The sequence below is a fragment of the Phyllostomus hastatus genome, unplaced genomic scaffold (genome assembly GCF_019186645.2).
Source record: "Phyllostomus hastatus isolate PE091 unplaced genomic scaffold, TTU_PhHast_1.1 phas_contig_159, whole genome shotgun sequence".
Taxonomy (NCBI): Eukaryota; Metazoa; Chordata; class Mammalia; order Chiroptera; family Phyllostomidae; genus Phyllostomus; species Phyllostomus hastatus.
Window position 1 is genome coordinate 39,211,672 of NW_025333640.1, and position 138,791 is coordinate 39,350,462.

The following is a 138,791-nucleotide window of genomic DNA, read 5'->3' on the forward strand; positions in this document are numbered from 1 at the left end:
ACACCCTACAGCGTGAGACTCCCGCCCCGTCGGAGGCATCCTCGGCGCCCTCAGTCTCCACGCAGCTGGTCTGCAGCCTCACGCAGCCCCTCCCCCCGCACACCCCCGGCCCTGTGCGCTGCAGCAGCCGAGGCCGTGGTGCCCACGCTCTGTCCCCATCCACCGTCTGTCCCCTGCCCCTCTGCCTCTGCACGGTGGTCGGTCCCTGGGCCTCAATACCTGCCCCACCCCTTCAAGGCAGACACTGGACCTTCACAGGCCAGACCAGGTGCAGAGGGCACGCACAGTCCCTCTAACACCCCCTTGTAAGTGCAACTGCCGGCCCTACAGCCCCTGCTGGGATGCAGGGGGACCTCGTTTCCCTCCGTCATACCCGCCCCATCGGAGTCCGAGGTCACTGTGGTCCCCCCGGCATGCCTCCTGGGTCCTGGTGGCCACCGTGAACCACTCTCATCTGGGGCAGGGGGTGGGAGGGACAGAAAACCTGCCCCACCCCACCGCTCTCAGCACTCTCAGCCACCCCAGGGCGCAGGAGGACACCGGGAGCCTGCTGTCCCTGTGTCGCACTCCACGTCCGTCATCTGAGCAGCTCTGCCATCTTGGACGTGAGGATTATGCCACTGCAACCCGGCAACCTGCCCGCCGGGGCAGGCCATCAGTGCCCCGAGGGCTCCCGAGGGCCAGCCCCGCACCAAGGTCACTCTGATCTTGGCTTCCTGCCGCCTCCTCCGTGGCATGGGGGGGGCGGGAAGGCAAGTCTCTCTGCCTGCGGGCACACTCGGCCGCCTTTGCCTGCGGGCTTCGCGCCCACAGAGCCTCCGCCCGCCCTCTGGGGCCTGCGCTCCAGTCTGCGCCCTCGCTGCCACACCCTTCCCTGCCACCCCATCCTCAGAGGCTGCCCACGCACCCCATTCCCCCAGACCAGAGCCTCGCATCCCCCCTGTTCAGGTTCAGTGGCAAGGCCTCCCAGCTCTTGCCCAAGCTCTCCGGGGAGACGCTTCGGTGAAAACGCCTCTGTCGCCCAGTACGTTTAAACAGGGAGCTCGCAGTGCAGGCCCCGGGCTGGACTGAACGGTGACGAGATCTGCTGAATGACGCAGCGGGGATGGCGAGGCGGGGTGGGCTCAGGGATGGCTCGGTCCGGTCGGGGCCCCACTCCCTGCAGCTCTGGGCTGTCTCCCTCCCCCTCATACTGGCTCCCTCCTCGGGGCTGGTGGCGGGGTAGCCCTGGGGGCCTGAGCCTCACGTACCACAGCGAGGAGGAGAGTGAGAGGGCCCCTTCTTCCGGCACCTTGTGGGCAGTGCCAGGCCCCCCAAACCTCTCCTCGGGTCTCACGGGTCTCACGGGTCAAAACGGGGGTGCTCATTCCTCAGCCAATCCCTCCTGAGGAGCAGCGAGACTGCCAAGGAGGCACACACACCGTGAATCACATGGGGTGCGCGCGGGACGGGGGGGGGAGGTGACAGGGACCCCCTGACAAAAGTGGGTTCCCACTGGGAGCGAAGCCGTGGGTGCTGAGCAGGCGTCCCCTGGGGAGGGATGACACACACGCCTCACAGCAGCCGCCTTCCTTCTGCACTGGGCACATGGAAACCATCTCATATAAACTGATTAAAATCTTAGAGATGGCAATATTACTCATTTAAAAAAAAGCTTTGAGAGTCTCACAAACATAATATGGAGCAAAAGGAGACAGACACAAAAGAGAATGTGTACTGTGAGGTTCCACTTAGGTCAAGTTCAAAAGCAGGCGGCACATGGTTTTGTGGGAAATGAGAGGGGCGATGACAGGAGGGGGCAGGAGGGGGGTCCTGGGGTGACGCCCGTTCCTGGGTCTGCGGCTGACGGCCCGACTTTTAGCGGCACGAGTTCATCCGGCTGAACGTACGTGACCAATGTGCTGTTTTGGAATGCATGTTCTACGCCAATGAGAGAGTCCACAATGAAATTGGAGTTTGAAGTGTGGTGCAAGACACTGAGATCAGCAAGGTCCCATAGGCAGGAGAGCTGTCCAGGCGCACTCGGCCAGCTGCTCAGGGAGCCCAAGGCGCCTCGCTGCTCGGAGCCTCGCTCAGGTCAAGCAGGCAGAAGTCGCCCAGGGCCGCCTGGTTCGAGTGACTGGGAGGATGACGAAGGCGGAAGGGTAGGTCCGCAAGGGACCTGACCTGCCAAGTGACCTTGGGGATGTCACCTGGCCAGGAGGCATCTGAGACGCCCGCTCTAGGTCCTGGCCCTTCAGCGCAGGCGCTGCGCTTGCTGCCCGGGTCTGTGAGGCGGGCGGGACCCCGGGCGAGAGCAGGTCCTTTTTCTGTTCTCGTCCTCTGGGAACGCAGAGCCCAACAAAGCACTCGGGCCTTTTTAATTTTCCGGTAAAAATACAACATCAAGAACCCTCAGCGGGCCAAAGGCAGTGGAGAAAAACTACCCACCATTGCATTTTCTAAAACCCTAAATTTACCTCGGCTACAGCGAACACTGGAAACCGCGATTAGCAGGAAGGAAGAACCCACTCACAGGGGAGAATTCTGATCTCTATTCCATCGGTGATTTTATTAGCGAAATGTCTAGCTTCAAGTGCAGACAACTGCCCAGTAAATGCTACTTTATGAAAATGACCATCTATTCATGCAAATGAACAGCCTGTATCTTTTAACAGGCGTTTCATCACGTGACGGTGCGTGTGCCGTCAGGAAGCCGCCCTTGAGTGAGGATGCTTATCTCAGGGAGATGGCATCCCGGCCCCGTGGGGACATGGTGACCTAAAACCTCTTCCCTCCAAACACGTTACCTGATTGAAGTGTTCATTCGGTTATGCGCACCATAGTTTATTCCACAGAAATTATGTTCAGCTCTTAAAGGAGCTGTTGAACAGTTGTGTTTCAGTAAGGAGGCCACTGCTGTGCTTCTCTGGGCTGCCATATATACTCTGTCCCCAAAGAACAGGATGAATGAACTTCTGTATTTGCTAAATCCATGAGAGAAGACACACTCACTCTTCAGCCCTAGCTATGGAACCTAATTTCAAGCATGGGCATGAAATTTATTAAAAGAAAATAGAGATGCAGGAAGAAGAGAGGGAAAGAGAGAGGGGGGAGGAGAAATCAATAATGAGGAGGAGAAATTAAAATCTTCATTAGATAAATATAATTCACAAGGGCCCTGGGGATCTATCTGTCTCTGCGTCTTTCTCACTTATCAGGCGTGTGGAAATGTCAGGAAGACCCTGTTAGCACTTCTGAATGTACCACTTTTTAAATGTGTCCTGTCTTTACCTTCCCTCTGGGGGACACAGGCATTCTCACACCCAGTCTGGAAAGCCAGTCTGGAGGGAAACCCGAGAAACCCACGCAGTGCAGCAGAAGCCCATGCCTCCACAGTTCTTTGCCTTCTGACCCCGTCAGTAACATTCAGGGAAGCTGAAACCATCAGTGTCCGTCGTTATAGGTAAGAATGCCAGTTTTCTTTTTTTCTTTTTTTTAAATTTCCTTCTTTTTTTTAGATTTTATTTATTTATTTTTAGAGAGGGAAGGGAGGGAGATAGAGAGAGAGAGAGAGAAACACCAATGTGCGGTTGCTGGGGGTTATGGCCTGCAACCCAGGCATGTACCCTGGCTGGGAATCGAACCTGTGACACTTTGGTTCGCAGCCCGCGCAGAATGCCAGTTTTCTTCGGGGCGAATATATTACTTTCCGGTGGAATTAGCTTCTCTGAACGACGGGAATCCCACGGGAAGGGTGAGCAAACATGGTTACACACTGAGGGAGGAAAACCACCCAGGTTAGGGTCCTTATGTGAAACGCCCTCAGGTACCCTCAGGCCCACCGTCTTCCCTCCGCCCACCTCGCACAGACGTGCGGGGCGGTGCTGCGGCGTTGGCGTGGTCTGCACGTCTCTCCCCGCGCTCTCCCCTCTGCACCTCGGAGTGCGTCACCAGCTCCCGACCGACCGGGAGCGACGTTTCCCTGCTCCCACCTTTTAATCCACGCCAGGAAACAGGGAAGGAAGCTTCACGCGTTACATCTAAATTGAAATCTCAGACAAGAGCAGGGACTGAAACGACAGCTGTCTACTGTCAGGTTCCTGCGTGTCGCTAAGTGGTTTGCAGTCAAGGAACCGGGAGCTTTCAGAGCTGCACTTTGCTAAATGCCACGGAAACTGAAATCCAGGGCAGGATTATTTACGGGAGATGGAGTCAGCAGTGAAACACAACAAATGGGAAAGAAAATGCATGGGTCGGTTAGTGTATCCGATGAAACACAGGAATGCTTTTTAGAAAGATTTTATTTATTTATATTTAGAGAGGGGGGAAGGGAGTGAGAAAGAGGAGAGAAACATCCATATGCAGTTGCCTCTCATGCGCCCCCTACTGGGGATCTGGCCTGCAATCCAGCCCATGTGCCCTGACTGGGAACTGAACCACAGACCCTTTGGTTTACAGGCCAGTGCTCAATCCACTGAGCCACACCAGCCAGGGCGAAACACAGAATTGTTGAACAGAGAAGTGATTCTCCTCACAGCAATAACTGTCAATATAATTAATAGGTGCTTCTTACCTTTCTAGTCTTGGATTGACTTGCTATTTAAACCTTATTGTTTTTTTAACATTTTATATTTTTACATCCAATTCTTCTAAAATCTGGCTGAAAGCTCTTTGACTGCAGGGCAAAAAAACTGTCTTTTAAAAATATCTTCTATAATATCTTGCACTAGGTTGTGTCAAAAAATATTGGTTGACTTGGATAATCAAATTAAACAAAAACTGATTTTTATTTGAGCAATTCACTTTTAAATCTTTTTTTTTTTTACTTACACAGGTCAATGCATAAAATTTGAAAAGCACAGAAAAGCTAAAGGAAAATTTAAGTCATCAGAAATCCTAAACACCTCTCTCCGCTCTCCTGTCCCCAGGAAGAGGTGAAAATTCTTAGTCTTTTTTCTATGTTGGTTTGTATAGGAAAATGGTATAAAGCCATACATAAAATTCAATAAACTACAGTTTTTACTTAGTGTATATCATGAACTTTTTCCCCATAAATATTCTTCTACTACATGACTTTTGTGCCCATAAAGTATTCTATTGCATGGAAACACCATAATTCTTTCCCAAAATCCTATGGTTTCTACTTTTTATTATAAATTATTCTACTGTGAATACCCATGTTTACATCATATAAAATACACAGAGCTATTAAAAATTAATCACATAATTGATTGAGCTCTGATAAGGGAGGATGTTTGATTAAAAAGAGACAAAGAATGGAATTAAATGGGTTTGTACGAACATGTATTGCATATTTTACATTTCCACATAGAAAAGGTACTAATCTCTTCAGTTTTGAAGTGTAACTTAGATATGAGATACTATGATTTTACAGGAAAAAAACTGTATGTCTTGATAAAGTGACTAATATCCTTTTTTAGAGTATAAACTGATTAGATAGTAAAGTCTTAAATCATCTAACAATAGACCAAACAAAAGTCCCAGCATTTATATTTCTGCCCCACATGGGGAAGGACTTGGCTAATTCAGAAAAGCTTGAAGACAAGTGCATTCCAGGTAAATCACATAAATGCTGGATTCACGGATGCATGATCATGGATGCATTTCACTCTTGCCTTGTGCCATATGCAAAATTTTATGTGGCTTTAGAAAAAACTGCTGGATTCACGGATGCATGATCATGGATGCATTTCACTCTTGACTTGTGCCATATGCAAAATTTTATGTGGCTTTAAAAAAACCTTCCCATAACTGTCTGGATGAATATATTCGAGCACAGGGGACCCATGTGCCAAGTCTCAAAGGGAAGGTGGCCGTTGGCAAGGCCTGGGAGACAGACAAGGGCAGATCACCCAGGTTTCCCTGCGTGTGCAGTGAAGGGCGCCGTCTGGAGGCGACGCGGAGACCGGAGGGTTTGAGTGCCGGGCGGACGGATCTGATCTAGGTTTCCAGGGCATCGCCCTAGAAAGGCGCCCAGCGTGTTTGACAGGGAGGAACAGCAGGAGAGGGGCGCTCGTGCTGCTGTGGCTGCTGCTGCTGCACATGCTGACGACAATCTGGGACTCGGGGAGACCGAGTGTGTGGGCCAGGGCCGTGCCTGTCCCGCCTGAGACACCACTGTTACATTTTCTGTGTGTGCGATCATGTCACCCGTGGCCGCAGCGTATTTTGCATCGATATAAAAGTAGCTTCAAGCCCTGGCTGGCGTAGCTCAGTGGACTGAGCTCGGGCTGCGAACCAAAGTGTCGCAGGTTCGATTCCCAGTCAGGGCACATGCCTGGGTTGCAGGCCACGGCCCCCGGCAACTGCACATTGATGTTTCTCTCTCTCTCTATCTCCCTCCCTTCCCTCTCTAAAAATAAATTAATAAAATCTTTTTTAAAAAGTAGCTTCAGAAGCAGATCTAAACTCATGAGTATAAGATCTTCTATGTTCTCACAAAGAGTCACCCTAATAAACGATTCCACGTCCTTCCCCTTAACTGCACTACACAGAAATCCTTAATCCGTGCGTGTGCTCACTGCAAGCTGCTGCCATTCCTCCAGAAACCAGTTCATTTGTGGATACGGGGCATTCGCCGAGGTATATCCAAGGGTGCCTTTGTGGCCGCTTTAAAGCGCTTGGCTACAGCCCACATGATATTTCCAGCCAAGGATGAGCTGATTAAATTTAAATAGGGTATTATGGGCGGCTTAGGCCCTTCCGTGAATTTTTGGTAAAAATCCACGTGTGATTGGCCACGCTGACTTTACATGAAAATGGCAGCCACTTCTGGTTTGGGAGCCTGCCACCTCCTTTCTGATGGGCGGGAAGCCCTCTCTCCCCCTGGGGTTTCAGGATGGTGAGCTGGTAGCTAAACAGTTGACGAGGAGGAAAAATCCGCACAAAACAAAACGCTGTGGAGAGAGAACTCCCCTCTGTTGTTCGGCAGCCAGGGCTACCGCAGGACTCGAGCGAGAGGTGCCTCTGGGGGCTGGAGCGGCGAGTTCCCTGCAGATCCCCACGCGGGTGGTGCGCCCGAGCTGGGCGGCGAGCAGCACCGCACAGGGTGCCCGCGGGGTCCCGGGAGAAATTCAGTTTAAGCCAAGACTCAAAGCATCAAATTGTATCTGACAACCTTCCCCTGGTCTGTAGTCAAGCCTAAGCCTCCTGTCCACAAAACACTATCATCTGCCTTCGTTTCGGTTTATGACAATGTGGGTCCTTGCTAATGGCTCTCCCCTCCATCCCCAGCCCCTGACTGGGAAGAAGTTCCGTGACTTTGATTTGCACGTGTCCAGGTGGCCTTTTCCGGTCCTTGTAGATCAAGATGGTGTTGGGAGTCCGTGCTTTCTGGGAACCCGCCTACCTATCGCTGCGGCCCCCTCCCCCCACCCCGCAGCACTTGTCCCACCGCTAACAGACACCGCCACTGTCCTGGTGGGGCCGCTACTTGTCAGCCCGATTCCCTGATGAGCGCGTGAGCCACACCCTCCACTCCTGCCCCCCACCCCCCGCCCCGCTGGCATCTAAACCCCTTCTAAGAAGGGACGCAGTAGGGCCAGCGCAAAGGGACTCGAGCACAATGAGGGGATCAGACTAGATGTCCTTCAAGGTACGTTTCAGACTCACACTTCGTGACTTTCTAGACAGAACAATCTCCTCCCTTTCCCCTAAAGACACTCTGATTACATCATTTAAACGTATTAATAATGGAGGTATACGCTTTATGTTGTATGGCAATCTTATCATTCTACTTTTAATGAAAATCCGTATTACAATAAACCATTGAGTATCCCATGCATACGGATGTTTCTTACATTTTTAAGGTAATTTATTCCAGGGGATATAGGGAGGAGCAGAGAACCTCATGAATCTTCTCTCCCATTTCTCTCTCCTTGTGCTCTCTCTTAACACTTCTGCCCAAAGTGGAGAATCACAAGGTAAAGGCGTCACATTTGAAGATGGAGATAGCTCCTGGGGAGGGAGGTACCTAGGTCATGGCTTAAAGCAATGGGGACATATTGTCCTTCTCGAGGTGGGATCCCCAAAAAACCACACTTACCTTCTGGAGCGGGACCCTTGTAGTGCAGGCTTCCCCCACTGGGGGAGTGTTCAGGAACCCATCTGCATCAGTGTACCAGCTGGTGTTGTTGTGAGAGGCTGCATTCGGCTTCAGTGAATTTTTTTGTTTCAACACATTTGCCCTTTCATATGGGTGATTTACCAGTGCACCCCCCACACTGCGCTGTGTGTTCAGTAGTTTTTGACCCAAAATGGCATGACCCCCATGCCCCGCCCTCCCTATTCACCCGATCTCACCCCAAGCAATTTTTTTTTTGTTTCCCTGAATGAAAAAGTCCTCAAAGGGAAACATCTCACCAATGGGGAAGAGGTGGAAAAACGGCAGAAGTACTAAAAGGCATCAAAATCAATGAGTTTAAAAACTGTTTTGAGCAGTGGGAAAAACATCTTGACCAGGTGTATTGCATCAAAGAGAGAGGACTTTGAAGGTGACTGAGGTTTAAACAGGTAAGACCACATACACAGTGTTTTATAAATAAGTTCCGTTTTTGGGGTCCCCCATCGTTTATCTCTAGAGTATTCAAGCGGGGCCCACTTTGCCTTCCCTAAATCCTTCCCTGGTTAGACCTGGGAGGCCAGCAGGTCGAGTCTGCCTTCACCCGTCGGTGGGAAGGGTCTGCTGGTACTTCTAAAGGGAACAAAGGGAGGGGCACTGGCGACGTGGAGGCCAGTGGCTGTGTCCGAACTCTGTTCCCGAGCCGTCCAGACCTCAGGCTGGGCCTGCATTGGCAGCCGGCACGTAGCACAGACCAAATACCTTGAAGGGTGGGAAACTGAGTAGGAAAAAGAAAAAGAATTACATTCTAGTTTTTATCTCCACTTTTAGTACGTCCTAAGGATTCATCCTGCATAGGCATACTATGAATAAGAAATTACTCACTCAGCCCACTGAAAGGAAAACTACTGGGAACATGAAGCTCCCCTCTTTTCCCAAACGCCCTTTCTCACAGGTGACGCGTACCACGTGTTTCTGCCAGTTTCCCTTCGGTGAGTGATCCGTCCTTTCCTCCTCCCTCGAGGAAGGACAAATATAACTTTGAGGAACGTGTCTTTAAATAGGTTTTGGAAGGGGCCGGGCCGGAACACGGATTAGGATAGAGCAGAGCTGTTCTTACCCTTGCCAAAAATAGAGGCCGGACGGATCTGATTTCCATAGGTACACGCGGGGGAAACGAAAGCCAACCGCTCCCTCCGTTTCCCCCGCGAGCGCGCAGGCGCAGCGCCGGCTGGAGGGGCTGCCCTCCCGCGGCTGAGCCCTCGTCCAGGCGGTGCCTCACTGAGAGCACCGCCCCCCCCCGCCCCCCCCCCCCGTTCTGATTTCACATACAGAGTCATCGTGAGCAGGGAGGTAAAAGAGCACTTGGGCACAGGAAAATTCGCAACACGTCTGGTCGGTCCCCTGGGAAAGGCGCCAACGCCTCTTTAAGAATCTAATTTACTCTTGGAGATATCCGTTCTGGGGAGAGCCGAGAACTTTTTCATCTGTAAACTGTAATCACTGTCAAGGACCGTGAAGGGTCTGAGGTGTCACACCATTTGCAAGCTAATAAGTTAGTTCAGTGTCATGGATGCCGGCCGAAGGCGGGAAAGTCCCGGACTGGGGACAAAGCCCAGGTTATTACTCACGGCAGTAGCAGTAGCCGGGGTCACCTCCTAGCCCCGTCCCCTGAGCCTCCGTTCGCTGTCCTGACGAGGGAGGGCCAGACCGTACCTGCCTGTGCTGTGGGTTGCACCCCAACACCCCGAGCTTAGATAACAAATCTTCTATAACGATCGGGAAGCCTGCCTGGCCTTTGCCCCAGCGGGAGCATTCTCCATGTCCCACGGGGCAGTAAACCAACCTGCTCTTTGCTCCAGAGACAGACACTGTCTCTATCTTCCGAGGCCGTCTGCCATCCGAACACCCTTGAGAAGATTTTCCAGAACAAAGGCAGCCACTGCCGTGCTCCTCACAAGACGTGCAGACACGTGAGACACTCTCGGAAAATTGTCTTCCAACGATAATATATTTCAGTCCCTATTTTCTCAAGACTGAGACTACACCGAAAGCCACCCCTTGTCCACTCTGCTCAGGTGGGCAGCCTTCCTTGACCTCCCAGCCTTCCTTACTGCCCTTGCTGGGCAGGTGCGGACGGGGGCCGGGAGGCAAGCCTAAATCGTTGGGGACTGCAGCCTCCGTGGCAGGGAAGATGAAAGTCAGAAACCCTGTAGGAAAGTCACCCCAAGCCTGGCTTGCTACTTGACAGCTCCCCACCTGGCCCCCCCAAGAGCACCTTCCTTTCACCTCACTTTAATGCACAGCGAGTAATTGCACTAAATCGCTCTTCGTGGCAGTTTTTTTAAAAATGGAAATCTCTTGGCCACATGCCCTTGAACAGCCAGCTGTGCCCGGAGGCCCTGGAGGTACGGCGGTTTTGACAGGCAGCAGGCCCACGGGTGCCTGGGAAGCAGAGGTCACTTCTGGGATGGAGCCGGCCAGAGACATGGTATCACGGGAGATTGATTATGGCACTGTCCAGTCTCGGAGTCCACAGGGCCCGGGGAGGGCGGCCACTAGGAAATAGGAAAGGATGCGACAGTCAGAGGAGGAAGACATGGGAGGAAAAGTCCCACCCGTTCTCAGGTGGAACTGGAAGTTGGCGCACTGTCCCAAGGCAGAGGAAGAAGCTATCTTCCTCCTCCTCACTCCCGGAGCCTCACTCCATAGATAGTCGCCGGGTGTCTGCCGTCCCAGCTGCCACCACTCACTGAACGCTTCCTTTGTTCCCGTGCTCTGGGTAGCCTGGCGTGAGCAGGTCAGCGGGGACACCGTCCCTGCCCCCAGAGAGCTTCCAGTCCGGTGGGGAAGAGAGCGCGGCCCACACCTGTGCAGTCCGGGCCTGCGATCACAGAGCGCTACCCAAGTCAGACGGGGCGGGCTGCGCGGGAGGACCCACACTTCAGGCCTGGGGGGCCAGTTCCACCGTCACAACCGGGAACTAGCAGTGGCTAGTTCTCACCCGGCACAGTGGCCCCCCGCTGACCCGGAGAGGACGCCCGAGACCGTGGACAGTACCAAACCTGCCACATACCACGCTTTCTCCTACACGCACTCGCCTAGGACCAAGTGCGACTTGCCGGCCACTCCCAGCGAGAGGCTCACAGCCACAACTAACAATGAAGCAGGGCCATGCTAACAACGCACTCTAAAAGAACACTTATGTCAGTGTGGTCCCTCTTTCCCTCCCCGAATATCTTACTTCGCTGCACTCGCCTTTCCCTTGAAGGAAGCTCTTTACCGCTTGGCGCCCCTGAATCCCCAGCAGCGCTAAAATTGGGGTGACCCCAACACAAGCTCTGCAAAACCCGACACCCGCCTGGGAATCGATATGGCTGCTGTGTGACCCCGGGCGGGGCGGCTGCAGGTGCAGATGAGGGAGCAACAGGCGATCCCGTCCCACCCCGGTGACCCGGGCAGGACTCTCAAGATTTCACCCCGCTGCTCAGAAGGGCCCCAGTTTAAAACTGGCCCAGGGCCTCTGTCCTCAGATAGCACCCCACACTGCCGCTAAGCAAATCTAAGCCACTGAGGCTCGAGGGAGCCATCCCGGAAACAGAAGCGTCGCCTACGACGTATTTCTGCAATGAAGTACATTTCCAGTCCCAAACTTCTAACGGATGAAGCAGTTTTCAAAATACTTGTTTGAAGCAAGGAAACTGCCTGGACTGCCTTGGCCTGTAAAAGAGCTGCAAGCATTTCGGATGTGCCGTTTACAGGATATGCAAATTCTGTGTAAAAGGCACGGGAAGATTAATTAGCCCGGGACATTCGGGGATCCTCCGTTTCCGGGTTTCATTGTCCTGACATGCAGCACTCCCCATCTTACTAGTTTATGTTGCTTAGAAGATCAACGACCTGCCTACTTTAACACGCAAAGTCAGGAGGACGAGAAGACAAGCCACAGACTGGGGGAGAAAATATTTGTGGGGGGAAAATATATATATATATATATATGTGATACAACACTGTTATCCAAAACACACAAGGAACTCTTAAAACTCAGTGAGAAAACAACCACATTTTAAAAAACTGGGCCAAAGGCCTTGACAAACACCTCACTGAGGTTCAACAGGCAGCAAATCCGCGTGTCATCGGGGAAATGCAAACTGAAACAATGAGCTACCACTGTGCACCTGTTAGAACAGACAAGCTCCAGAACCCGGACAACGCGCAATGCCGGTGAGGATGGGGACCACAGCTGTGCTCCTTCCTCGATGCTTACTCCAAGAATCCGAAAGCTCGTGGCCGCACAGAAACCTGCACGTGGACGTCGGCAGCAGCCTTCTCCATAATTGCCCGGACTCGCAAGCACACCAGCTCGGTTCAGTAGGTGATGGACGAAGAAACGGCAGATGTCCAAACAAACAGTGGGATGTTACTCAGCACCAAACAGAGATGAGCCACATCCGTCCCCGCAAGCATTTGAGCAGGAGACTCAAATGCTTATTGCTAAGTGAGAGAACCCGCACTGACACTATGGAAGAAGCCCCTATGACATTATGGGAAAAGCAAAAGTATGGAAAGGATTAAAAAAACCCTCAGTGTTTGAGAGGGGTCCGGAGGCAGGGAGGGGTGAGTAAGTAGAGCACAGAGGATGTTTAGGGCCGTGACATTACTCTGCGTCTGGAGGATACATGTTAGTACAAATCTGTGGAAACCCACAGAACGGACAACAGCAGAAGTGAACTTCAGTGTCAACAATGGACCCTGGACCACAATGCTGTGTCGACGCAGGTCCGTCGGCTTATCGAAGACCCCGGTCTGGTGGGGGATGTTGATAAGGGCGGGAGGCTGTGCATACGTGCGACAGAGGGTGTTCGGGAATCCCCTGGGAAATACCTTCCACTCCATATTGCTGCGGACCTACCACCTCTCTAAAAGATAAACTCTTTATTTTATTTTTCATTACCACTCATCCCCCTGACCCACCCCCCCCACAGTCACCACACACACTGCTATCCGTGTCCATGAGTCCTTTCACCCCGACCCCTCCACCCCCCGACCCCACCCCGCAGCTGTCATCCTGGAGACTCCCTGAATTCACTCAACAGACGTGTCTTGTCCCGCACATCAGACACAGATCTACATGTCAAAGACAAAGAGATGAGCCCCCAAAGGAAATAACCATCGAAACCAGGGAATCCACAGTCGAAAGAAGGGACAGGCACAGAAAGAGCTAATTTCAATACAATGCGACCAGCAGTAAGATTGTGGCACCAACAGAGACACTGGAGAGGACCAGGGGCCATGTGAGCTGCACTGGGCTGGGGGGGGGCAGTGGCGTGTCGGATGAGAGTCACCTCGAACCCAGGATTTTAGGGCAAAGCAGAAGTGCGCCAGGGAAGGCGGGAAGAGAGAGACGGTGCAGACACAGGAAAGGCCCCAGGCAAACGCTGGGAGGTGGGGAGGTGTCCAGAGTGTCAGGCAATGAGAGAAAAGTTCAGGGCGACCAAAGGGAGGCTGTGCACTGGGGGAGGGTGGGCGGACGAATGAGTTCAGACCAGGCAGGGCTGAGCAGGTCAAGTTCGGAGTTGAACCTGAGAGCCCCGGGAAGCTTCAGAGGCTTTCACAGACCTGCTGCAGCGAGGTCTCCAGAGCAGCCTGGAGGATGAAAGGGCCTGGGAGAGGCGGGCTGGGGACAGCGGGGGCGGGGGCGGGGGCGGGAGTGGGGGCCCTGCACGCTGGCACAGCCCTGCTTTAGACATACTCCGGGGGGCGGGGGCGACTCCAGAGGGGGAGCTGAGGGGCCGGGCACTCCACCTCCATCCTGCCTGCGCCCGTTGAGGATCGGCACTCCCAACCGTAAGGAACTACCTAGTATTAACAGTTACTTCCTTTCTGTGTCAGGTGTACCCGTAAACAGTCCTTCCTTAAACGCACAGATTGACTATGTTCTCAGAAAAACACAATATTTTATTTAATTTTTGAGAATTAAATTCCAAATAGCTGCCTTTCCTTAGGTGTGTTTTTTTTTTGTTTGTTTCAACTTGGGAAGAATTGCTCCCCGACGAGACATGGTAAAATGGGATACGATTAAAAGTGAACAACTTATTTTATCTCATCATAGCATGTCTGGCGTTTTTGCAATTCTTCCAAGTTGGACGTGCTGGAAAGCTTCCTGTCGCAGGCAACAGGCACTTGGCGAATAGGCTGGCCTAGGATTAGTCTGAGCCTTCTTCTCCCGGGCTACCTCCCTCGGGCTGTTTTCGCGTCTCTCTAGGCCTCAGTTCTACTCTTTCCGAAACCACGGATACATTCCTGGGTCCCTAAGACTCCTCCTGACGGCAATTTCTGACTACAATTCCATGAGCCTTTTCTCCTGGAAGAAATACTGCTCCTGAATTTCACAACACTTTCTGTTTTGGTTTTAAAAAGACTTTAAATTTTGCTGGAAAATATTCCTTGGAAAGTGTATAAAGCCTGTTAGAGGTTTTTGAGATTCATTTATTTTTTTTAAATCCCAGAGCACGGTGCACACGGAAAACGTTGGCATTCCCGGGGGGCTCAGGCCTCGGGGGCCGGGGCTGGGACCTCCGCGGGTTCAGCTAAGCCTCACAGCGAGGAACAAACAGGCAGAGGACCGCGTGTCCGCCGACAGGAAAACAGGCCTGCAGGGACGTGCACTGCTAGCCAGCCGGCTTCTCTTCGCCTCCCTTAGGAAACTTGTGTCCACGGGGAAAGGGCCGTGGCGCCTCTGGGAGAGCCACGGCCCAGTGGGGAGGAGGAGGGCGTCTCCTGCCTCCCTACCTGCTGGCCCGAGTCCTCTCGCGCGGGCAGTGCCTGGGAAGCGCTCGGCGCCCCCGCCCTCCCCCTCGCGCGCCTCCTCGCCGAGTCCCGCGGCCGTCCTAGCAAGTGATGTGCTCGGAGCAGGCGCGGGCCACGGAGCAGGCAGCGCCCGCGCTCCGCTCGGCCGCGGGCCGACTCCTCGCCGCCGCAGCCGCTGTGGGCTGGAGGGTGGGCGGCGGAGCGGCGGCTTCGGCTACCGTCCCCAAGGGCCGGGTGTCCAGCGGCGCCGCGGGGTCCTTCTCGCCTCCCGCCCGGGGCTGCGCTCGGACGCCCGGGCCGCGGGGGCCTCGGGAGGCGCGCCGGGGGCGCGGCGGGGAGACCGCGCGGCGGAGGCGGAGGCGGAGGCGGAGGCCCGCGGCGGGCATCTCTGCGCCCGGGCCGTGGCCGGCGAGATGTCCACCAAGGTCAGGAAGTGCAAGGAGCAGGCGAGGGTGACCTTCCCGGCGCCCGAGGAAGAGGAGGAGGAGGAGGAGGAGGAGGGCGAGGACGTGGACGCCGAGCCGCAGCGCCGCCGGCGGGGCTGGAGGGGCGTCAACGGGGGGCTGGAGCCGCGCTCGGCGCCCTTGCCGCGGGAACCGCTCGGCCACCGCCAGCCGCCCTGGTCGCCGGGGCCCGACATGTGAGTACCGGCGGCTGCAGCCCGGAAGGGAGGCGCCCCCGCCGCCCCGCGACGTGCCCGGGACCCCAGACCCAATCCTGTCTGATCCCGGGACCGCGCCCTGGGTCTTGTGGGGCGTGGAACCGCCCCGCCAGCCGACACCGCGGACGCCGGGCGAGCTCTCCAGCCCGTGGACACTTCTCTCCCACGGCCACGGACCTCGCGCGACGGCCCGCGGGCTGGGAACCCCTGGGAGAATGGACCCCGGGTGCCCGCGCTCCCCCGGGGGGGGGGGTTCGAGGAAGGCGGCGTGCTCCCAGCCGCGGGCACGCGCGCTACCCCACTCGTGCCCGCGTCCCGGCGCGGAGCGACCCCGGGAACGTGGGTCCCCTCGGCCGCACGGGGCCGTCGGGGCGCGGGGAGGGACCGTGCGCGACACAGAGTGCGGCGGAAGGTGCGCGGGGCCGCCCGGGTTCCCGGCGGCCCACTCCCGGGGAGGTCTGGGCCCGGAGCGCCAGCGGGTCCCCCGGGAGAGCGCGGCGCAGGAACCGCTTCGCCGGCGACTCGGCTGCAGTCCCCGGGCGGCTCGGGGTCGGTAGCTGCGCGGTTTTTTAAGGGGAGGTCGAGGTCGGCGCCCCAGGCTGTCGGAGGAAGCGACTTTGCTTCATCCCCAGACGTGCGCGAGACCCGCCGAGGGTGGGAAAGAGGGGGATTCCCGTCGCAGGGCGCAGGCTCTCGGCGTCTCCGGTCGCGTACCTGGGCCGTGTCGCGGGGCTTTACTGTCTGTTTCGGGGAGAACGCGCAGGTGTAGGTAGGAAGCAGGGGTCGGTCCAGGCTGCGCCCCGGCCCGCCTGGGCCCTGCACGGCCCGCCTGGGCCCCGGGAGGTGGCTGTGCAGCGCCCCCTGCTGCCGCCCGGTCCGGACCCACGGACCCTGGGAAAGAGACCTCAGGGGCTGGGAGTGGACGGCCCGGGGGAGGGTTCCCCGTTACCATGTTCAGTTTTGGCTGAGGACCGGCCTGGAGTGGAAGTGGCCCAGGTGATGGAGGGGAAGTGAGGGGGTCCTCGGGGAATGAAGCACCACCAGCTCGCTTCCCTGCCTCCCCGGGGTTTTAAGACATGCTCCATTTTTTTTTTCTTTTGTCAATTTGGTTTTTAGAACCCTGCTCAGGTTCTTGATCCTTTAACATTTTTTTTCGTTCACCTTAAATTCACACTCAGTTGGACACCAGGGCGCTCTTAGCTGGGAAAGTAGGGCGGAGCACAGATTACTCTCACTTTGCCTTTCCAAGTTTGAGGTCAATCATATAAAGCACGAGGCAAAAGCTCTTGCGGACGGCCTGGCCAACGGCTAATGGAACGCCTTCCTGTCCGTAGGCGAGAGATGCACAATTCAGCAAGGACGCATTGCAGGGTACCAGTTTCCTAAAGTGGTTGAGAAGACCCGGTCCTCTTAGGGAGCCAGGCAGAAAGAAGCGTATCTTCTGGAGGCAGGGCAGCAAGCTCCCCGTGTTTATGTGAGGCCTGCGACTTGGGAAGGTCTGAGATGAGCTTGCTCTCCCTTGCAGAGGTTAGCTCTTTATTCCGTCTGAGCAGAACGGGCCCAGTTTCATAGCTCAGGGAGTGAAGCAGCAGCTTTGGGAGCGAGGGGAGGGAGGGGGTCGGAGAAGGATGGCCCCAGAGATTCGGAGGACGGAGCCCACTCCCACCGTGAAGATTCCTCAGGGTGATGTGACTGACGTTCATTTCGCTGCTCTGTGCTGCAGGATTGTACTTGGGAATTTTAAACAGAGGAGGCATGTCATCTGTTATAGCACTGACAGGACTTAAAAAAAAACAAACTGATAGAGCTTCCATCACTGATTTAAGAGTTCCTTTATCCTGGTTGTTTGCCTGCCTCGGACCAATCCCGGGTCGTTGGCCAGATTACCTCATTTCTGATTTCTTTTTTTTGGTTGTAATATATCTGATGACCTCCAACAAGGCACTTGAAGGGGCTCTCGTGAGTTTCAGTTCACAGGTATTTCTCACGCATTTGCATGTGCAAAGTGCAGCCCAGGCACACGGCATGCTGGGAGATGAGCATGGCGTCTGGTCTGCACTCGAGGTATTGAATGTCGCAGGAGCGAGAGGTGGAGGTAAACCTGATCACGAACATGTATGCTATCAGTTAGACTAGAATGACCACCATAAACACACACACACACACGGCGACAGAGCGACGGAGAGTCAAGTGCAAGGAGAGACTGACAATAGAAGGTGTGGGGACATCGAGGAAACCCTCGTGGGCCTTAAAAGGTGGACGGGCCACTAGACAGAGAGAGAATGTGTAGTTAACTCAGGTCCTCTCCCCTTCTCCCTCCCCGCATGCCAAGGGAATCATGTCCGGGGAACATCAGCTGAGTCTGGTTGGAACGTAGAGCATGTGCAGGAGAGCAGAGAGACGTGGCTGAATGTGTTGGTTTGGGGCATCACGGGGCAGGACCTTGTATTCCAGGAGGAGGCGCTAGGGAGTCATTGACTGTTTCACAGCAGCAGAGTGATCAAAGCCGCTCCGAGAGCTGGACGGATTGAAGTGGCCATCGGCAGAATGCTAATAAATCGATTAGGGGCCATTATAGCTATCCAGGCCGAGATTAGGACCTGTAACAGGGTTGTCGGTGGGGTGGAAAGAGGGGGGTGAGATCAGAAGAGAGAACAGACAATAGAATCTTTGGGAACTTGCCACTACCCGCCCAGGAGGCATTGGAGAGAAAGCAGGGTCTGAGATGACTTGGCGATTTCACCTTAGATGACTCAGAGATCACCAGTGTCATTGCTGGAAAGAGAAGAACGAGGAGTGTGGTCTGCTTTTTCAGATAATTCTGACAGAGATGTCAAACAGAGAGATGGAAATGCGAATTCTCGGGGAGTCTGAAAGTCCGCTATCTGATGGGAATCGTTACAGAGTCCTGTGAGCACAGGGAATGTGATGGGAAAAACGAAGGGAACCTTGGCGCCCTTATCGCAGGGAAAACATGGTGTTGGAGGGCAGAGAGACCGGGAGACCCAAAGGGCACAGAAGAGGAGGAAGGCGCAAGTAGTAGTGAGGCCAGGCTGCCCAGAGAGAAGAGTTTCAAAAAAAGGGAAGAACTGACCCATGGTTGTCAAATGCTCAGTAAATCAAGAAAGAAACTTAGGCGTCTGCTTTTAGTAGGAAGAATGGATCCTCAGAGTAATATCTGTGGGGGGAAAAAAAACCTTTAGATCTCCATGCACTGTTATCTTCCGCAGAGAAGGATTTCTAGAACAGAGGATTCTGTTTTAGTTTTTCTTCCGAGGGAGTGCTTCCATCATAAAAGCAGTAATTGGTGTTTATGTAATGCTTCATGCTGTCGTTTATACGAATTAACTTGAACCACACCTCTTTAAAGCAGGTTTTCCCATTGCCATCCCTCGGCAAAGGAGAACATTGGTACACAGAGGGGTAAAGTCATGTTCAAAGGGTTGCTTGGCGGACCGGTAACAGAGCTCCTGCATTCCATGCAGCGTTACGAACGACGGTCGCCGCGCCGTCCATCAGAGCGCCGGACTCGTCCGCCCCACAGAACTGCAGCTCGGTCTCCTCTGCCCTGCACTCCCCCTCCCCCCCATTTCCCACACCCTCGAGCCCCCGGTATTCTCTCTGCTTCCCGTGACACGGTGTTTTTAGATTCCACGTAAGTGAGGTCATGCGCTGCTTTTCCTTTTGCGTCTGGCTTATTTCACTTAGCATGCTGTCTGCCAGGTTTATCTGCGTCGTCACAAGTGGGAAGGTCTCCTCTGTTGAGCCGGACAACGTTCCATTTCGATACGTACTCGTTATCACAGTTTCTTCGGCCATGTGGCGTTTCGTGGTCACTGCTGAGTCACGTGGTGTAGTGTGATAGAATCTCCTTTTTAATCACTTGCTTTCCTTGGAGTCCACATTTGTCTCATCCGTTCTTGCCTGCTTCTGTAGCTACATCCTCAGCCTCTGTGTGTGTTTTCCTGTACACATCCCTTCTAAAGCCCTCTGACTGCTTTTGAATGTGGTTTTCGGTTATTTTTTTTTCCTTCAGGAAGCTTTTAGAAAAAAATAATTGTCTCCTTATTAGGAGTGTTATTCTGAAATTGCAAGATGACGTGCCTTGGTATCAGTCTGTTTTCAGTATGTGAGCGGGACACCTGGTGAATCTTTGTGCTATCTGGGGATCGTGCCCCGAGGTTCTGGGAGGTTTTCGTGTATTATTTCTCTTATTACTTCCTACCCACGATGTCCAGTCTTCTCTCTCCCTGGAATCCCTATTATTTGGATGCTGGGCCTCCTGGACCGACCCCTGGGTTTTCTGTCTCTTCCCCCCTCTGTTCCAGTGTCTTTTCTGTTCTTCCTGAAATGTTTCCTTGACTCCATCTCCAGATTCTTCCACTGATTTTTTTTCCACTTGAGCTATTATAGTGTTGCTCTCTAAGAGCTCTTTCTTGTCTTATGACTATTCCTTTTTATAGCATTCTTCCTGATTTCAAACATCCAGTATTTTTACAAATATGTCTCAGGGGAGGAGGGATTGGGAGCTAATAACAGCTGGAGCTCTTATTCTGGAGCTGGGCAGGGACCCCCTGGCCCTGGCTGCTGCCCCCCTGTCCCGGGCCCCGGCACTCCGGCGTCCAGAGCATCTCTCCCCATTTCTCCAGCTATTTCACAGCCCGTCTCTCTTACAGGCGCGTGAGTTATCATTTGATCATATCACGGGGGTCAGAGGTCTGGGGGAAGGGTTTCCACCTACTCCTCGTACAGATGTTGAGCCAGTTCCCCCGATTTTGGCTCCTGCCTCATCTCTACTTTCTGAAGTTTCTTTGGCCCTCAGTGCCTGGGCCGTTGCTGATACGGAGCAGGGTGGGCCAGCTTCTCATCCCAGGCCCTGGGGCTGGCCCTTCCTTCTCCCCGCTAAGTGTCAGTCACCGTCTCTGCTCACGTCCTCTTCTGCCTGTCCTCGCGGACCGTGGGCGAGGGCACAGAGGTCTTCTGGCTTCAGGAAGATGAAATCTGTGTCGCTGTTCTTCGTTCTCCCCGTTGTTTAGTGATGCAGACTCCGGCCATCGGTGTCCGCGGTGTTGTGGATGCGACGCACCAATTCACACAGACTGCGGAAGTCCCGTGGAGACACAGGGACGGCACGGCCGCTCTCTGAGGGAGAGGGCGGGTCCCGACCCCTGCCTGGCCGGGCTTTTCTTGCTTTCTAATAGCTTACGTCAAAGAAGGTTCTCGTCCCTTATGCTCAGGTTTGCTTTAGGTGATTACTTTTTACAGAAGAAAAGGAAAGGATGTTACTGATTACTTCTTACAGATTACCAAGGAAAAAATGTTGCAAATGCAAAAGAACAGTAAGAGCGATTGGTCTGGTTACACTCGGTCCTTGGCAGAAGTAGCACAGGCTTCAGGAAGTTACTTTAAAGGCGTGCAGTCAGCATTTGCAACCGCCATTCGGGGTGAGGGAGTTTTAGCAAGAGGAAGCCTCGCAGCAGCCCAGGTGCAATGCAGGCCTGGTGTCCCACGGGAAAACCTATCCGTGGGTTTGGCTCCTGTGCGCGGACTTGCGCCTGTCGGTTTTCCGATAGGGCTGGGCTGCGTTTGCCACACCAAGCCGATCAGCACCCGGTAGTTCAGGGGAGTAACTTTGGAGAGGAGATGGGGTAAGAAGGGCCCTTATTGCACCGTCTTGAGACCAGGCGCCCCTAGGAGGTGTCTGCGGCGTTCACTCAGGGCGCAGGAAGCCCGTGTTGGAAAGAGAACCGAGGTCCCAGAAGGAACAGTGTTCCGAATCCTGGGCGTTCTTATTGGGCAAATGGAGTAAAGGGTGACCTGTGCGGTGTGGACTGAGGGTCGTCTGAAGTCCCCGCCTCAAATCACCTGTGTCCCACCCAAACAGGACCGCCCCCGCCCCCCCTCAAGAGCATGCTCAAGTGGCAGTGAACGGCCACTGAGCGCCTGCCTGTTCGGCACGCCCTCCGCATGGCACGGCAGCAGCCTGGCCTGGGCCGTGTGGACGCACAGGGCCCGGGCCCGGGCGGAAGGCCTGGGGTTGGGAGCCGCCGCGGGGTGGCCGACTCCCACCTGTGCACAAGGGGCCCAGCAGTGACTTTATGAGAACAGTTGGGATTGCATAGCGTTTTGTCTTTAATTTAGCATCTAGGTCAGGGATCTTCATCCACAATTATCTAGTCCAGAAGAACTCCCTTTTTCTTCTTTGTACTACTCAAATACTGGGCGACGATAGGGATCTGGTTCTAGATCTTTTTAAACAATGAGATGTAAATGTCCACGGGAGCGTGGCCTGTCCAGGGAAGAGCATGACAGCGATAATAGTCCTTTGCATTTCTAAATATATTTTGTCAAGTAGGGCTGATTCTCTGCTGGATGCGGATTCTCTGTGGAAAAGTAGGTCGCAGGGTGATGAGAGGTGAGCAAGCATCTTCGGACCCCAGACTTTGGACCTTGGGTAATGACACCGATAGAAGGCCAGATCCCCTTGCTTCTAATAACATCAACAGAGTGTGTGTGTGTGTGTGTGTGTGTGTGTGTGTGTATACATATATTTGATACTCATATATTAATATATAACATCAGCAGTATATATACACATATAATCAATACTAATATATATTAGTATGTAACATCAGCAGTATATATATATAGTATCGAATATATATATATATTCGATACTAATATATTCAAATAGCCAAATAGGAGCTTCTTCTGGGTCAGAAGAAGTTTTTCACTTTATTTTTGAGTGTCATCGGCCGGGTACCAAAAGCAGACACACAGAGCGCGGGGAGCCGGTCTCTGCCCTTCAGGACGCGGAGCGTTGCCGAGGAGACCGGCGCGCAGCGGAGTCGGTGGCAGCGCGAGCCAGAGCCGCTCCGCGGTGGAGTCACTCGCCGAGTGCCTCTCCGGGAAGCGGAAACCTCCGAGTTCTAGAAGCATGTGCGCCACTACTTTCTGGGGCACCTGCGTTTCAGAAATAGCATCAGACGTCGCGCTGGCCGTGGGCAGGGTGGACTTTCGGAAGGAAGGCACCGGGAAGTGGCTCTTCGCCGCTGCCTCTGCGGTTGCAGCTGCCAGGGGCTGGCACAGCCGCAGGGAGCCCGCCGACTGGGAGGGGGTGGGGGGAGGCGGTGGAGAGAGGGCCCAGGGCCTCCCTCCTCCTCCGAGAACGCGCACAGCTCCTCGGGCGGGTCTCGAGGACTTCTGCCGGACCGGCGCGAGTCTACCAGATGCGTCTGAACGCTGCGTGAAGAGTTGCGACAGAACACAGGCCAACGCAGCCTCTCGGGGCGTTCCTGGCTGCGGAGACCCAGCTCTCCCTTCAGACCTGGAAGTGCTGGCGTCTCCGCGTTTTAATGTTTTGGTGGCGTCTTTAGGAACGAAAGCAGTGCTTTCCCGCTTACCCGGAGCGCTGCGCCTTGCTGGTGGGGTTGGTCCTGGGACATTGTGTCATTCGGCCGACCCTGGTGTCCAGACGCAGCCTCAGGGTCGGGTCTGCTCCCCTGTGGGAACCCCGTGTCCCGTCCACCGGACTCCGGTCGTGCTGATGGGGGGCTGTCCTCGAGCCTTGCACGCTGCACATTTAGGGGCTCCCACCCCCCACACACACACGCGCGCATTAACAGACGACCCCAGTGTGTGTTCTGGTGACGTGACCGAGCCCTTGGTCAGCTGCTCTTTCCTCGTCCCACCCACACCGCAGGTGCCGTGCCCACATAGAGGGGGGTGTCCCCAGAGGCAGCTGCATTGCTGACAGCGGCCTGCTTGCCAGGGGGACAGTGGGGTCCATCTATTTTTGACTTTTCTTCTAGGATTTTCATGTCCTCTGTCAGTGCCTGCTGCTGCCCACGGTCATCACCGCTTCCAATTAGCACCGTCCCAGCACCACACCGAGCCTGGCGGCTGCTCGCTGACACCCCGACACTCCGCCCCTCCTCCATGTTTTGCTCACCACTTGTCCTCCCCGGGCACCTTCTGCCCTTCCCGCCCTTCACACCATGACAGACGGGACCCTTGCCGGCTGCTGGCACACTCACTGTCCTCGGTGTGAGGAAGGATTAGTCCCAACCCTCTGGGTGTGACTCTTGTCGCCGTGGCCCGTGTGGGGGGTGGTGTCGCTTGGCCCGCACTCCTGCTGGGTGGGGGGAGCAGTTGGTTAACTCTTCGCCTTTCAACAGAGGATTTCAGGTGACTTCTCTGACAATGTCCATGGTTGCTGAGAGCCAACGAGTTGGCGACTCGGTCCAGAGAGCCACAGAAACTGTTCTCGATAGAACCCAAACGTTCCGACATGTAAGCCAAACGTATGTTTCCACGGCTGCTTTGACTTGCACACGGGTACTCATTCTCCTTGCTCCCTGGACGCAGCGTGGTAAGGCAGAGAGAGCCTGGCACGGGACCGCTGAGTCCCGCCCCCCCGCCCTCTGCCTTTCGGTGACCTGGAGGCAGGTACCGCTCCATCCGAGTCTCTGCATCCGGGGCGTCAGGGTCCGTTCACAGCGTTTTTGAACGTCTGCTGCACGGCGCCCGGCGCTGTCGAGGTGACCCAAGTGTGAAACAAAGTAGGGAGCATGAAGCATTTGTCTCCGGTTGACCTCTGGGGACAGGAGTACCCAAGGAGACAATAAACAGGGAGATGAAATAAGGTTAAGTGCGCGGATTCAGGGCAGACCGGCAGCGTCACTAAGCGCAGGCTGGAGTGGCAGGAGGGGTTTCGGAAAGGCTTGGGGAGACTCCGTGTTCCCGGATGAGCAGAATCTTGCAGGAGTTCTAGCGATGACCTGTGCAACCTTACCCGCAGCTGACGGACCTGTGGTCCTGTGGTGCAGGCGCAGGCTGGACCGGGGGCGGGGGGGTGGGGGGAGACAGGGAGGATGTGAGCGGGGGGGGGGGGGCGCAGAAGCAGAAGTGTGCCCCCAGGGGGAAACACGAGGAGCGTCCAGAGGCAGGTGGAGTGGGTCAAGAAGGCGGGCAGCTCGTGGGAGCGGCCGCACGGCGCTCTTGTCATGCACCTGCAACTGCAGGCCTCTCTCCGGAGCTTCCCGCCTGCTGACCGGGGGAGACAAAACCGAACCACACGTCCGATCCCCGGTTTAAGCTCATTTTAAAAATTTTTTGTGTGTTTTGCTTGCTCAGCAGACACTTACTCTCGTTCAACAGGTGAATGAAGCAATCAATAAATTAAGCAAAAGGCGGGCCCTGCATTTCCTAGCCTGGCCAGCTAGGACAGTGTGTCTGTGCCTTTAGCCTGGGTCTGAGCGACCTTTGCTGGCTGGTTTCTGCCCCCACCCGTCCGTCTCCACAAGGGGACAGAGACCCCCCTGCCGGAGTCCCTTTATGGTCCACGTGCCCTCCCTGGTTCGGGGCACGCCAGAGAGTTGCTACGAGGCCGGTTTCACTGATGTCAGGCAGATATTATAAAGTACATTTTCTCTTTCAAGAAATTCTCTCTCCGATAAAGTCGCTCAGACTCCCAGAAAGCTGGCCTGCCCTGTGTTCTCCTCTGCAGCATCTGGGCTGGGGGGAGGGGAGCCTCTGTGTCCCCTGGAGGGGGACATCTGTACGTGGTGTCCTCTGGCTCTTCTGGTCTCTGGGCAATGTTTGTTGTCTGTTCGGGTGCCGTCTGTCAGCGGAAGCGACTGGATCTGGGCCGACCCGCCTCTGTTAGAGCCCAGCTGTGCTCCCTGGAGCCCGGGGTTTCCGCTCGGCTCCCACGGGCGGCGGAGCGGGGTGCCTGCAGCACGTAGGCTGGGTCGCGCTCCCAGCACAGCAGCCGTCCTAGTCTCGGTGCGGGCTCCCTGGCTCTCCCCGAAGGGTCCACACTGTGCGGGGCTGCTGGTGGCCCGAGAGAGAGCCCTCACCATTCTGCTCCTTGACCAGACTGGGCTGCTGCAGACGTCCGAATGAAATACGCACAGCAAGACCCCCGCCTTCTGTGGCTCCGCAGCCTGTCGGACCCACGTGCTGGCTTTCCCCCTCCCTTCTGCTGGGCCGTAAGCACCGGGGCAGCGCAGCTGCCGTGGGGGAGCGATCTCGTCTGCGTGACGAGGGCACTCTGGGGCCAGGCTCCTTCAGAACTAGTTAGAGAAAGAAGGAATGGAGCAAATCCTCCCTCAAGGCCATTTCCCTCTTCCCAAGTTCTGTGTGCAACATCTCATTTTTCCTGCAAAAAGCTGCCAATCACCTTGATCTTGCTCTTTGCACTTGCCGGGCACGGAGTCCTGAGTCGGCCGGAGCAGATATCTTCCACTCGGAGAGACACAGAGAGAAGCACCTTACCCACTTTTCAGAAAATACCCTTATCGTACGGGCGCGCCCTTGACGGCATAGAACTGAGCTGAGTGGTGTGTTCACGGGCCGCAAACGGCAAGGGAAGAAGCCTGGCGGGGTGTGGGGGAGGGGGTGGGGGGGCAGGCTGCCGGTGCCTCTGGAAGTCAGCCAGCGGGTCCCAGTGTTTGTTTTTCGCTTTAAGAAACACATGGGAGTGCGGGCAGAGTTGAAGAGGAGCGAGGTGCAGGGGATGACGGCTGTGGGGTGTGCGGAGGAATACTGGGGCCGCGGGAGGCCCTGGGAAGAGTCAGAGTCAGAGTCAGAGTCAGCGCTAGACCCGGCCAAACCCCAGCGCTGCGTCTTGCCCGGGGTTACCGGGGGCACCCTCTTGTGAGCACAGTTCTCTTGTGTAGGAAACAGAGGAAACAATTCCTGCTTCAGAGCATCGTTAGGAGAATCCCACACAACAGCCGCATGAGACACACACGCACACCCCAGGTCCTCGGTCAAGGGCGCTTGCCTTCCCTCACGCCCTCTCTGCGGACAGCGGCTACAACGACCCGGCCGTGACCTCGGAAGGCGATGCCAGCAGAGAGGCCGGGAGGGAGGGTCCTAGACCAGACGCTCAGAGTGCAGTGACAGCCAGCGTCCAGACAGTGAGTCACGGATGACCTTCACGTTGCTGAACCTGGATGAGCAGCCTGAGATGCTGGGCGCTGGCCTCAGGGAGAAGGGAGTGACCATGGACAGAGACTTGCACCTTTGGGACCTGAGGCCAAGTGAGAGGACAGGGCCGGGGAAGAGCCTGGGGAACTCAGCTGGACAGATGCTTGTTGAGTATGTGGCCCCCAGGGGACATGGGGCGATGACAGATAAAGCATGACCTGACCGTGCAGGGCCTGGCAGGGGCCGCTTGTGTGAGGAGGTATTTGCTGTAGGAACACTCCGTTTTTAAAAATAATTCAGATAACCATAGAACAGGTTTGAAACACTTGCAGTATAGACAGGACCACTGATTTAAAGTCTACGCGAGGAAAAAGGACTCATGGACGTGGACGACGGTGTGGTGACTGCTGGGGGAGGGGGGTATAAGGGGACTGAATGGTCATGGAAAAATATTAAAAGATTAAATTTTTAAAAGCCCCTGTGAGAAATCATGTAGGAGGGGAAAGATTGTCGGAAGTCGGGGATAGGACTGGGAAGGTAATGGAGCAGTTTTAGATCTAAGCTAAGTTCCTGGATACCGTGGGCCAAGAAAACAAAATTTTTTTAAAGGCCACAGTTACACAGTTTATACTGTTAGATTAAAGGAAGCAAATTTATCTAGAGCGAGGGGCGCGGTGAGTTCCGTCTCTGCCGGGGTCCCAGGCAGGCGCGGGTGTCTGGAAACGGTTTCTGGTCCTGTTCCTCCGCAAAGCCTTTTACTGCGGACCCGCAGGTCGGGTCTGCACGGCTGACGGCGGCTCCCGAGGTTCGGGTTCGGGCAGCCCCGGCGCTGGGGTGCGCCCGAGGGGCGCTGTTAGCCACCCACCGGGTGCTGCGGCCCCCAGCCGGGTCAGCCGCCCGCAGGAAGCCGTTCCCCCTCCTCGCCTACAGCTGGTCTTTCCGTTGCTGCCCGCCAGGTCCATGGACGGGAGCCCATCCCTGAGGCGCAAGACGGTGATGCGGGAGAAGGGCCGGCGCCAGGCCGTGCGCGGCCCGGCCTTCATGTTCAACGACCGCGGCACCAGCCTCACGGCCGAGGAGGAGCGCTTCCTGGACGCGGCCGAGTACGGCAACATCCCCGTGGTGCGCAAGATGCTGGAGGAGTCGCAGACTCTCAACGTCAACTGCGTGGACTACATGGGCCAGAACGCGCTGCAGCTGGCGGTGGGCAACGAGCACCTAGAGGTGACGGAGCTGCTGCTCAAGAAGGAGAACCTGGCGCGCATCGGGGACGCGCTGCTGCTGGCCATCAGTAAGGGCTACGTGCGCATCGTGGAGGCCATCCTGAACCACCCGGGCTTCGCGGCCAGCGGGCGCCTGACGCTCAGCCCCTGCGAGCAGGAGCTGCAGGACGACGACTTCTACGCCTACGATGAGGACGGCACGCGCTTCTCGCCCGACATCACGCCCATCATCCTGGCGGCGCACTGCCAGAAGTACGAGGTGGTGCACATGCTGTTGCTGCGCGGCGCGCGCATCGAGCGCCCGCACGACTACTTCTGCAAGTGCGGGGACTGCACGGAGAAGCAGCGGCATGACTCCTTCAGCCACTCGCGCTCCAGGATCAACGCCTACAGGGGCCTGGCCAGCCCGGCCTACCTGTCCCTGTCCAGCGAGGACCCCGTGCTCACCGCCCTGGAGCTCAGCAACGAGCTGGCCAAGCTGGCCAACATCGAGAAGGAGTTCAAGGTAAGCCGGGCGCCCGCCCTGCTCTGCTCTGCTCCCCAACCAGTGTTGTCCCCGGGGCGGGGGGTGGATTTTATGTCACCGGGGATTGGGAGAGTCCTTCAGAAGGGATGCGATGATTTCTCCTGCTCAGCATGGTGCTGTGAAAAATGCGCTTTTGGGACAGGACGTGCTGGATCCCAGAGCTGTAATTCCGGGGCTGCTCTGTGCTCTGGATAAGTGTTGAGCAGAAGACGAGACTTCTCCGCTTTTGTCTAAAGGAGATACTGGGTGTGCCCGTCTCCCTTCCAAATTCCTCCTCCTCTTGTGTAGTTAGTTGTTTGGTGGGACCCAATGTGCAAGTAGTTATTAGTTCATGGCTCATTGGCCCGGACACTCGTGTATCCCCCCGTTAGAGTGAAAGTCAGAAGGCTAATAATAGAGGTGCTACCAAGGCCCTTTTCACTACTACGACAAAACTGCCTCTCCCGGAAATTCACGGTCGTGGGTTCAGCCGGCCAATGTGACCCCATAGACGTCAGGTCTGCCCAGAAATACAAGGACAGAGGAGTGTTTTGTTTTAGTGGATTAAAAAAAAGTGAACTTTTTTTTCTGGACATCATCTCCAAGCAAGCAGTATTATTTATTTCTTTTTTAAAAAAATATTTTATTGGTTATGCTATTACAGTTGTCCCATTTCCCCCCTTCACTCCCCTCCACCCTGCACACCCCCTCCCACCCACATTCCCCCCTTCAGTTCATGTCCATGTGTCATGAGTTCTTTGAGCTTCTACATTTCCTGTACTAGTCTTGCCCTCCCCCGTGTCCATTTTCTACCCCTACCATCTGTGCTACTTATTCTCTGTACCTTTTCCCCCTCTCTCCTCCTCCCCCTCCCCTGGTGCTAACCCTCCATGTGATCTCCGTTTCTGTGGTTCTGCTCCTGTTCTAGTTGTTTGCTTAGTTTGCTTTTGTTTTTGTTTCAGGTGTGGTTGTTAGTCATTGTAAATTTGCTGTCGTTTCACTGTACATGTTTTTATCTTTTTCTTAGATAAATCCCTTTGACATTTCATATTTCTTAAAACATTGTACATTATGTGAGACGTTGTAAAAATTCAGCTGTTGCATCCTTCTCCGCACGTTGGCAGGCCCCCCACCTCACTCGGCGGCACAGGAGGGTGCGTGAGCTGTGGGGACAGGCGGTCAGGCCGGTTTCCCCAGGACCTCGTCTCCGCTGTCCGCCTCGGAGGAGGGCTGCAGACTTCGGTCCCCTGATCACCATGCTACCAATGGTGCCCAATCACTCTCTGGGCGCCACGCTTCCCTGCTTCTTAGTCCGGTGTCCCGATGCCAGACGCCAGACAGAGGGGTGGGTCACTCTGTCTTCAGATCTTGCTGCGGTTTTTCACGCTTACGTGAGATTTACACAAATGCAACCGGCAATATAACTGAGGCTAAGGGGCTGCAAGAAAATGGTAGGAAAGTCTTGTGGGTTTTTCCCTCTTTCATACACACCAAATTCCTAGATATCCATCAACCTCCATCATGTCCAGGTAGAGCCCTGGCTGTAGGATAATCTTATTTGTTATTACATTAAAAAATGTTTTCTCCCTGGCTGGCGTAGCTCAGGGGATTGAGCGCGGGCTGCGAACCAAAGTGTCGCAGGTTCGATTCCCAGTCAGGGTACATGCCTGGGTTGCAGGCCATGACCCCCAGCAACCGCACATTGATGTTTCTCTCTCTCTCTCTCTTTCTCCCTCCCTTCCCTCTCTAAAAATAAATACATAAAAAATATTTTTAAAAATTTTTTCTGACATAAAAGCTACACAATTTTTATATTTGCTATAAAAATTTTGGAAAATGTGGAAAAATACCAAGTCTAAAATAAATGTTACCTTATATCTACCCCCTTTGAAGAGATTCATTATGTGATACTTGAAAGACTTATTTCCTTGGACCCATAACTCAGAGCAAATCAAAACCTCAAATTCTGTTTAGAGAGAATAGAAAAGCATTCAGGTGAAGTAGTTCTAAATGTTACTTCTTCATTTTGGCATAGGAATAAAAATATAACTGTACATTTATTTGCCACTTTCAAACATTATTCTAACCTTTTTATACATTTTGCCTGATATATATCAAAAAGTGTATAAAAGATATTCTACAAAAGGGGATGTTTTCTGAGACTACATTTTAATATTTATGACAGGTGGTGAAGTGTGCAGCTCTGCCCAGAGAAGTCACCTCAGTAAGGCCAGGGTTAAAAATGCTGTCATTCTTAGTTTCCCCCAGAAATCGGCTAAATCTATATTGATAATGCTTAGAATCTCCTTTACCCCAACTGAAAGAGTCCCCTCTGATAACCTTTCAAAGGTGGGGAAATATCACAAGTAAAGAGGAAAAAAAAAAGAGAGAGAGAGGAAAGAAACACCATTGAGTTTAAGAGGGCATGCACAAAGGCCACCAGATATCCCAGAACACGCGAACATCATCTGATCTCTCCGTGTATCTGAATGCCGTGGAAAGCACTTGGGTAGGGGAACCTTCTCTGAGTCAAAACATAGTCAGTTCTCGAGAAGTCACGATCTCCAAGGGCCATGGGCACCCCCCCGCCGATGGAATATTCCTTTTCCTCCCCATTCTCACCTGTCCTGCTAGTGCCTTTTCCCTGCCCTCCCCTCGCCTCCTTGCCCTCTTGTCCCACACGCATGTCATCTGTCAGGGCTTCAGACAGACGGAGAGAGCGGCTCTCACAGCTGTGACCCCGGGCTCCCCGCTCCGAGGGGCCGTGGAAGGGATGCTCGTGGCAGAGATGAGCAGCGGGCCTCCTGTGTCCTGTTCCGTGGCGTTCTCTGTGTTCCTTCCACAGGGCCTTTGAGCTCAGAGCACCAGCTCTGAGATGAAGTCGTAGACAGTGCGTTCCCCAGTGAAAAGCAGGTGACTGTCCCCTTTTCCGACAGCTCTCCCCGTGTCACCCCCCCCCACGTCACCGCCTGTCAGAGCCAGCGCCTCACCCCCCAGACTGCCTCAGGCAGGGGCTTTGGGGGAGGTTCCGGCTGCCTCACCGTCTCCAGAATTCCTGGAGGAGGGCAGGGGTCCTACTGCCGAAAATACATGGAAGCCATTACCCCAGGAGGCTGAGCGTTCTCAGACAGAGATTTAGATAAATTAGAGGAGGACAGCGTGGTGACAGGTTATTACAGAGGGGCGGACGCGGCCTGCAGCTATTCTGAGAAATGGACTCTGGCAGGGTGGGCTCGGGCTGCAGGCCAGCTAGCCGGCCATGTATCAGGCCGTGGAAACGCTAAGTGAAATTTCCTAATTCTGAGCCAGTGATGCACTTGTTTGCAAAAAAAAAAAAAAAAGGAAAGGAAAAAGAAAAAAAAAAAGCTATTTGCCTTCCCTGTGCCTCAGTTTTCCTCTCTGTCAAGTAGAAAAGCAATTCCAACTATTATCACGGCAGGGCTGTAAAGAAGAGAAAAGTGAATACAACCCTAAAGCAAGGAAGCATTTTGCAGCAGGACGATAGTCTAGGAGTCATCTGGCTAAACAGACCTCTCACTTTACAAAGGCGATCTCCTAGGTCCCCTCTGCTAGGCCTAGGCTTGGGGGTCCTGGGTCCCAGTCCTAAACATCCCGTCTCACCCGCTGTACCTGGTAACATGGAAGCCCTCCTATAGTAGTCGGCGTGTACTAAGCACCTTCCAAGCATTTCATCCAGTAGCAACATTAGGCAGGCTTATTCTCATCAGAGAGGCCGAGTGACTTCCGCAAGACCACACAGCTGGTCGGTGGTAGGCACAGCGTTGGATCCCAGGACCCCTGGCCTCCGCCTGGTGCTGTGACCGCTACCCTGTCTTTGTCGTCAGGGAAAGTGTCGGGCGGGACCCAGCCTGCTTCCAGTTGAATTTCCCTTTTCCTCCTAAGGATAAAAAGGGGTCAAGAAGAGGATAAAAAGGAATTGCGACGATGAGGAATGTCGTCGATACGCGTGTGCTGAAGGCCGCAGACAGGCTGTCACAAGGACGGAGCGCCGCTGCGCCCCTCTGCCTGGTGCGGGAGCTCGGGCTGCGGGTTCCGCCCGATCACTTCGTGACGGCCCTGGGGATGGAAGAGTGAGGGTGACCGAGCCAGACCAAGTTAGGAGGCGATTACCAGGAAATGCAGAGCCAGCAAGCGGTCTGAGCCGTGACGGGGCAGGAGGCAGGGCCCCCGGCAGAGCCGGCAGGCACCCGCAGGTCAGCAGACTGCAGGTGGTCCCTCTTGCACCCGAGGAGGGGCGGTCTGTGGCTCTCCGTCTCCCGGGAGCTCTGTATGTGTGGACGACGTGCTGCCCCACGACCGCGATAAAAGAAATGCCCGTTATGTCCAGCTCCGATTATTATCTACACGGGGTAACAGACTTCTTCCAGCAGGAAATGTTTTAAATTGTTAGGAAAACAAAGTGTTGTCCTCGAAACTTGGGTCACGAATCTTTCAGCAGATGTGGGGGGGAGAAAAAAGAAACCCCGCCCCCCACAGCTTTCTTTAAGACTGGACAATTTGCAGAGTCTAATTTTTTTTTAAAGATGATGAGCCATTATTTGGGTATTACTGCAAAAGTGGTCCCTATGTTCTCTTCACACATAGAAAATAGTCTCTTTTCTTTCTGCTCAATGGCACGGTGGCCATCCTAGGTTGCACCGAATCTTACAGAGCAGTCTGAACTGAAGAGTAACACAAGGAAATTTCATCTAAAAAATTGTATTAAAAGGGGAGCTTTCTATAGAAACAGACATGGATTTAATACTTCTTCTGGATGCTCTAATAAAATATTTCATTAGCCTTTCAGGCATGGAAGGCAGATGGATATGTAACTGACACTCTGCATAGAAACCAGAGGCTGAACGTTTTATTAATTTTATCAGTTGCCGGGTCCCAGCTTGAATGGAAAGCAGACTGAAGTTTTTATTCATTGTATCTGTTCCCTTATGAGGGGAAAAGGATTAACTGTAACTGTTCTTTATCTGAATTTCTGATAGCAGAAATGGAAACTATTCTGATCTGCGTAGCCTTTAAACAGAGTCTCCTCTTCGTGTTGATTTCAGCTGGTGATGTGATTTTTTGCCCATCGCATCACACGGATTAATTGTTCAAGGGACAAAATTGGAATTCTTCATGCCTTTTTAAAAAGTATCATTGAAAATATAATTTTTAGATGCCCAGAATTTGGAGATCCTTCTGGGCAGTGTTACTTGGCTATTAGAGAAATACCGTGTCTCAGGACATGTGGAAATGAGGAATTCTGTTTTCCCCGAGTGCACTGAATTAGAGTATCATCCGGTTAACTTGCTTCATGGGCTGGGATTTTAGTGGAAGCCGTAGAAATGGAACTGGGGTTTCCGAAAGGAAGACCCTTGCCTAGGGACAGTGGTTGACGCGGTGGCAGGGACCTAAGGGGAGAACGGGAGCTCCATCCGGGAGGTGACAGGGAGGCTGCCGAGTGGCCTCCCCATATGGCGCAGGCACGACACACATATGCTGAAGACACGAGAGATGAACAGGTTGTTTTTAGGAAGGTGTTCGTTCCAGGGACACTTCTCTGCCTTCAGGGTCTGCAGGACCTGAAAATGTGCCCTGCAGACAAACCAGGAAAAATCACCCGCTCTCTCTGCGGGCACCCGTCCATCTCTTCACTCTCCCTGCACACCGGTCGTTCCCAGGCGTGTCAGGACCGGGGCCCGAGAACGGCCGTTCTGGCGCACGGCCAGGTGCCGTCGGTGCTGCAGGGGTGCGGGCTGCACTTGGAGAAGCACAGTCCCCACCGGGGCAGGGATGACGAGCCTGACCTGTCAGTCTCACGCATGGCCAATCTTCTACGTCAAATCGCCACTTTAGAAAAATCACCATTTAAAATTTTTTCATTGTAATTTCAACTGTAATTCTTAAAATAAATTTTGAATAAAATAACCAATACATTTGTTTTTCATTTTACAAATGGTTTTGTTTGAACTTTGAGAAAATTATTGTTTATCTGCACAAAAGAGATTCAACTCTTCTTGATCCTTTGGTCTTTCAGCGGTAGCGTTTAGCCAACACCACTTACTCCAGACCAGGGACCTCAGTGCATAGCGGTTTCGGGGCTGTCTCATATGGGGGAGCAGGTCGCAGAAGGTCCTGGCTAGTGGGGTGGGGGTTCAAATCCAGCCACGGCTAACTCAGCAAGCCTAGCATCCACGTAGGGACTGCAGCGCCCCACCCGGAGGAAGGGACACCTCGGTCTGATGCACAGAAAATCCTAAACACTTCCCATGGGATTAAAGCAAATTCTTTGTGCTGAACTCCAAACCTCTCGTTCGCAGAACGACTATCGGAAGCTGTCCATGCAATGCAAAGACTTCGTGGTGGGTGTGCTGGATCTGTGCCGGGACTCGGAAGAGGTGGAAGCCATTCTGAACGGCGACCTGGAGTCGGCGGAGCCCGCGGAGGCGCACAGGCACAAGGCCTCACTGAGTCGCGTCAAGCTGGCCATTAAGTATGAGGTCAAAAAGGTGAGCGGCCCACTGCCACCCCGCACCAGGGTGGGAGAGACACGGAGCACCCACCATGCCGAGATTCTAGGGCGTTTTCTTTTCCGTAATAAGAATAGATCTTACTGGAAAAAGATTTTTTTTTCTTCACGAGAGAGACGAAGGGAAGTATGGTAACGTTGGGAGCCAAGTATCGAGCTCCCAACCCTTCCCATTTGTTGTTGGTTGTGAGACCTCGGATAAATCATAAGACTTCCTTAAATTTCAGTGTCTTCTATAAAAGGAGGATAAAATACTTCTTATCTGCCTCAGAGGTGTGGTGGGATTTCGGTGGGTTGAGATATGACAGAGATGTCTGTAAACTGCTCGTTGCAACGCCACTAACAGGGCAGAGAACCGGGAAGATCCTCAGCAGCACTGCAGCGAAATGACTCGTCACGGCCTTGTCAGCTACAAGGGGACGGCGCTGGCCCCGCTGCCCCCTCTCCCAGCGTTCTGGCTGGCAGAGGTTTTGTCATCGTGGGGAAAAGAAGATGATTTTGAGTAAGACTGATGTTGGAGCGCTTTTAGAAACCTGTCTGGATGTTTACTCACAGGTCTTGGGATTCGCATCTCTTCTCGCGTGCTCCTGAGAGAGGAGGATTGGTTTCCGTTGTCCCGGGTGCTCGATCACGGCTCTGAAAGTGTCACGTTAGCAGAGGCAGCTCGCCTGTGGGCGTGCCTGTGTCAACCAAGCTGTCTCACAGAGCGAATGTCCTCCCGCGTGTCCATTTTAAATATAAATCGGTGTGCAGATTATAGTGTATGAGGTGTCCGCAATACTCAGCTGGCTGCCCGTCAGCTCTCAGGCCACAACGGCAAAAAGAATCTGTTTGGAACTGAAAGGAGGGTGAAGACTTCGCAGGTGTTTCTGTCTAGTTTGTTTTGTGCTACCCAGTGAATAGTAGTCAAAGTTTTAACTTGGCATGTTCATTTGATCAATGCCTATGAGAACTCTATTCTGGAATGCCCCAAAAGCCCAAGTCAAAAAAAAAGCCCTTTTTTCTCTTAAAGGCCACCTTTATCGTTCATTCAGCACTCACCCACTTACACTCCAGCGAAGAGGGAGAATACGACGCCCATCCTTTCCCCATTGTTCCCACCCCCCCTTTCTAGTCCCCAAGAAAAATCTCTTCATGGATCCTAAGGCTGCATGGACCCCCCTCCGCCAGCTGCGGCCCTGGAGTAGTCAATGGCTATAGGAAAGGCATTTCAAAATAATTTTAAGTTACAGAATTTTCCCCCGATAACAAAACAAGCTCATATTTATTCAGATCGGCCTCTAATTTCACCAAGGAGCCCAGTTTGATGTCATGGTGAGCTGGCTGGTCCCCTAAGAGACTCAGGCAGCCGCTCTGGCCACTGCCCAAACCCGCCCCCGGTCTGGGTCCGGGCCTGAGTCTGCTGACCTCTCTCTGGGCTCCAGGCTCCCGGAGCTGGGGTCTTCCCTACGAACCACACCTCGGGCTCCCCCGGGCCTGAGAGACTCAGTGGCAGTTTGTCCAGAAATTGAAATTTAAACACTGCGTGGGAGGGATCTGAACATGAATTCAATGAGTTCTTCCTTCTGCTCTCCTGTTTCCCCCATGGTGGGACTAAGTTTAGCTGCAGAACAATTGTCTAGAAGAGACACGGGCAGCAATGTAAACACACATGGTTGTGCAGAGAAATGTGTGTGTTTCCCAGTGTGTGCAGAGGAAGCCCAGGAGTGGAGCCACGCGTGGGGGCTATAGGCCCCGAAGAGGCTTTGGGGGCGTGTGCCAGCGCAGCCCCGCCCCCTGCCCCAGGCAGCCTGGGGGCCAGGTGTGTGCCCGACTCCAAGAGGAAACCAGGGCATTTCACACCTGGCCGGTTCGGAATCCGGAACACCATGCCCTGTGAGTTCTCTGGTCATATGCCACGACTCAAGGACTTGAAAGAGAAAACAGCGTCATCTAGGTTCTAGATCCACCAGAGTATTCTCTTCTCAAGTGTGAGAGCGGGGCTCCAACCATGAAATCAAGAACGAAGCAGAGCTTTCCTACCCTGTTTCTGCCCCGGGCTGTGCCCACGAGGGCAGTGCTCCTGAAGGCTGATCTGATGAAAAGACAGCTTAACGTGAATTTTTTTGAAATTGAAATTATCTACACGTTATCAACAATGATCTTCTACATGTTGTTTTCCATACCTGCCCTGAGTGGAGGTCCGGTTTACAAGAACCTATCAGGCATTCCTAGCTGGAAAAAAAAAGCGTTTTTTCTCAATGCCACCGTAGTATTGTTTGTGGAAAGACTGAGATTTTCTTGTGTGTCAATCATCCTCCCTTCAAACCAGAAAACCTCGCATAAGGGTTTTATTTTTGGAACGGTTTCAGTTTGCTGGCCGCCGAGGTCAGGACGCGGCACGCAGACTTTCTCCGGCTGGCCAGGGCTGGCGCGGCAGGTCAGGGCGGACGCAGTCAGAGCAGATAAGGTCGCCGCCCTGTCCCGAAGTCACTGAAAAGAGTGAAGCTCATCTCCGGGAAGGATTAGCTTGGTTGCTCTCAGCCACTACGATTGCATTAGTTTTATTTTCTTTTTCAAATGTTCCCTGTGGACCCGTGGGAGGATTTAAAACCGCTGGAGGGGAAGTAGCCATTTGTGTGCTCTTTCTGTGGATTAAAAGAAGTCACAGGAAGTGATTTACTGAAATGACAGGCACCGTCTAGTGGTGAGGGCAAAATTAGTAGGGTAGGAAACACACCTGCTCAGCAGAAGGGCACAGGACGACAAGGAAAGTGTGAACATGATTTGGGCTGGTATTTAACACAGAGGAAGTGTGTGCATTGCGTGTACAGGCCTCTGTGGGTCACCTGTGGGCCGTGCAGACAGGATCGATTTCCATCAGGTCTCCGAGTAACCTTATTCAGTATAATGAATGCCATACAGCGCATCATCAGACTTAAAGACTGGCTCAAGGAGGAGGACCAAGATGAGGGAGCAGCCGTACTACAACATGAGTATTTCTGTCCCCGAGCGCTGAAAACCTACGAAAGAAAGGCTGGACACTCCCAAGAGGGAAATCTGCCCGCCGGTTGCATTGGACACGCCCACCTGCCTGTTGACTTCATGGTCATTTTCTGTTTTGCTCGGACCCTTGGCCCATTAAACAGTGCTTGTTGACGTCCCAAGCGGTAATCTGATCTGATGATGTCACCTCTCTGCCCGTGGGTGGATTTCCCAGGATGCACCACTCCCCATCCAAGCCAAGCCTGGCTGCAACCACAGGCCTGCCTTGCCTTTGCATCCACCCAACTTCCCACAAGTGCAGACCCTGTACACATGTCAGACACCAAGACATTGGACCAACATTGACATTAGGACTACGTTAAATGCTGATCATTTATCTTGGGAAGCATAGGAGTGCAGCTATTGTAATAGCTGTTTTTCACATGTATTGGTACCGTCCCTTGTGCCCAAAACTGGGGACCCCTCATCACTCAACGGAGTGCTGATGCTTCCTTCCATCTGCATCTTCCTGCGCCCAGGGCCCAGCTAGGCTCCTCCCAGGGGCTCATGCCGTGCTGGAGAATGAGTGAGTGCGTGAGTGAGTGGGACAAATGGTGGCGGGTGTGGAGGGCTTGAGGGTTTCTCACGTAGGAGGAGGGGTGAGGCAGGAAGGAAGCGATCCAGTAGCTGCAGGGGCAGGGGTGGGAATACGCAGTTTTCGGGAATCCCAGGAAATGGTCGCAGAGACCCCTGGAAGCTTTCAACCTTGAGTATATCCACACGTTATACCATGAGTTCAAATGATGACCCCCATTGACTTTGAAATACAGTTTTCAAAAATCAGAACGTGGAGATAGTGACGCAACCTTGAGTTTGAAAAGAAGGTCTCATATAATTTCGTGGCTGGCAGTGACCAGTGACCCCCAGGACCTGGGAGTTTTACAATTGAATCAAAAGGATCTTACAGGCAGGATCAAACACTCTTTTTCACATTGAGTTCATCCAACCAGAAAAGATAGTATCTTATTGTTAGTACTTTTAACTCTCCCAAGCCTTACCAGTTTGCGTTATTGAAAAAAAATTCAGTGAAGTACTTCAACTCTAATACCTGTAGATTCAACCTCAGACACATCTGTCAGCCTGTGTCTCCTCCTGCCGCGGGCGGGGTCACCTCGGGCTCCCAGAGCACTGGCGCACTGGGGGTGGAGTCTGGGGGGCGGGGTCTGGGGGAAGCTGTGCCGAGGTTTTACTTCTTATTACCACTGTTCTAGTGGAAAGTGCTGGTGGAAAACTATACCCCAGTTAGTGGGAACCTCTCCGCCACCCTGGAGCCATGCTCTTGGTACAGAACCCGACAATGTGCAGAAGTGTCTGGAGTCACCAGGAATCCCAAGGAGGCAATTAGGGAACTAGGGCTCGATTCCAGATGAACCCTGTGCCCACGGGGCACCGCGGCTGCCCCTGTGCCTCCCTGAGTTCGCAGACACCTCTCACGGTGCTTCCTAACGGGGGTTTGCTGTTGCCGTTCATCCTGTTCGTTAGAAGACAGCGATGCTTTGACGTTTGCATTGCTAAACTCTTTTTCCGAAACCCTGATGGCACTTCCCGTTGATGTGTGAGTGACCTTGGATAATTCCCAAACTTGGGCAAACTGCGCTTGGCCATTCAGAGAGAAGCAGCTCCAGCTGCAAGGGGGCACCTTTTGGCGTAGGGACCTTTCTGTGGGCCGGGTGACACATACAAGTCTGCTCCCTGAATAAGGGCAGGGCCTTAAAGAAGTCCCAGTTCTCCTCAACAGATTCAGGCAGATGGGTCAGCAACACCAGACGGCAAAATCAAACTCCATGGAGGTGAGGAAGGGAGTCTAAGTTGCTCATTTTCCCTGGTTAGAATTGTAGTTAGGAAATCACGGCTGCAGATAAATGTGGCTTTTTCCTGACCTGTGACAGAGGAAGCAATAAGAAGAGCGCAGATTACTCAATAGGACGGAAGTGACATGGGACGCCGGTTCCCGGAGCCGTGCAGTGTGGCCCGAGCACAGCGCCTGCGGGCTCGCTGGCTTCTCGCGACTCTCGTGTGGGTGTGCAGGGACTGTGCACCCGTGCACATCAGCCACATCCTGTGCATATTTTCACACGGGCAGTGTTGCAGGGGTCGCTCGAGAAACTTAACGCATTTCGCTTTTCGCCATAGTCTACATTGAAAACCAAACTTCCTCTTCCGTTTGGACTGAAAGCCAGGACGGGACGTGTCCACAAGGAGCGACTCTGTCCCCAGGTTCCAGAAAGGAACCTGAATTAGGGAGAGCTTGGAGCAGAAAGAGCTGGTTCGGGACAGCATCAGTGTCGCCCTCTTGTGTCCACTCTCGTTCTTCTCTGGGTTCTGGAGCAGTGTGGGAAGACGGAGGGAAGGAGACGGAGGGTAGGACCAGCACCTTCCAGCACCCGTGTGCTGGGAGCATGGGCGCTAATATCTTCAGGAGGTTAGTCTTGATGTTCAGCGGTCGAACTGTGGCCGACGGCATGGTAACCCGCCTCCCTCTCTCTCCCCGCAGTTTGTGGCTCACCCCAACTGCCAGCAGCAGCTCCTGACCATCTGGTACGAGAACCTCTCGGGGCTGCGGGAGCAGCCCACAGCCGTCAAGTGCCTGGTGGTGCTGGTGGTGGCCTTGGGCCTTCCGTTCCTCGCCGTTGGCTACTGGATTGCGCCTTGCAGCCGGGTACAGCTTTCTTACACTCTCTGTCACCTCTGTGTCACCTCTGTGTCACCTCGCCCTATGGGGATGAAAAAGGACAAAGCTTCCCACTTCGGGCTCTTAGCGGTCCCGCCCTGAAGGATAATGGACTCCAGCACACGGGTGCTGCTTTGTAATGACCGGATTGATTCAAATAAGGGGTGAGAAAGCGTTTGGTGCCAGTGGGGTAGATAGTCTTGGCAGGCACATAATGCTTAGGCTTTTATGATAAAGTCCCCATGGTGGGCGGGGGGGCGGGGGGAGAGCTGCTGGAAGGAAGGGGCAGGCGCTCTGGTTCTGCTGACAGCTCCGTGCATGGACACCCGACGGGCCGGCCCAGGGAGGAATGGGGATGTGGCCCCTGCGAGGGCTCTAAGACACGGCAGCCAGCCTGCCCGCCCCAGGGTGCCCGCCGGGACCTGTCCACGCCGTCCGTGGCTGGCGTGGTAAGCCCAGCTGCACACGTGGTGTTTCCCAAAGTCCAAGGAAGCGCATGTCGGGTGCCCTGAGCTCTTTGTTCTTCTTCGGAAGGAAACACGTAGACTCAGGCCTGGGGACTTTGGCATTTTTCGATGGTTTGTTCAGTGAGTTTTGCTTGACTCGTTTTGTTCACGACCTTTCCCCGTCTCTCCACTCGCCTGCGGAGAGTCAGCCTGGCCGCGCCTCGGAGGACCGCTGACCGCGATGGCGAGAGGAACAGTGGGCATGTGCACAGACTCTGCGTAGGTGTCCGGGGCACGGCTGGGGCCAGGAGGCTGCTCTGAGATGCTTTGATCCCGTTTTTATATTAGGAAATCTGGTTTTGTTTAGATCAGGGGCAGTTTCAGGCAAAACGAGTCAGGGCCCTAGAACGGCCCCTGAAGTCCGGCATCTCCCTGGCTCAGTGGCGCCCCCAGCGCCGTGCGTGTGCGGGAATATTCGCCCATCGCACCGCGCGCTCGAGCTGCCTGTGCCGGCAAGGCTGAAATTTTGTCCTGTGGATCAGTTTTGATGACTTGACTGAGTTGCTTTGTCGTATATCATGGAAGAGTATCTTACGGCAAGACTACAGACTAGAAACTAGAAATAACGTGAGAGAGCGTGCCTTAAACACAGAAGTCACATCCCACGCCAGTAGTTCCCCTTTCTGGGGAAGAGGCGCTGGAGTCCGGTTTGCAAGTGTTGGTGTCTTTGGGCAGCTCTGCCGGCAGACATGTGGCGTTGGGCCTGGCGTGGGCATCTTCAGTCCCCCTCCCTGTTTCTCTCCGCCCGGCGAAGCGCGGCTCCTGGCCTGGGGACTCCGCCCAGCAGAGAAGCGAAAGGAGGGGCTTGAGCCCTTTCTACCCCGTTCATACCTGCCCTAGGCCCTCTACTCAGTGGTGAAAAGACAACGTAGACAGAATTCTCTCCGTGTACCCCACTTTTAGGATAGGCGTGCTGCTTTCTGTTCTTGCTGTTTGGCGTTTTAAAAGACCCACCTTTTACAGACTTGACAACTCCCAAGAAATCACCCAGCGCTACGAAGGCGGGCCCCCACCCCTCCCCCTGCAGCGTGCAGCTGCGGACACAGCACGGGGGCCTGTGAAAACGTTGTTTGTTTTCCCGTAGAAAATGTGACGTTGGTCTGTGAGCCTTCGTGGCCCATCCCAGGAGGGATCGGCAGCTCGTGGCTGTTTGTTGGCATCTCGTCAAGGTTGGGGACGCACACAAACACTCGTTGGAACTTGCCGTCTTTTGCATGTGGACTGCGGTGTTTGCTCAGGGCACAGACGGAGTTTGAAAGTGGGGTTGGGGGTGCAGAACGGAGCCCTTCCCCAACAGATCTACCAGATGTACCTAACTGGTGGGCCGCAGAAGCCCTGGGGACAGGAGGAGTTGTTTCCATTTCTCCCAGAACATGGGGCTTTTCAGGACAGCGGGTCACATGGGGTTTTAAAGGAGTTACCTTAAAATAACTACAAAATGAACTTTAAGATGATCTCCTACTATTTATGTACTTTTCCAGACTCGAGCATGACTTTCAATTACATTGACCTACTTAGAGGTTTTAATCATTGCGTATCTATCTCCCTCTTCTAATTGCGATAATAACAGACAAAATATTTATCCTGATTATAGTATTTTCTGCCTTGTTTCTGTCATGCAAAGCACGACGTGATTTTGGAATATTTGGAAATGAGAACTAAAGTTTACTTCTATAGTGGCTGGATTTTTTTAATCTTCAGAGGGTTTTCAACGTGCTGCAGACACATCATAACATTTCAGCGATAAGCGAACAAGGCTGCAAATTCATCATAACATTTCAATTATAAAGCAGTAGAGGATTACACATGGCAAACTTGGAATTTCTTTCCCTAAACCCTAAAAACCTTGACATTGCACAGCCTTTCGATGTAAAAATAAGAACAACCAGTACAGACAGGCCCCATGATTTTCAGAAACGCACCTGTGAATGCAGCATATTCTAAGACAAACTGGCTATTTAGAAACAAGGAAGTCTGAAACCTTCTCAAATTATTTTTGTGGGAAACATCCTTTCAAAGGAGTGATTTTCACAATGTATAGCTTTTCAGGAATGGAAGCAAAGCTTTGAAAGTGTTCTCATGTCATCTGTGTTTAATCCTGTATAGTGATTTTCATAAGTGGAAGCTGGATTTTCAAAACTGAAAAAAAAAAATTTTTTTTTTGGCCCTATCACAGCTGGGGAAGGTTCTGCGAAGCCCCTTCATGAAGTTCGTGGCTCACGCCGCTTCCTTCATCATCTTCCTGGGCCTGCTGGTGTTCAACGCCTCCGACCGGTTCGAGGGCATCCGGACGCTGCCCAATGTCACGGTCACCGACTACCCCAAACAGATCTTCAGGGTCAAGACCACCCAGTTCACGTGGACCGAGATGCTCATCATGGTGTGGGTTCTAGGTAAGCCTTGCATTTCAAGTGCTCTTAGAGCTACCCCAAACAGTGCCTATTTGCCGTTTTCACTCTCTTTTTTTAAAATTGAGTGTATTGGGGTGCCACTGGCGAATAAAATGATGTGGGTTTAAGGTATACAATTCTTTTTTTTTAAAGATTTATTTATTTATTTATTTTTAGAGAGGGATGGGAAGGAGATAGAGAGACAGAGAGAGAGACATCAATGTGCGGTTGCTGGAGGTTATGGCCTGCAACCCAGACATGTACCCTGGCTGGGAATCGAACCTGCGACACTTTGGTTCGCAGCCCACGCTCAATCCACTGAGCTACACCAGCCAGGAAGGTATACAATTCTGTAATGTACCCTCTGTGCAGTATGTTGTATGTCCACCAACCCAGTGTCATTTTCTATTTAAAATGTTATTTCACGTTCTATGGTGGCAATATCACCATGGTTAGATTAGTGGGAGAGTGAAATAATCAGATAATTTGTCAGCTGGATAACGCTAAAAGGTATCCTAACACTAAAGGTTAAAAGTTTTATAAGTAACATGAACCTAGCATTAATACATTGTGTTTCAGAAGTTGAACTTCAATTACTGAATAAAAATGTAAGTTTTTTCACGTGGCTCACTGTGACAATCACACATTCCATTGAAATTCTTGTGAGGTCACCCCAGTGGCTATGAGCTGATGAGTCAAGAACACGTGTGCATTGTTCTAGTTTGAGAGGTGTTCGGGGAGCGTGTCCGTTGTCAGAGTGTTTGTCACGCCCCCTCCTGGCAGCCCGTTTGCACAGCCAGCCGTGCTGGAGGGAGAACTGTGGGCAGGCAGCGTGGGGAGGGTGACGGACGCGGGAACCGTCTACCTGTTGATCACTCATGCAAAGCCATTGTTGTGCGCCCCCTCTGTTTCGCCCGGCGCGCTCCTTGGTGTCCCCCCAGCCCTGATTAAATGGGTTCCTTCCTCCCCCTCGTTCACGCCCACGGTCTCCATCTGGGTCAAGCAGCTGTTTTACACATTTTACGTTGAGCCATGACATTTCTTTGAAAAGTCCCACAGACTTTTCCCCTGACGCAGTCAAGACAAGGAGAGCCCTCCCTCCCGGAGTGGCGTTGGCTGCCTCCCATGTCTCCCCACCCCCGGCCCCCGCTGCAGGGCCTCCCCTTCCCGTCACCTGCCTGCAAGAAGTGGGGTGGGGCCCAGGGTACAGGGCGGCGGGAGTGATGGAAGGGCTCCTGGGGGGGTCAGTGGGGAGACGTTCTTGTTACAAGTCCACGGTCAGGTGCTCACTCACTCCACACCATTTCTCCAGTAACCACGGGGGTTTGATAAGGGACCCTTGTAATTTCATAGAGATGCGTTTTTCTCGCCTCCAAAAGCCTCATGGGGCAAACTCTGTTGACTCCCTGGCGTCTCTCCTCCTTCCGGCCCTCACCCCTCTGTCTGAGTGGTGGCACGTCTGGGCCCACGTCGGGGGTGGGGGGTTCCCCGAATGCCAGCTGGTGGAGGGAGTCCTTCCCGTAGTGGGAGCTTCCTCTTCTGCTGACTATGCCCGGTGAGCCGGACAGTCCGGGCTTCGGGGCACCCGGGGGTCGGTGCTTCCCAGACGGGGCGTCGTGTCCACGGGGCCAAGGGAGCACGACTCCCCGGGGCCAAGCATGAAGCCTGACGTGTGTCCCCCGCCCCGTGTGCGCTGTGGCAGGGATGATGTGGTCCGAGTGCAAGGAGCTCTGGCTGGAAGGGCCGAGGGAGTACATCCTGCAGCTGTGGAACGTGCTGGACTTCGGGATGCTCTCCATCTTCATCGCCGCGTTCACCGCCCGGTTCCTCGCCTTCATCCAGGCGACGAAAGCTCAGCACTACGTGGACAGCTACGTCCAGGGGAGCGACCTCAGCGAAGTCACCCTCCCCCCGGAGATACAGTACTTCACTTACGGTGAGTCGCCCGCCGGCAGGGCCCCGTGTCCGTGTGGGAGCCGTGCTGCGGGAGGGAGCGCCGAGAATGTCGACGATGGTGGGAGAGCTGTGCCGAACGCTTCTGGGCGGTAGGGGCAGCGGGGGACTCCGAGCTGGATTCGTATCCAGGCTCTGACTCCCCATGGCGTGTGACTTGGTTCAAGTTCGTTTAGTTTCCCGTGCCTTAGTCTCCACATCCGTAGAAAGGAGGTGCTGCAAGGTGGGAGAAAAGGGGCCTTTCAGCCCAACAACCTAGTTCACCCTGATGGACTGTCAGGACACGAGACTGTCTCACGGGGGGTGGGGGGGAGACGGCTTGAGAAAGGGAGTGACGGGGATGGTGAGTCCCTGAGGGTGCGGCTCTGAGGAGGTAAGGTGGTGAAAGGTGTAAACTGCTGCGCAGGGGGAGTGCGCCGAGACCCAGAGGGGCAGGGGCTACTCTGGCCGTCACGGTGTGAGCCCGGAGAACCTGCAGGAATCCCGGAGCTGGGAGGGGGGATGCCCCGTGCCCCGTGCCCCTCCCCACACGGCGGTGATGTCACAGGAGAGCACCAGGCCGGCTGGCGCCCACTGGGCAAGGATACTGGCGCCTCCCTCCCCGCACACGCCCGAGTTAGGCTGCCCTGACCCCCTGAGCCCGAGGCTGAATGGGGAGCCGCAGGTACCAAATGCGCACACGGTGGCAGAGTCTCAAGTCCGGAAAAGACCGCAGACGTTCTGGGCTCACCTTCATGTTACAGACGGGGAGACTCGGGTGCCGAGTCCACGTGGCTTCCGCGTGGGAAGCCTCGCTCGTAAGAAGTGAGACGAAGGCTCGCTTCGGGGTACGGATGAGCAGCGTGCGCAGGCTACTGCGGAAGGCTGGGCGTCCGCACCAAAATGTAGATGTGCCCCTCACACGGCGAGAAATGTGCACCCGATACAGCTCTCACAGCCGGCGAGCGAGGGCGTGTCTGTACCAGGGAGAGCAGCTCCAGTGAGCAAAGGGTCGCCCTTTCTAAGGAAAGAATTTACTTGGGCCGCATGTTCATGTAATAAAAACCTCGAGTATCACAGTCGCCTGTTTACTTACGCGTATTCACGTGTCTTTGATGACGGTCATCTGAAGGGAACTTTGTGAATTCGGGCTGCGCTGCTTCTCCCGTGTGTGATTTCCATCAGGTTTTTAACCTTTCTCAGTCTTGGAGTCTGCGCCTCTGAAAGCAGAAAACAGTTAACACCAGAACTGTCGGGTCTGTTGAAAACTCAGAGTCTGGTGCATATTAGACATTCAGTAAATGGTAACCTTTGTTGTCGTTGCAAATGCCTATGCTGTGTGCATTTTTCTGGGAGTGGCCCGGTTCGCACAAAACTAACCACAGAGCGCTGCATGGACCTTCCAGGGAAGTAGGTGTAATTCGCTGTGACCTTCCTACGTGGCCTTCAAAGGGTGTTCGGGGTCCTCATTTGGAATCTGTCTCCAAAATGGGGGCACCTCAGTAGCAGTTCTCGTTTTCCAGGAAGAAGCGTGGTGTTCAGATACCAGGGCGTGGTGTGGGCAGCACCGTCGTGATTTGGTGACAGTCTCACCTCTCTGACTATGACACTTGACTTGCATCGGCCGTGAGACCAACTCGTGTCCCCACGAAATGCGGAGGTCGTGCGGCAGCCAAGTTCCCAGGCTGAGAAACTGACCGGCCGATAAACCTAGTCCCCGAGGGGGGCTCAGTGAGGTCGTCGCTCCGCGGTCCTGGCCCAGGCTGTGTGCGTCCGAGGAAGTGTGAACCCTCTTTCTCCGTCCTTTGTGTTTTACTCTGTTTCTGCTCAATGCGAAGTCAGCTCAGGGTCTTTATAATGGTGTTTTCTCCACCAAAATAGTTCATCTGAGTGTGGAATTCATATGTTTCTTGTTTAATGCGACAAAGAGAGCCCAGACTGGTCATCGGGTCTAGAGTATTGTTGACCGAGACGTTAACCACCTACCCACAAGGCAGAGCCTAGGGAAGGCACTGACTTTGCACAGTGAGCGATGCACAGGAAGTCCATCTTTAATCTCTCCTGCTCTCTCCTTCCAGCCCGAGATAAGTGGCTCCCTTCCGACCCGCAGATCATTTCCGAAGGCCTCTATGCCATTGCCGTCGTGCTCAGCTTCTCCCGGATCGCCTACATCCTCCCCGCGAACGAGAGCTTCGGCCCCTTGCAGATCTCTCTCGGCAGGACCGTGAAGGACATCTTCAAGTTCATGGTCCTCTTCATCATGGTGTTTCTCGCCTTTATGATTGGCATGTTCATACTTTACTCTTACTACCTTGGGGCCAAAGTGAACGCTGCTTTCACCACGTAAGTAACATATCTCGTAAAAATCCCGCCCTGGCTGGCGTAGCTCAGTGGATTGAGCACAGGCTGCGAACCAAAGTGTCTCAGGTTCGATTCCCAGTCAGGGCACGTGCCTGGGTTGCAGGCCACGGCCCCCAGCAACCGCACATTGATGTTTCTCTCTCTCTCTCTCTCTCCCTCTCTTTCTCCCTCCCTTCCCTCTCTAAAAATAAATAAATAAAATCTTTTTTAAAAAAGCAGAATGAGGAAGACCAGCTCAAACACGTCTAGAGGAAGCAAAGGAAACAGTGCAATGATCATAATGGTGTTAAGAGCAGGAAAAAATCCATTAAAAACAATTGGCGCCTGTGCGTGATTACGTTGCTACAAAGATTCCCCATTTGGAGCTTAGCGAGCATTGGGCCCCAGAATGAATCGGCATTCAGAAAAATCTCAGACGAAATTGGCTATTTTGAGAGAGTTGAATAATAAAATTTTAATACTGGATGTCTCTTACATTATGTATGACATTAAATTTAGTTTCATTATTTTGTAGCCATTACTGTTACTCCAAAAAAGAGGCGTCGGCTCTCACTTTAAAGTACCATTAATTAGTGCAGGGGGTGGAGGAACAGAAATCACAGCTACATGTACACAGCCCACTGTGAGGGCCATGCTGTTCCCTCCCTTTGGTCGTGCTGGTGACCTCAGTGGAGGCCCACCTCCCCCAGGAAGTCTTCCTTGATTAAGCTTCTTCAGTCTTTGTCCTTTTTAAGTCCCTTCGGCATGCAGACATCCAGACTGTAAGTTCACTGTCACCCATCTGCGTCTGGTTGTCACGAGGGGTGGCCCTCCCTCTGTACTGTGGTCCTTGCAGGTGGGGAGGTCACAACCCTGCCGTCCGCCTTTGTGCTCTGCAGTGGCACACTGGACACCAGCCGGACAGTCCGCAGGTCCCCCGTGGACTCAGATGGAACCTCCTGGCCTCCCAGACGCCGAGTTGTCTTGAAGTGAATGTTTTCCAATGGTCCATGTAGAGCAGGTCGTAGGGGTGAAAGAGATCTGAAGCTCACCCACTTTCAGTGAAGAGAAAAAACCCTGTTTGAGTCCCGCGGGGTGGGGGGTGCAGAGAGACGTGGGCACAACACCGCCCCCCCCCCGCTCCCCCTCCCACCAGGGCTCCAGGACTCGCCTGACGCCCGGCGTTTCCTTCGGGGTCTCTGTGAGGACGGGGCAACCTGCTGGGGTGGAACGACCGGGCTCGGAAACCAGACCTGGCTGGGAATGCAGGCCCGCTGGGCTCCAGCTGCGGCCTCTGATTACGTTCCTTAATGCGTGTCTGGGTTAGTTTCCCTGCTTGCAAAATGAGCACAAAAAGGTTTAAATCAGGTCGGAGTGAGGGTCGTGTGAGGTGACTCGCAGAAAACCTCCTGCGCACAGTGTGGGGCTCAGGACCTGCCAGCGTCCCCCGGCTCTTCCTGTCTGTCCCCTGTCCCCACCCAGGGAGAGACCTCACTCTGGACAGTCAGAGGCAGACAGTGAAGGTGGGGGTGGGGAGCAGAGCAGCGAGAAGAGGAAGGCGGGGCAGGGAGTTTGTGACGCGGTTCAGTTGGTGGTGACAAGGTCATCATTCCTCTGTCTCCGCCTGGCACGCGCACTGTGACACCACACGGTCGAGTGTTTTACGCCAGACAGTAACCGCAGGAGCAGCGGTCTTCACTCTGCCCTCGGCCCCCAGGGTCTAGCACCGCTTCTGGAACATGATGGGAGCTCCATCAAGACTTGTTGAACCAACGAATTCATAGACTAGTACCGAAGCCCATAAATCTGTAGAATTACTTAGAATCTGTTATAAGAAATAAAAAAAAAAGTTTTCATAAACCTTTCCTCCAGAAAAAGGACTTCCTTTTGTCCCCTCCTTGGCGATGGGATTGCACGTGCCCAACTGTTCAGTTTGAGGAGTGTCCTTGCTGCTCACAGACCAGCGGCTGCGGCGGGGTCCTGAGATAAACCTGCTGGTTCAGCTGGCGACGCCCACCGAGGGGGGAAGCGGGGACTTAGCCTGGGGAGGCAGCGGAAGAGTCAAGAGTCAGGGGTGGCTTATTTAAATTGAGGGGAAAGGAGAGGAATCTTTCATCCTGTCGCCTCCTCCTTTCGCAGCCAAGCATAACTTCCAGCTGGGTAATCAATCCTTGTGACAAGACAGATCATCCACTCGGGGCGGTGTCTGCGGCGAACAGCCTGTCCTCGCTCGCCCGTGGGCCTCAGGCTCCGAGTGCGCGCGCCTTAGTCCCCACGGCACTGGCAGGGACAGGCGTGTCGGCGTACTCCTCTTTTTTGTTCCAATGGTGCAATACCTTTTACTAGCTCCATCGTATTGTTTCACTTCAGACCATATCACCGCTCCCGTTTTGTCTAAGCCCGTAAGGCTGGACCTGGCTCCTTTGCCCCACGGCTGCACAGCGGGGCATCGTAGGGACCTGCCAGCATTATTTCCCCGCGCCCCTGGGTGGGTATTTGGGGTGCTCTCCTTCCTCCCCACTGCCGGCCTGCAAGGACGATGCTGGTGCATCCTTTTCTGGAAGTGGGAATATCATCCGAATCCCGACCTTGCTCACCTTTTGGAAAATCCGATGTAGACTCTAAGCCACCTACAAAATCACACCCCAGTGGTTGTCTTTCCAGGAGAAAGGACTGGGGATTGTATGACTTCTTCCCTGCTGACTGCAGAGAATCCTTTCTTGGTAACTTACAGAAAAACTGGGATTCAGCACCATTTGGTTGCGAGTTCCTGAAAACCCGAGAGAATGCTTTCTGCTGAATGTTACAGTGAAATAGCTCTACTCCTGGGTTTGTGCTGATGCTGTTTCATGATGGCGTTTTGCAGCGGTGGCCAGACCCTAACCTGGCTTTGCTTTGGACTTTCTAACTCTGAAAACGGCTCATTCGTTGACTGTGTACCTTATTCTTCCAACAGCGTGGAAGAGAGTTTCAAGACGTTGTTTTGGTCCATATTCGGGCTGTCTGAAGTGACTTCCGTCGTGCTCAAGTATGACCACAAGTTCATAGAGAATATTGGATACGTTCTTTATGGGATATACAATGTCACCATGGTGGTCGTTCTACTCAACATGTTAATTGCTATGATTAACAGCTCGTACCAAGAAATTGAGGTGAGCATGATTCCTGCCCGCAGTGTCTCTACTCACCACCTGTTCTACGCACATCATCACACGTGTGCTGTGAGCCCTGGGGGTGCCCCGCTCACGTGAACCAGGACGCTGGACCCAGGAAGAGAGAGCCCGACCCTTCTCTGGGTCTTTGTCCTGGGTAGACAGCCACACACACACACACACACCCCATTGTCCTCCAGGAGCACAGTGGGGGCCCATGGCCTTCCCCTCACTCCCAGGGTGTGTTTCAGAAGTTTCGAAATTAGTGCTAGCAGAAGCACTGGCCATTGGGAAGTTATTCTCCCCTAGGTTAGCCAGCCAACCCCCTGAAAGACCCTGGGGGAGGAATCACTAGACGTCTGGCTAACACTGATGGTGTTCTCATCCAGCCAGAATTCTCAGTATCCCAGGAATCCCTTTGCTTTGTGTTCTGGATTGGGCTCGTTTGGAACTTCCTTCACCATTCGATATGTGTTTTCTTATGTCCTCCGGTTTAGCGCTGGGCATCTGCTTAGTGCTTTGCCGATTGTTAAGCCCGTTGGGTCTCTGTGCGCTTCAGACACAGCGGGACGGTGCCGTCAAAGCAGGAGTGAGGTCCCCCAGCGTGGAAACAGGTGCTTGGCACGCTGGTTGGGTGTGGCGATGGCAGCCCAGGGCGTGTGAACCGAGTGAGCCCACTTCCTCCCCCTGGGGCCTCCTCCTCGTCCTTGCTTCTGGCCACCCTTCTCCCAGTTGGTATGTTATGCCCATCCCCAGGGGCAGCACCAAGGACCGAAGGAGATATAGGACAGGAGTAGGCCACGGAGGGCCCTTGTGACATTTGAAGACATATGGCAGACACATGAACCCCAAAGAGCAGTTTCATCTGAGTACGTTTTCCCCTTTGCTCCGGGGGTGTGAGGTGCTGTATCTACAGCCTATTGGAGGGGCTGGAGGAGGAGGGAGGGTGGCCAGGGTGTGGGGAACTGTTGTTGGATGTGCAGAGTTGGTGGTGGGTGGGGGCGACGGGAATGAATCTTTCCACCCTTCCCCGGTCCTGAATGACTCTTGTGCTTCGGCTTTGTTTTTGCGTGGGGGACAGACATTCTGGTTGAATTTCAGTGGGTACACACAGACGCTTATGGGAGAGAAAAATTGTTAAGACACGCATATTAAGAAAGTGATAGAATATTATACAGGACAAGAGAGACCAGTAAGTCACTTATCTATTTCAAAAGCACAATTTAGGTTCATTGTAAGACCCTACAGGAAGCAGTTACTAGAATTTTTAGTCTTTAAAATGAGTTCTCTCTTTTCTGTCTCATGACACAGGACGACAGCGATGTGGAATGGAAGTTTGCTCGTTCGAAGCTGTGGCTGTCTTATTTTGATGACGGAAAAACCTTACCTCCACCCTTCAGTCTAGTCCCTAGTCCAAAGTCGTTTGTTTATTTCATCCTGCGGATCATTAACTTTTCCAAATGCAGACGGAGACGGCTTCAGAAAGACATAGAAATGGGACTGGGGAACTCGAAGTCCAGGGTAGGTATCGGACCACGATCTTAGGATAAATGTCCTCTTTCTCCTTGTCTGTGATGTGTGTTCAGTAGTTTCCATGTGTGAGCTTAGAAGAGACCGAAAGTATTGTCCACGCCATGGTCTTCCATAGACTAATGCTAACACCTGTACAACGTGTCAGGAGGTCACTTAGTCTATGCCTTGCCTTTGGTCATGATTGCATGTAAACCTACAGATTCAAAGCAAGCAAACAAGAAACCTCTTTAACTTGTCGAGAGTGAACAGAACGCTCTGTCTCTTGTGTCCGTGCGTCTCAGTTGTCCTGAAGTGACACGGTCTGGACGGCGTGTTTCCCTCGCGGTTGCACATGCAGTCCCCACGGCCACTCATGGTTGCACATGCAATCCCCACGGCCACGGTCTTGCTGGAACAGACCCTTTATGGGGCTAAAAATTGTTTTCCTTCATTGCAAGGTCGCAGCAAGCCTACGAGCACCCTCAGATATTCACCGCAGATACCCCTTTTATAAATAATCTAGGCTGGTCTGTCCCTGAGTGGTCTCGGTAGAGTCAAACTCATCCACGGGGGTGAGTTTCACGGTAGCAGTTCCCTGTCGTGACCTCCGTTTCCAGAGACAGTCTGGGCGCAGGAGACAGACGGACATGGGCCGAGCCCCAGATGACAGTGAGCGAGGCAGACAGCAGTGAGCACATGGGGCTGTAAACACGGCCGGCAGCCGGGAGCCCCGAGACAGCAGCGCCGTCCTCGTGGAGGGCGGGCCTTCCTGAGCCGCAGGAGATGTGTGTGCTCAGCGGCAGCTGGGTGGAGGCTGGATGGGTGCCATTTGATTTCGCACGTCTTAAGACAGATGTGCCTTTCCAAGGTTTGCAAAACCCTGGCCTCTTATTTTTTTGAGAAGGTGGCTTTTGGAACCTTTGCACCTGGAGGTGGGCCCATAAGGCAGTGAGTGAGGCTGCAGGGCAGCGACTGGCTGGGACGTCCTGTGGTTTCCAGCGAGGCCCCGTCTGGGCCCCATGAGCGACGGTGTAGTGTGAGGGACAGGCGTCGGCGTCACGCCCGGCCTTGGTTTCTGGTGCTCGTGGCCCGTTGGCACGCCCCATGGAGAAAGAAGGCCCTCCATCGAGCTGAGCCTCACTTGTCCCAGCCGAGAGAGAGGTTCCTTCCGAGGGTTCTTGTGGGGATGACAGATGCACCACATTCCAGCCTCAACAAACGCCAGTGCCCTTCCTCGTTCACAGTGTACAGAGTGCTGTGCTGTGCGTTTGAACCTCAGGCAACGCTGTGAGGTAGGTGTGACCGTTACCCCCGTTGTATAGGTGAGATAACCGAAGCCATTAAAGTGATTCACTCACGCAAGGTCACGGTGCTAGCCAGCTCGGGCTGGGTGTGGGGTTCAAGTTCGTGTTGGGTGCCTAGCTCTTCCTGCTCCACCTGCTCCGCTGCACCTGGCTGCCTCCTGCTCACAGCTGTGCTCTGGCTGGGTTCCTGCCCCACCCCCACCCCCCTCCCCACCAGCTGCACCTTCCACTGCAGGGCGGCTGGTCTCTTAAAGGGGCGGGGCTCTGAATGCCGCCTTGGGCAAATTCTGCTCCTGCCCAAATGGACTTTGTTTCTCTGGGCGTTTAGTCACCGAGGTTTTATTATTTTCAAAGGAAGCCTCTCAAGGATGGGAAGACACGGCTCTTACACTTGACACCTTAGAGCCGTCTTCCTGTAGGCAGCTGGTTTCACTGACTCTGTGCCCGAAGTTGTGGTGATGTAGGACAAGCACTAACAGAGACGGCATGTAGATAGAGGCCAGGGGGCTTCCTGGACCCCCTGAAGGAAAGGTGGCATGCTCCACTCGGGGGTCAGCGGGAAGGACAGCTGTTCTCCTCGGACAGGTTGCTGGAAATGCAGGGAGGGCTGGGCTCTGAGCTCAGGGGCCACGCCCCTGGACTCCCGGCTCCAATATCTGGTTGAAAACTGCCATTTTGATTTTACGTTTTAAACTGTGCATGGAGCTGGACTTTAAAATCTCATAGACGTAGACACTCTCTGTGTACTGAACTGAGCACAGAGTTGGATAAACCGTGTTCCCGTTTTTCTTTTTTAGAAGAAAGGAAGGAGTCCCCAGAACGCTTTTGTAATCCAGCCAGCCTCGGTTGGCGGTCAGAGACTGACCCCTGGTGGCTCCTAGGAGAGTTCCCTTTGCCAGCGCCAGCGGAGGTCTCCTCCAGGCTCCACTGTGGCAGGACAGAGCAGGGAGGGTCCCCTTCCTTCCTCAGGCACCCACACTCCCGGAGTCGTGCCCCTGGGAGACCATGGGCTGGTGGGAGCGGAGCGCTGACCTCCAGGCACACCTTGTGTGGGCAGAGTGGTCCCCTTGCTGCCCCGCCCTGCCCCGTGCAGAATGGTGGTGACCACGTGCGCCTCCTGCCTCGGGGTCCTACCCACTCAAGTCAAAACGGAGAGAGAAAGAGAAAAGGAAAGAAAACCAAACTTCTTCAGCCCAGTTCTCTCCAAAGTTGTGAGCCTGGCTCAGTCCAAGGCCGAGATACTGGGGAAGATGTGTTCCTTGGGCAGATCGATGCGCGGGTCACCAGTTGCTGAAGGGTGCTGCCCGAACGTGCGGGTTCCTGTTCGGGTGTGGGAGACCAGCCGGGCTGGGAGCAGGGGCCGCCCCTCACTCCTGTGCAGCTTCGCCTTCTGGGTGCCCCAGGTTCACTGTGACAAAGCAGCCAAGGTGCCGGGGACAGTGATGCTTGCTCAGCACAAGCCGACTGCTCAAAGAATCTTTCCGGATGGTCAGCTTGGCTGCAGCACCTGCTGCCAACGTGCCGATAAACCTGAGCGTGTGGCTCACACTGACCTTCAACTTGGAAATAGATCAGGTCCCTTCCAAAGCTCGACTTCCACAAAAGGTTCCTCCAAAGGGGGGACTCCAGGAGTGTTATCGAGGAGAATGAAGTAGATTTATATTTTTGATTTTCCAAATGAATGTATTCTAATTTACTAGGTTAATTGTATTTTTTCCTAGTTAAACCTCTTCACTCAGTCTAACTCGAGAGTTTTTGAATCACACAGTTTTAACAGCATTCTCAATCAGCCAACACGCTATCAGGTAAGTGTTCACTAGACATCTCCCCTTGTCTGTCTGTAGTTCCGTGTCTGTGTGTGTGTGTCTGTGTGTGTGCATGGTGTGTGCAATTAGATTTTTCAGATGTACTATGAGAACAGAATAGAGCATGTTCAACTATGGAGGGAATTTTGTAAATCAGAGCCCAAGGTTTTTGGTTGAGGAGGAAGTTGTTTTGCTCTCTTGAGAACAAAATGTTGCCACAATTTCCGAAGGATGCTTACCCTCTGAGCGGGAGGAAGTGGGGTGAGATACGGTGTGTTTGGAAAGTAATGTTCTGATTCACTTCTTCAAATTCATTTCTTCAAATGGATTCTTAGGCCGTGCTGTTTCATCAGTGCTACTTTAAAATACCGTTTGCAATTTGATGTCGGATGTGCCATTTGAACACTATTTTCCAACTCAGAAGAGGTTCTAGTCCTTTATTTCCCATCTGGTTGATCACTTTCAATTATCCAGTCTTTAGATATATGATGTGTACAAGATCTCAAGAATGAGGAACAAGGAAGTTCTAATGTGTGGTGATGATAATGAATGATTATAATTCTGTTTATACAGTTTTTCTATAGCAGCAAATTCTGCAAAGTTGCTTGGCACACAGCCAAAGTCTGGCTTTTTGATGGTTATATATATTCCATTATATGGAGTTCTAAATTTGTCAGTCTTCTGTTGTTGGAAATGGATGCTATTGCCCATTTTAGCTGCTGCAAGGCGCACTGCAGCCAGTGACCTTGTACACATGACATTTGCGGTGGGGCAGTCTGTAGCACTGTCTGGCTACAGTGTAAGTGCATTCTGATTTTCTAAGCATTATCAAACTGATTTTGATGGAATGTGTACCAATTTAAATTCTTAAACTAAATCTATGAGAGTGCCCGTATCCTCCTTAATTTTCCAACAACGTGTTACCAAAGATTTTTCTCTTGCCCAGATGGTGAAGATGGTATCGCAGTGTAGTTTCACTTTACATTCTTTATCATGAATGAACTTGACCCTCTTTTTACTGTTAGTGTTCCCTATACTTAAGATCCAATATCTCTCTTTTGGTGGGCTTTTTGCTATGAATTAAGACGAATTCTCTTAAGGATTATTTTACAAAATCAGTCCTTTGTGCCATGAATTGAATTCCCCACTTCCCACCCCCCAGTGTGCTGTGTCTTTTTAATGGTTATGGGTGTTTTCCCCAACTTTCTGATTTTTGTGTAGTCAATTTTACAAATGTTTTTATGATGTCAGATTTTGTGTCCTGTTTAGAAAGATCTTCCACCATACGAGAAAAAAAAATATGTATTTTCTTTAGTACTTCCATGGTTTAACTTTTTACTGGAAGATAGTTGATCCACAAAGAAGATATTTTGATGCAACGCGTGAGATGAGGATTCCGATTTATTTTCCGGACGATGGCACAGCGGCCATGCTGAGTCATCTACCTTTTCTATCCATTTAAAATACCACCTTTATCATCGACTAAGTTCCTGTGTCTATTTAGAGACAGTCCTGGGCTGTCTGTGCTGTAGAACCACATCATCTTAATTCTTATAATTTAAAGGAAAATCACACCAATAAAATACATACACACACTCCCATGTCCTTACTTCAGGACTCTTATTTTACGTGGTTTCTCAGGCTCTTCTGTCTCGTTTATTTGTTTGAACTTTAGAGTCTGCGTGGCCAGTTTGCCAAAGACCCTGTTGGTGTTTTCACTGTGACTGTGTTAACCCAAGAGTGAACATCCTTGTCATGTTCTGCCTTTCTCGTCAAGAACATGATGTTTACCTGTCCATGCGCTCCGGTCTTCTCCGGTGTGCTTGGTGTCACCTCAAAGTGACCCTCATAATGCTCGTATTAATTAGGGTCCAGTTTGGTGCGAAGGACACAGAACCACCAAATACACCAGCCAGTGAGTGGCTCAGAGAAGACAGAAATGTCTTTCTCACGTTCAAGAAGTCAGGAGGTGGCCATTCCAGGCCTGGTAGGGTCCCTAAGGATGTCTGGGACCCAGGCCTTCTCTACTGTGTCAACCTCTCTCCCCGTCTGACAGGTTCTCAGGGCCCAGGAAAGCTGTTGGAACCCTGGCTATTGTTTCTGGATTCCAAGATACAATTAGAAGGCAACAGGGAAGGAAGAGAGGCCTCCTCCCTAGAAGGAGCTTCTATAAAGTAGCACAGATAGCTTATCTGCAGTGGAAACTAAGAAAGAAAGTTTCAATTCCAAGTGGCCTTGTGCCAAGCTAAAAAACAAAACAAACAAAACAAAACACAGGGAAGAGAATTGATAGTGCCTGCTGAAGTGGATTATGTCGTTTGTCTTGCGCTTATCTTTGTGTCTTTGCACATAATGGTATCTCTGTTACTTGGTTTCCAAGTTTCAAGTGTTATCTTTTGACCCTCCGGCCCTAAAAGATGAGAAAATCAATGTGCTTGTTTATCTTGTATCGTGTTCCCCCTTCTCCTCCCAGTTTTTGCTGGTTAAATCATTAGAACTGTAGGAGAGGGAGGAAAAAAAAACCTTCCTCTACCCATCAGGTTTGGCACCTAAGGCCTGTGAATTAAACTAGCAGAAGACAGATTAATGGGAGGGGGAAACAGCTTATTCACACAGGCTGAGCTCGCAGGCAGGGGAGAAGAGCAGTAACTGGGAGGGGCAGCGAGAACGTGGGGTTCAGATACCTACCCTCTGGGAGAAGCAACGAGACACAGGAGCTGAGGTTTGGGCTCCTGGGGGTGGGAAGTCCTGGGAGGTAAACAAGTCCGTTTGCAGGAAGGATGGTGCTGGGAGAGACAGGTCGGCAGCGGCTCTGGGAAGGGTGGCTTGTGCAGACCCGTCTCCGTGCCAGCCTTCGGTCCCGGTGACGGTGCCCGAGGGTGGAGGGTGAGCCCTTCCCCGGGGAAGCTGACCTCCTGCTTTTGGGGGGTGGGAGGGGCCGAGGTCACCCTCCTCATGTTCTGCTTCTCAGCGGCCTTCAGCTCAAAACAAGCCTTCTGCCCCTGTGGCATGTTTTGGGGTGGCCTCTTCTGACCCCCTTCCCTGCTCTGCCAGGGGTGCAGCCCACCTTTGTCAGTTGGAGCCCCGCAGCCGGTCAGTTTGCCAGTCTTTGCCGCGGTTTTCAGTTCACCTCTTTGTTGCCTGTTAGTGTTCTCGTAGAGTCTTCAGGAAGAGATCGTGGAAACTATGTTTTCTGCGTTACTTCGTGTTCTCAACTATTTTCTATTTTCTGTATGTTTATACTGACCAGCTGTAAAATTTTTGGACATGACTATTTCTTAACGCATGTGTGCACCTTGCCCCCACTCCTGCAGTGGCATGCTCACGGGGGGCGTTTGAGGCCTGGCTGAGTGCTTTCCGGCTGAGGTTGCGGTTCGAAGGACCCAGATTTTATTTTTATATCTTTTAAATCCAGTAACTTGCTCTTGATCGTTCCGTAGATGGCTCTGTGTGAATTTTCCCGACACACAGTACAGCTGTTCCATCTGCAAATTCAAGTCTTCTCTTCTCTCTGAATGATTTTCTTGAGTTACATCTTGAAACATTGTTTTTGCTCCATCGTCTGGGGTTTCGTCTTCAGACTCCAGCTAGGTGCCTGCTGAGTCTCCTTCGCCTGTCTTCCACAGCTACCATTTTTTTCTCTATTCCCTTTCACGTTTCAGCCAATTCTCCTTTTGCCTCTTCTTTCTAAACTGTATTTTGTCTTGTCCCTCTGCATGTGTGCGACCTCGGATCTACCTTTCATTTCGGTGGTGATTTGGGTTTTCCCTTCTTGAAAGTTGTCCGCTTATATATCATCTCTGCCTCCCTGAGGACTGCTGGACAATGTGACTTTTCTTCATCATTCCTCCTTCAAACCTGACTTCTAAGCTTCTGTAGACTTTATATCAAAAGGTCAAGAAAGAAAGAGTTTGTTTCTCTGTTTATGACTCTCCTTGTTGCTTTTGCGTAATTTAGAAGAAATTCCTAAACTCCCTGGCGAGTTCAAACGTCTCATGGCTGAAAACTGTTGCTTCTAAAGGAGACGACTCTCCCTAGATGCCCAGGGGCCCTGGGATCCTGCGCCGTTCGTGTTCTCTAAGGACAGCGGTTCTCTGCGCCGTGGCGCCATCCTCCCTGCCTCCCGGAAAGCGATGGTAGGGAAGGAGGAACTCAGAGGGAAAAAGTCTCCATCAGCTGTTCGCACACCAGTCGAACTTGGCCCAAATGTCTTGGTTATCTTTAGGTAAAACCTCTCGATTACGGACTCCGTGAGTGACAACTACCATTGGTTTAGTTGTTATGTGATTTTAATACACAACTTGCCTCAAAGAAATTCCAGGTCTTACTCTGCTAGACTGGGGGATTTCTCCTTGAAAGCGGTCCCTGTGGGATACAGTAATTCTAATGCTGCTACCAGGATTCAGAGCATTTTTGGACTATCTCTGAAGAATCGCCCAACGTCATGGAAAGGGCTGACCTTTGTCCCTGGTTCGAGCAGCACATCATCTTGGCATTCCCACCAGCTGTCTTTCCACCGTGAACTAAGGGACAGGCGGTTTCCACGTGGTGTCACCTGCGGGGCGAACCGGACCTCAGTCCAGCGTGAGGTGACTGCTCGCCCTGCGGCAAGGCTCACACTTGGGGCAGGGGTGCCTAAGTGTGTGTGAGCCGCAAATGTGCAGGTGAAACTCTTTGCGGGGTGCACGGAAGGCCGAAAACACACCTGGTCTTGAAGGGGGAGAACTCTGAGCGGGTGACCACAGTCTCCCCCGCAGCTGGAAGGGGAGACGGAGAGAGGTGCGCCTGCCCGCTGCCCGCTCCTGGTGGGGGACTGTGACCCGGGGGGCTTGGCTCGGGACGTTTCCAGGGAGCCCGAGCCCTGGGTGAGCTTCCAGAATGTTTTCTTTCCCCGTTATCATCCCTCTGGGCCCAAATGTTAGTTTCCATAGCCTTCTTCTAGCATGGTTTCCGATAAGGTTGCATAAATAGTTTAGAGAGATTGTACTAGGGAGTGTAGCGATCTTAGTCCTCAAACTTGATCTCTGCACGTGACGCTAACAAGAGCTGACCTCTTCTAAGCAGGAAGGGTGCTGTTACGTGCATCTGACTAGTTAACGCACGCAAGGCGGGAGCGGAGTCTCGCGGCCCCCATGGCGCCGATGAGGACAGGGACGCCGGCAGCGTTGCAGCCCACGTCCGCTCCCCGGCTGGAAGGGAAGGCCCGCGTTCGGGAGGAGGCCAGCGGGCAGACACGCTCGCCCCGGAGCCGCCCGTGGGCTGAGGCTGCTCCCCGGTGTCGGTCACCGCCGCCCCGGCAGTGCCCACGGTTCTCAGTGTCCCCTGCCCTCCATGTGGCGCGCCTGGAGGGCCGCCTCTCCGACCGGGCGGGGTGGGGTTCGGGGCTTGGCCGCGCGGGCGGCGTGCGCCCCCTCTGCACAGCTCCCTCACTCAGAAACCGGGCTCTGACTTGGGGCGGGCCTCGGTGTCCCCCTTTCCCTTCGGAGAGCCACTGTCCCAGGCCCGTTCGTTTGTTGAAAAGACGTCCCTTCCCGCTGACGGCGCTGCCTGCCTTCCCCGCGGCGAAGCGGGAATTCCTGTTTGCCGGGGAAAGGAAGCACAGAGGGGCCCGAGGGCTGTTTCTCTCTCCTCCCGGGGCTCTGTGCTCCCTGACAGGTGCCAGGGGCGGCTCGGCAAGCGTGCGGGCAGGTCTGCTGGCCGCGACGGGTGATGGGGGGCAGCCCGCCAGGCCCCCTTTTGTTCAGGCAACCCTCGTCTTCAGGAGTGGTGGCCTTGGCTTGGGGCAGGGGGCGGGGGGCACCCCCTCCTTTCCATGCCGGGAAAAAGCTCATGATTTCCGTCCGTGCCTCAGCCTTTTCCTTGCGGGGGAAGGAGGAAGCGGGCGGTGGGTTCAGGGCTGGCCTGGTGATGGACTAAGCCTGAGGGCAGGTGGCCGGCCCCTCCTGCTGGTGGCAGCGCGGACTCAGATCACGGGGGCCCTAGCGTCCTCGGTCATCCCGTTTGGGGGTGATGAACAATTCCAGGACAACAGGAGAAGTCCCCTTGGACATAAGGTAGTGTTTTATTGGTACCCTTTCTGGTACAAAAGTGTTAAATTGTCTTAATAGAGTCAGATTTATTGATCTTTTCCTTACGGTTTTTCCTTTATGTTAGCCTTTTCGAGAAGCATTTCCCTTTCCCTTTGGAAGCGGCTGCTCGCTGCATCCAGACCTTTTGTCCAGTCGGCGTGTGGCCTGAGGCAGAGACCCGGACTCGCCTTTCCCTCGGGCGGTCCACTGTCTCGGCACGACTTGTCGGAGAGTCCCTCCTTCCAGCTGCTGTCACCGCTGCGCGTTTCTTTGTACAGGAATCTGCCCTCGCTGTCCCCGAAACTGGATCACACCCTGGGTGTGTCCGCCGTCCTCGTGCATTGTTCCAGGGACGTTTTGTTTGTCGTTGCCTCCTGAGTTCCTCGTGCCCCGGCCGGCACGGAGGAGTGGGCTTTCCGTAAATATTGGTACGTGACTGAGTTCAGGCGAGTCACACCCACCCAGCTGGGAGTCTGTCCCACGGCCTGGGTGCCACGGAACTCGACGGGTTTTCTGTGCTACCGTGGCAGGCACGGTGGGCTTTTCCTGTAAGCCGCCTCCAGATCGGTCGTTATTTTCTGAGACAGATGTTTCGGGTCCTCCCAGATCCTTGTACTTGACCTTGGCTCCTCCCGGGTCACGCAGGTCTGTGATTTCTACGGCCTTAAAACCGGGATCTGTGTCTCATTCTCACTCTACGGTGGTCCTTGCTCACCTGCGGCTCCACCTCCCGAGGTTCCAGCCACCTGCCACCGACTGCAATCCAAAAACGTTTTGTGGAAAACTCGAGGAATAAACGGTCCATCAGTTGAATTGGGTGTGTTCTGAGTGGCATGATGAACCGTCCCGCCACTGTGCTCCGCCCCACGCAGGATGTGGATCAGCCTTTCTCTCTTTGTCCAGCGTAGGTGTCCGGCCTGTTGGTCACTCGGTAGCCGCCTCGGTGATCACGGGGACTGTCAGGGTATCACAGTGACGAGGGCAGTGACGCGGGCAGTTTGGATGTGACAGAGGGACGCCACAAAGCGCTTCCTTTAAGGGAAAAGGTGGAGGGCCTCCATTGAACAAGGAGAGAAAAAAGACCACACACCGAGGTTGCTAAGGTCCACAGGAAGAACGAGCCTTCTCTCCGTGAAGCTGCCTGATTTAGAAATTAAGCTTTATTATAGGTTTCTGTGTACAGGAAAGAGCAGTATTTATGCAGTTTAGTACTATCTGTGGTTCCAGGCATCCCCTGGGCGGTCTCGGAAGCCACCCCCATGGACAAGGGGGGACCACTGCGTCTGCATTTGAGCTCAGGTCCTTGTGCTCTTTCTTATCTTTTTAATGCGGCGTTTGCTATAATGCGCCCACGAATGTGTGCGCCATAGCAAGTCATGGAGCATAACTATGGGCACACCTATGGCGCCACCTCCTGCCACAGAAGAGCATCACCAGCCATCACCTCTACGGTAGGCGCCGCCCCCCAGCCCACGCCCTTGCCTCGGGGTCACTGGAGCCTGAAGTTTGGGTCTCTCCCCCTCTCACTCTGCTTTTCTTTCCAAACAATAGGCTTACTGCCTGTGTAGATCATCCTGAAAGTGCATCAGGCAGACTGACTTCTTACTGAGCTTTATAAGAATGATTTCATACTTCGGGAATTCAGTTTGAATTCCCCACTCGACATTTGTGCTTCTAAGATCCTACCCATGCTGTCGTGTGTGGCTCCGGTTCACTGATTTCTTTAGTGAACACGGTAACATCGTGTTGTGCAACCTGCCCCCGCGTGTCTAGTCTCTTGTCGATGCTTGTGTAGATTGCTTTCCGTTTTTGTTTTGGGGGGTAGTTTTTGCTATTTTGGACAAGATTGCTGTAAACGTTGTTTACGTCTCTTGGTCTACATACGTGGATGATGTTTCCCCAGGCGCTGTACCAAGGGGCGGACTTGCTGGGCAAAAGCGTCCCCAGATGTTCAGCTCTGACAGGAAGCGCCAGATTGCTTTTCACAGGGGTCTGTTTATACTCACGCCGCCACAGCGGCGATTTTCAGCTGCCCCAAGGACTTCTACAGCCTGCGACACCTGACTATCTAGTCCAGGGCACTGGCCTTGTTTCCCGTAGAGTGTCAAATAAGAAATGGCAACAGCCAACACAAGAGTAGCCGTCCAGTGTGAATGAATCCAAATTATACTTACGTTTTTGTTAGATCAGCACAAAATGCATTTTTTGCTGTGCTAAAGAATTTTAGTAACTAGTCTGTGTGTGCCATTACATGGAAAAGGCTGAAAATCTCTGCATAAGAGTATAAAAATCCTGTTGATCCACACCCTTTCCATACTTGGCATTATACGATTTATTATTTCTTCCCTTTTTAGATGTAAAATTCCATTTTCCTTGTAATTTGCATTTTCCTAAGAGTCGAGGATTGTTTTACATGTTTATTGAACATTCATGGTTCCTTTTCTGTGAAATCTCTGTCTTTTGCCCCTTCTTCTACGGGTTCACTGAGTTTGTCATATGGAGTTAAAGTTCTTCACATATTTTGAATCCAAATTCACTATCGGTTACGAGTATTGCCAATATTTTCTCCCAGTTTGGGGCTTGCCTGTCCACTTTCTTTATGGTCTCTTCATAAACAGAAGTTTTCACAAAATTTTAACTGCAACAAAGTTCAATTTGTCAACCTTTCTATTATGATTGGAATCTTTTATCTTGTTAGAAAACGTGCAGCTCTGAGTTTACACTCTTTGGTACTGTCTTCTGAAGAGGTGAAAGGCTTTGTCTTTCATGTTAAGATGCACGTTATGAGTTCACTTCTGTGCCTGGTAGGAGGTAGAGCTCCGGCGTAAGTTTTCCCTTAGGGATAAACAATTATCCTGCGAGAGCGTTCATTTAGACTGAATATGTTCACCCTACGTCTTGCTACGAGAGGACAGAGTAGAGCATAACAGAATAAAAGAAAAGGGACTGGAAGGAAGCACACCGAAGCAACAACAGAGATTCTCTTGGGTGGTGGGCTAGTTGATGACTTTATTTCTTTCGTTCTTCCCTGTGTTTTCCAAATTCTCTCTATTACGCATAGATTCAGGTTTGTTTGTTTGTTTTTTAATGGAGAGAAATAAGGTAATGTCTATAATGACATTGCAGTGCCAACACACCTGAAAGAGAATCCATACTGGAAAAAGAAATCATGAATTCAAATCTTCCATCTTAAGCTTTTTACAAAGCTTTTTCCGTTCTTGGGGGTGGGAAGGTGCTTGCGAATTATGCAGTTAGTCTCAGTAGAAGATAAAAAAAGAGTTGAATTCTGAAACCTGCGTGATTCCTCTGTAGAGAGTCATACAGACTTTCTCTCCCCGAGCTGTTTGCTCGGCAGGCATGTGAGGCTCTTTGGAGAACAGCACCCAGGCTACTCCGTGCCTCACTGCTGATGCGCTCCCCTCTTCTCCTCCGACAGCAGATCATGAAAAGGCTCATAAAGCGGTACGTCCTGAAAGCACAAGTAGACAAAGAGAACGACGAAGTCAATGAAGGTGAGCATCTCCACGTCGGGAAACATCCCCTTCCAACTAATGTGATGAACTCGCAGCACTTCCTAGGGAAGGAGACTTTAAAAATCCAGTCTCGGGAACAGTTTGGGTCCCTCCAAGACTGACAGGAGAATCTTAGGTTACCTTTCCAAAACTCTGTCTTTTTAAAGAAACAGTTTGACCAAGTCAACCATTGACAACTTATCCCCACTCAGAGTGCCCCAATTCTTAGCATGCAAAGACTGTTGTCTTTCTTTTACTTCCCGGTTACGTAAGCCGGTCGGTAGTTTCTATGAGTTCCCAGGAGTGTTAACACCTTTCCAGTGATGCAGGTAAAGTAATGGTTGGCTCAGACAGAGTCCACACTTCCGAAAAATTTTTTTTATTGTCCAAAAAAAAAATCTCTAACCCCCGCTTCCCATCCGTTTTTCTCTTTTGCCTTTCATATTTCTCCTCCACTCCTTATTTAAATGTGTCTATTTTCCCCGGTAAATCCTAGGCAGGGCACCCGTGTGAGCTATAAAAGTTTGCCATGAAAGGCTGGGGTGTAGGCCGAAGCACCGGCCCAGAGTTGAAAAGAAATCAGCCTGGAGAAATAAGTTGAAACTATAGCTTATCACACCAGCGAGGTGCCCGCACCTGTCTGCACTGAGAAGAGAAGAAAGAGCGCCAGGCATCAGCACTGTTGCTGGGCTGCGAAGCCAGTACTCGATGAATGCCAGGAGGCCTTTGCAAATCTGAGTCAATCCGCTGGTGTGTGTTTGTAGAAAAAAAATCTGCAAATATGCAAATGAGGACCAACCAAAAAATCCGATCATGCTGACCTAGAAAAAAATCTACCTTGGTGACCTTACGAGGCAAATGTGTCTATGTCATATGACTTTTCACTCTTTGTTCTTTCCTAAATCCAAAGAGCAAATTACTAATTGTGGTTGTTGTTTTGTTTATGCAAATACTTTAGGTGAATTAAAAGAAATCAAGCAAGATATCTCCAGCCTTCGCTATGAACTTTTGGAGGACAAGAGCCAGGCGACCGAGGAACTAGCCATTCTAATCCACAAGCTCAGTGAGAAGCTGGCCCCCAGCACGCAGAGATGTGAATGACTGACGTGTGACCCGGAGTGTGGCTCTGACTATAGCACAAACGTGGGCAATAATATTTCTAAGTATGAAGTACTTGAAAAACCATGGTGTAAATTTTTAGTACTAACTACCTTTATCATGTGAATCTTTAAAAATTAGGTCTTAATGATTTTACTGTTTTATCACATGCAGATGGTCTTCGTTTTAATTGTCCGCATTGACATCGTGCACAGTGACAAGCCATTGCATTGAAAGGCCCGATTACTGCCATTGTTGTCCATTTGCAAATGAACTGTACTATGTCTTTGCACTATCTGTTTGCCTCCAAGAGACTGTGCGGAAGCTCCTTGGGTCAGGGACCGCGTCTCATTCATCTTTGTGTCTCCAGCATCTAGAACAGTGCCTGGTACAAAGTAGGTGCTCGGGACATGTTGTTAAAACCAACTGAACTGAACTGCCAACTAGATGCGAATGCAAATACAGATACAGATACGAATGCAAATACAAAGGCCATCACTATGTAGCACACTTTCTCTTTTGTCCAGGCGCTGACGGGATTTTTTACAAAATAGACACTGAAGACATTTTACAAGCAGCTGTGACTCGGTCAGATTTTCTTCGAATTTTTGGCCTCACTGGTAACCCTAGAACCTCGGAGTTCCAAAGGAAGAATTTAACAATGAAATGGGTTCATAGAGAATATAGTTATGTTACATATTTAAGTTTCGTAGTATTGTTCAAAGCGACACATTAAAGATTTTTCTAAAGTATATAGTCTTTGTTTTCTGTCTTAGATTTTTCATTCGTTGTTTTTCAATCATGTGACTTGAGTCAGTGGGATGGCGGATTTTTATAAGGGGGCTCTGCAGGGTTGTTATTTTGTTAGAAGCTCCTGGTTTCTGCCTCTGATGCTTTAATGCTAAATAAGGCATCGACAGCTGACTTGCTGCCTTGCCCACTTGCTCCTTTCTGAGTTTTGGAGGGCGTGCTCACGCGCAGAAACGGGGCAGAGCAGTGGTGGTGCACGCACCTGGCGGGGGGGGGGGCCTAGCATCACCAGGTGGGCTTCATTTCCCTTTGACACCTGTCTTTGCCCTTGCGTCCAATGATTGACATCCTTTCTCTGATGAAAGCATTTCAGTTACACTTTCTATGCAAAACAGGTTGTGCTGTGTCTGTATGTGAATTACTACAGATGTTCTGTGACTGAGCTGGACACTGGTGACACCTACACTGCCTCGAGACTTTAATAGGGAAAGGGGACACAGGCCAGTAAGTTCCCTGTCTCTTCACGGACCCTGAGACACTCAAAGCAAGTTTTGGGGGGTTCTTTTGTCCAGGTAGGTTTAAATGTCTCACAGAATTATGCTTAACATCCTGATTCTCTTTTGTCTGTTCCTGCCAAGTCTTAGAGGAATACGAATTGTGATCACACCTCAAAGATAGTTTTATAGGCCCTAAACACCGATTAAATACATGATACTTAAAAAATCATTACTCTCACACAGTAAGCTTTCTAGACATGAAGACAAAAATGAACATGAAATGAAACTACGATGTAAAGCTCTTTTAAGACAATTTCGTAATTTCTTCTTGGGATTGTAAACAATTAAAATTAAGAAAAGAACTTTATACATTTTTGCTACCACTGTAGACTATTTCATGAACTTTTGTGCTATTCTAATAGTACTTTGTCTTAAACGTTTTTCAAACTTGATGTATTTTATGTTATGCCTCAGAACTGAATAAAATGTTGAATTTTTTCATTGTTATATGTTACTCTAGTATATGAAAACAGTAAAGATACGGAATTTCCATCATGAACAATGCTCTCGGTCTTACAGTATTGTCTAGGATTCTAAGTGTGGGCATTTTTGAACAGAATATTGAGTAACATTCCTGATTGGGAGTTGGGGAAATGTCGGATTCTGCTGGAGACATTCAGCCTAGGGTCCTTGGGGTCTCAAGTCAAGATGAAACTCACAGCACGTTTTCAAGTCCATGCCTCCCACGACTGTGGGGCCCTCAACACAGATCAGGCATGCCCCTCTCTGTTACGGGCTGGACCGTGCTCCCTCCCCAAGTTCATGTGTTGAAGTCCTAGCCCCCAGAGCCTTGGAATGTGACTGTATCTGGAGACCGGGCTGTACAGAGATGATTAAAATGAAGCCATTAGACGGGGCTGAATCTGACAGGTGTGAGCATGACAGGTGTGCTGATCAGAACAGGAGACGACACGACCTAGAGGGAAGACCAGGTGAGGATGCAGGTTGAAGACGGTCAAGGGGAGATGGCCTCAGGAAGTTGGTTTGGTTCCCTACTGACACCTTGATCTTGTACTGCTAACCATTTGGATCCTGTAAGAAAATGAATTTCTGCTGTTTAAGCCACCCAGCTTGTGGGGCTTTGTTATGCTGGCCCTATCTTTCCAATCCCCCTAAATTCTATAGCATTCTGATACAATTCTGTGTTATCCTATCTCCTCTATGGTTATTTTTCAATTTACTTCTAAGGTTTATCTGTGTTTTTGTTGAATCTAGTATATATTTCCCCCAATTGCTACACGGCTAACTCATTTCGGGGCATTATTTATTTTAATATGGTTATTTTAACCTCAGAAATTGTCTGGAACAACTTGGAACCTAGGCAAAACCTCATAACCTTCTGTTGGAAATAATTTATCTTCCTAAGAAGCACCTCTTCTCAGGGGTTTTATTTAAAAAAATATTTCATTTATTTATTTTTAGAGAGAGGGGGAGGGAAGGAAAGAGGGAGATAAACATCGAAATGTGGTTGCCTCTGACATACTCTCCACCTGGGACCTGGCCCACAACCCAGGCACGTGCCCTGACTGGGAATCAAACCAGCAACCCTTTGGTTCGCAGGCCAGCACTCAATTCACTGAGCCACACCAGCCAGGGCAGGGGTTTTATTCTTGATTCACAATTGTCTGTGAACTCTTCCTTAGGAGACCACATAAACCAGGAAAGGGACAGAGTCTGTTCACCCACGGTGTTTCTGCAGGCAGAGCATGCTGTGTGCACCAAGGCAGGACTGATGGACAGGAGTCGAGGATTGTCAGCTCTGGGTCAGATCCCGGGTCACCATAGGTGACAGCAGTCTGATGGTCCCTGAGGCCTTTTCAGGAGGTGTGTGGTTTTGAAACTATGTATTGTCAGAACACTGAAACATTATTTGCCTCCAAAAGCCGTGCAGGTTAATACTGCTGGTACTTCAGCATGAATCAAGGCACAGCTTTCAAACTGGAGTACTAGTCTTTCTTCTTCTTGCCCACATTGGCAGGAAACAAAAGTTTCAGGGAAAAACATTCACTATGAAGCAGTAAAAATAGTTCATTTTAAGTCTTCACTCTTGAGTATCTTTTTAAATACTCTGGGTGATGATATGGGAAGTATGTATAAAGCATTTCTACTAAACACCAAAGAACATGAGTTGTCTCAAAGAAAAGCACTGGTGTGATTATTATTTGGGTTGCTAGCTGAGCTCATTGCTTTTTTTCCCCGAAAGCACAACTGACAAATTATGATTATTCAGACTTCGCTATTTGGCATGCACATTCTTATGAATTGAAGAAGGAAACATCATTTCAAAGAAAACAATTGACATTTGTTGTCAAAGCTTAAAATTTGAGCCTTGACTCACAAATTAGAGTTTTGCAACATTTGTATCCACTCTCTGAGGTTGGCAGCTTTCAATACTTAAAATCTATTCTGATGAAATCGTTGGTGACAATAACAAAAGGGACTTTCGGATGTTGTATGATGAGGCCACCTTCCACACTGCAACCAACCTTCAAAAACTACCATTTGTTGAGTTTGGACCAAATGTTCTTCATATACTTAAAAAAATCCACACATGTACGAATAGACTGAATGCAGAAGGAGGCCCGGGAATCCCCTATTACTACCCCAGGGGACAGTAAATATATTTGCAAACAACGCTAGTCTTTTTACGTTTTTTATTTTAAAGAATATTGTTCTTTTTCACTACAATATTCATGCAATGATTTTATTTTTATTGTTTTTAAATTTCATCGATACTTTCTGATATGATAAATATCAATAGATAACTCATATAAACAAAAGGTCTGTGGGTTCCTCCAAAGTTTTCAAGAATGTTATAAAAGGATCCTAAGGCCAAAAGTTTGAGTACTGCTGCTATAAGCTGACGCCTATAACGGTGGAACTTAATTCCTTGAGGGATCCCTTTGCTATGTCTGAAAAATAGGTACGAACTTACCTGTCTTCACATCAACCGTTTACATCCAAAACCACTTGGAAGTGTGGCTCAGGCCGGCGGTGTGGGTGGAGCCAAGACTGAGTCTCCGGTCTCCCTGGAAACCACCGTTCCGGAGCTCAGGGCTTCTCCGTCACTGATTGGAGCAGGTCGGGAGAGGGGCGGGGCTCCCCTGTCGTCCGGGGGTCCTCTCCGGTGAACGTGTTGACGTCACGCCTGACGCCGCTGCCCCGACGCCTCGCGTTTGCGTTCGCGCCCAGGCCGCGGGAGCTGAGGTTGTACCTGAGAGGGGACGACAGCGGTGTCCCCTCGGAGGCCTGGCGCCCGGCAGGCTCCGTGCGTCCGGTCCCGGCCCGGAGCTGTCCTGCGCGTCCGAGCCGCCGTCATGGATCTGCATCTGCACCGCGCGGATTATTTACAGGTAAACCCCAGGGGGCGGGGCGGGGCGGGCCCGGCTCCCTGCGGGGATGCGGGGATGCGGTCGGTCCTCCCACTGACGTCGTTGCGGTCGCGGGAAGCGGGGCCGGCGGCGGCCCGTGGGGCTGGGAGTTGCCCTCGGGTCGCTCTGCTCTCGGGCAGCTGCAACTCGTCCGTGACCGCCCGCCCGCGGGGACTTGAAAGAATGTGGCGCCTTGGGCCGCGACGCGACCCCGCGTCCCTCTGACCCCGAGTCTGCGTCCTCCCCAGCCCCTCCCCCAGCCCCTCCCCGGAGCGCCCCTCTTTTGGTTCTGTACGCGGGACCCCACCGGCCAGACCGGCGTCAACCCAACCACGGCCGCAAACACCGCGGCCCCCTAGAGGACCTTCAAAGTGGGCCCTGTGGCCGCGGAGGAGGCGGGGGCTCGGAGGGGGCAGTTGCTATTAGAAACGGCCCCGGCCCGCCGAGCCGGCGGTCCTTCGGCTCCTGCGTCCGCCTGAGCTGCTCGCGTTCCCCACCCCGTTCGGCTGCCGCGGCGGCGGCGCGCGCTCGCCCTGCCGGCTGCCTGCCCCGGGAGTCGCGCCGAGCTCCCCCCACACCTTGCAGGCGCCTGGCTCCAGCGGCTCGCCGCGTCCTGCCGCGCTCGTCTCCTACAGGCCCTGGGATCGGTCCCCGCGTCCCCGCGTCCCCGCCTGGGTCGGGGGTCCGGGAAACAGCTCCCAGCCTCCATCCGCCCCTCCCTCCAGGCGCTCCTTCCCGGGCCTTGCTAGATCTCTGTTTCCAAATCCAAATCCAGAGACAGCCTTTTACAGGTTAACACCCTGGCGCACGGAATGACGCGGGGTGGGGGTGGGGGCGCTGCACTGCACGGGAATCCGTCCGCGAGGGCCGTTTTCTCCCGCCTGCCCCCAGCCCTCTGTGCAGGGCTAGGGACAGGTGCCCCGGGCCGCCGTGGATTTCCAGCTTCGTCCCTTCTGCAAAACCGTCTTCGGCGTCAGTTTTCTTGGGCGCTGTTGCTGTCAGGATGTTGGGCGTTTTCGCAAAAATCTTCTTCGCTGCATTTTTAATAACTGCTCTGTTTCCAAAGATGTTTAAGTCACTTTACAAAAACTCCTTAGCAAACTGTGCGAACTAGTAAAAGAAGGCTTCTGGAAATATATTTTTGTGAAGTATCTTGTCAGTAATGGCACAATTGATTTTTTTTTTTAATTTTTTGGTTTGGCAACACAAATTTCGACAAGCAGAAATCTTACTATTTGGGTTTGTTTTCCTTCTTCCGACGTTCGCGGCGTATTTCATTAGATAAGTTCGTCGCTGGTAACAATACGTACTTCGTATTTCGTGTCACTCCCTGAGCCTCGCAGTGAAACGTAGAACCGTGCTCTGACTCTGCGGATCTCCGCGGCAGCCGCTCAGATCACGGACCAGGAGGGCACCCGCGGGTGCCGCTGTGTTCCCGTAGGTGGGAGTCACCTCGCAGAAGACCATGAAGCTGCTCCCTGCCGCCCGGCCCAGTGCCACGCAGAAGGTACCGTGGGTGGGGCCCGCCCCTGCCCTCTCTGCAGCCCGGACACCGGCCAGGGGGAGGCGCCCTTCCTTGTGGGGGAGTTGCTCCCTTCGACACGGAAATGAATTTATTCATCCAATTATTTGAACAGAGGTTGGGATACCATATTAAAATAACCTGACCAGGCAGATTTCCCAGGAGGTTCTCGCTGACTTCCAGGCGTCCAGGATCCACCCTTCGCGAATCCTTGGGATACACTGTTTTACAGATTACTGGGGTAGTGTATCGTCAAAAAATGAAAGCCATAGCTATGTCTTTTTCCGTCTCTGCAAAGGTCCGTGACTCTGAGTAGGTGAACATAATTATTTGTGCACACTCACTGTTCCACGGCGAGGGCCCACGGCCTCCACCAGATGCACAGAGGGGTTTGTGGCCCCCTAGAAAGTTCACCGGTGGCCTGGGAGCAAGTCTGCACAGTGTCAGCATTGTTGTACTTGAGACTTGTTTTACACCCCAACACGCGGCCAATTCTTTAATGTGCCTTTGTGCTTAAGAGAACATTTATGCTTTGATTCTTGGGATGAACGACTTATTTACATACACACGTTCTCACATGTATAAACATGTTCATATATGTAAGATCAGAGATAATCGTTTTTCCAGCCTCTTACCTTTTGTCTTCTTGTGTCCTCTTGTTACCAGTTTTTGAGAAAGAGATGTTAAACTCTCCCTCTCCCTTCACTTCAGAGTAGTTCATTGGTCACATTCAATCATCGTTGAAGCTGAGTGAGGGGTACATGGGAGTTCACTCTATTCTGTCGACTTTTGCCCATGTGAAAATTTTCTCATTAAAAAGGTTTCAAAAGTATCAGATAGATCAGTCACAACCTTATTTGATAATGTTTAGAAAATTAACCTTAAATTGTTCTCGTGCTCCAGTTCAGGGAGAAAGCGTGCACCCCCGACACACCTGCCCCTGTTCTCGGACCCCGCCCACGCCGCAGGGGCAGGACGCGTGGCCCGCCGCCTGCGCAGCCGCTCTGCACACGCTTCTGTCTGGCTGTGCCCTGTAGTCTCTGGAAGATTGTTTTTCTGGGGGGGGGGGTCCTAGGTTTTCTGATTTCTGCTTTCAATAATCATAATTTATATATTGAGAATATTGTTTTCTCCATTCACAGTTAGTAGGGAATAATAACCATAATAATTTTAGATTCTCTTCAATGTGTTACAGGTGGTTATTGGAGACCACGATGGGGTGGTGGTGTGCTTCGGCATGAAGAAAGGAGAAGCAGTGGTATGTGTAGCTTTTTTCCAGGGGAGAAAAGGAATTTGTAAAAGAGAAACACTCCTTCATGAATAATCCTAGGTTAAACATTCTCTAAAATACAGTGAAACATGGGCTGTGAGGGAAGTAGTTAAAGGACGAGGCTGCAGCCGTCACAGGAGTCCCTTGCCAGCTGTTTGTAGAACGCCTAGGCAGCCGGGGTGATTGGTTAGTGTTCCAGGCTGCAACGAGTTACTGCAAACCTGGAGGCTTAGCACAGCACGTCACCACTGTCTCCGAGTTTCCGTGGGTCGGGAGCCTGGGCCCAGCGTTTCCTGGGGCTGCCACGTAGATGTCCACCGGACCCCGTTCCTCTCCCGACTTGGAGCCCTGTTCCGGGCTTGCGGGGTTGTCCTCGCTGTTGTAGGACGGAGGTCCCCACTTTACTGCTGCCTGTGCACCAGGGCGGTCTCGGCATCCTGAAGCCCCCACAGTTCCTTGCAGTGCGGTCCTCCCACAGCCTCTCTCCCAACACGGCGACCCGCTGCTCCAGAGCAGCGGGAGGACCTGTGGCGTCTGCCAGCGTGGAGTCTTACAGGGCACAGTGGCGCCTGGAGTGACTGTCCCGTCACCTTCGCCACCTCGTGTAACCTAATCCAGGGCCTGCTTATCACGTGGTCACGTTCACAGATGATAGTTTACAAGTGATGGGTTCCAGGTGGGAACTCTCCTACGCACTACACTTTGTATGGAATCTACAGAAAGATAAAGAGGGTGAAGCTATCAGAAACTCAGCGTTTCCATCATTCATAATCCTCTCAGATATTTTAAAGTCACGGGAGGAAGGGGTGGGCGGGAGAATCTGATGGCAATGATAAAATGGAAAATAAGCAGGGAGAAATTAATACTAATGTTTCCTATTAAATAGAGAAATAGTAAGTGAAGGTTTCCAGTAAATTACGTAGTTCTTCATTTATACTGCTAAAAGTCATAAATATAAAGAAACCAGGAGAGATTGATTTAAAAAAAAAAACAAACTTAAACTGTATAGACATATCCAGTGGAACCAGCTGGGGAATCTTGTTAAAATGCGGATTTTTATTCTGGGGATTGGGGGCTGGGCCTGAGATTCTGCATTGTTTATCAAGTTAGTGCTACAGTGCTGCTGCTTGGTGAACCCTACTTTGAGTTGCAAGAGTTTAGATTTTTTTAACTTTATTGTTATTGTTGACACTATCACTGATGTCCCTCCTCGTTCCCCCCCCCGCTTTGCCCACCTGCACCCAGCCCCACCCCCCCTTCCCTCTGCCATCGCCTCACTGTTGCCTGTGTCCTTGGGTTATGCACGTTCTTCGGCTGATCCCCTCACCTTCTTGCGTCCAGTTCCCCCTCCTCTAGATCTTAATGATGCCGTTGAAATACGTGTGGGAGTAAGTATGCCAAAGTTGGACCATATTTAGCAAAAAACCCCACTGAAGTAAATACATTTGTGTCTGAAAGTGTTTCTGTGTGGTAGTACTACCATGTTTCTGTGAGTGTAAGACCCCAGCACTTTCCAGTGGAGGAAAACACTTGCGGTAAGTTTGTGCACTTACTTGTCCCCGATGATCTTTGCAGGCGGTGTTCAAGACCCTGCGCGGGCGGCCGGTCGCCAGACTGGAGCTGGGGGGCGTTCTCAGCGCACCCCGGGAGAAGATTTTTGTTGCCACGGGGTCTGAGATCCGGGGCTTCACAAAAAGAGGGAAACAGTTCCTCTCTTTTGAAACGAACCTCACCGAAAGCATTAAAGCTATGTATGCTTATTTTCTCTTTTATTTTTCTATATGCGTTTATGATATTTTGGATCGGTGTCAAGCAGTTGATTAAGTATCTTAACAGGTTTTCTGGGACATAAAATTGACTAAAGGTATTTTTACTAGTCAGAAATTAAATTTGAGCTAGACTCAATATGAAATCAACTGGTTGTTGAAATATTTTTTGTTAGGACTTTTATAACATTTATACATTTATTTTTTGACTGATGGGTTCAGTTATGACTGGTGATCAAGGTATAAAAGAAAAGTGAAAGAAATCTCCAGACATTTAAGTTCTGTTTCTTTGCTGCCTCTGGAAGGGGTCCCCACTCACCCATCCTTCCCAGCTTACAGCTTCCATCTGTCTCACTTCTGTCAACAGTAGTGATCGCTGAGAAGTGCTTTGGACAGTGTAGTGCAACTATAATGCAGATGCATTTCAAAATGGAATTTCAGATCTTGAAAAAGATGAGGAATCTCATCGGGTTGGTGGAAGTGGTACTGAGAGAGCCGCTGAGACGATGCGCAGGGCCGCAGAGGGAGGCCGCCCACGCAGTACACACAGACGAAGAGCTCAGCGAGGGTCATGACAGGATCGGGAAGAAGCTTAGTATCAAGTCGAGTTTTAACTAGACCTTAGAGGTGGGGAAATAGGTGAAGCCTTCAAGTAAAACCATAGCAACCTCTTTATGACCACATGGTAATAGCAACTGGAAGTGAAAGATACACACTAGTGTGTAATTTTTGTCAAATTTCAGCTCTTCCGTGGAAAACTTGATTCAGTCTTAAAATTTTGGAAATAGTTGTGATTATTCCCTAAATTTTATTAAATATAATTTGAAATGAGTTTATTTTCATTTCTTTTTTCAAGATAAAATTCTAATGAAGGCATTTTTTCCACTGTTTATCATTTGAAGTGGATTCTCTTCAAACAGCCTTTTCTAGGCAGTACTGTGTTGTGATAAGAATGCTAACTCTCCAGTTGAAAACGACCTGAGTTGCAATTCCCTCCACTGTCCACTGGGGGGGTGCCATTGGGCACGTTACCTAGCATTCCTCACCGGGAAAGAGGGACAGTGGTGGTCCCTAGTTCAGAGTGGTTCATGCGCGTGCATCACTCAGGACGGTGATTCAGGACAGCGCCTCGCACATAGTGCACATCAAAAACAGTTACTTTTTGGCACGCTGTTTGTCTTCAGGTGCAGAGTTACTATCTTGACTTTGTTTTCAGTTGTTGCTGACCTCAGTTTTTGAGAAGCCTGAGGCCTTTTCAGAGCCTCATTTTCAGGGGTCAAATCAGTGTTGTACGAAAAGGCTAGGAATAAAGTGGGGAGAGATGAAAGAAAAAAACCCGTGCATTGGGGCTGTGACGAAATGACCGTGAAGCCGTATGAATGTAGAGTTTTGTGCGTGTTTCGGGGGTACGGGCGCTCTAAAGCCTTGTGGGTGTTCCCAGGCACGTATCTGGCTCGGACCTCTTCCTCGGCGCGGGCTACATCTACAGCCACTACTGCGACTGCAAAGACCAGCACTACTACCTCTCCGGGGACAAGATCAGCGACGTCGTCTGCCTGCCGGTGGAAAGGCTGGCCCGCGCGACGCCCGTCCTGGCCTGCCAGGACCGGCTGCTCCGAGTTTTGCAGGTGGCTGCTGTTCGCGCTGTTATGGTTTCTCCTCGTTTGGGTTAAGGAGTCCTGGTGAACAATGTCTCCTTGAGATGAATTATCGATTACTGCCTCTTTAAATGTTCTACTTAAAATTATATCTGGGAATTAAAAAATATATATTTTAATAACTATTTTTTTTTTACTTGAGGCACATGTGTTCAGACCTTTGGCAAGTTTTTAGAGAGGCTTGTATGGAGAAAAGGATGATTTCCCCACCTGCGTGACTTCTGAGCTAATACAGTCAGAATGGAGTACCTTCAGAGAACTCTCCCCAGCTTTTTATAATACTTTCCTTTTCTGTTTTTATTTTTCCATCACCCTCCCCTCTCCCAACAAACCAAATTAAAGGAAAGGTTCTTGGGATTTGACAAGAGGTAGTTGAGAGCAGGGTTTATCCTTTGCGTGTATCCACTCTTTGTGACAGGATGCGGGACAGAATAAGCCCTCAGTACATACTGGCTGGGTGAGTGATGGATGGTAATGTTGAAAACCATAACTTGCTCAAGACAACTGCTTAAGGCCATCATCATTAGTAATAACTGTTATAACTATGTCTTCTTGAAAGTAATTTTTCAATAAAATACACACACCAGGGCCTGTAAAATAAAGTTTAAGTGCGAGGAACGTGTAACGGGTGGCTGGATCGGTCCAGAAACTCAGGCCGTGGTGGTGCAGTCGGGCCGAGTCCAGCTGTCCGTCCATCCGTGCGCCGCGGCGCGGGCTGTCTCTGGGCCGCACAGCAGCTGGCACTTCGTGGCGTCAGCCTGTTCATAACAACGGGGGACATGCGGTGGTTCTGTGAGGTTTCTTTCCCAGAAGGGGAATTGAATACCGTTTACGGCTCACTGGGAGGGCAGGAATGAGTGATTTCTCCCCTTGCCTGTGCTCCCAGACTCGCGTTGTTTGAATTCGGCTTTTAACAGGAACAGGCTGGCGTTCGCTTAGGAATTGATGTGGCTGAAATCTAGGGTTCTGCTGCTTTTACAAGAAGAAGTCCATAAGCTTATTAAAAAAAATCAGCAAGGATTTAGTGAAAGCAGAAAGGCGCAGTCTCCCCTGTGCCCTGCGCACCCAGGCTCCCGTCCGCCTTGGGGGTGGTCTGCCGCCCCGGGGTGGGGGGCCTTGTTAAAGCAGTCCTGTGTGTATTCTGCTGTGTTAGTGTAGGTGTGTGTGGACCAATGAATCTTTCCATGTTCGTTTAAATAAAAGATAGAGCATATGGCTCTCTTACATGGTTTCTGTATATTTACATTTTTTACTACGAGTTTGCAGATTCTTTCCGTTGAATGCTTTATCATAGATGTTCTTTCCATGGGCGTGTGAGTGCTGCTGCCTCATTCTTCCCAGCTTCACGGATACCGTGCACGAAAGCACGGCATTACCAGTGGTCAATGGAAAGACAGACGAAAGGACCTAGCCTGTTCCCGTGCCTAAATGCGGGCCGCCCTGCCTCTCACTCAGTGGGCTTGGGGAACACCCAAAGGCAGGCCAGACCCTTCCCTGGGACGAACACCAGGCGTGTTCAGAGGTCTGAGAGTGCTGGTGTGGAAGCCCTGGGGGGGTGGAAGCCCTGGGGGGGCGGAGCAGGAAGCTGCCGGGTGCCTGGGGCGCTTCAGCGGGACGCTGACCAGTGTCAGGTTTCGGGCAGGCGCTTAAAATGCAAAACATTGCAAGTGGAGAATATTTAAATATTTTTCATCTTGATCTTTCCATTTTATATATTATATTTTAAAATGAGTTAACATATGCAGAATTGTTCACAAACACAAGTTAATATTCACGACCTAATTTTTTCTGCAGTTTTATTCTGGAGTTCTTTGTAGGAGTATTGATATTGTTTGTGCGTGCCTATATTCCTTTAAATTGATGTTCTGTTTCGGTTTTAAAATGCTCTCTTTCCCTCAGGGGTCTGATGTGCTCTATGAAGTCGAAGTTCCCGGCCCACCTGCTGTCCTAGCCCTGCACCAAGGAGATGGCGGTAATCAGCACCTCGCTTTTCACAGTCGGGGCGGGCGGTGCCTCGCGTGCGGTCAGGGGCCTCACTGCACTGGAGGTGAACGTGGGCACTTGTGGCAGGAACAGGAGCCGGGACTGAGACGACGGCCTTGTCTCACCACCTGCCAGTCCCCAGCAGTCACGAGTTACTGCACCTTGATGTTCCGTTTTCTCACCTTAAAGTCGGATGATAAGGAAGAGTCGTACCTCAGTCAATTATAAAATCATGTGAATGTAGAACCATCTTCCTGAATTGAGTTTTCTGTCTTTGTGTGTTATTTTAAATGAGATTATTACATGAGTGTCAGTACACATGAGAATACTTGAACTGTAAAGAGGTGAGTTGCGGGGTAAGTACATGGTGACTTTGACTGTGACCAGGTGACTCTGGAGAGGACCTCCTGTTTGGGACGTCGGACGGGAGACTGGGGCTCACGCAAATCACCGCGTCCAAGCCAGTGCACAAGTGGGAGGTTCGGAACGAGAAGAAGAGGGGAGGTATGTTTTCGATGTAGGTCCGATTCTGAAATTTTTGTGATTATTAAATAGAATATCCTAGGCGATACAGTTCATTCCATTTTATTTGTTCATAGCACGTATATAACAGACTTAGCAATTCACGGAGCCACCTCAGCTGTGTTTGCTGTTTGTTCATTCACCAGGTCTGTCATATTTGTGGCATGCTTTTTTAGAATGAGACACTCTGAGAGTAATTTGGGAGGGTCGTGCTCCTACGGGCTAATGTCCATCCGTAACATCGTCCTGTGCTCATGCGCACCCCGAGTCGTTTGGTGGGGAATTAGATTCGGGCGCAGCACTTGGTCTGAGGCAGAGAGGAGGTGCAGGGCGCAGGGCGTCAGTCCTGCTTTCTCGGGAGTGTACGCTTTTCCGTGGTAACCCGTACCTGACTCGGTAGGCAGTGTGATAGGTATTTGTAAGGACAGCGTAGTCACTCATGTATATACTCCCTCAACAAGGCCTTCTGCGTTAGGGGAGACAAAGGATGCACAAGTGTGCTCCCCTTGTCTATTAAAAGTGAGTGAATAAGGTGGCTTCAGCTGGTCACCGAAGGACACCGGAGGGGCAGTGTGCCAGAGCGGGCGCTGGCCAGAAGGAGGGGGCCTCTGGTCGTGGATGGTACCTCCCAAGGTGTGAAATTTGAGCTTGGACCTGAGTGATAGGAAACAGGGATGTAAAGCTTCGGGGGGAGGGTGTTGCAGGAACAGGGAGGAATGCGGGCAGAGGACGCAAGGCAGCGGTGAGCATGCGTCGTCTGACCAGCAGGCGAGGATCAGCATGGCCAAGTGCGCGAGTGCGGCTGAGACGAAGCCAGAGAGGCCCCCGGGGGCCTTGGGGAAGGGTTGGACTGTCATCTGCGTGCACTGGGAAGCCGCTAGAGAGTTGTACGTGGGCTAGGATGTGACCCAGTTGACCACAACAAACAAAAACGTTCCCTGGAAAACAGGTTTTGAAGGAAGCAGGTCAATACCAGTAGTATGGAAGTCGGTTAGGAAATGACAATAGCAGCTGTTGCCATTGGTCCTGGCTGGGCTCGAGATGCTGGCCGGTAGCCTGGACTAGGCTGGTGGTCTCCGCATGTGCAAGGGTGGAGGCAGAGCAGCAGGGTTTGCTAACGGGTTTGACGGGGAGGTGAGAGCGAGAGCAGTCCGAGAGGCGGTCTCCGCTGTTGGCCTGAGCAGCTGGGCGGTGTCGTGCGGAGGGGAGGGGAGGCCAGGGGAGGAGCGGGTGCCTAAGGGGGTGGGGGTGCTGTTGGGGAGGAAGGTCTGAGGTGCAGACGATGCCTCCGGGAAGATACTGAGCACAGACTCCAGTCTGTGAGTTTGGAGCTCTGGAGGGACCACCAGAGCCAGGGATGGGAACTCGGGGGCCACTGCCGTGTGGATAGGACTTAGAGCCTTGCACCTAAGGGCACCTGAGGTGCCCTTGGGTGAATCTGTGGACGGAAAGGGAAAGGGCACCTGAGCACGGTCAGGGTGTTGCTTCGTTTGCTTTTGTTCCCGTTTCCCCATCCCGATTTTGTTGTTCTTGTTTGGTGTACACTTGACTACAGCACTGGTATTACTAATAACTCGCCACTCGCTGTTTTTACAGGTGTTTTGTGTGTCGACAGCTTCGACATTGTGGGTGACGGGGTGAAAGACTTGCTGGTCGGGAGGGACGACGGCATGGTGGAAGTGTACGCTTTGGATGGTGCGAACCAGCCTGTGCTCCGCTTTGAGCAAGTGAGTTCCTGTTTAGAGTGTGCCAGGGTGCCGCGCAGACCTTCCGCAGGATACCTGTTGTTGCGTGTGTCCGTGTGTGCAAGTGCACCAGATTGCAGTATAAAATCCTGTCTCCAAAAAGCTCAAAAACCAGTAACCTGAAGTGCCGGTTAAAGATACAGATTGCTAGTTGACTCACCCACGTGATTACTCTCAGAAAGTTTGGGAAAGTGCTGCTTCAAGAGATGTGAGCCCGGAACGCTCTGGAACAGTTGCCCTCCCTCCGTGGTGGCACCTTCCGCAGGGTTCCCTGGAGGTCCCGTCGTCCTCCCTGTCCCTCTAAGGAGCTGTTTGGAGAGACACACGAGACAGGGTCTGTGGACTTCAGGTAGTAGACTAGAGAGTTTTGCTTACACAGTTTTTAAAAACTTCTTATGTGTAAATAAATAATTTTTGCTCTTCAGACGACTATTGTAGCTGAGTGGTACATGCAGATACGTGAGCCATTTTCGATTGTCTTCCCTGAAATTTAAAAACACTGGAATTTTCTGACGTTTGTGCCGGGTTTTTACCTTTCCAACCTCAGTGTCTGCATATCGGAAGTATTCAGTAAACGTATGTTGAATGTCTGAACACAAGAAAATAAGTGTTGAGCCTTATTATTATAACGTATCTGGAAGTCTTAGTTACTAATAAAGTGCTTGGTCTTAACTCTATTTCAGGCGCTGTCTGAGAGTGTCACCTCTATCCAGGGTGGCTGCGTGGGGAAAGATGGCTATGACGAAATCGTCGTCTCCACGTATTCAGGTGGGGTAAACGGTAGTAGGTAGTTTAAGAGGGAGTCGATAGTAAAAGATGTAAATTTAATAAATTGCTTTTGATGACTTTTTAAAAAAGTATTAGTCACTATTTTTCATCTTAATTTTAATTGTCTTATTTACTTGTTCGTTGAATTTCTTGGCATGACAGTGGTTAATGAGATGACATAGGTTTCAGGTGTGCAGTTCTGTAATACGTTATCTGTATATTGTACTGTGTGTTCACTATCCCAGGAAATCACTCTTATCTACAGCATTAAAGGCTTTATTGGATAAAAAAAAGTCTTGATTTATAAAACAGTTAACGTTTAAAGAATACGTTCCAAGAACGCTTGGGTCCTGGCCGGTGTGGCTCAGTGTGGCTCGGTGTAGCCTAAAGGTCGCACTTTGTCTCCTGGTCAGGGCACACACCTGCGTTGTGGGTTCATTGCCTGGTCGGGGAGGAAGGGCGAGCGGTCGATGTCTCTCTCAGTGATGTGTTTCTCCCCGTCTCTCCCTCCCTTCCCTTCTCTCTGAAATCAGTAAACAGGTCCTTGGGTAAAGATTTAATTAAAAAAATAAAGGAATGTTTGGCATATCACTAGTATCTTTAAAAGTTAAGTGATATTCTTTACTTTAAAAATAAGTTTGTGTTTTGTTACTTAATATACATTTATATAAGAATTAGGTATTTCTTATGAAAAGAGGTTAACCTAACATGACAGTTTTTGAAAAGCAGTTCTTAATTCATCAGCTATTTTTGCATTTGCTAGAATATGTTGATTTCATACTTGAAAACTGAAACTGTAAATGAAGGTATTTCAGGCAAAGCAAATACAGTCTCACAAAATGCTTAAGTACCGTATTTTTAGGACTATGAGATGCACCGGACCATAAGATGCACCTAGGTTTTAGAGGAGGAGAATAGGAAAAAAAACATTTTAAAGCAAAAAGTGTGGTAAAATATTTAATAACCTGTGACCCCGCTCCACCACCACTCCCCCACCCCCCCACAGCGAGCCAGGTAAGCTACATTTGGACTGTCAGGTGCTCTCCTATTTCCCCCAAATTGGGGGCAGTGCGTCTTATAGTCCGAAAAAAATGCAGTAATTTATTTGTGGTTTGAATATTTTCCAGTTGAATTTCTTTTGGTTTCTGTTTTGGTTTGGATTTTGAAGAGGAGTAAGTCCTCGGAGTACGTGAGGCTGGTGCTGGGGGACGGAGGGGCACGCAGCAGCTCGGCCTCCGTCCGACACCGGCAGCACCTGCCCCACGGCCGCAACTGTCCCCCCGCAGGCTGGGTGTCGGGCCTGACCACGGAGCCAGCGCACGGGGAGAGCGGGCCCGCCGAGGAGCTCCGACTCAGCCGGGACACGCAGAGTAAAATCTCCTCCTTACGGTACCTCGGGCTTCGGCCTGCCTGTCTGTGTTCAGTTCATGGAGTTGCCCTGTCACTACTCACAGGCACAGCATGCTAATCACGGAGGGGGACGTTACACAGTTAATTCATTTATGACTTCAAGTTTCAGTTTGAGAAAGTTAGCAGTGAGCACTGATTCATACTTTGGACTTTAGCAGTGTACGTTTTGTATGCTTGATTGTAATTGACTTTTTCTCAAATCGAGAATTGTACACATTTGTGCTTAGTTGCATGGAGTCGGCGTGGTTTGGTTTTACAGGCATCAGGAAGCAACCAACCCCGACGGCACTGTCCCCCTTTCGTTCCCCTGCTTCCTGCCCCTTGGGCCTTTCTGACGCTCTCACTTGGGCTTGTGAGTTGCCTCAGTGGAAACGAGGGCCGGGGCTTCCTCAGGCACAGGGATGGCTCTTGTGGCCTGGTGAACCCGACGGTTCCTTCGAAGAAGGCTCGAGTAACAGGGCTTCACACCGTGAAGAAGCGGGAGTAGCTGAAACTGTTACCGACCGGCCGCTCTCCCTGCTTCAGGTCTTGCCGGCCTCCTGGAGGAGTGAGGGCCAGTGGTTTTGGTGGCAGTTGAGGGTGACGGCAGTGTTCAGTGTGGCAGGTGCCACTAGTTCAGGAAAGCCGCGCCACCCCGAGTCCTCCCACGCCAGCTCCCAAAGCCACAGGACAGCGAGCTGTGACATTCCCGCAGTGGGGGTAGCCCGTAGGGTTAGTGACGACTGGCTCCCTCCTCGGTGCGACACTGTACGTGTCCAGCCAAGCCTGCCCCTCCCGACGTGGCCCATGCGCAGCTTCGGTCTGTCCTGGTCACTCAGCACCTGGACGTAGGTGCGCGTGACGCGCTCAGTAAATGTCTCCTGGACGCCGGGATCTTCCCCTCTGTCACCGCACACACCCCTTCCAAGCTCCTCCCCAGACTTTCCCTCCTAGGCCCGCGTAGCTAAGCCCATGTGGTTCCACCCCAGTGACTGTTCGCCTGACTCCCGCACGGCCTCTCCCGGCCCCTGGCGTGACGGTCCGCAGGGCCTGCCCGCACAGTTCAGTGTCAGCAGAGTCCTCCCCGACGCCCGACGGCGCGCCAGCTGTCCCACTGGCTCGTGAGCGCCCCTGTGGCCCCCAAAGTGAAAACGCTGCAGCCTCCTCCTGCTGTCTCTGCTGTTCCCATCGTCTTCCTGGAAGGGGCGTGCTTACTGCCTTCTCTCATTATTCAGGCTAGCGTCTGCCTGTGCCCCTGTGCCGGCAGGCCCTCCTCCGACGAGTGCTCTAGGACGAGTGCTCTAGGCACCGCGTCCAGGGGGCTGCGTTAGAACCGACTGCAGCCCCCTCCGTGCTGACAGCTTTTTATTAACGTGTCCGGTGTGGGGCTGAGCAGGTGTTTTAACGTTTAGGTGAGAGGCCAGCAGTGCAGGTTTGGTCAGTCCTGGAAGGAAAAGTTTTGTCACTATTAGTGTTACAGTTATAGCTCAACCAGTAAAAATCCATTTCGCACAAGTACATTTCTGGAAATTTTACAAACATTCTGAGAGCCTCAAACGCCTGCACTCACGGTGACAGAGCTGTGCGCCCCCCGCAGGAGTGAGCTGGAGCACCTGCAGCTGAAGGTGCTGCAGGAGCGGGACAGGTACCAGCAGTCCTCGCAGTGCGGCAGAGCGAAGTCGGCAGCGCCCTCATTCAGCATAAACGACAAGTTCACCTTGAATAAAGACGATGCCAGCTACAGCCTCATGTTGGAGGTGCAGACAGCGATAGACAACGTCTTGATACAGGTAAGCAGAACGTCCTAATTTCTTCGTTTTGTTTTTCTTTGGACTAGATCTGTATGCACACCAGTCAGTCATATGCACTAATTATCATCCAACACTTAGTTGTAGAAGGTGATTTTAAATGTTATAGTTAGCTCAGATGGTAATTTTAAAGGTTTTCTTAGTCTTCCATTAGATTATCCATTTTCTCATTATAGCTTTACTTTTATTTATTCTGTACATACTGAACAAAAGACGGATGGACATAAGCTTCAGGATAAATCAGAAAGGACATTAAGGACTTGGTACTTTGGCTGACCTTTAGGGAGACCCTAACAGAGCTGTGACTTAGAAAACTCAGTGTTTAACGCCCTTCTCAGAACCTTCAAGTACTGGAATAAACAGCCTGCTGTGCAGCTCGCTCATCAACCACCAGTGCTTGGGAGGCCGCCAGGCAAAGCGGGTAATCCCAGAGGTGGGGTTCAGGGATGACGGTGTGCAACTTCATTCTTCAGTATATTTAATGATTTTTTTCTTTAAGCTGGAAGATGTTCAGGGAGTGGAAAAGGATGATAGTATGATGAATAGAAAGCAAGCAAATAATAGAAAAACCCATCAGCAAATGAGAACAGAATAAAGGGAGGAAGAAGACAAGGTTTAAAAAGATGTTGAGGCGAGATCAGATTATTAATCAAAACCTGGAGGCAGCAATCTCTTCCACCTAACCTGCACCCAGGGGCTGCTGCGTGACACTGGGAGCATCGTTCACACAGGACCAACTCAGCAGCGTGGTCCTCAGATCTGCTTCTCCCTCCGGGGGCCGGGTGGAACGGGGATGGGGCTGAGAGCCACGAGCTGGCAGGCACGAAATAGCCCCGGGGGCGTGGAGTGCAGCGTAGGGAAAGCACTGTTGTGCTGAGGGTGCATGGTGCCAGGTGGGCGCCGGAAACACCGGGGTGGGGAGGGGGCTGTGTAAAGGACGTGACTGTCTACCCACTGCACTGGACACCCGCAGCTAACTCTAAATAACATTGAATGTGCACTAATTGAAAAAAGGACTTCCTCTCCAGAAGAAACCAAGAATTATGCCTTTTCTTGTGTTATAGCAGCTGGAGTTAAGATCGATAAAAATGAACTGATGTAAGCAGAAGGGCAGTATTTGCAGTGTGTGGGAAAATTTTAGCACCAACAAAAATAGAGAAGTGTGTACTTGTTTAAGGGGGTAACGAGAGAGGATGTTCTCTGGCATCTGGTATTTCAAGTGAGGGAAAACAGGTTATTACAGTATTTTATCATCTATTATATTTTCTAGAAGTACGTATTACCAAATATACGTTCAGGGAATTCGTGCTTTCACATTTAAGGTGAACATGAGGAAAGCCCGTACAGAAGATAGATTTTGGAAGGAATTTCAGTTCCCATCTGAACTGTTTTTTGTTGCTGTTGTCTTGAATGTTGGCCGTAGAGTGACGTTCCCATCGATTTACTGGACGTGGATAAAAACTCAGCCGTCGTCAGCTTCAGCAGCTGTGATTCGGAGGTGAGTAAAACATACAAAGAGTTCTTCCGACACTTCCGTTTCTATTTTGTTACTTTGAACGAAGCCTGTAAACACCAGCAGGGTTCCCTGTTTCTCCTTCAGTTTGTCCTTTCATAACCTTTCCCTCAAAATCTGCTGCTGCGCTCTCTCTTCGCCCTCAGATAATCCGGAAACCGGGTGTTGTCCTGGATTCCTCCCCTTCCCTTATCTGGGAAATCCAATTAGTCCCCAGCTCCCCCGGCCCCGCCCGCTCCGCTGCCTGTCCTGCCTCCGCTGCTGTTAGCTGCCCAGGCCTCGCTGCGCTTGCTTGAACCCCCGACCCCTTCTCTGTGCTGCCGGGATCGCCCCTCACCCCCAGCTGTGCTGCTGCAGACAGCCACCAGAGGGGTGGTCCTAAAGTGCAGACATGGGGACACACAGCACCTGGAGCTGGCGGGGGGCTGCACTGAGGGAAAGGGAGGGACAGAACTGCAGATAAAGAACCAAGTCGGTAGCTGTGTGAGGGACTCGTTTTCAGTGTCATGTATTGTGATTGCATAGTAAAGCTGCTTTTTTCTCCAGAGATTTTATAACAGTTGCATTGTGTTATATTTGATTTATCATCCTGTTTATGAATTAAAATAAACATTAGGGCCTTCATTTTTATAGTCATTTAAAAAGTCAAGTTAATATACATATAAAATCTTTCATTCCTAAATTACTATGAAAGATAAACCTGTTTTATTTACATCACTGCTGGATTCTTTGGAATGAGTATTTTATATTAATTTAAGACCTGTTTTCTGGGATGATAGTCTTACAAAAACCTTCCTCTTACTATGGAGATTTCAAGTGCATACCAAAGTAGCCCAGTACCTTTGCCTTCCCGTACTCCTCAGGACCTCCACACCTGGGGGTCCGGTGTGGTGCTCTGCACCCTCCCTCTCCCTTCCTCATTCCAGCCCCGCCCCAGGCGTGTTACCGCCTCTGATCTGTATCACTCATCCGGAAATACTTCAGTGCCCAACGTTTGTTTTCAATCACACAAAAATGTGTTTATTTTTAAGTCAGTCAACCCTCCGTGTTTACTGAGTTTAAATGATCTGAAATGTAATGTTCAGACTTTCTTTTTGACATTGGCATCCTTTGTATTTCTTAAGTTACTTATTAAAAATAGGGGATAGCAGTACATGAAAGTTGCATGTCAGATATTTCATGTTTTTCTTTACAGTTCATGAACCTAGGTGTATTTTTTATTTTAGTAGCTTAATATTTAATTTCAAAAAGTTACAATACCTGAAATTACCTCTGCAATTTAATTCAACAAACACGTATTGAATTCCTCCATAGGCCATGTGCCGTGCTACTTGGTAGGAATGCAGAGATGAGATATTTCTCAGTCTTCTGTCAGTATCTGTGCAAGTCAGAGACATTGTACACCAGACATTGAAGTCTTTGTCTTTATAATATAAACACTAGGAGTTTGCACCATCCGTTACATTATTAGGAGGACAATTAATATTTTAACACATTGTAGTAGAGATTCCCAATGGAAAGAGCATGAGTTTTAGAGCCTCAAAGATATGAATTTGAATTCCAATTGCATTACTCACTGGCTTTGGGGAAATGACCCAACCCCTCCTCGTGCCTCAGTTTCTTCATCTGTTGGAACTTACTGAGTCAGGCTTCCCGCATCGGGCTGTTGTTAGCACAGTCCCCCCAGGGGACAGGTGCTCGGTAAATGGCAGCCATTTCTGAGGCTCTTTCTGCTGTTAAATATCTGGATTCATCATTTTCTTTAATTTCGCATTCTTCCCAGTCCAACGACAACTTTCTTCTCGCCACGTATCGGTGCCAGGCAAACACCACAAGGCTGGAGCTCAAGGTAAAAAGTGTCTGAAGTCACCTTTACTTTAACGTCTGAACTTTGTTTGTTCTGTTGGTAGAGCTTACAACATGTCATTTCTTTGCATTAAATTTCTCCCTAAAATGAGTCATTTTGGAGTAATGAGTTTTGTACGATCTGTTAGGCTCAGAGCACTATCTTCAGCTCAGAGCACTATCTCTGCTGTTATCACTTAACCAAGCACCTTCGCTAAAGTGGCCAGTCCTTAATCCCCTCCAACTGGAAACTTTTTTCCTAGTTTTCTGTTACAGGAAGTTTCAAACGCATGCACAAGTAATGAGTCCAGCTGCAGCTGCAGCGGCGGCGGCTCACGGTGACCTCGTTTGTATTCTCACTCTCCAAATCACTCCCGATTAATTTGAAGCAAATACAAGATATTTCATAATTTCATTTGTAAATATTTTGGTACATATGTCTGCCTGTGTACCAGTCATGATCCCAATAAGGTCGTTTTCTTGTTGGTTAAAGTGTCTGAGCGTTTGCCCTATGTTTTCCCGCTCCCTGGGTTTCCTGGCTGCGTCCCAGTGGTACCAGTGTCTGTTCTAGAGAAAATCTTCTGCAGTTTTTTTTTAGCAATTTAGTAACATAATCATTTGTATAATTACATACTAATTTCAACACAGAGATCTATTTTAGTTATATAAATTTGTAGTGTGAGATACAAACATTTATTTTTCATACATTTATGATCTAAAAATTAAGGAGGACTATAACTTTTTTCCTGCCGTTGCTGATCTAAGACCCAGAGTATGTTATTTTCAAGAGAGATGCTGCTACACAATTTTTCTAATATCTGCTTAGGGAATTCCAGTTAAATGTCATTTTTTTCTAAGTAATTCTAGTCCATATAAATCCCCTTTCATATATTTTGAGAGAAAAATTGAAAACTAGGATAAATTTATGACTAAGAAATCTATTTAAGTATATTTTATGTTACCTAATTAAGCATTTTAAATTACATTTTTACTGAGTAAGATGGTGCCAGATAATTTGGAAGTAGGCCTAAAAGATATTAAAAAGCTATGTTTTTTTAATGGATACAATAACTTTTAAAGTTCAGAGAAAAGACTAAATGCCTGAAAAGAGTCAAGAAAACTACGAGAAAGAAGAAAAGTTGGGACCTACCTAGCCATGTGGTAAACATGCTGTAAAACTACTATAATAAAGGTATTGTAGGGTTTGCAAGGCCTAAATAGTTAGGCCATGCAACAAAATACCATCTAGGACTAGAAATCAGCACACAGTATGGAAATGTAACGTGTAACATTTTTATGTAGGGAAAAATTCTACTAAGTTACTGTTCCTCTTTAAAAACTGATGTTGGCACAGCTGGCACCCATTTGGAAGAAAATTAAGTAGATCCTTATGTTGTATATAAAAAGTGTTTAGGTGAATTAAGCACCTAGTTATTTAAAAAAGAAGGAAATGTACTTGTCTTCCAGGTAGGTAATGGGTGAATGAATATCAATGAAATACTAAGACTGCCCGTCAGTTGTTATAAAAAAGACTGCCTAAGAAGGAAAATAGGCAGAGGATATGGATGCTTTATTCACGGAAGAGGAGATCAAAATAGCTAACAAATATTAAAAGAACATGTTCTACCTCGTGATTAGGGAAATTCAGATTAAAAGAACAAACCAACCAAGCAGGGTCTGCCCTCTGACAGGCTGGCAGACCGTTTCTAAGGGAGCCTCCCTCCCGGGCGCAGGGCTGCAGGAAGGGCACTCGGTCGCGGCTGGGGGAGGCGCAGAGCCCCTGCGGGGAGACGGGCGGCGGCCGTCCGGAGGGCTGGGTCGCAGAGTTGGGCCACTGTGTCACACGCACCGGAGTGGAACTGGTGGGTTCATCCCAAGGAATACCGCGCACCCGTGATCAAGTGTCCTGGTAACAAGGAGCGGGTCCCGTGGAAAACACAATCACAGATGAGACCCCGGCACACGCGTCTGTTTCACAGTTTATGGGGGCTTACGTACGGAGAGGGCGCGTAGAGGAGCTCGCCTGTCGGGTTTGGTGGGTCGCACAGCGGGGTGGGGGTGGGAAGGAGGTGGTGTTTCAGGGCGGGCAGTGACAAGGGGAGAATGTGGTTGCTGGAAGTAAAGACAGAGATGCTTGTGGTGTAAACAGACTTATTCACGTGGAGCCCCAGGTGTGTTTCTTGGGCGTCCGCGTGGAGGGAGAGACTCGGGAGAGGGCGACTGCCGGAAGAGCGCGCCGGGGGCGGAGCCTTGGGCGGCGTGTGTGTTCATCCTGGTTTTCTTCGTTGTCGGGTTTTATAGGTAATGACTGTGAACCACGGGATCAGAGAGAGTGTTACGACCTTTTATTGTGGAAAAATTATGTTCAGTGTCCTCTTTAAGACTACGTGTAAGCTAACCCTTTAAAAATAAACCCTAAAATACAGCTTTTTCAGATATATTTTTAAATTTTCTTTCAATGTTTTTATTCATTATTTTCTTTTTGTCGTTCCTATCTTCCCATTCAGAGCAATATTTGCAGTGTAACATTTGCAAACAGTCTTGCTTTAAACTAGTATTTATGTTTCTATTCAGGTAGAATATTGATTTTTTTTTTTCCCTTTCACATGCCAGGAAAAGCGTAAGTTAAACTATCAGAGAAACCACCTTTGTATCACAAAGGATTTGTGATCATGGCCTGGTTTCCAGCTGGGAGCAGCTGTGCAGGGCAGGGAGAAGCTGGGCGGCCTTCAGGCCCTCCAGGGTCAGCGGCTCCTTCCTGGGCGGGGGCTGGGTCCGAACTCAGGCCACATCCAGCACGGCCCCCGGGTCCCGGGTCTGAGTTCATCGTGGTGGGGTGTGAGCTGCTGCTCCATCCTCACGGACAGTCCCCAGTTAAGTTCTTGGAAGCACTTCTCTCTCTCAGCAGATTTTTATTATAACAGCATCTTTATGCTATCATCCCCTCATTTCTGAGAAATTGAAATATTCCATATAAGTTTTAGTTATTTGGAAAACTGATCCCTTCAACAAAAATGTCTGCATTTTAACCATTTTTGATGTGAATCTTATTTGTGTTTTTAAATACAGTAGGGTAGTATGTGACAACGTGTGCCTTTCGGCCTGACACGGCATTGCTAAGTAGAGACGTTTCACCTGAAATGTATGGGGGTGACTTTTATAGACGGATCAATTGTGCTTTCAACTGCCAAAATGTTTGAAAATCTCCCTTTACTGATAAAAAGTAGTTGTTTAATAGAATGCCATTATTTTCTTCAAAATATTACAGAAGAGATTAAGGCCTAAGAACTCGATTACTCGTGTTGAACGTTTTAAATACAGTGCTTACATTGCTAGATTATTCTTACTTTCTGTTCTCTCTTTCGTCGGGTCAGGTTCGCTCCATCGAAGGCCAGTATGGCACCCTTCAAGCCTACGTGACTCCAAGAATTCAACCCAAAACCTGCCAGGTCCGCCAGTACCTCATCAGGCCCCTGTCGCTCCACCAGAGAACCCACTGCATTGACCGTGACAGGTAGGACGGAGGCGGGGCAGTGCATGGGGCACGGACGGTGCACGATGCGGGTGAGCTTGCCTTTCATTCTTGTGGTGCGCGCTCTGGTAGGCGCTTGGCTTCTTCACTGAAATGCCGTGGACGAGGATGTCCGGTGGGCTTCGGGGTCTCCGTCTCCTTTCAGAGGCCCGTGGAGCCGGGCCTCCTGTCTGTCCCGGAGACTGCCGTTCCGAGGTCAGCTCCCTCTCGCGACACTGTCCTGAGCAAACGGCCTGCAGCTTTTCAGCGTTCTGTGTACAGGGCCTTGACGCGTTAGCCTCGGACACGTAGTTCCTTTCCACTGCAGCTCAGGAAGTCACTCCAGCAGGGGCATCCGGCCTTCTGGCGTCTCTGCGCCACACTGGAAGAAGAAGAGTTGGCTTGGGCCACACATTAAGTACATTGTGCATGTAATCACAGAAAAACTCATGATGTTTTAGGTAAATTTATAATTTTGTGTCGGGCCGCATTCACAGCCGTCCTGGGCTGCGTGCGGCCCGTGGGCTGCAGGGTGGACTCCCCTGCCCTGAGCAGTTGACGGTGGTCGTCCCTGTGCGTTCTGGCTTCTGTTCCAAGTGAAGGATCCTCCTGTTTGTAGGTTTCCTCTCTCTCTCCTGAAGATGAGAGACCACGGCTTAGATGAAGGAGAAGGGAAAGAAACAAATTACTGAATACTTTCCCTGTGCCGTGCATTGTGCTGGGGGCTTAAGTATCAGTTAAGTCTTAGGGCAAGACTGGTAGTAATGCCTCCGTTTTACAATGAGAAACGGATGTTTGGAAAAGAAGTAACTTGCTGACGTAAGGGACAGAGCTGTGATTTCAGACCAAGGCCCATGTGTTTTCTATTGCAGTGGGTAACTTTAAAGATAGGTAATTTAAGTAAGCCGTAAGGAGAAATATTCCTCAGGAAGATTTTTTTGAAAACATGAAAGAGGCTGGATTCTTTTGGGGTGTCTTCCTGCTTCAAAGTCAGGGTCGTCATTAATGGTGGTAGTGTGGCGTGCTGGAAGGGGCGGCAAACAGGGAATCGGGAGACTCAGATTATGATCTTTCTTACAGCTGTTCCTGTGTGGCTTTGGGGAAGTAACTTAACCTCTCTGGGCTTTCATTCTCTCATCTGCAAATGAGAGGGTTGGTCTGGATGATCTCAGAAGTCCCTTCTGGTGTTAGGTTCCTTAATTCTGTTTCTTCTTAAGATTTCTTCTGAACCTTAAATTCCACCAACCTGACGTTTTCTTAACTCTTTGTAATTATTCACTTGATTTATTTAAACTCTGTTTGAAACCCTCGTATGTGTGCACACGTGTGACTTTGCAAGGTAGATGGTACTGTTCCTTAACTCGCCCGGGGCCCACATCAGTGCGGAGCAGGGCTGCACCCCACGGCCGTCTCACGTGAGAGCCCGGGTCGGGGCCGTCACATTGTGCAGACGACTTCCCCGAGGAGACTCGCGTCTGCGTATGCTTGCGTGGTTTGTGTGGTAGAAATACTCGATGAACTTGTAAAAATACAGAATAAAAAATATAAAAATATAGAAAAAATAAAGAATTATAAAAATATAATGAAAAATGAATCTACCGGAGCAAACTGCATTTTATTTGTAAAGCGTGTTGTAATGAAAACAAGCTATTTATGTCACTTAACTGAACATTGAAAGCAGAGATATAGATAAGCACTCATTTTTTCTGCATGAGATCAAAATGTTGATTTGTCTGATGGGTAAGATCAATGAGAAAAGTTAAATGGGCGCCCTTATATGTGTTCAGCTACTGCTGCAGACTCCTGCTGGTGAACGTGTTCTGTACGTAAGATGCCTCCCGGGTCTGCAGACCCGAGCGTGTGCCTCTGCTGTGACTTGCAGGCCCGTGAACACGCTGACTCTAACGGGCCCGTTCAGTTTTGCCGAAGTTCACTCCTGGGTGGCGTTCTGCCTCCCTGAAGTTCCCGAAAAACCTCCGGCGGGCGAAGGCGTGACGTTTTACTTCCAGAACACCTTCCTGGACACGCAGCTGGAGAGCACCTACAGGTGAGTACGGCCTGTCACTGGCGCACGAGGGTTTGGACATAAACGGAGCTTCTAAATTTTCATTTGTTTGAAATAACAGAATTGAAATCTGTACTGTTCTAGAGAATCTACTGAAAAACAAGTAAAATGAATGTGTTTTTAAAAATGACTGAATAAAGATGAATATGAAGATCAATACATTTCCCATTTCCGATAATGACCAGTTCTTTGGGAAAAAAGAACCTTTCAGATTAGCAATAACAATAACAGAATGTTCGTATAGAAGTGGCAGGAACAGTCTTTATTAGAAATAGGCAAAAGTTACATGAAGAAACTTTAGAACTGTATTGACATAACTTGATTCAATGGGGTGATATTTCACCAGTCCTCAATACGAAGACATTGTAAACTTGGTGGCCCTTCCCAAATGGATTCAAATGCTAATTATCCTAATTCCAGTAAAGAAATTGCAGCAGAGTTTCTCTATGCAGAGACAGGAAGTGGTGCAGGCCCTCGGAGCCGAGGCCGTGCAGGTCTCGAAGGCCCCGTGTTCTGAGGTGGAGTCCCGGGCTGCGTCCCCACTTCACAGCCCCCCCGTGTCCTGACGGCCTCCCCCCTGTGTGACTCTTTATTCTCACTAGTCTTAGGTATTTATCGGGTTTTTTTAAGTATATGGTAATCTTTTTATGTAAGCTTGTGTCTCTAGATTATAAGCTCCTCATGGGCCAGGTCTATTTCTTAATCATCTTGTACGTATCCTCCAAGTACACACACAAGCACGTGGCTTTGAACACAGGGGCACTCCATTAGTGTTTGGAGGCATCCGAGTAAAACGCGTGCGCTCGAAGGAGGCTCAGAGACGTGTGCTTCGGCGGCAGACCCTCCGAGGTGCGAGCCTCGGCTCTGGGGCTTGCCGGCTATCCGGCCGCAGCCGGTCACCTTCCTCTCGGAGCCTTAGCTTTCCCTTCCGAGGACTGGACGCAGCAGCACTACTCCCTGAACTGTGATGGTTACAGAAGATAGGCCTTGTGGTCCTGCGTGCTTAATATGAAATGTCACCAGTTGCAGTTAAAGACGAGTGGGAAACCTCATGATTTCTAAAACATCATTGGGGTCCAAAGAGTAAGTCTGTATTACTCATCCTTCTAGTAACAGAAGAAAGAAATCAGTGTTGGCCTGTAGCTGGTCAATGTAAACTGTTTGTGTGTATGAAGATAAAAAGGGAACATTGAATACATGAGAAATGATGTATGTTAATTAGGGGACCTCTGGCCATCATAAAAAGCAGCCAGACACAAACAGGCTTACCCGAGTACGAGAATTTTTCAGCTCCCACACGTGCAGCAGGAGCCCGCCCGGGACCGCTGATCGGCTCCGCTGGTGGCAGCAAGACCCGGCCTCTGTCCACCGCTCGGCTCTGTCTGTGCCTTTCCTTGGCTTTCCCGTGTCGTGCCCTCGTGGCCCCCGCCATCTCTGTCCAGCTGTCTGTCTTGTCAGCAGCCGCAGAGCCTCTCGTTTCCACTGGTCCCGGGACTGAGTGTCAAGGTTGGGCCACAAACCCACTGTGTTCAAGAGGCTGGAATACATCACTCAGTGCTTCCTCCTGCAGCCCCAGCAACGGGGTGTCAGCTGGCCAGTGCCAGTGGCACTCTGCGGAGTGAGAAGGGGGAGAGAGAAGTGCAGAGGAGGGTGGAAGAGGGGGAGACAGGGAGACAGAGAGGGAGAGAGGATCTCTAAAGAAAAGCAGGGTCCTGTGACCGGAAGCGGTGGCAGTGGGTGCTGGGCACAGCAGAACAGAGGTGGCTCTGAGGTTTGCTGCCAGCTCCAAGGGGGAAGCATGTGGTCATGCTGTCCTTATGTGAGTGCGTCAGAGAAGACACACTTGCGTGCGAGGGAGCACCTCTGTAGTTTACGTTCCGAAGGCGCTAGCTGCTGGAAATTGTACTGGTGAGGACGAGTGAGGTCTTCCAGGTGAAGGACGCGCGAGTCGGCCCGTCTGTGGGAGGCCGTCTGCCCGTCTGCAGGTGTCGGACGTCTGCTCAGGCCCGCAGACGCGTTTGGGGCCTGAAGTAACATCGCAGTAAGAGGTACACGTTTAAATATGCTCTATATTAATAATGTGTATATACGGAAACCTAAAATCAAATGAAATCCAAACACTAGTTACAAAATATGCATTGACTGGGTGTGTTTTCTTCTAAAGCTGCTTTTAAAATGATTAATTTTGTAGAAAAGGAGAAGGAGTTTTTAAATCTGACAACATTTCTACTATATCCATCCTAAAAGATGTGCTCTCTAAAGAAGCTACAAAAAAGAAAATTAACCTCAACATATCATACGGTAAAAAAAGAAAAATGAATCTTTTTTTGTTTTGTTTTATTTTTTGGTGGTTGTTGTTACAATAAGAATGTTTCTGATCAAAACAACTTTCTAATTGTGCCTGGCTCAACTCCTTTTAGAGATAAATGAAGTATCAGTCAAACATACCTTAGAGCTAATCCACCCAAAGCTGGAGTACCAGTTGCTTTTGGCTAAGAAAGTGCAGTTAATCGATGCTTTAAAAGTAAGTATCTGTGTCATGGACTTACAGTCATTATTTTGCTCTGATGGGATTTCTGAAATTGTAAAGACTTTAAAGTTACACTGGATTGAAACGTGGACATTAAGTTGCCTCTGTTTTTAATTTAAAATAAGGAACTGCAGGTTCATGAAGGAAATGCAAACTTTCTGATACCAGAATACCGCCGTATTCTAGAAGAGGCGGATCACCTACAGGAAGAATACAAAAAGCAGCCTGCACACCTTGAAAGACTCTATGGTCAGTGGACTTTTCCAGAACACCTTGCCACGTTTCTTTCCTACTGGCTCTTTACGGGGGACCATCTGAGCGAGGCTGGGCAGAGGAGGCAGGCCAGGGTTGCGAGCAGTCACGAACCTGTGACAGCCGGTTTGTTGCTCACAGTATTTATGTTGTCGAGTTCATTTTAATATTTAATGTTTTTACTTGACAAAACGCAAGTGAAATTAAGAACCAAAGTAAGTTTAACAGCATGGATTTATATATATGAAGAAAGCTGGTGTGAAATGAGTATAACCTATGAAGCATTAACATTCAGGCCATATTTCATACGAGTAAGTTTCAGGTTTTGTTGCCATTGTGAAATGTGAACATGCAGCATTAATTTTTAAGCATAACTTAATAAGGGATATATATGTGCCGCGTCACCCCAAACTCGTTTTGCTTTGGTGGTAGAAGCTGGCTGTTTCATAAATTACGTTGAAAGCGGGAAGGCACAGCTTCAGTTTTGCGATCTGTACTGGGGGCCTGTTGCACGTAGCACACTTACTTATTTACAGCGCCTTCATGATCAGGTGGGGTGTTTCATCCTTACAGCAGCTTTGCAAGGTAGATGATGTGATCTCCATTTTTCATACTTTTTAACGTGAGATCTGAGACTGAAGAATTCATGGTCACATCAGTAGGTAGTGGAAAACCCTGCAGACCTCCTCCCCCCAAAGCGCGTGCTTTTGCACTGAGTCTTCTGGAGAGTTGAGTGGTGTCATAGGTCTACACTGATCCTACGCCTGTGCAATGAGTTTCTTATTTTATACCCAGAGCCCTGCTCACAAACTGCGGTAATAGTATCTTAGTGTTTCTTGTCTGGCCAGCACGTGATTTCACCCTCGCAGCAACTGAGACGTGGGGGGCACAGCCACCGCCTCTCAGCACCAGTCCCGCAACCCAGAGAGCTTCGGAAAACAGAGCTTTCTCCACAAATAATTTCTTGTCCCGTCTGACTTGGTCTGACTTAATTTAATGACAGCACTTCACTGAAACTGACATGAGTTTGTTTATATAGTCTTTTCCTTGCCGAAATCCATGTAGATTTTCATAAATCCACTTTCCTTTTCATAAATCCGCCTAGTGTAGTTATCCATACATTTTGTTGCAGAAACATTGCTGTGTTTTGTTATCGAATGCTGCCACTCCCTGCCCTTGGGTATCGTGCCATATGTGCTGTATTCCTTTTATTATCTTTCTAAACAGTGAAAAATTCTGAAACACATCTTGTATCTAGCGTGAATTATTCCCATTGTACAACTGAGAGAACTTGAAAGGTGAAATAATTTGCCCAGATCTTTGAAATTAGAAATATTTGCCTTCAGGTCAAATGCCAAGAATGATCGTCACATGGACGGCATATTTCAGTCTAAATAAACCTGTTAAAACCAAAGCATTGCAGGTTCAATTCCCAGTCAGGGCACATGCCTGGGTTGTAGGCCATGACTCCCAGCAACTGCATATTGATGTTTCTCCCTCTCTCTCTTTTTCTCCCTCCCTTCCCTCTCTAAAAAATAAATTAAAAAATCTTAAAAAAAAAATAAACCTGTTAAGAATAGAATCTCTACAGTATGTCAAAATGGTCAGCTTCTTGTGACAAACAGACCACTTGGGGTGTCATAAACACCAAGAGCCGTTCAGTACTGGTCAGCAGTTGATTTGGAAAGAGGGTTATTAGCCAAGTGATTTATATTTTGAAACTTGCCTTAAAAGCCCCCCAAAATAAGTATTTTTAAAGCATCAGTACTTTTAGGTTTGTGTATAAATAATAACATTACAGGTACTTAGAATAGACTATCAAGAAGTCATTTACTTTTATTAAATACTATGTCATTAATTAAAACTAATGAATGACAGGAAATTAACATTTTCTTTATAGGCATGATCACCGATCTTTTTATAGATAAGTTCAAGTTCAAAGGTACCAATGTAAAAACCAAAGTACCTCTTTTGTTGGAGATTCTGGACAGTTATGACCAAAGTGCACTGATTGCTTTCTTCGATGCCGCATGAACATATAAGCAAGGTAACGTTCCAGAGAAATGTCTGTTTAAATGAAATGTTAAAACAACATTACAGGCTAAGTGCACATGTAGTTTTACTTCAAGTACTTTTAAATATTATCTAAAAATATTTGATACGACTTTTTAATGTTTCTGTTTCCTTTAATGAATGCAACCATTTAAAAATAAATAGCATTTTTATTTTAAAAGTACAAGTGGAATTATTATAAGGAATTTTAATAAAGTTTTTGCAAATGGATGTTTTAACTTTTATGTTGAGAAATAATATTTGGAAAATAAAAATACACAGTGTGGGACAAAAGAAGGTTTACAGTTCATATGAAGAATAGTACAATAATGAATAAATAGTAATATTATACAAGAATAAACTGTTTTGCCTACTCACAACTGTAAACCCACCCTTGCTCCACCCTGTGTTTAAATACTGAGTGATACCCACACATTATATGTATAAACTGCTTTACATTTTCCTGAATGTATTTATATTAACTCTTTTGATTTTTACAACATACATCATTTTGTCAAATCTCATAAGAAAACTGATTTTCACTAAGGTTAAGTGATGAAGAGGACATGCTATTATTTTGTAAAGCTGGGACTAGAACCCATATTTGGGCACCTGGTTTGTGTCCTCATTATGATGTAAGCTGTCAGCCCGTGGAAATGACCTACCAGTTATTTTTTCTACGAGTTGAGACCGATTTGTAAGTGATTTCACTGTTGTTTGATGGTGCCCGTGCCCCGCTTGTGGAATGCTCGCATTGGCTCAGCGGTGTAAACTGTGGACAGGGAGAGGCCCGGAACTAGTGTGGATTGAGGGGGCCGGGCGGCCTTTCTGAGGGCGATGCTCTGGCCCAGTGCAGCCGGGCAGCCTCCCTGTGAGCAGGGCCCGAGCCGGGACGCCTCGTCCGGTGCTCCTGCACCGGGATCTGCGCATCTCCTTTCCGTCATGTGTGAGGGAGGGGAAATGAGACTTAAGGCTGTGGTCATTTTCTTCATTAACCTTAATTCATATTTATTCATATTAGAAGGAATGAGAATTTAATTTTTAAAGGTTGCTTTAAAATGGTGTAAAGATTATAATGAAAAATAAACTTTTTAAGAAGGGCATACTCACAAATTTGTCAGAAAACAATCATGCTTCTTAAGTACATTCCATTATATTTGTTACACGTAAGCCTTGTTATAGATTAAATGTGAAAATTTGTTAAAGGCACATATGGCTGAAAGAGTTTTATTTTAACACGCTCAGATATTTTACTATAATCAAACCACCTTCTTTTTTTTAAGTCCTCATCCGAGGATATGTTGACTGATTTGAGAGAAACAGCGACGCATTGCCTCCTGTAGGTGCCCTCACTGGGAATCGAACCCACCACCTGCTGGTGCACTTGGCCGGGGCACAGCCTGCCTTTCTACGTGGAACGCGTTATTATATCTGGGTCACTAGAATCCACTGGGTGCTTTTCGTTGGCTGCTACGGCTTGGGGAATAATAGATAAAAATTAATGACTGTCTAGTTGAATTTCTTGTGGTGCATTACTCTTTGTTACATATAGATCAACAGTAGTTCAAGGTGGCACCTCATCAAAGTAATGGCCTCTTCGGTAGGAGAAGTAAAAAGCCTAAGACCGGAGCAGCACCCGATGGGAGGTGACTGTATGGTCGGCCACCCGAGAACCTGTTAGTTAGAACGTGGGCCGTGAACGGACTCGGGCACGGCCTGTGCCCCTACGGACAGCCGCCGGCCGGGTACAGGGACACTCGCAGTGAACGGGGTAGAGGACGGAGAGTGGGAGACACCGCGGGCCTTGAGTGGCCGGGCGGGTTCTAGGCCTCCGGGAACCGGTCGGTCGGGCTGCCAGGAGGCGCCGGGGGACGGCGGCGCGGCTCGCTGCTCACCGCCCTAGGTCCGGGTGGAACGGCCTTCGCCCGGAGCGCCCGGTCCCCAGTTAAAGGCCGCGTCCCTCCGGGCCCCACCCTCGCCCGGCGCAGGCGCGTTCCCTCCCGCCGCCCGGGGGCCGCCCCGCCCCGTACCTCCCCTCCTCGTTTGCGGGCGCGACGGCTTTCATTCGCCCGCGACTTGTCGCTCGGGTGACGTCACGGGCCCGAGCCCTTCTCATTGGTCCATTTCAATAGTCGCGGGATACTTGAACTGCAGGAACAGCCGCGTCTCCGGCGGGCTGCTGGCTGAGTCTCTGGGTGATCTTGCTCCTCCACGCCCGGCGGTGCCTGCTCCTTTCGCGGCCTCGCCGGTTCTCAGCGATCCCGGGCGGGAGGGAGGGTGGGCGGGCTGGCCCGGGCTGCGGCGGGCGGCTACGACTGGAGCGCTGCTCGGCGCGGCCGGTCGGCGGGACCCAGTGCACGCTGCTTGGCGCCGCAGGGTCATCCCGCCCTGCCCTCGGGAGCAGGGATTTTAGGCAGCTCTGCGGCCCGCGAGGCGGGCTCAGCGCCGTTCAAAATGCAACCGACAGCACCCCAAGAGGACCAGGAGAACATCAACCCCGAGAAGGCGTCGCCCGCTCAGCAGCCCCGGACCCGGGCCGGGCTGGCGGTCCTGAAGGCCGGGAACCAGCGGGGTCCAGCGCCGCCGCAAAGGCCCAAGACGCGACGAGTAAGGAGACGAGCGGTAGTTTTGCATGGGTTTAGCAGGCAGAGGAGAGGCGAAAGAGCACCCTCCGGTCTTTTTTAAGGAGGTCTGGGTCTGGAGCCCCCTTGATCCCTGGTTTTCCGGCGTGCTGGGTTGTAGCTGGGGTAGCTTCCTTCTCCCATTACTCTCTCTGCCGGCACTGTGCGCTCGCTGCTTGTCTGCTTGGTGGTTGTATTTTTCTCTAGGTAATGGGGTCAGACCAGGCTCTGCCACATGAGTGCGGTCTTGGCCCGCCTCTGCGTCTCCCTCTTCGCTTTTAAACCCCAGGCTCTGGGGGCCGGCCCTCCTGCCGCCTCCCGGTACAGGGAAGTTAGAGCTTACCTCTAGTTTAGGAAACAACGTAAAAAATATTTGGCTTTCGGTAAATTCCGCCATTTTACCGGAATTGCTCTGTTGCTCCACCCCAGGAGGAAAGCGTTTCTGCCATCTCTCTCCTAAACTTGTCATCATTGGGTCACTCCATCCCTCTTGTGGCCTTAATTAGTTTTTCATAATTCCAGTTACTGTGACACTCTCTGATCTTCCCATAAATGCCTGTGACAAATGGAAACATCCCTTCTTTTCCCCGACCACCCAAACTCCCTTGCCTGGATTTTGCCCCAGGAAGTTTGTTTTCCTGTTAGAGTTGTGGGGAGTGAAAAAGCAGAGGTTGAGACCCAGAAGGGGAAGAAAGCAAAACCCTACTTAATAAGCTCAAAGCAGGTTATTGATCACCTTTTAGGGTGCCCCCCTTAAGGATCTTAATGTAAATGATGAGCATGTCATCGCCCCTCCCTGGAATGCAAACAGTAAACAGCCTGCATTTACCATCCATGTGGATGAAGCAGAAGAGACTCAGAAAAGGCCAGGTGAATCCGACAGAACAGAACGTGAAGATGTCCTGGCGTTTAATTCAGCTATTGGTTTACCTGAACCGAGAAAGCCACTGGTACCTCTTGATTATCCAATGGATGGAAGTTTTGGTAAGTTTTAACAAAAATCTGTATCAAATCAATGTAATCATAATTAAGTGAGTTGGATTAATGATATTTTGCATTTTAAGACATTATCTTCCCCTATCCTTAGACATAACGAGTTAGGTTTAATGTCACAAGTTTTAAAGGGTGTGACTTTTCTCAGACCCCACAGCTAATGCTAATGCATGACCCAGTGACCTAAAAGGACGGAAATCCTAATGGGGTGCTTGTTCAGTACACTGCCAGTCTCATCAGTTTAACCAGGTCTCAAACACGGGTTTTTATCTGACCCTAGAAATGTTCCCACCGTTGGGAGACTAGGTGTCAGTTGGATTCCTTCCCAAGACTCACTGGTGCGAACCACTTCGTGGAGTGCCGTGTGGGGTGCAGCCCTTGTGTGTGATGCCTAAATCTCCCCAGCCTTAAATTGAAACCGGTCTGAGCGATCCTTGGGTGCCGGAGAGGAGCATCGTCCACCCCCCGTGAGTCAGGCGTGGAACCATGGGGCCTTGCACTTGACCACACCAGAACAGAGAGGCCGGCCTGGACAGCCGTGCTCACAGTGCGTGCGCCTTCTCCACCGCTGCATTCTGTTGGTGGGGGGAGGTCTGGAAGGAACAGGAAAGTCCTTCGGGATTAAAATAATTTATGTATTCTTATTTAAAATTTGCACAAATCTTAACCTCAGTGAACCTGGGAGTGAAAATAATGGATGATGTTTTTACTTCAAAAGATAATTTAAAATCACAAAAAATGAATCACTTGTTTAATGTGGTATTAGCCCTGCTCGTAGCTATTGCCGAGATTCTGCTTTGACTACATCCGACAGGCCTCCAGGCGGCTCCTACATATTGTCTCAGAACCTGGATTGTAGCCCTGGCCCCGGATAACCACCGTGCCAATATCCCTCGTGGAAGCTGAATGATAACTGAACCTAACACCTGATCCTCACACTGATTTTCCTGATAGTATTTTCCTACCAGTATTTTTTCTTGTTCGTTAAAATCATTCTACAGCTAAGTGGACGGAGGTGCTAGAAACCAGAGTGAAATAGTCTGTGTGCTTTGTCATGGGTGCAATAAATGCTTTGATAGCGTGGGACTCCCTGCAAGGGCCATCCCTTCTGGCTATGAAATAGAAAATTAAACCGTGAACATAGCCGTGCTTTTGAACTCCCCCAGAGTCACCGCAGACCATGGACATGTCGATCATACTGGAAGATGAGAAGCCAGTGAACGTCAACGAGGTCCCAGACTACCACGAGGACATCCACACCTACCTTAGGGAAATGGAGGTGAGGGCTCCCAGAACCCGCCTGCCGTGCTGCTGCCCGGCAGTGAGAGGGCGTGTGTACGTTCTTACCTGCCAGTCCGGCACACTGCTCTGTTGCTGTACTTAGGCTCTGGCACGGAGCAGCTTTGTTGGTGGAGAATAATGTAACTGCAGAGTTTAACACTGCTGAGTGACTCTCTCAACAGGTTAAATGCAAGCCTAAAGCGGGTTACATGAAGAAACAGCCAGACATCACCAACAGCATGCGGGCCATCCTCGTGGACTGGTTAGTTGAAGTAGGAGAGGAATATAAGCTACAGAATGAGACCCTGCACTTGGCTGTGAACTACATCGATAGGTTCCTTTCATCCATGTCTGTGTTGAGAGGAAAACTTCAGCTTGTGGGCACTGCTGCTATGCTGTTAGCCTCGTAAGTCAGCTTGGTTTGTTGGGGTGAAAGTGATCGGTCCCTTTCTGTGGAGGGAAGAAATGTGGTTTTTAGCAGTGGGATGTACGGTTACACAAAGCAGAGAGTCGGTGACTACCTCAGGGGTGACGGGTGGGTGACACTCTTCAGGACGTAACTTTTCCAGACCTGGGTCCCAGGGCACCTTGTTGAGTGAACATGTACACTGGCTACATTTTCACACACCAAGACCAGCTTACAAAGATTGAAAGTGTGATTCCTTCCATTAAAAAAGCGCTTTCTGGCATATGAGCTAAATCTTATCTTCTCTCCATTAAGATATGAAAACTAACATGAAATTCTGAACAATATAAATAAACTAAAAAGAGAATAGGAAAACTAAATTTTGAAACTTAAACATGAAATGTTTATTTTTCCAAGAAAATTTTTTAAACTTTCGGTTACTTGGTGAACTCGGGCATTGTTGCTGTCTGGGGAAGTCTCGTGCCTCCCACGTATTTCCTTTGGCCGCACGGGGGGCGGCATCTTCCCCTCCTTTGTTGATCTGGGGCTCTCAGTGGGCTGTCACCCAGTCTCTGCAGACCTGGTCGGCTCCCTGTGGAAACTGGCGGTCGGGAGTGGGTAGGCTTGGATTCGTGGCGTGTGTTCTGCCAGAGGGAATTCAGAATTGGGGTATTCATGCTCGCGTCTCTTTCAGGACTGATGGCTGAAAACTTTCTTCATTGCAGGAAGTTTGAAGAAATTTACCCCCCAGAAGTAGCCGAGTTTGTGTACATCACAGACGACACCTACACCAAGAAGCAGGTTCTCAGAATGGAGCACCTGGTCCTCAAAGTCCTCGCCTTCGACTTGGCGGCCCCGACCGTCAATCAGTTCCTCACCCAGTACTTTCTGCACCAGCAGCCGGCAAACTGCAAAGTTGAAAGCTTAGCAATGGTGAGTTCTTTTATCTGGCTGAAGCGAGACTCTTCGGGCACCACTAGGGGCAGGCAAGCCCTGACTTCATTATGCAGCTTTGGTCGAGGGCTTCGTGTCTGGGGCAGATCCATGCTGCAGTCTGGAAGAAGGCCTGCCCCTGGCAAAGGGTAACAGAAGCTTAAGTCTTGGGAAACCGTAGCCGGGAGAGTCGTCTTCAAAGCTATTAAAAGAGGAGCCCTGACTGGTGGGGCTCGGGTGGGTGTCATCCCGCAAAGCAAGAAGTGCTCAGTTCGGTCCCCAGTGCAGATTTGGTCCCCACCTGAACCGCGTGGGAGAGGCAACCAATGGGTGTTTCTTCCTTCTCCTCTCTGTAAAAATCAGTATTTTTTTAAGTCATTAAGAGGAGAAACAGTGACAGGATGGAACAAACACTAAAACAGCAGCTGTGTCTAAAAGAGGGGGCCACAGGAGAAAATGGGATCAGGGGGCGGAGGTCGGAGGTTCGGATTCCAGGTGTCGTGACCACCGAGTGCGTCCCTTGCATTGCAGTTCCTGGGGGAGCTGAGTCTGATCGACGCGGACCCGTACCTCAAGTACCTGCCCTCGGTGATCGCGGGAGCGGCCTTCCACCTAGCACTCCACACGGTCATGGGGCAGAGCTGGGTAGGTGCCAGGGAAGTTCCCTGCCCGTCCTGCACAGCGGGTGGTGGTCTGGGGTGCCCGCCTGGGCGGCCTGTTCCGCACCGTGTCAGCGCGTTGTTGGGCGGGCCTTGAACAGTGCACTGGAGGACCCTGGCCGTCCAGCCGGCTGCGGGGGAAGTAGTAACACTGACCCGTGTCTGCGTGCACGAGGTGGCACGCCGGCCTGAGCTAACCGGGAGGCTGCTGGTGCTGAGCTTTAACACAGCTCAGGCTCCGCGCCAACTGGTGAGTTCGGTGTCTGCTCCTGGAAGTGGAACTCAGCGGTTCTCCCGCCCTCTGCCCCGGCAGCCCGACTCCTTGGTGCAGCAGACGGGGTACACGCTGGAGAGCCTGAAGCCCTGTCTCCTGGACCTGCACCAGACCTACCTCAGGGCCCCGCAGCACGCCCAGCAGTCGGTCCGAGAGAAGTACAAGCACCCCAAGTAAGGCTGCGCGTGGCGAGCGGCCGGGGAGCAGCGGGCTTTTCCGGGTTACCCTGCGGTCCGGGGTCCTTGACCTTTGAACTTCACTGGAGGGCTCCGAAGTCAGGCACAGCAGCCTTTGAGGCTGTGCCCTGAGCCGGCCAGGTTTCTGGGCGTATTCGAGGGGGTGGGGGGACGAACTAGCGCTTCTCAGTGATGGTTACTGAAGACGGGCGTTCTCCCCCCCGCAGGTACCACGGCGTTTCCCTCCTCACCCCGCCGGAGACACTACAGGTGTGACGGGAGCGGCCGCCCGCTCCCAGGCGGGGCTCCCTCCGAGGACAGGGCGCGGCTTTTACGTTAGGTCTTTACAATCACTTCTGAACGCGACGCAAGTTATTCTCAATACAAATTATGCTATTTTAAAGTGGTTTTAATTTGTATATCTTTTGTACATGTAACTATCTTAGATACGTGGCCAATTTTAAGTGGTTTTGTTAAAGTATTAACGATGCCAGCCATCAGGATAAGACTAAGAATTAATAAATCGATTTAGAAAACTTGGATTTTGTAAGTCAAATTTAATTTGAGGTAAAAATTTGACTTCAGGATTTCACTCAGAAAAGTTATTTTCTCCTATGGGGACTAGGGAGGCTTCTAAAACTTTAAGAAAAAGAGCTGTATAGTTTCAGGAAAACAGACAGCGGTTCTGACATTTTCCTAAGCCTCTGGACCATTTGCTGACTTGCATAATCAAAGCGAATCTGGAATAAATCTGTGTATTTTTTGGTTGCGATGATCCTAGACTCTTTGAGCCCTTTGGACACGCTAAGAAAATGCTTTTTCACTCATCAACTTGCACACTTTATACTAAAGTGACGATTATTTAAGACCTGTTAAGTTTTCCAGAAGGTTTATTATTAAAAACGTAATGTAAGAACTATATAAAGAAATGGCTAGATTTTATAATGGATTTGTGAATTAGAAACGCCCAAGGTTGCCAGCACTTAAATAAATATCCTTTTAATAATTATTTACATTGACACAACCACGTGCGTGTCACTGAGCGGGCCTCTTCTTCTTCCTCCTCCTCGCTGGCTTTCTGCTTGGCGCCGGTTCCTGTTTTGCACCGACGGTCTGTGTTCTGCGAATAGAGTGAGTGAACGTTTACTGACAGTGTCGGTACCGGAGGCTGGCTGACTGTGTGGGCGACACACCCCATCGTGCGCGTCACGTTCTGGGACCGCAAGAACCAGGGGGCCTTACCCCCGCGCCCCGCCCCCCCGCCAGCCAGTATGGTATATTTTCAAACTCAGTAAAACGCAGTGACTCCAAAAGGCATCCACGCCGTTTTACAGGACCAGGTGCTGGTGTTTACAGCCCCACGGTGGGGAAACCAAAGAACAGCTGGGCTGCCGGTGAAAGGCGCGGCTCTCCGGCCACAGTGGGCGGGATGAGAACAGCCAGAGAAAGCAGCCAGGAACGGGTACCTTATCGTCTGCGGGTCCTTGCCTGGCTCCAGAATGACCATGTCCTCCTCTTCGCTGTCGGACAGCACGATGGGGGCGTCTTGAGGGAGACAGAAAGCAGTGTGAGTGCAGGCAGGCCCCATGCACTGCCCCCCGTCACTTGTTCTGCACGAGCTGAAGTTCATGGCAACCCTGAGCTGAGCAATAAGTCTATCAGCACCGTGTTCCAACTGGCTCAGGTGACGGCTAGCATTTCTTTGTAGTGAGGGATTTAATAAGGTGTGTTCATTGTTTTATTTACTGGGAAACCAAGAACGTGTGACCGCTGCACTGCGAGGCCAGGAGGCGAGCCCGCAGCACCTCTGGGTCGGCCCTCGTTCCCAGGGCGGGGGAGGTTCCCTCACGGGCGTCCAGTGGGCGACTGGGAAACCCCGCTCTGCTCAACAGCCCAGGCCCTCTGGGTGCGGGCGGGCCGGCAGACCCCCTTGTTTCCTTCCTTCCCCCGAGGAACGACCCCTGCAGCTCTGACAACGGCGCGCACGCCATTCCCCAAACGCTCGCGATCGCATCTCCGTCTGGTCCCGCCCGAGCAGAGAAGGGAGGGGGTCCGCACACCTCACGGACACCCACCGCACAGCGTCTGGCTGGCGGGGCCAGTGTGGAAGCTGCACACGCCAGCTGAACCGTGCGCCGCGCCGGGAGGTGCCGCCGTTTATATCTTAGAAGCCGCCCATTTTCAAGACCGAAACATCTCATTCCTCCCTATTACAAACAGCACTGGGAAGAAAACACCTAGAAGCACAACTGGGCTGAAAGGCACGTGCGTTCTGAGGATGGTTGCCAAGCCCCCCCAGAAACACTGCTCCGACCCGCACTCTGGGGACGGCGCGTGAGGCAGACCCCGCCCTGCACAGCCTTGCCAGGGCCGGCGGCGCTCGCGTCCGGACGTCACTGCCTGCCTTTCGCCCGCTTTCCCTTGGGCGTGCGTTCGCTCGGGGACATGCGATGTGGGCTGACCCTTTCCCCAGTGGGTCTTCCCTGGTGGCTTATCAGTTCTTTGTGCTTTGAGTTCTCAGTGAGTTTCTCCCTTCGTTCGTGTGCTCGAGAGGGACTCGGCCAATTCTCTTAGGCCCACCTTCATTACTCCGTTGAAAGTACTCGTCTTCGAGCTCCCAGTGGGAGACCCCAGCTGCTCACCTCTCAACCTCAGAGAGGCGGTTCCCAGACACGTGAAGGGCACAGGCAAGGCTGCGTGCCCGGTGGCACCGGGACAGTGAAAAGCTGGTGTCCACAGGCAGTGCTGTCGGTAAGGGGACGACGGACCAACGAGGGGCACCGGACACTGAACTCACAGCCCTCAGACTGGCTGACGGACCGGCAAGCACACAGAAGGCCCAAGGCTTCGCTCGCAGTCCCGGGGGAAGCCGGGCCCGCGCTGTGACCACGGAGCGGGGTCCGGGAGAGAACACGCAACGGAGTGCGCGCCGGGAGAGCGGGTGCTGTAGGGCCCTCCCCCGGGGCTCCTCCTCCTTCCCCACGGCTCGGCTCCACGGCGCTTACAGGCGCATCTGTGTCCCCACCGGCGGGCAGCCCGGCTGTCACCGAGACTCAGGAGTGCTCAGGCCCCGGGCCTGGAGCCTTGCCCGCGATCTCCGCCCCCACTGCCTGAAGGACAGATCAGGGTCAGAGTCCAGTCCGGGCCAACACAGGTCTGGTCTTCCTGAAGACAGAGAGCCCGCAGGCAACAGCGCCATCTCCCGTACCACGGCCTCCGGAACGCGAGCATCTCCCGGGACCGCCCGCACTCCAGTGACTGCGTTTCACACCGCCGCCGCCCTCCTGCAGCAGCCACACGAGGCTGTGCAACGCCCGCGTCACCCAGAACTGCAGCGCAGAGGCCGGTTCTGGTCCCACGAGCCCCGCGTCAGGTGCTCAGCAGCGCACGTGGGCAGCGGTGCAGTGCCGTGCCGGACCGTGCACAGAGAACACTTCTGACACGCAGCGAGCGCTGCTTGGGCAGCACGACTCTGATAATGAACGTCACGTCACAGGGTTCGCGTCCCAGAAACGGCGTGCAGGCCCGAGCCCTGTAAGTGGCCCCCTCAGTGGCGGTCCAGGCACACAGGCGTAAGAGGAGAGAGACCAGGACACGTACGTCTGCACTGAGAAGGCGAGTGCAGGCCAACCGCAGCCCCCGCCCACCCCGCAGCGGTGACCCGTCCTCCAGACGAGACCTGCGGTGAGCGGTGCACACGCTCCCGCAGCCCGGTTCCCGCTTGACCCAGCGCGCCTCCCCTCCACAAACAGGAAGGGCTGACACATAAAACTACGGCCCCTGTTTGGGGAGACCTTCATCTGTAAGTAGGGCCCAACCACACACACACACACACACGACAGCATGTATAACTTATGTCTACACGTGTAAGTAACACAGTGTATAATGTATAATAAAAGCCACAAAGCAGCACCTACCCCGGCTCCCAGCGCTGGGGCCGTCCATGCCCGGGTCCACTGTCACACTGTCGAGGACAATGGCTTCGTCACTGCCACCTTCCTCCTCCTCCTCCTTCTCCGAGTCTTCCAGATCGCCCCAGGAGTTTTCTACTCCTTCTCCGATCTGCGCGGTGCCGGGAGTCCAGAGCACAGGGTCAGAAACACTCCACGGTCAAGGAAACCAAGTCACACGGACGCGGCTGCTCGACGCAGCGCTGACGGAGACTGGAAGCTCCCCCCACCCCCCGAGACTGGAGGGCCCCCCAAACCCTGAGCGGAGAACACTGACCGGGAGCTGGACCGAGGGCGGCTGGACAACGAGGAAAGGCAGAACTAGGTGGGGACTCAGGCGAGGATTTTACGGACACAGGGAGAGAGACCGCGAGACTGACTGCACGTCTCAGCTGGAGGACAGTACCAGTCGGAGAATGAAGGAAAACGGTGTCAAAAACAATGCGTGACGGCGGACAGAGTGCTTGACCATGCCCCTGAAGTCAGAGACAATGTTCAGAGGAAAGTGAAACGCCACAAACCAGCTCTTGAAATGAGAGACTGCGCCGAGTGCTGCGGGAGAGCCGAAGGGAAGAGGAGGCGGGTGTTACGCCGTGACCCTGACGCGTCCCTCTCTGCGCCCTGCATGCGCGGCTCACAAGACGCAGAAGACAGATCTCAGCGCGCACCCGCACACGCCCAACACCGCCACGGTGCCACGGGTCCCGTGATGGGGGGGGGGGGGGAACACGGCCCAGGGAAGATACACTTCGGGGGGAGGCTCGGCCTCAGCGATGATCTCCTCCACCCTCTCCTCCACGTCGGAGGTGTCCACGGGGGCCTTCTCCATTCTGAACGCCGTGATCCTCTGGTTTGCTATGGACTCCGCAAAGCCGAACTTGCCGCCTTCTTTCCTGCGAGGGTTTTTTTCAGCGGGGAGGGGGTGCGGGCGTGGGAATGGGGTGGACAGTAGAAGAAAAGACAAAACATGAAGAAAGTTACTTTTCAATAGCTAATACTGGAATAGTTCCTTGACTGAGCCGGCCTCGCCAGTCCCCGTGCCCATCCAGGGGAGTAACTCCAGGCCCGTCTCACTGCCATTTACGGGACCAGGCGCTGGCGCTGCTAAGCGCCTGAAGCACATGACGACTCTGTAAGCCTCGAACCAGCCACGGCAGGCCGAGGGTGACAGACCCTGATGCAGGGGACACTGACGCAGGGGACAGACACTGACGTGCTGGGGTACGGGTCCTGCTTACGGTCACGTGGTGAGAAGACTGGATCAGCCCCGTTTGAGTTCTTGTAGTTAATCTGATTTACTAGACTCCTAAAAACTCTTAAATTTTTAGGAAAAAAAAACATTTTGACATTCCGAGTGTCCCACCGAGATGAACAGATGAGGAAAGACCCACGTGTGCGGCCGCCCCCGGGCAGGAAGGACCCTCCACAGAAACACCTGCACCAAAACTATCGCGCTGCAACAACGTGGAACTCACCTCACTTTCTGGTCATTCTCCAGCGCCTTCTGTATCAGCTCCGTGATTTCCGCTACTTTCACACCAGCGATTTTACTGCACCTCAAAACCTATTTATAAAAACGGATTGTCACTTAAAGACACACCAAACAGCTTTCTCTAGCAAAACCAAGAACATGAAACCAGTTTTTCTAACTTTGTAATTTAAACCTGTCTTCCAAACATGAAATGAACACAACACAGCAAGTTCCGAGTTGCTTCAGGACACCCGAAGGACCGTCCTGGTACAGAACAGGCCGAGAGCGTGCCCGCGGCAGCGACGCACAGCCGTGCAGAGGCCGCAGGCGTCCACTGCAGGCTCGGGCGCTCGGCCTGCCCTCCGGGGGCGGGAGCCCCAGCACTGGGCTAGTGAGGCCGCAGAGCACCCCTGGAGGCTTCCAGAAAGCGAATGTTCTCGGGTGTCAGAGGCCTAAGGGATCGGGTTCCTTGGCAACAGGGGTCTGGGGAGGGGCATGATGCCGGGAATGACGGCGGTGAGGAAAGTTTCTATCTACAGCACATCGAATACAGTCTGTGCAGTGCAACCTGTCCGTTTCTCCTGTGCCCTCCCAACAACCAGGTGCTGACACATCACTCCCTGCTTCACACACAGGGAAACGGAGGCACGAACACGTGCAGAGCTGGGCCTGAGAGGCGCTCGTGGCACCCAAATGCTGAGCTATCTTTCACCTCGCTTCTATTTTTGACACCTTCTGGGGGGAAGAGAGGTCTGAGTCTCCTCCTTCACTGGGAAGTACACAGTGTCCCTCCGCCCAGGAGGGTGGGGCTCCAGAGGGCCGCAGTGAGGGGGAGGGAGACACGGTGCAGCCGCCCGCCGGCCGACAAACTCCTGGGTCCTGGAGCCAGACCCTGACATGCGCCAGAACCAGTCGCCGGAGACTCCCCTGCCGGACTCCGGCTACAGAGGGCGAGCGGGGAAGCGTCTGCCGGAAGAGACGGCCGGCCCTGGGCCCCGGGCCGCGGGCGGCGGCACCGACCTGCTCGGCCAGCAGCATGATCCCCCCGCTGGACTGCAGCGTGCAGATCTCCCGGTGCTTGTTCATGGCGATGACCAGCAGGCCGTCCATGACGCGCTCCTCCCGCTCGCTGGGGTCCACCAGCAGGAACGTGCTGCGGGGACACGAGGCGGCTGAGTGCACCGTCCGGGTGGGGGGGGCGCTCGTCCGCCTCGGGGCCACGGACAGTCTGAAAAGATGGCACGAGTACAGTAGACACAGGGAAGGCCTGTGCCTGCGGGTCTGAGCCGCTTTAATGGGAGAAGACACGAGAGAACTTTTGTTTCTATAGACACCAAACAATGCTAAGTGGATACTGCTGCGAGTTATTACAGTCAAGTCACATTAAGTTCAAATGGTTTTATTTAAATGATATGTAACTGAAATCAGACGCTATCACTTTCAGTAAATAACTCTTATGGCTCTTTAACAAAAACTTAAGACAGTGTGATTAATTTAAAGTCTCCTTAACGGCCTGCACTCCGAAGGTCTTCCAGGCTCTAACCGCTCATTTAAAAAACACCGCATCTAGGCCCTGCCCCAGGAGCCCCCAGGCCCGAGTGGTCATTGCGCCCCGGAGAGGAGCTGCCCACACCGGGGCGCTCTGTGAGTGCGCGACCCCGGCTTCCAAAGACGCAGCGGAACAAAAGAGTGTGAAGCACTCCAAGGACAATCTTTAAGGCACTGGTTACACATTAAACTACCTTAGATATAGTAAATAAAATGAAACGTGTAAAACCTAAATTCACCCGATTCTTTTTGCCACTTTAACGCCTGGAAACCTTCACACTGCACACGTGGCTCACCCACCGCTGCCCGCCGCCGGTCTAGCTCCCTCCGCAAAGCTCTGCACTGCAAGCCTTTCTCTAGCTCGTGCTCCTAAGCCTGTTCGCGTGTCTTACTCACACCTCCCTCTGCTTCCACAACGCTGTAAGGCTCGGCTCCCCCCGCGGGCACCACTCCACGGACCGAGGAAACGGCAGGCGAGCCGACGGCCCGAGACGCTGCCCCATGGGGAAGGGTCCCCCGTGGCGGCTCCCAGAGCCACTGCGTCCAGCGGGCTCCGGAGCCCCGCTGCCATCGCCCGCGGGGGTGCCCACCCCGCTGCCCCGGTTGGAGCCTGGCACACGGTCCTCCCGACACCCGCACCCCCAGAGACCGAAGGACAGCACTGGACCACGTGGCAGCGAGCCCACCGAGCTGAGACACACCACGGAAAGACAAGCGTGGAGCCCTCCTCGCAGCGTTTGCCACTTCTGTCGAGAAAGCTCTGTGCCGACTGCAGCCCCTGGGAAGGGCTAAGCTATAACGGCAAGTTCTCTCCTGAACCGAGAGGCGCTGGAGTGCTGGGGGGGGGGCTGCCGTCTGTCCACGGCACACCCAAGTGACACGGCCAAGCGCCCGGCAGCGCCGACCGCGGCGAGACTCACCCCTGGCGGAAGAAGGCGAAGCTCACGCAGATGGGCAGGTGGTGCACGCTCAGCGGGACTGGGTCCCGCTCCTCCGGCGCGTACTATTGGAAAGTAAAAGTCGTGAACCTGTGAAAAAACTGTCTTGCACATCAATACTGAGATAAACAGATGAAACCCCACGGATCCTCGGTGAGCACCTAAACCCCTTCTTTACAGTTACCCATCTGAGTCTGCCATTCACGTGCCTTTCAGCTCCACGCCTCTGCCACAGGCTGCACTGGCTGCACTGGGACCCGTTTCACACGCCACAGAGCCAGCCACTCACTCGGGTTCACGTGTAACGCATCTGCACCCACGCAACTGTCCCCACAGTGCAGTTCTTTAATACTGCCACTATCCTCCCCCCGCCCCACACCCCCGACTGCCCTCCAGCCTGTGCCCAGTCGGCTCTCCCTCCCAGCCCCACGCGAGCCCTGCGCTGCTACTCCCTGTCTCTGTAAAGCCGCCTTCCGGGGCATTCCCCCAGGTGGGACCAACCAGCTCTCAGTCTTTCATACTGGCCCCTTCAGCCCAGTAAGCTCCCCCCGCCCCTCACCCCCCCGCAGCATGTATGGTTGGTCTGGTCCCCATCACTGCTGACCCGTGGCCGCAGCACAGTCAGGGCACCCTTTGTTTCCCATTCGCCCGTGGACACACTGGGTTGCCGCCAGGTTTTGGCGACTACACATACGCTATGAACATTCACATAAAAGTCTCTGAGCGAACATACACTTTACCACCAGCAATAACTCTACAGTGGTTTTCTTTTGTGAGTGCTGATCACGCTCTACTTGTTTCCGCTTCCCTGTACCACGTCCCTTCTCCGCAAGGGCAAGTCTCCGCTGTTAAAAACTCCTGTGTCCCGAGCGCTCAGTCTCTCGGGAGGCTGCTCCAGCCCGATGCCTGAAAGCAGCATCCAGGTGGACTGCTCAGAGAGCCTGGTGACCCCTTCCGCACCTCCAGGACGCAAACCACCCCGCAGCGCGCTTTCACGCTCGTCGCACACACTTCACGTGACTTAAAGGAACACACTCGGCAAACGAGAGAAAGGCCACGTGAACTGCACAGGCCAGCGGCCCCGCCCCGCAGCGTCAGCACCGCCCGGGAGCTCTGCCAGCAGCGCAGCATCCTGGGTCCCCCACCGCGCTCTGAGGGTGGAGCCCAGCAGCGCGTTCTAACAAGCAGCTGATGGACTCTGCCGCAAACGAGCATGCGCTTCCCACTGTGCTGCAGTCCCCACCCACGCGGCCCCCAAACATGAGACCACCACTTCATCTGATGCACAACCCAGAGAGGTCATCTACTTTCATTCCAGAAAGCCAGGCTGGGGTGCACCTTTACGGACACTGTAACACAGGAGAGTTAAGAGACTTCAAAGACAATCTGACCTATGCAGCGTTTGCCTTATGAACAGATTTTAGAGCACACCTCATTTCCGCCGACAACTAGAGGCCACCAGCGCCCAGTCCGTGCGCCCACAGACGGGAGCACGGCTCGCCTACTCACCAGCGTCACCTCATCTCCTTGGACAGACACGTCGGGTCTTCGGAAGTGGCACAAGGCTACGATCGCAGCAATGCTGGCAGCATCGATAATATTTCCATCGTGATTTAATAAATGTAGGTCCACACGTATTTGCCAAACCTGAATGTGAATTTAAAACACACATAAATCCTACTGACCACAACCAGTGGCTATTTAAAAGGAAAAATAACACTGTGTGCTAATTCTTCTCTTGCTGTTAAAATGTGGTTGCTCCTTCTCATTATCAACAAAACTGCATCTAGAAAAATGTTAGGCCAGACCGACATCTGAAATACCAAGAGTTCATTCATCCTTCTAGGAGTCCACCGGACAACAGGAAGATATGTAAGTGTATGGAACCATTTTACATTTAACACTAGGAGTCCCCTAACTCTAAGCATCTATGATGACAACCCTACAAGTAATGCGAATAGGAAGTGTCCCAGTCAAGCATGGAATGTGGGAAGGCGAGGTGACTCTTCTGGAGTCAAAAAGACGGCCAAAAGGCCCTAGTCAAGGATAGCGTTCTACTACTGTCGTGCTGGGCGATTTACTGAGAATGAGGTTTGCGACGTGTGGTCCTGGCTAAGGCAACAAATCTATCCGGATGGAGGGTGCAATCCGCTCTTCAGCTCTGCACCCGTGAAAAAGGAAGGTATTGCCTGCGTCTATGGACTAACTTACAGAACATAAGAAAGTTAATTAAAACATATGAAAAACCACAGGCTGTCTGAATGAAACGTTTTCGCACCAACGCCAGCTGCATTTTCACAATGTTTTCCGTCCCTTCCCAGAGAGATGACACAGAGCTGCAGGGGCGGCACGCGGGGGCACCTGCAGCGAAGTGACCCGGTGCGGAAACGACGTGAGGTTTGCGCATTAACGCACAGCTGCCGGGACCCACGCATCAACGACACTCGCCCTGAGACTAGGAACCCCGGGCCCGTCCCCACCTTTTCACCAGCAACAACACAGAGAGACTCAGTGTCTATGCACTTCGAGTTCCTGAGACACCTCTCCAGGAGGCGGTTCAGCTTCACCAGGAGGTCTGACTGCCTGCGGAGACAGGGGCGGGCCGGTGTCATGAGCAGCAACGCCAGGCACCGAAACAACACCTCGCTGCGCTTCTACTCTCCTCGGGTCAGAGCAGTTGGTTTAAGGAGAAAATTTAAATACCTGCCAGGTTCAAAAGCTGGGGCAGCCATCTGAGAGAGTTCAAGGTTAAAAAACAGAATTCCTTCTGTTGCCCTATTGAGTTTTGGAGAAACGAGTTCACAGGAAACCTGTCCAAGAACTCTGCAAAGACAAAGTGCAAATCTGTTGATTAAATGCATTTCCTTTCCAATTTTAAAAAAAAATCTAAAAGTACTAATTAAGTTTCAATCTCACTCTGAGTAGTAAGTAACACACTCAGCATGATGACATTATGTATAAAGTACAGTAAAACATATACAAGAATAAAATGCATATTGGTACAAAGAGATGACAAGAAAAAAGGTCTTGTATTTACTATACTGCTTATTCCACAGATCCTTTTAAAAAAAACTGGTGACCTTAATTTTGCTTTCCTAAAACAAGTAACTATTGACACAAGATAGCATGCAAACTTGAGATTTCTTAAGAGTTTTTCTACAGCACGTTCACCAACACTATCAGACCAACGTCCCCACAACTTCCAAATGAGCATTAAAAACCAAGTTCTCACATCGCTCAGGAAAAGGAGGCAAGTAGGGCATATTTACTGACAAGACGTGCAGAAGAATTCGGAGCAATCGAGAACTATGTGATACCCGTGTTACAGAAAATGTACTTCTGATTAAAAACGTAAAGATTACAGAAACCACACTTCTTTTTGGCAGCTACACCAAGTACCGTCCAGACTTCCTGGCCGCTCTGTAAACAACAGGTCCCCCCATTCGGCTCCTAATTCGAGTCCTTTGTTACCTCGTTTTCCCAAGTTCCACCATACAGCACCCGTAGTCTGTTCCAAACGAAATCTTGATGCTCCTGTAATCATAGGTTTGCCTGCCATCCAGGCGCTGTAAGCACAAGATTCACCCGCTTACTCCTTCAACAGGTAAGCAGCGGCCGTGCCGAGCCGGGCCCCGGGCGCCCGCCCGCCCGCCCCCACTAGCAAATGGAGACTGGGAGCCGGGGCGCTGGCAGGGGCTGGGCTCACTCGAGCCCTGAAAAGAACCCACTGGAGCCAAGTAAAACCCGGGGGGCTGGGGAGGCAGCGGGCGTCCGGCAGGGCTCCTCGGGGCCAGCGAGGGCCCCAGCCGGAAAGCTGCGGACGGCCGGGCCACCTGAGCGCCCACGAGGCCCCAGGTGCCCGGGGCCGCGCACCTTCTTCTCCTCGATGGCGCGGAGGAGGAAGCGGCGCTCGCAGTTTGAAAGCGGTGTCTCCTTCATGGTGGCGCGGTCCCGGGACGCGCGGGCCGGGGACTGCGTAGGGGAGGAACCCGGGCCTCTCCACGCGCGCCCGGCTCGCTGGCGGCGCAGGTGCTTACGTCATCAAGACTCGGCGGCGAGACGCGCCGAAGCGGAGGCGGCGCGGCGCCACTGCGCAGGCTCGGAGCGAGGCGGCGGCGGCGGCGGAAGTGGCCGCGCGGAACCCCGGGGCTGAGCCCGGCGCGTCTCCGAAAGCAAAGACAGATTTCTTCTATCTCAAAGTGTAGCGGCGCGGGGCGGGGGCAAACATATGCAGTGGTGGTAGAAACCAGCCTCAGCGCAGCGCTGTCGCACCGCACCCTTCGTCAGTCGTAGCGGGGCGGGGCGGGCCGCACAGGGGTCCCTGTTGCTGTGCGGGGGACGGAGGCGAGGCGTGGCGGCTGGAGCCCGGCGAGCCGAGCGCGCGGCAGGTCCGGTGCAGGAACTCCGGCGGGGGCGGGCGGGGGTGCAGCGTGGGGGACGCGGGAGGTGAGCTGGGGTGCAGCCTCGGAGCCCTGAGCGGGCGACAGGAACGGAGAATGTCCCGGTTCGTAACCGGTGGTGTCGTAGCAACCCTTGGACTGAAACGAAACGTGCCTTTGGGTCCTCCAGGCCCCCAGTTGGGTTAAACCGGCGGACTGGTACAGGCGCAGAGAGACCCTGGTGGGTCGGCGCTGCCAATCACTGCGCCTTCCTGGAGCCGCAGCAGCATCCAGCGGCCCTGAAACCAGACTCAGATTCGATGCCGCCGCGGCTCACCCTGGCCCTCCCCAAGTTCACCCACCTGCTTCACCTTACTCACCCACAGGATGGGAGTGACAGACGTGATATGTCGAGGGACAAAGACGAGTGAACGCGTGTGAGCGCAGTGCCTGGCACGGTGTAGGCACGAGCACTGAAGTGTTTGTGGGGCGTATTTTGTTTCCATTTGCTTCAGGGGCAACAGGCCCCGGGACGCCCACACAGGCTCCGTTTCATTGCTTTGGTCTCTTTTCACTTTTTTTTTCTCCCCTATCGCGGGTACACTTTGTGCCACTTAACAATTCATGGACTCAATAAATTTCCGACATTATTTGCGAGGGCCCGCGCCCGCCCCCCCCCCCCATCCGTGTCCTAAGAATAATTCAAGTGCTGGAGAAACCCGGAGGACAAGATCCTGTTCCTCAAGGAATGTATATTCTCTTTGGAGGAGACGAGCAGTAAGAGCAAACCAATAAAACACGTTCACATGCTGCGTGCTGTCTGAGAGTGGGGGTGCTATTTTTAAGAGGGGTGTCCGCAGGGAAGGCTCACTCTGCAGAGGTGACATTTCGGTAACTAAATCCTTTGTGATGAGCAGCCGCGGTAGCATCTGGAGGAAAAGAAAAGTGTTTCAAGCAGAAGCAGCAACGTGAGCCAAGACAGGAGGAGCTCACGCGGTGGAGAGACAGGCATGGCGAGGAGGAGGAGGGAAGCGCGCAGAAACCACGTCCACGTGCTGGGAGAGCTGACTGATTCTCAGAGCAGGCGAGGGGACAGCAGGACTCAGGGCATGCGAGTTCTTTAACGACATATGTTCGTGTTTATAGCACAGCTTCACAACGGAACTGGCTCAGCCCATCCTTTAAACCCTTGGGTTCTTCTCGTGGGTGTTGAGTGATTTCTCTTCCCCTTCAGAAATGAAATAGGCCTTTCCTGAGACAGGCTGCCCTTTCCTGCAAGGGAAGAATGGGTGTGGAGGAAGAATGGACTTTGGGAGAGTTGGATAATTCGGAGCTTCGGCGTCTGTGTCCAGGTTGGGAAACAGTACTTAGTTTGTGTTAAGTGGTCAGGATGAGAACACCTCACACAATGTTCTGGACACGACAGCTATTCCGATGTGAGTTTCCTTCCCCTTCTGGCTTGACGAGGCTTCCCGCGACACCGCCGGAGTGCCCCAGGGCAGCTTGCTCTGGGGGGGGGGGGCGGGGGGGGTTGCCGCTTGGTTCCCCTGCCCGGGCTTTCCTCCCACCGTGGTGGAATTCCCGTCATCCTTTCCCACTTTCACTGTTACGTTGTTGTAATTTTAACACTGCAGCATTTGCATCTTGTTAAAGATAATCCGAAGGTCTATAACCCATGCCCACTCACATCATAAAATAGATTTACTTCACCTTGGCTTAAGTACGAAGCTTTTGGGACACTGAAGGGACCTTAGTTTTATGCGTTTGGGGGGAAAAGTTTTTGAAGTTCGAGAAGAGGTTCAGGTAGTGTTGTGCAGTCTGCTCTTTAAAAGCATCAGCCCGAGTTAGGGTGTTAACCTGGATGATGTGTCTAAATATGACCTGGTTTTCTACAGAATGTTTGAGTATACCTCTTCTGTCCTCTTTATTGGACATGCTTTGTCCTTGACCAGCGCCCTCCTGTGTCCTGGAGAAATGTCCTTCTCTGGCCCCACGTGATTTTCAGGTCACACTGTTAAGCAGACAGGGGGTACGGCCGGCCTTGCTCGTCAGGGCCCCGTCCCTGTCTCCTCTTTCACTCTTGACCCGGGTGGGGCTGGACAGAGTTCTTCCGTCGGCCTTGGCACGTGAACTCTGGGAGACAGCAGCTGCTTCCTTTGAGAGGGTTGTCCACCCTAAGGACCAGGCTCTTGGGAACATCCAGGGGCCCCCTGCCACCCTGCCACCACAGGGGGAGAACCTGTTTGAACCCGAAGTCAGAGGGAGGCCGGCAGAACTGAGAGATGGAGGAGACAAGGGGAGGGGACAGAGGAGGCCCCGGCCCCAGGACTTCCCAGTCAGTGAATCGGTCCCTTTGCATCAGCCTTCTGCTGAGCGTGTCCATAAGGGTCCAACTCCGTGCACTTCTGCCAGAGTGCTGCGATCCGCACTTCTTAACCCGTGCAGGGACCACCGAGACTGGCCCTGCGCCTCGTGAGGGAAAATGGGTGGAGGGCCGTGGCAGCACGCCTGGGGGGATCGGGTGGGCGGGTGGACAAGTGAGGAAATGGGCGCGTACACACTGTTTACCGTGTAGTGTGTCTGCAGTGCAGCTGGTCTGTGCTGAAACTGGGTTTCCAGAAATGGTCCTGGGAAGAAAGATCGCAAAATGTTAAGACGTTTATCCCTGGGTGGTGGGATTCTGGGAAGTTTTTTTTTTTTTGTGAATTGTTTTCTTTATGAATTTCCTAAATCTTCTATAAGGCATATGAATACCTTTTATCATCAGGAAAAGTGAAAAGAAAAAAAATTATGTTTTCTTTTTCTCATTCTGACACATTTAACTATTTCTTTTAAAAGGCATTTTGGCTTCACCTACATTTTTATACAGACAATGGTTTAATTGTTGTTTTTTATGACCCCAAGTGGAAACCACATAGTTACCATGTGAAAAGCTTTTATACGTTGACAGTTGCTATTATCTGAATGTTTGTGTTCCCCCTAATTCACACATAGAAACCCTAACCCCCAAAGGCGGCAGGGTGAGAAGGTGGGGCCTTTGGGAGGTGGGGGCGGAGCCCTCATCCGTGGGATTAGTGATCTGACCAGAGAGACCCCGCAGAGCCCCTCCGCCAGCTGTGGGCACCCCGGGAGGCTGCGACTCCCAGGAGAGGTGCCACCCGACCATGTGGACACCCTGATCTGGCACTTCCAGCCTCCAGAACCGTGAGCAGCGAGTCTCTGCTGCTTCTGAGCCGCCTGGTCTGTGGGCTTTTGGTTGCAGCAGCCCCGACGGGCCAAGACAGCAACCACTGAACACTAGTAATCACATGTCGTACGATGTAGTGTATATCTTCCTTCCATGTTTCTCCTTCGTATGGTAAACGAAAAACCCTTGATAGCAGATTACCAGGTTCCGTGTCTAGTTTCTACTGAATCACTAAAAGAGCTTTCCCTTTCATTCTTATTTGCTGTGCTCAGGAATCTATGTATGATCTCTCGTATGACTATTACTAAGCTTTTCCTACATGTTTACATGAACAAAAAGTGACCGGCACTGAGCTTATCATAAATAACCACAACAAAACGAGGGAGGACGAGAAGCAGGGGCATTTGATTTCCTCTGCACCCAGACTGGAGGGACATGTGGATAATCCTGGACACAGAGGAGTGGGCAAGGCTGTCTCTCAGGCACGTGGCTGAGGTCTTCTCGTCTGTTCTCGGGGGTAAAAAGAAGATTCATGCTCACTGATAAACTATGTGATTTAATGTCTGAATGGTGTGTTCCAGAAAAGTTCTGTGCCAGTTAGTTTCTACGAATAAAATCCTATCTTAGATAGAATTATAAATAATAAAAGTAGAACTTGTCATTGTGGGTTAAAGTCATTGTAACTCAAGTAACTATTATAGGGTGTGTTAGAGGGTGTGTTAGAGGCAGAATAATGCCCCCCCCTCGAAAGATGTTCTCATCCTAATCCCAGGAATTTTTATTAAAAACAAAAACAAAAACTCCTGGCTGGCGTAGCTCAGTGGATTGAGCTTGGGCTGTGAACCAAAGCATCACAGGTTCGATTCCCAGTCAGTGCACATGCCTAGGTTGCAGGTCATGGCCCCCAGCAACCGCACATTGATATTTCTCTCCCTTTCTCCCTCCCTTCCCTCTCTAAAAATAAATAAATAAAATCTTAAAAAAAAAACAACTTGTATGGCAACAGTTATTGTGCAGATGTGCTTAAAAACTCTGAGGTGGGAAGATTCTCCTTCCCACTTGGACGCAATGTAATTCCCAGGTGAGGGAGGCAGTGCAGTGAGGGGGAGGGGGAGGGGGAGGGGAGGGGGAGGGGCAGAGGAGCCGAGAGTCGGGGAGAGCAGAGCGGAGGCTGCGCAGGGAGAAGGGGCGATGCTGCGGGCCTCGGAGACAGACAGTGCGTGGACCGAGGAATGCCGGCGGCCCGTAGGAGCTAGAGGAGGCGAGGGAAGGGGTCCCCCGCAGCACTGCCCGGATGCACGTGGCCTTGCTGATACGCTGCAGGCCCCTGCCCTCCGGAACCGGGAGACAGCAGATTCCTGCCACCTGAGCCATGTGCTTGGTGGACGTTGGTTGCAGCGGCGGTAGGAAACAAGCACAGACCGCCAGCTCAAATTCAGGATGCCAGGTTGCAACTGGATTTCAGATAAACAACAAATATATATATTTTTGGAATGAGTATATTTGATGTTTTCCTATTACTGCACTGGACATGTTTATACTAAAAAACGTGTGGTGCGATCATCCCAACGTTCTTGCCTTATATCTCAGACTGCTGCTGGTGTTGGCTCTGTCCTTTTGAACAGTATTTTTTTGTCTTGAGCGACGCTGGGTTGGAACCAGACACCACATGCGGGATGAAGGAACTGGGCTGCAAGGCCTTCAGGCTGAGATTCGCTCTCCGGCGTTTAGCGAGCGGGGCCCCCGGGCTGTGACCTTTGCAGGTGGTTCCCGGCATCCGGCGGCAGCCTCCCCAGGTTGAGACAGGAAGTCCGGGGGCGCAGGGGTGGGTAGAGATGGGGCCCGGCCTTCCTCTTCCTCCAGGTCGGGTAGGCCCTGGTAAAACGCCCTCTGCTGGGCTCCGGTGAAATAGGCTCTCCTGAGGAGGTCCCGCTAAGGGGAACACGGTGTCCTGGCCCTGTATCAGAAAGGGTGCCCTCCCCCACCTTTTCCAGAAGCTGGGGGGGGGGGGCGGTGAGGGGGTCGGTGGTTTCCCCCAGGCTTCACTGCGAGAGCCTGGTGGGGCTTCTGGGGCGAAGCGCACAGGAGGTGGGAGCCACCCGCCCAGTGCCCCCCCAGCTGCAGCTGCAGCTCTCCGGCCTGTCTGCGCAGAGCCTCCTGCGGCCAGCCCCTCGCCGCGTGGGCTTCCTGCGCGGCTGGCTCCTGGGGAGCTGTCTGTGCGTGAGCCCCTGCCCTGCCGAGCGCCCTGCCTCACCCCTGCGCGCAAAGCTGTGGCTGGGGCTGCCCTGCGGCCTCGCCCCTGTGAGGGTCCGAGACGAGCTGCGGGCTCTCGGTTTGCCCAGTTCGGGGCGGGTGTGCAGACAGCGGTAGCTGTTTCCAAGCTGACCGGGTGCTGGACCGAAGCTGGAGGTCGCAGGAAATGAGCCCTGAGCCCGACTCTCTCCTTTAGCAAGCAGGCAAGCAGGCATGTGGCTCCGACTGCGCGTCCGGCCCTAACTGGAGCACCTAGCAGCGGTAACCCCGGTGACGGCCCGACAAGGCAGGCAAGGTCACTGTTGCAAGGCCGGGAAAGCCCAGGCCCCAGAGGCTGCGCGGGCTGCCGAGCACCACGCGGCTGGGACGGCACAGGCACGCCATTCCCGGCGGTCAGTCTCAGAGGACCGCGCGCAGGGCGGAGGGGACCGTAGTCAGCACGACTGTGGGGGGTTTGCACGGTGACAGAGGGTCACTGCAGTTGGTGGGGCGGCCGAAGTGCCCCATCACTACATGGTGCACCTGAAGCCGACGTGACCGTGTTGTGTGCCGACTGCACGCACGTACAAACACACTGTAAACGGACCGTGTTCATGCCCACTCCACGGTGCCGCTTCTCGTCCATGGAATCCACTGCCGTGCCAAGCGGACGGTCTTCGCCTTAACCCTGAACCAGTTCGCTTCCTTTCTCCGTGAGGATCTTCACTTCCTCTCGGGAGTAGCTGCACAGAAAGGAAAGGAGCACCCAAAATTGGAGCACCCAAACTCAACTTCCCACGCTTCAACTTCGCAGGCCGTCGGAAGTGCAGTCGGGGAGCAGCTCCTTGGTGCCCAGAGACCCCGGGAGGGCCCCAGAGCTCGCGCAGAGCTCGCGCGCAGGCGCGGTGAGACCGGCTCGACCGGCTCTGCGCCCTCGCGGCTGCGCGCGAGGAGCTGTGCTGCGCGCACCAGCGGCACCCGCTCTCGGTCGAGAGCGCTTGCAGACCCTGTGGCTGCTGCCATCTCAGTCGCTCTCCTTTCGTCCCAGAGTTCGGGGGTGTTGCATCTATCTCCCTGAGTAGTTCTTCGTTCATGCTAACGATTTAAGAGGAGAAGTTTCTACTTCATCCCCAAAGTTGCCCGGGGAGGGAGGCCCAGGCCGGTTCAGAAGCAGCAGCTTCAGCAGCCGTGGTGGGCGCGTGCCCAGCAACGCCGGCTGGCTAGTGAGGCCACGGGTGGTGTCCTGTGGGCACGGCTCCCACGGCCGTGTGGTGGCATTTGGAGAGAGCACCTCAGGGGTGGGCAGCCCCTAAGGTGGCCCCGTGGTGCCCGCCGCCCGGTGTTCAGGGCCTGTGTGGCCCTCCCCCTTGCAGTGACCCTCCTGTAGCCAACAGCCCCCCCACGGCATTGAGAGGGTGACACCCCCGGGTCAGATTACAAGAGACTGACTGCCATGTTGCTAGAAGATTCTTTTCCTCGTTGGCTTTGATGATGCAACTTTCTGGGTTGGGGGGCCCACGTGGCAAGGAACTAAGGGTTCCTTGAGGCCCAGGAGCCGCAGCCCACCCAGCACTGAAGGCAGGCGACGCCACCGAGGCAGGTTTGCAAACAGCCCCCCAAGTCGAGCTCGCAGGCAGCCCTGGCGGACATCCTGAAGTGCAGCCAGAAAACAGGCCGGGAAGGCGGGCCCGCCCACCGGCGCCCGGGCTCCTGGTGCGCAGAAACCGGGGTGGAAAGCGCGCGGCGTGCAGGCTGCCCAGAAGCAGTGCGCAGCGCGCGCAGTTTCTAGCGGCCACTCTTCCACGGTAAGCGTGCTTCCCAGGGTCCGTGTTCCACTGGCTTCGTCCTGTCTTGGTGGTGGTGCAAAGAAAGTCTCTGTTTCACATTTTTGCAACCTCCGAGTTCATGCTGCTAAGAGATTTTGTGAAGGAATTCGGAGCACCTGAAATGCTCGGTCTGTGTCAGGGAAGGGTGCGTTCTTTAGCGACCAGGAAAGTGTTTACTGATCTCTAAGAGGCAGCCTGAAGGGGAGCACGGGATGGACCCCAAGCATCCGGCTGGAGTTAAGTACTACACTCGGGGAATATAACATGCAGGGAAATGGCTTCTAATGTGTGCAAATGGAAAAGCCTCGGCCAACTGTGCTTTTACTTTAAAAACAAAAACAAAAACTGAGCATGAAAAGGTCATTTTTTTCAAAGTTGTTAACAAAATTCCATTTGGCAAAGGACGTCTTTTCATCTGATCTGATAGTGTTATCTAAAAAGGAAGAATGCATGTTGAAATCTTAGGTATGAGCACTTACCTGTAAGAAGAAATTTCAATATCACTTACAAACAGGGGCGAAAAAGCAGGTTGAACTCAGGAGAGATTGTGTATTGTGTCCGATGGTGGCATTTCTCTTTAATTATTGTTTCTGCTGTTGCTGATAAAGATCACGATGTGTAACAAGTAAACACCTGAAGGAATCCAGTCACTTGTACGAACATTTTCTGTGGCCCCACTATGTGCCAGGCCCTGTCCCAAGCCCGGGGACAATGTAGCAAACAGAGTAGCCGGAGTCCTCGAAGCGCATGCTGTAGAGACAGGTGGGAAGTAAGGTAACCTGGTTACCATAGAGAAGCAGCTGAGTGACACCCGGCAGTGGTAAGTGCCAGGAAGAGACCGGCGGCCCAGCGGGGGCAGGGAGGTCACCCTGCAGATGGCATAGCCTGGTGGGGGGGTGGTGGTCTGATGACCGGATGGGGAGGCATTTCAGGCAGCCTGAGACCGGGGCGGGCGTGGAGGGTTGGGTAAGGGGACTTAGGCTTCAACGTGATCAGCTCGGCTGCAAGCAGGGCTGCTGGAGACAAATAGGGTGACTCCTTCAGGGCTCCTTGGCAAAGACTTCTGTAGCTGGGCGTGGTTGCCCGAGTGGGAGTTCGGTGGGTGGAGAGCCCAGGCTCCGGAGCCGGCGGCTCAGTTTGCGGTCCAGCTCTGCAGCCTCCCAGCTGGGCGATCCCGGGCAAAGCGTGTGCCTCTCTGAGGTGAGAGGCCCAGGCTTCAGCCCACAGTTAGCAATGGAACATCAGCTACGGCTTGTACTAGGTTTCCTCTGGTCCAGAAGTCTTGATGAAGTGAGGCCAGCGCCAGTCAACCCGCATAGATGTAACAATGTGTCTTTAAATGCCAAGGCTGTGCAGCTTTCCCGTTTGCCAACCCAGTTTCCCAAGTCGCTTTCCTGGCCTCCAGGAAGCACCGGAGCCAGAAATAGCTTCCCAGACACCTGGCTGGAAGGAGGTACAAAGAAGTGGTGGGATCTTCTAAGTCATCTAAGAATGTCACTTATTTTTTAAGATGGAACCTTTGTAGTGGGCGGGAGCTCTGACAGCGGACAGCCTGCAGTGTGGGTGCTGGCCTGGAGCTTGTGTGGTCTTGGCCCAGTCACCGCCCCCCCGCCCCTACCCCCACCCCCACCCTGCCCTTCCACTGCCCCCGCTCGATGGAGCTGTTGGAGCCGACACTCAACACTCATTAGCGCTGCTTCTGTGCCGGGCACTTTCCCAGGGGCCTGCGCACCTTAGCTCACTCCTCCTCACAGCCCTTTACGAGGTGGCCGCCGCCACCACGGTCGTCCCCGTCTTACAGGTGAGCGATGGGACCGAGCTCGGGCGACCTTCTCAGGTTGCGGCCAGCTCCCTGCCGGCGTCAGGACCTGAGCGGGTGCTGTCCGGCTCCGGGTCTGTGCGCCTCAGCCGCTCTCTCCACCGCCTCCGACAGTCACGGGCCCTGCCGCGCAGCGGGCCCTGTGTCACAAGAGGCGGTTGTAACCCTCGGCAGAGAGCGAGACGCGAAGTTAAACAGTTGTTGAACGACGGACTAGGCAAAGTCATGGCAAACTTACATGACTACATAGTAATACTATATGTTTCCTACACAGTAAATGATACACATTTAGGTAATAGAGCGCCTGCATACTCCGTCGTGGCTGAGTAACTCAGCTGTGCCCCACCTCTCTAGGCCCCCTGAGTGTATTACATCAGCTTTGTGCATCCGTTAGCCTGATGGCCTGTCGATAACCCATTTTGATAGGACATTGGATTACCTGGCAAAGGGGGTTGGTGCTGAGCCTCTGCTGGCTCCTGGGGGTCACCTCTTGCGTTTCTGAGGGCTCCCAGACCGCCTGTTCGAGAATCGGTCTCAGGGTTTTGCTTGCAGTCCGTGTTGAGCTCATCATGTACGTCTCTGCGTTTTCAGAACTTGGGGGGACTCCTAGTTCTCTCCAGGATGAAACCTGATTTACATTACTGGTGTGCCTCAGTGGTGACGGAGACCACTGGAGATTGTCTGTATAGTTTCATTTCATTTGTTTTTTTTTAAAGATTTATTTATTTATTTATTTATTTATTTATTTTTAGAGAGGGAAGGGAGGGAGATAGAGAGAGAGAAACATCAATGTGCAGTTGCTGGGGGCCCTGGCCTGCAACCCAGGCATGTGCCCTGACTGGGAATCGAACCTGCGACACTTTGGTCATAGCCTGCGCTCAATCCACTGAGCTACGCCAGCCAGGGCTTCATTTGTTGTTGTTGTTTTTTTTTTATTGGTTTTGAGCGAGAGAGGGAGAGAAATGGAGAGAAACATCGATTTGTTGTTCCGCTTGTTTGTGCATCCACTGGTTGAGTCTCGCGTGTGCCCTGACTCGGGCCGGAGCCCGGCACCTGGGCGCGTCTGGACAGCACTGCACCAGCCCAGCCACCCGGCCAGGCCCGTTTCTTACTGAAATAATGGGATGGTTCCATTGTACTCCAGAAGCACTGGAACCACACAACTAGCAACTCCTATTTCAAGCCCGTAACTGTATCCAATTGTGGGGCGGATAAAGTTAGATTACTCATCCGTTAGAGGAAATTTAGGTAGGATGTGAGTCATACCATCTGACATTCTTGTGCTATCTAAATAATTCTATTTCTTTTAACTAAACCATATGTTTTAAAGGTGTGAAAAAAATAAAATGTAAAATTTTTATACACTGCAACTCTTAACCAGGCAGACCTTTTCCCACATTTGCATTTCTGAGTTATACTTGGACTGTGAAATAGGTCAGTCATTGTCTTTGCAGTAAATAAACCTTTCGGGCTGCATTTTTCCTTAACAAACGATGTCTGGTCACTTAGCCATAGCCAGGAAATTTGGCTGTGCTTACTGTTCTTCTGTTCTCTGCCCCGGGGGGCGCTGCCTAAAGCCGAAGCCACCAGTGCAAATGCTGAGATGTTACGGTGCCCGGGCCACGCACGATCTCCCTTCTCAAACTGTCAGAGGTGACCTGTAGGAGACCAGAGTTAAACTGTATGATGTCATTGGGTCACAGTAGCATTTCATCTCTAGAATATACATGTAAAATGATCCTTTTAAGTTCCTTTGGGAACAACAGGTGGACTCGGGGTCCCGGTGAGGGGGGTCTGGCCTTGGCCACAGAGCTCGGAGTTGCACCGGGCCTGTTTTCTCTCCCTCGCTGCGTTGGGGTGCGTGTGTGGGGGTGTGTGAGGGTGCCATGGGGAGCTCTGGCACCCCTCAGAGGGCCGGTGAGGAGAGAAGGGAGCACGACGGCAGGCCCTGTGGGTCTCAGAGTCTGAGTGTGTGTGTGTGTGTGGGGGAATCTAGATGGACTTATTGTACCTCCTTCTTAAAGCGATAATTCAGTCTCTTGTTTGACTTTTTTTTATCATCTGATATCATTTATCTCCTTGAGAATCTTTCCCTGGGACTTGCGTGACTTTGAAATGCTCTTTCTCTTCACTGGGGTGACTTCCCGCTCTCTGGGGGTCTCTGCCAGTCTGGCCGCTCCTATTCAGCCCCTGGCGGGACCCCTTTCCCTCGGTGACCCCCCCGAGTGTCAGAGTTCCACGGGCTTCTGTCCCAGGAAGTGTCTCTCTCTGTGCGCTCTCCCTGGTCCTCCACGCCCGTGGTTTAGGTCACCAGCGTGTGCTGATCCCCCCACAGATGTGTCACCCCCCCACCCCCTGGCCCCTCCAGACTCTGGGTGTCCCCAGGCGTCCCTTGGGATGGCATCCTGGGTTTGCTCTCACTGTCTTCCCCCCAGTGTGTCCTCCCTGAGGCTGCCTCTGCGAACAGGAGCATGGGGCCGTAAGCTGGGTGTCATTCTCGACCCCCTTGTCACCACCCACACCCCGCCTCCTGCAGCACCAGGTCCGGTGGGGGCCGCCTACCAAACCCCCCATCCATCTGCTCGCTCCAGTCCACTGCCACGACCACCACTCAGGCCACCGCCCCCCTGTGCATAAATTACTGTACCGGCCGCCAACTTAGCCCCCCAGACTCTGGTCCTGCCTTCTTCACCCGTTTCCCACACTTGGTCTGATGCTCCCGAAACACAAACCTGACCTTGTGCTTGACATACAGCCCTTGCATGGCTCGCCACTGCTTTGAGGACGAGTCACAAGCCCGACACTGCGGTTCACGGGCCTCGTGTGATCTGGCCCCTGCTTGTTCCCAGCCCCACCTGTAGGCACCTCTGCCTTTCCCTGGCCTTCAGCTGCTTCGTGGGGTAACCTCCAGCCGCTCAGAGGCGCCAGGTTCTCTCTCACCTCCGGGCATTCTCACTGGGGCTCTCCCCCAGCCTGAAATGCTCCCCCACATTTTCTGTCTGGCCACCTCCTCGCCACTCTTCACGTGAGCTTGGAGAAAGCAAGACGACTTCCCGGAAACCGCAGGCTGGCCGAGCGCCCGGAGCTGGGAGGCTGTGTCCGACGGCTCAGGCCGCAGAGCCTGGGCTGTGCCTCCTCCTCCCCGCCGCACGGGGCCGGCGCTCAGCAGCTGTCGGACCGGGAGAGGAGCCGGACCAGGATGCAGGCGGGAGCTCACGCCTGGCACCGCTGTGGGCCGCCTCGTGCTCCCTCGCCCAGGTCACCTTCCCAGTCCCCTCGCGTTCCTGATGTGCCCCCGGCGCCCTTCAGAGCTACGTCCAGACGTGTGGTTTTTCAGAAATCCTCAGTAGCTGAGGATTTTCACGCTTAGAGAAATAAGGTACCTTGCCAAAGATCAGACGTGTATTAATTGGATGTTTTCTCTGGAAGGGGAGCCGTGAGTGTGCACCAGATCTAAGGAGATAGATGATTAATTGTTTTATATTAAAAAAACCCTGTAAAATAACTGTGACAGACTTCAAGCTCAAGGCTTCAGGTTCTCTGAAACCATCAGATACCTTCCATCTTTATGTTGGAAAATGTCATTTTGCCATACATCCTTGTTATGAGAAAACTGTCCAACAGAATTCTCCTCCAGAACCTTTGCCAACATTATATACGTTACGTAAAGTTTCGGTGAAACCATCTTCCCTCACTCAGAATAGCTCCTAGGCCTTCCTCCCCAGAAGGACAGATGGCGTTTCCATCACCTCCAGGCGTGTGAAGGCCACCATGGCAGGCACCGCAGGGCACTGAGCACCGTCCAGCCGGCCAGGCTGCTGGTGAAGACCATCAAGAAGTTTGCTGGAACTGGGGAACTGTGCAGACCCCAAACAGCCCACAGCACACTTGACTGTCCACCATGCACTTCACATGGGTAATCCCATGGGGGGGAGAGAGGGTGGAGGGGCAGGTGGGGGGTGCAAGAAAGCCAGAGATCCCGCCTGCATTTTAGGATTTTTTAAATCACAATACCCCTGAGAGCTTTTAGAAAAACTGTATTCCCCCTAAAATATTTTAAATGGGCATCTAAAATTTTTTATTAGGAATTTAAATAGTAGCAGAGGAATTTGTTATGGCATATTGCAAATAATCTGTATTTTAAAATAAACCTATTTCCTCACTCTTCATTGGTGTCAGTAGCACAGTGATTTGAACTCATCATTATCCATTTGAAACATCAGTGAACAAGTTCCTGCCCTGGTTAAAGTAGCTCAGTGGACTTAGCGCTGGCCTGCAAACCAAAAGGTCACCGGTTCGATTCCCAGTCAGGGCACATGCCTGGGGTGCGGGCTGGGTTCCCAGTTGTGGGCGTGCAAGAGGCAACTGAGTGATGTTTCTCTTGCACATCAATGTTTCCCTCCCTCTCTGCCTCCCTCCCTTCCCTCTAAAAATCAATCAATTAATTAATTAAAACAAGCTCTTCTCTAACAGTCAGGAACTTCACATTCCTTTTTCTCTTTCGACTTCTGGTTCTGTTGCACTTCTCCCACAGACTGTCATCCTCACTCGGTAGTCTTGTGCATTCAGAGTCTTGTTTGCAGTCTCATCTTGCCGCTTTTTGGATTGACTTATAAATACATCCTGCACATTTGATTAGAACAGCATAACGTATGTATTTGAGAAGCCGTTCTTGTCTGCCCGTTAGTTTGGCACAGATGCTGGGACAGCACCCAGGGGGCCTAAAGCTAGAGTTATGGGGAGTCTCCATCCCTGGCCAGCAGGGCCCCCCCCACAGCTCTCCCGGCAGCCAGCACTGCCTGCCGCCCTGCAGACTCTGGGTCCTCTGGGTCCCGCTGACACCTGACTGTCACCTCTTGAGAAACCCCAAGCCAGAATCACCCAGAATCCTAGCCTCTTACCCACAGGAGCTGTAGGAGGTTACCAATGGTGACGTAGCTTTAAGCCACTGAGTTTAGGGGGGGTGATTTGTTACACAGCGGTAGGGAAGCTGGTTTCTCTCAAAGCTGCACCCTAGGGTCTGCAGAGAGGTGTCAGGAACTTGAAGGAGTAATTTAAGGAAGTTGCTTGTCATTGTGTTTTGTTTTTGCTTTCTACCAAAGAAACAACTTCAAGTCAGCGTTGGAAAGCTTTGTGCGATATAACTTTCTTTCTTTTTTTTTAAAAGATTTTATTTATTTTTAGAGAGGGAAGGGAGGGAGAAAGAGAGAGAGAGAGAGAAACATCAATGTGCAGTTGCTGGGGGCCGTCGCCTGCAACCCAGGCATGTGCCCTGACTGTGAATTGAACCTGTGACACTTCGGTTCGCAGCCCGCGCTCAATCCACTGAGCTACGCCAGCCAGGGCTGATATAACTCTCTTAATGTGTTTTGCCATCACGCCTTCCGGAATGGCCTGCTGCTACCACGGGAAAGTACGCTGTTAGGCGAGCCCGGCCACGGCCGCAGGTGAGGAGCAAGGAGGCCGCGCCTGAAATTCACCCGCCGCTGCAGCCTGGTCAGCCCGCCCAGCCCGCCCTCACTGTCCCCTTCAATTCCTTGGGTCTCTGGCCACATCACCTGCTCTTTGGGAAGGCCAGGACCGGGGAAACTAATGAAAGAAATTAATGTCAAGAGAGGAGGCTAGAGATCCCCCTGGATTTTGAGGGGTGCATCTGAAGATTATTTGCAAAATACCAGCCCGGACACCCCCCCTGAGAGGCTGAGCCGGGGCCTCTCCCTGCCGTCCCAGCCATTCAAGTCCGCTCCTAGAGAAGTCCCCTCCGGCCCGGGAGTTCCACAGAGGAGGCTCTCCTGCCTGCTGCCAGAGCGTCGGGAGTCAGGCAGGGACCGCACCAGCGCCTGGGCCCTTTCCGCAGCTGGCGGAGGCCGAGGGCGGACCGGAGGAGCCCGGAGGTGGGCGCGCGGGCGCGCCTCCCCGCCCGCTGCACCTGGTGGGGCGCGCACGGCCGCCGAGCGCCGCGCCTCCGGCATGGAGTGGGAGCTCAACTTCCTGGTCTACCTGGCGCTCTTCTTCTTCCTGCTCTTCTTACTGTTCCTCCTGCTCTTCGTGCTCATCAAGCAGCTGACGAACTTGGGGGCCAGCACGGCCGGGGCGCTCCAGCCGGGGCGCCTCTCGCTGCACCGCGGGGAGCCTTGGGGCTTCTCCCACGAGCAGGCGGTGTGAGCCGCACGGTGCGGGGCTGGCGGGAGGGCGCCGAGCGAGCGGCGCGGGCGCAGCCGGGTCTCAGCCTCGATTTTGTGCGGGCTCGGCCACCGAGCGGCTGCTGCGGCGTGGGCAGGTTGGTTCCGGCGCGGGAGGGTCGGCCGAGGGGCGAGCTCTCTCCTTTCACCTCCTCCGCAGGCTCGGGCTCGTGTGCGCTGTGGTGCCGGGGGCAGCGGGGGCCCTGGGCTGGGGTGGTGCTGTGGTCCCGGGAGGGAACCCCGGCTTTCCCTTCTCTGGGGCGGGGAGAGACGCAGAAGAGAGGAGTTGAGCCTTTGGAGCCCGAACGCCTTTGGCCACCTACCAGCTCTTCCTCCAGGTCCAACTGCATCCTAGCTTGCACCCAAGGGGCGGAACACTAAACTCTTCAGGTAATTCAGTCCAGCCCCTTCCAAACAAGATCGGATGTCAGACTGGATACCCACATTCTTGAGAAAGGGTGTGGGGTTGGGGGAGGCAGGAGGAAGCAGGGTGCGCGTCAAGCATCGCAGACACTGCTTCTCTGTCGGCGCGCTTCGGTGGTTGCTAAATGTGGTGCGACCGGGGGTGCCAGGGGGAGAAGAGTCAGCCGCCCCGTTTCTATGGGGAATGCTGTTCTCCGCTGAACCCCCACCCCTGTGCGAGCCACCCACCCCACAGGGGGCCGGGGCTGCTGCACGGGAACCGCGGGAGGGCTCCTTTGGGGTTGCCAAGGAGCGCTGGCTAGAAGAGGTGCCGGTTGCATGTTGCAGGGCCACGGGAGAGAGGACGGGGGAGCGAGGCGGTCATTCCAGGGCACCAGCCAGAGCCGTTGCGGAGGAAGGGCGGGGAGGGGTGGACTTCTCACCAGGGTTCCCTGAGCGCCGGCCAGACCATGTTAATTTGGGGAAATAACCCGTCCACCTTACAGATGCTTTTTTCCTCGGCCCGCGTGGTCTGGCGCTCCGGAGCGCGCCCAGTGCCCAGCCTCCGTTACGGCCCAGAGCCAAGAGCCTGCAGGGAGGCGCGGGGACCCGAGGTGGAAGTTTTCCACCAGCGGTAAGCGGCGACCACCCTGGGTTCCGCCGGTTGTGGCCAGACTTGGGAAGACCCAGGGTCTAAATAAGCGAGGGGATCAGATGGGGAGACGGGCGCGACGAGACAGAGGTCCACCCGGCACCAGGACCAGGGAGCCCCCCTGGGACCCAGCGGCCAAACCCACGCGCAGGCCTCGGCGTCCAGGGAGAGTGGGGTGTGGGGCGTGTTCGTGGCGGTTGTGCGGCTGTGATCGCGGTTGCTCTTCTGGAGAACAGCTTGGGGGTTCCTGGACCTGAACCGGGCAGTGTGGACCTGTGTCTGTCTCACAGGGAAGATCGGGGTCTGGCCACGGCGGGGCGGAGTCGGCTGTCCACGGCTCGCCTGTAACACTGAAAATACTGATTCGTTTTCAGGCACAAAGAAGGACCACACTGAGAGGCCAAAAGCAACAAAATACTGAATCTTGCCTGAGTTATTAACATACAAGTGAAGGGGAAGACGATTATTTTGATCATTCGAGGGGAGGAAGAAGCCGTCCTGCTGAGGTGAGTAACTGTGGGGAGAGATTTGGGCCTGAGACGTTCAGATAACTTCCCGTGCTGTCTGTTTCCCTGTGCTGGGATAGACCTGGCGTGAATGAAGTACGTGGTTTGTTTTCAACGTAATGTCGCGAACAACTTCTCACGTTTCTGTACGCACACGCCTCTCCTTATCAGGGCTCTAGCCAGACGTGACTCGGGCTCCCACCTGGAACCCCGGAACGGCTGTGGCGCTTGCTTGTACACTGCGCTCTGGACCACACTCCTCCGCCCGGCGGGCACCTGCGCGGGGGTTTAGTTACAGGGTGTGTGGTCAGGATGCGTGTCGGGCAGTGAATGGGGCGGATGGACAGCGGGCACTTCATCCTTGATAAGTAGTAACCAGGATGCAAGTTATGCCAGCCTCCGGCCTGGCTCCCTGACGTTGAGACCCTTTTGCCCCGCAGCCGCTGGTGTCCGGGGGTCAGGCCCACGACTCTTGTGGACAGGAGACACAGCGAATTCAGGGCCAGAGGTTTGCTGCCATCCTTTACTTAGACGGCATTCACCCAGACGGCACCTGGACCGCGGCCCCGCACTCGGGGAAGTCGGGCTCAGCGCACCGAACTCTGTGAGCCTCCGCATTTGAAAGTGGGACCCTGTCCGTGACCCGCCTTGTCCTGGGCCTTTGTCCAGGCACCGTTTTTCCAAAACCCCACATAGACTGGTCCCTGCGTTACAACCAGGTTTGATCTCACGTTTTTGCTGCCTGTCCCCGCGCGTGGTCAGAAGCCCCGCCCCCGCCAGGCTCTCAGCTCCAGGCTCTCCGCCCCTAACCACACCCTGGCCCCGCCCCCACCACACCCTGGCCCCGCCCCAGCCACACCCTGGCCCCGCCCCAGCCACACCCTGGCCCCGCCCCTCAACCACACCCTGGCCCCGCCCCAACCACACCGGGCCCCGCCCCCAACCACACCCTGGTCCCGCCCCTCAACCACACTCTGGTCCCGCCCCTCAACCACACCCTGGCCCGCCCCCAACCACACCCTGGTCCCGCCCCTCAACCACACTCTGGTCCCGCCCCTCAACCACACCGACCCGGCCCCCAACCACACCCTGGTCCCGCCCCCCAACCACACCCTGGTCCTGCCCCCGACCACACCCTGGTCCCGCCCCGACCACACCCTGACCCCGCCCCCAGCCACACCCTGACCCCGCCCCCCCAACCACATCCTGACCCCGCCCCCCAACCACACCCCAGTCCCGCCCCCCAACCACACCCTGGTCCCGCGGGTCACGGCGCCTTCCTGAAGACGGCCAGCTTGGCATCCAAACCTCCGGAAAGTCGGGAACTCGCAAAATAACTGCTTCTCACACGCGTGCAGCCCGATCATGGGAGAATCCTACGTTTTATTCCCAATGAAAGGTTTTCAGTGACTCTTCTCCAGCAGCGTTCGAAGCTGAGTGGAATTTCTTCCATCATGAGAAGCGGGCCATGGTTCGATTATTATGGAATACCAGCATTTTATTTCAAGTGTTCTTAACGCAACACTGCTTCTACATTTCAGCTGTTTAAAGTGACTCCGAACCTCATCCGGGCGACCGCGATCGTTCCAGTGATAACCAGATGCGTGAGTGCACGTGTGCGTTGCACGGTAAATGCGTTGTTGTCCTCAAACATTGCCACCTGCGGCTGAGAGGAAGGACATCGCGTGCGCACCTCTGAAATCCGACGTGGCCACTGGGGTGGACTCCGAGGGCTGGGCTTCAGTTTTAGGGCCCAGCCGCAGGTTCCGGGTGGGTGCCAGCTGGCGCGACCCCGCGGAATCTGTCCCGGGAAGACCCACCCTGAGAAGTCCATGCGCCAGGTGCACCAGGCGCCCTGGGTGCCGGGTGGGGCCCGCGTTCACGTGCGCCTCACTCCCAGGGGCGGGGACTCGGAAGTAGGTGAGTAAAGGATATGCAGCACCCCATTTTTAGCCTGACATTTCATGTTTCCAGTTTCGTCTGCAGTTTCAGAATCAGTGGAATAGTGAAAATGTTTTCAACGGCCCGGGTTTCCAACATCGTGAATGTGTAGACCGTTCAGATAGCGGGAAACACTTGTTTTTGCTAACTGGTGCCCACTCACCCAGGGACTCCCAGGATGCTAATGGCACTAATTCGGTGCAGAGAAGGCATCTGCGGAGCGCTGGGCTCCGGCTCGGTTTTGCAGCTGCCCCGAGGTGCCTGTGCTCGCTAAACCAACCACTACAACTCCGGGGTCACTCAGGGGTCACTGCCGGGCGTGTGTGCCACCCACACCGGGGGAAACCCAGTTGTCCGTCTCTGGTGTTGATTTTTGTTGTTGTTGTTCACATCAGTGAAATAAATTCTCAGTTCTCCATTTCTTTCATTGTTTACCGAAAATAAGTGAAGTTATATATTGAATAATGACCTGATTAACTGTCTGAGCCGTGAGCGTCTTGCCACATAGGACTTTGGGTGAGCACGGGGCAGATCTGTGTTTAGGACAGGAATGTGAACCTACTAGGCACTCAGAAAGTGTCCTGTTGGACTCAGCCAAAACCCTCTTGTTTTCCCTAATTGCAGCTGTTTTACATAATAGGCCTAGTCATTTCCTCCGCTCTCGGTCTGCGTAGAGGTGAGTTTAAGTGAACATTTCTCTGCTCCCTTTTGTTGCATGCGTTTGGCCCTGGAGTTACTTGAACTCACTGCGCGATGCACAGATTCCCCAGGCAAGGCACTTTCAGCTTGTGGTCTGTGCCCTGGCTGCGAAGTGCAGTCAGCTCTCAAGGACCACGATGGCGGACAACTGGCGGGGACCTGCCAAGCCCGAGGCTCTGCTCAGAGTGCGCAGGGGAGATGCAGTCGGCTCCCTCCCGACGCTCGCCAGCACCGAGCTGGGGTCTCGCCAGGACAGGGCCCACCCCGGGGGAGCACCTGCTCAGGGCCCCGGAAGTCAGCGCCGCGGGGAGGCTGGGACGCAGCAGGCTCCCCCCCCCCCCCGCGGGCTGCTCCCCTCCCGCCTCGCTCTCTCTTCTCCAGCTGCCCCGACAGGTGCTTGGAGGAGTGTCGTCGGTGTCCTCGATCCCCGGCTCAGGGCCACCCCTTTCACGCACAGGGGAGGGCGTTCTATGTAAAGAAGGCCGCCTTACCCCCTCCTGTGACTCCGCCGCCAAGCTGGGAGTATTCTGGGAGAAGAAGTGCTTCTCGAAGCAGCCCCCCCGCAGCCCACACCCTGGCTGAGCGGAGGGGGAGGCAGCACTTCCCACGGCCGGGGCTGTCCAAAAGCGCTTCCTGCGGCGACAGGGATGTTCTCTCTCCGCCCGCCCAGCGGGGCGGCCACCGGCCTGGCCGCGTGTGGGGCTGGGAAGGGAGTTTTAATCCTGCTTGGTTTCCCCGTCATTTAAACAGCCGCCTGCGGCGAGTGGCTGTGACGCCGTACGGCGCAACACAGGTCTTTGTCC

The 138,791-nt window shown here is 52.3% G+C and overlaps 5 protein-coding genes and 1 long non-coding RNA gene across 16 annotated transcripts; 4 read left to right on the top strand and 2 right to left on the bottom strand.

The window, feature by feature from the left end:
- Positions 1–15,275: 15,275 nt before the first annotated feature.
- On the top strand, positions 15,276–66,788 carry TRPC3 (transient receptor potential cation channel subfamily C member 3). Of its 8 annotated transcripts, XR_006784800.1 has the most exons (14): positions 15,276–15,512; positions 27,425–28,196; positions 34,514–34,702; positions 40,241–40,405; positions 43,100–43,316; positions 45,016–45,249; positions 47,324–47,588; positions 50,542–50,737; positions 52,049–52,258; positions 53,494–53,541; positions 55,275–55,358; positions 64,863–64,938; positions 65,897–66,101; positions 66,211–66,788. XR_006784800.1 is itself a non-coding variant. In XM_045830914.1 (13 exons), exons 1-13 carry the CDS (start codon positions 15,286–15,288, stop codon positions 66,037–66,039), a joined length of 2,826 nt encoding a protein of 941 aa, XP_045686870.1. In that variant the 5' UTR covers positions 15,276–15,285; the 3' UTR covers positions 66,040–66,788. The 8 variants fall into 8 exon arrangements, 7 of the variants coding, with proteins under 7 accessions (XP_045686870.1, XP_045686872.1, XP_045686875.1 ...); XM_045830914.1 differs by having other exon boundaries at positions 65,897–66,788; XM_045830918.1 differs by lacking the exon at positions 15,276–15,512 and adding an exon at positions 26,511–26,639 and having other exon boundaries at positions 65,897–66,788.
- Positions 61,595–71,450, bottom strand: LOC123813711. The gene is made up of 3 exons (XR_006784801.1): positions 71,293–71,450; positions 70,279–70,557; positions 61,595–64,895 (listed from the first exon to the last, which is right to left on the bottom strand). It is a non-coding gene; the product is annotated as an uncharacterized LOC123813711 (long non-coding RNA).
- Positions 70,509–99,111, top strand: BBS7 (Bardet-Biedl syndrome 7). The gene is made up of 19 exons (XM_045830922.1): positions 70,509–70,696; positions 72,156–72,221; positions 73,432–73,494; positions 75,082–75,257; positions 76,714–76,900; positions 78,830–78,902; positions 79,301–79,417; positions 81,032–81,162; positions 81,864–81,948; positions 83,235–83,337; positions 84,935–85,127; positions 86,569–86,643; positions 88,442–88,507; positions 91,878–92,017; positions 93,897–94,061; positions 96,271–96,380; positions 96,500–96,603; positions 96,735–96,858; positions 98,762–99,111. The coding sequence occupies exons 1-19, from the start codon at positions 70,661–70,663 to the stop codon at positions 98,893–98,895; spliced, it is 2,148 nt and encodes a 715-aa protein (XP_045686878.1). The 5' UTR covers positions 70,509–70,660; the 3' UTR covers positions 98,896–99,111.
- A 1,990-nt stretch (positions 99,112–101,101) lies between these two features.
- Positions 101,102–107,280, top strand: CCNA2 (cyclin A2). The gene is made up of 8 exons (XM_045831440.1): positions 101,102–101,520; positions 102,278–102,518; positions 103,694–103,806; positions 103,991–104,214; positions 104,940–105,147; positions 105,679–105,792; positions 106,120–106,253; positions 106,484–107,280. The coding sequence occupies exons 1-8, from the start codon at positions 101,368–101,370 to the stop codon at positions 106,530–106,532; spliced, it is 1,236 nt and encodes a 411-aa protein (XP_045687396.1). The 5' UTR covers positions 101,102–101,367; the 3' UTR covers positions 106,533–107,280.
- EXOSC9 (exosome component 9) lies at positions 105,171–118,183 on the bottom strand. Of its 2 annotated transcripts, XM_045831439.1 has the most exons (13): positions 118,037–118,183; positions 117,635–117,729; positions 116,867–116,986; positions 116,644–116,746; positions 115,673–115,810; positions 114,146–114,228; positions 112,698–112,830; positions 111,682–111,770; positions 110,953–111,099; positions 110,174–110,358; positions 107,723–107,801; positions 107,271–107,376; positions 105,171–105,497 (listed from the first exon to the last, which is right to left on the bottom strand). In XM_045831439.1, exons 1-12 carry the CDS (start codon positions 118,100–118,102, stop codon positions 107,292–107,294), a joined length of 1,323 nt encoding a protein of 440 aa, XP_045687395.1. In that variant the 5' UTR covers positions 118,103–118,183; the 3' UTR covers positions 105,171–105,497; positions 107,271–107,291. The 2 variants fall into 2 exon arrangements, with proteins under 2 accessions (XP_045687395.1, XP_045687393.1); XM_045831437.1 differs by lacking the exon at positions 105,171–105,497 and having other exon boundaries at positions 107,129–107,376.
- Positions 118,184–133,559: 15,376 nt separating this feature from the next.
- On the top strand, positions 133,560–135,886 carry SMIM43 (small integral membrane protein 43). Of its 3 annotated transcripts, XM_045831792.1 has the most exons (5): positions 133,560–133,886; positions 134,127–134,178; positions 134,697–134,824; positions 135,217–135,348; positions 135,520–135,678. In XM_045831792.1, the coding sequence occupies exon 1, from the start codon at positions 133,577–133,579 to the stop codon at positions 133,769–133,771; it is 195 nt and encodes a 64-aa protein (XP_045687748.1). In that variant the 5' UTR covers positions 133,560–133,576; the 3' UTR covers positions 133,772–133,886; positions 134,127–134,178; positions 134,697–134,824; positions 135,217–135,348; positions 135,520–135,678. The 3 variants fall into 3 exon arrangements, with proteins under 3 accessions (XP_045687748.1, XP_045687749.1, XP_045687747.1); XM_045831793.1 differs by lacking the exon at positions 135,520–135,678 and adding an exon at positions 135,789–135,886 and having other exon boundaries at positions 133,560–134,178; XM_045831791.1 differs by having other exon boundaries at positions 133,560–134,178.
- Positions 135,887–138,791: the final 2,905 nt, after the last annotated feature.

Excerpts from the sequence above, each read along its gene's own strand:
- BBS7 (XM_045830922.1), top strand. The coding sequence starts at position 70,661 with ATGGATCTGCATCTGCACCGCGCGGATTATTTACAG. Across the intron at positions 81,949-83,234 it reads CGTCGTCTCCACGTATTCAG|GCTGGGTGTCGGGCCTGACC; the intron begins GTGGGGTAAACG and ends GTCCCCCCGCAG. Across the intron at positions 96,604-96,734 it reads AGTTAATCGATGCTTTAAAA|GAACTGCAGGTTCATGAAGG; the intron begins GTAAGTATCTGT and ends ATTTAAAATAAG.
- EXOSC9 (XM_045831439.1), bottom strand. The coding sequence starts at position 118,102 with ATGAAGGAGACACCGCTTTCAAACTGCGAGCGCCGCTTCCTCCTCCGC. Across the intron at positions 115,811-116,643 it reads GTGTTGTTGCTGGTGAAAAG|GTTTGGCAAATACGTGTGGA; the intron begins GTGGGGACGGGC and ends ATTCACATTCAG. Across the intron at positions 107,377-107,722 it reads AAGGACCCGCAGACGATAAG|AACACAGACCGTCGGTGCAA; the intron begins GTACCCGTTCCT and ends CTCTATTCGCAG.
- TRPC3 (XM_045830914.1), top strand. The coding sequence starts at position 15,286 with ATGTCCACCAAGGTCAGGAAGTGCAAGGAGCAGGCGAGGGTGACCTTC. Across the intron at positions 43,317-45,015 it reads CATCATGGTGTGGGTTCTAG|GGATGATGTGGTCCGAGTGC; the intron begins GTAAGCCTTGCA and ends GCGCTGTGGCAG. Across the intron at positions 64,939-65,896 it reads GAACGACGAAGTCAATGAAG|GTGAATTAAAAGAAATCAAG; the intron begins GTGAGCATCTCC and ends CAAATACTTTAG.
- SMIM43 (XM_045831793.1), top strand. The coding sequence starts at position 133,577 with ATGGAGTGGGAGCTCAACTTCCTGGTCTACCTGGCGCTCTTCTTCTTC.
- CCNA2 (XM_045831440.1), top strand. The coding sequence starts at position 101,368 with ATGCAACCGACAGCACCCCAAGAGGACCAGGAGAACATCAACCCCGAG. Across the intron at positions 104,215-104,939 it reads GCTGCTATGCTGTTAGCCTC|GAAGTTTGAAGAAATTTACC; the intron begins GTAAGTCAGCTT and ends TCTTCATTGCAG. Across the intron at positions 106,254-106,483 it reads GAGAAGTACAAGCACCCCAA|GTACCACGGCGTTTCCCTCC; the intron begins GTAAGGCTGCGC and ends TCCCCCCCGCAG.